Source organism: Telopea speciosissima, chromosome 7, assembly GCF_018873765.1.
Source record: "Telopea speciosissima isolate NSW1024214 ecotype Mountain lineage chromosome 7, Tspe_v1, whole genome shotgun sequence".
Lineage (NCBI taxonomy): Eukaryota > Viridiplantae > Streptophyta > Magnoliopsida > Proteales > Proteaceae > Telopea > Telopea speciosissima.
This window is the reverse complement of record NC_057922.1, coordinates 18,470,925-18,615,103: the sequence shown is the minus strand read 5'-3', so window position 1 is coordinate 18,615,103 and position 144,179 is coordinate 18,470,925. Positions and strand designations below refer to the sequence as shown.

Here is a 144,179-nt window from a genome sequence, read left to right as displayed (position 1 = left end):
CGCAGCCTCAAGCTGGGCTATACGGTTGAGGTCTTTCTTGAGAAGGAGTTGAGTCCTTCTGCGTGATTTCTGGACTTGGTGATCGAGCTGAAGCTTCAGCTCAGAGAAGCAACGTCTCATGTTGTGGAAATTATCAGAGCCTGGCTGAGGAAAAGGATTGTTGTTGACGTCGAATTGGAGGAAGACATCGTAAACCGAATCGCACTGAGGTTGGGAAAGTGAAGTATCAGAATCAAAATCGAGAGGGAGGATTACGAGGAGGTTATGGAGGGCTTCATAGAGAGAGCGAGCGTCGTCGATGGTATTTTGCAAGAGACGACAGATTCTAAAAGTATGTTCACTATTGTCGAAGTAAGCAGAGACTAAACGAGTAAGGTTGTTGGGTTTGGCTCTGCTTAGGGCTTCGTCGACTGAGGCTTTGTTTGGGCTGAGGAGCTGTGCGTAGTGAGCAGATGACACAACCTCTGTCTCCAACACCACCGATTCCGGCGGCGCCGCCTCTTGGAATCGATTAGATGCTTCAACTGAAGTGTGATTGTTGCGATGGATATGAATCTCAGTCCATTTGTCTTTGTAAGGATTGGTTTGGACAACATGTGTGTACTCTTGACTGAGATTAACGGCAGATTGGGATCGGAAAGGGGGCTTCGGCTTCCCAGTCACCGCAGAAGGATCTGACACAGTTGTTGATTTCTGTGTCAAGCATCGCATTAACATGGCGTTCTTTCGAGACCGATAGAGGAGACGAGGTAAGATTTAGTTTCATTAGTCTTCAAGTAAGAAGGAAAGTTCGTGTAAGAAAACCAAAATATCGATCGTTTCCTTTGTCATTTTTCCAGGTTGACCCCATTTTGATTCCATTAACCTTTCCTTTTCGTTTTCCACTCCTCTGGAATAAAATAGACATTTAAAAGGGAGAGAGAATCCTACCCCTAGACGAGTGCCGTGCGCTGCCCTTGCGCCTATAGACATAGGGACGAGTGAAATGACAGTCGCACCCTAATGAAAATGAGAAAATTTTCAAGTATGCAATTGTTATTTCGTCCGCCCCTCTCTTTCCCATATTTAAAATAAGGGGCGTTGATGCGTTGTTTTCTGGGTGGGATGCAGGGGGCTACGTTGCACGTGCCAGCCAATGAGAGCACACGCAGTGTCACAAAAGGGGGCGGTATTTTTGTCATACATGAGGGTCATGGCGGTCATTTTGGCCCCTATTGTGTGTGGATATGGCCCCTGCATCCCACCCAGAAAACATTCTCTCTTAAAATAATGGGGAAGGTAATTCATACAATGGTTTGAGGAATCGGTATTAGATCGGTCAATTTGTATCGGTATTGATGGAGACTGATACTGATTCATGTCGATCCCATATCATCGGATCGGAAGAGACAAAGATAAAAATGTAAAAAAATAATAATAATAATTTTTTGAAGGAAAAAAAACTGAAGTAAACCTGACATATATCAACAAAAATTGATACTAATGTTGATTACCAAAACCCTGATTCATACACCAGCGATTTTATTATCAACTCCATCTATTAACTAGGGAAGGAAGGAGTGTGTATGTCATTTCGATGAATATTTATGTTAATCTAACTATATTTATTGTTGATCATTTTTATATATCGTATATGAAAACTTTTGCTATCCTGATTTGTAAAAATGAAAGATATAATTTATGTGGTCTACCCAATAAATTAAACCGTAGGAAAAGATGTGTGTGACAATTTCTACAAAAAAAAAAAAGACAATTTCGACAATTGGATATCTAAGAAATGATCTAGATTGATCATACATCCATCTCAAATAAAATCAAATACTCTCATATATATGTCGAAGCATCCTTTTGGTGTTTAATACAACTTCTTGGTAGCCTTGAAACTTTGAATTACTTTACTCAATACATGAGTTAGTCCATGTGAGAGAGGCCTTCACATACATCTTCATTGGCAAATTTTAATCCAAAGTATAAGCAAGGAAAGTTGCACAAACTCTTTTCAAAATTTTAGTAAAATTGTCATAATACCATTAAATGAAGATGAATATAAAATACAAAATGACATATTTTATAATTTTAGTTACTTCGCCTAATCACCTGAAACTGAATTATATCAATGAGATGCTTGATAAATAGTGAAATGTTACACTTCACGAGGCATAGTGATGAGGAAGAAGAATACCTTTTTGTTTATAATTATTATTATTATTTTTTTTTCACTTTCATTTTGCTTTTAATTATTTACCAAACGAAAATATCTAACTCAACCCCAAGGGGTTAGCACAGCTGGCTTGGAGGGGACATGAGACTCCGCCTCAGGAAGCGAGGTCTCGTGATCAAACCTTCGCCGCTGCATAATTCTTGGGGCCACCCGCCTGAGGTTCACTAGGGCCCAGAAGCTCCCGATTTGTGCGTGGCGCAGGGGTCATGTACGAGCCCAGGGGGGATTTAGTCAGCCTAAAGTTGGATACCCCTCCCTCCTGTCTCCCAAAAAAAAAAAAATATCTAACTCTTTTGTGCTTTCCGGGAAGGACCATCTTCAAGTCGACATCAAACGAACCTGCTTAAGTTCTTCCTCCCATTCATGAAAACGCAGTCTCTTGTCTCCAATTCCATCTTCTTCTTCTTTATTTAAGATTTGATTCTTGATTCAAAATTGGAAAATCAACAGCGGAGATTTGAGACATCTAGCCCTTTGCAGTTTTATCTATTTGATGGCTCCAACCCATATTCATTGAATCAATTTGGATCAGCAATATGCAGAAAGGGTAACAATCAGTCAGTTTGAATCGGTTTCGGTTTGAGAATGGGTGAATCCGAAATCAAACTAAAAAAGTATGATTCAGTTTCGGTCGGTTTTGGTTTATTTTGGGTTTCTCTTATCAGTTTGAATTCGGTTCGCTTTCCATTTATATATATGCATGGTAAAAACCATGTTTTTAATGATTTTCCAATTGTTATCGGTTTGGATTGTATTTTGGTCCAGTTTTCCATGTTTGGTTCGGCTGTGGTAGGTTTTCGTAAGGTCTGGTTTTCAACCGGTTTCATAATACTTCAATCCAATAAGACTTGGTTCAATTCGGTTCTAACTAGTTTGGGTCAATTTGATCTGATTTCATCAGTTCAATTCAAAATTTGACTCCCCTAATTTTGTAGTCTCAATTTGACCTTGAGACTAATAGTTTAGGACTAAGTTTCCCTTCATTATTAGAGGATGGTTCACCCACCATCCTAAGGTTTTTTGTATATTCTAAAATACCCTCTCGATACCTATTCCCGTCCTTTTCCGCCCCACAGCGAATGGGATCCCATTCACCATGGGTGGAGGAAAACTTGGTCAAAAATTATTTATGTATTGCTTATCTTGGAAGTTGTAGAGAGGCCTGATTTGAGCCGTTTGGAGAGAGCTAAAGTGGTCAAATGGTCAAAGTGAATGGGATCCCACATGATGTTGAACGTTTCTTCGGTCCTTTTAGTCCAACTCGGAATTTTTCTAAGTATTGACTTTATTTATAGTTAGATGGAAAATATTATTCTATCATGTGAAAAGTCTAGGGTGTAGTGGCTATATACTGTGTTGCGCTCAATTTTCAGGTCGTCACAAAATTTTATATCAATTTAATGGTTGGTAGATGAGTTTCTCGATGATTTACTATTTTTAAATTTTAAACGGTAATTGTTGAATTTTGAATATAGCTCATCTACCAACCATTGGATTGATATGATATCCATGTGGTAGTTTTGGGAGTTGAACGCAACATAATGATCACTCAATCGTAAGCCGCAACGAGCTAAATCATGAAAAAATCTCTTTGGAGTTTGAATTATGCATGGTGTTGCTAAATTATTACATTATTTGGTAAAAAAAAATGGGACCAATGAATTGTTGTAAAAATATATAAAATGAAGTGGTAACTAGTAAGAGGTTTTCCATCTATGTTTTTCATTTTCTTTGTTCTATCAAATTTCCATATTATCTTTGTTTCTATAATACATAAAGGGAAAGTCTGGGAAAATCTTGTTGTCACCAAGGTTGGTTGGTGACAACAAGATTGTAAAATTTTAATTTTTTTTACTCTTTTAGTATAATATATATATTTTTTTTCCATGAGGGTAATCATGTCATTTTAAAGTAAAATATATCATATATCAATGGTGAAGAGCTTCTTAATTTGCATCGATATTAGCAATCTCATACTGACTTCCTACAAAAGCAATCTTCCTCACTTTGGCACTTGGCAGAGTCCAAAATAGAAGGAGTTTGAAATTTTCGAGCTATCAAAGAGTTCTTCATTGAGTTTCAATCCTTCAACGACATTAACCTACCTATAGAGCAAGTTTCAATTGCTTTTAAGGATATAATAATAGATTTAAAAAATAAACAAAACTAATTTGGAAGTAGATGTTAATAACGGGTGGAATTTCAAGATTTGAATTTTTGTCATGTACAAGATCCTACCGTACGTACGTCTTACCATCAAACATCTTCGAAAACCCCCCAAAAGTTTTCAGAATAGGAGTGAGTAGAATTCTGTTTCTCATCCTGGATTGGGGATTCTATCTGCATCACTCCTCTGAAGAATTCAGTTACCCACATAGAGCTAAGGTTTTGGCCTCTGATCGGCTCAAGAAAAGGAAGAATCTGGGTGCCAAGGCTTCCCAGAACATGAGTGTAACCATGAATATTCTTATTCTTTGTGTGGAGAGAGAGAGAGAGGGGGGTGGGGAAGAACGTGAGGGTGGAAGAGAAGAAAAGTAGAGAGAGAGAGAGAGAGAATATAGAAAGAAAATGTAATCAATAAATTGTAAAGCATAACCTGATACCGAGCCAGGCTAGGTTTAGCCGGAGGCCTTAAACCTGGCCCAACCCAACCTTGACCTTAGGCTTAAAAATTTCAACCCTGATCTGTTCTCATGTTGGAAAAATCCAGCTCATGTCCTATTAGGGCTCAAGGCAGGTTCGAACGACAAGGCCAAACTTACAACCCTAGTTGGAAGGACTACTAATTAAGTAATTAGGAAACGATAAAGTGGGAAACATTAGTAAACTGCTATGATTTTATATAGAGTTGAAAAGAAGGGGGGAACACCTGACCTGAAGCCAGTAGTAGCTGTCGCCCTTCTTGAATTGGAATTGCTTGCTCTGCGCGCTACTGTTCTAGGTAGAGAGGGTACCAATTAATTAATTATACATAATGCGAGGGTTCATAAATTACTTTTATTATCATGAACGTCGTCTCCTCCCCTTCTCAAGACTCCCAAAAATATTGAAGGCACATAGAAACCACGTGAGATTCGTTATATTGCAGAGGCAGTTAATGGATGCAGAGCGTAGAATCCTAAGACAGTTAAATAGAGCACAAACCGTTATACAAACTATATTGGCTTTAGAAGAAGAAGTCACCAGGTTAACGTTGTTGGGGGTTTAGTCGTCTTTTTTTTCTTCTTCTAATTCATCTGCTTCGCAATTGCTGCCTAACGTTGACAACAACAATATTATCGACGACGGCAATGACGAAGACGACGACGACGAAGAAGAAGATGTTGAAGACAACAACAGCAAAAACCACAAATGTGTGATATGTCTGAAAGTATTAAAGGATGAAGTCAAGATAAAGAAGCTTCCTTGTCATCATCGATTTCACATTCCTTGCATCACCCTTTGGCTGAAACGATGCTCGACTTGCCTTATTTGCCGCCGACCCATCATCATTCTGGGTTCTTCTTCTACACCCTGATTATATTCATACCTCACACCGGCCTCTTCCTCAACTCTTGTTTTGAGGACGAGAGAGATATACATATATATTCCAGTACTCCACACTTCCCTTTTTTTTTTTAATCTTTGTTTGGATTGTTCTAATTTTGGTATTAGAGCTTATTATTATTATTTTTTTATTAAACTATTAGAGCTTGATTTTTTTTTGTGAAGTGTTACATCTTGATTATATTCATAGTATAGAGTGGCTTATTATTATTTTGTTTATATTGTTTATATGATAGACAAGGATTTGATTAGCTTAGACTTAGGGAATCTTTTTCCCAATTACCATAGACAATGGAGAGTATAGAGATTGTCTCCTTTGTCTATGCTAATTGGGAATAAGATTCCCTTAGTCTAAGCTAATCAAATCCTTGCCTACCAAAATAAACTCTGGCCGCATCCGTCATATTTTGGATTCCTCAAGGAACAGGCATATTGTTGTCTCCTGGGATGTTTTTGGTTTTATACCTGTCCTGAAAATCAATAGAGCCTTCTTGGGTAAGTGGTTATGGAGGTGTTGCTTGGAATCCACTGCAAGTTATAGAGACGAAGTATGGAATGGGTGTGGTGTTTAGATGAATTTCATGAAAAATATGAAAATTTGTAACAGAAAACATCTAATCTTATAAGGTGGGGGAGAAGGGGGATCAAATGAAGCTTAATTTGGGTGGATAGCCAGTTGGTAGGTTTAAATTGAAAGACCGGTATCCTACACTACACTGATTTAGTAGCCAAGAAAGTGTTGGTGAAAAAGTTGTTTTGAGGTAAGAGATATGACTGTAATTCGGTGCCACAGTTGAGAAGAAACCTACTAAACAGAGAAAGAATGGATTTTTGGCCTGCTGGCTTGTTTATAGAGCTATTTTATTGATTGAGAAGAGGATAATAGAAGAGTTTGTGATCATAGTCATGGCGTCTAGGTGACCCAAAGTGTTGGAGGGGGCCTGGATTCAAGGCGACACCAATCAGGCGACCAAGGTGGCTGGACGCCTAGGCGTCACAACTATATATGTTTGTGATGGAGGATGTGGAATGTTTTCTAGTTTCTGTTTGCTTCAATTTTTTATCCAGAGATTAGGACAAATGAAGAAGAAAGAAGATTGGTGGAGATTAAAAAGGTGTGGAAAACTGATCAGGCTCCTCCAAGTATGGCTATTTTTGTGTGGGTTTTAGTTATACATAAAGTTGAGACTGGACAATTTGCAGCACAGGGGGTTTGTGTTTATGAAGTGAAGTTAGTTATGTTTTGGGAGGGGAGGAGTCTGCTGCACATATTTTCTTTGAAAACGCCATTAAAAAAAAAAAAAAAACCATTATTACATAGTAAACTATAGTGGCGCTCGTTAAAAAACGCCATGGAAACTGCTTTATTTAATGACGATTGTGATCAAACGCCGTTAGATATTTATATATGACGGCATTTAAACCCATGCGCCGTTATACCTTTATATATGACGGCATTTTTAATAAAATATCGGTATATCTTCACATATGACGACGTTTGTAAAATATACCGCAATAACTCAACCCAAAGTGCCGTCATTGCACCAATTTCTTGTAGTGTGTGGATATATCTAATTTGCTTTCTGAATACATCATGGTCAAGAGAAAATGAACAGTTTTTCTCTGTGTACGGTGGTGTGCCCATATGCTATTGATGCAGATAAATCACAAAAGTGGACTTAATATTTTAGTGGAAGTAAACCCCCTTGGGTTGGATTCTATATATGTTGGGCCTTTGGTCCAATGTGTTTTCATTGTATTAGATCACTTTAACGGGTTTAAAATAGGGGTAGAAGCTAGGAATACAAGATTAGTCAAGTAAGATTAATTTAGTCCAAATTTGTGGTAAGCTGAATCCAGTCTTAGAATCATTTGGAATTTGAGTCTAGATTTCATTCTATGTTCTATTTTTTACACTTCTAGCTAGTTTGAGTACAAGTGTCAATACCTATCTGATTTTACTATTCCAAGTAGTAGTTTGAATTTCAAAACAATTTAGGATTGTTAAGAGTTTATGATTTCTATATACAATTGTAATGGCCTATGGCTTAACCCCCAAATTTATGAATAATAACTTCAGTATCGTGCAAGTATTATGGATTCAGTTCTGTTTTTCTTTTTCTGAGTGGATTCTCAGGTTCAACTTGGGTGGATTCTTAAGAGGGTTTTGGTGGATTCCAAAACCAAAACCACAGCAGCTGGATTCCTACCTCGTTATTTCTTCTTCTTTCTATTTTAGTCTCTTACAAACCATCGGTCAGTTTATTCTATTCTTCTAGCACTTGCAATCCCTGTTTTTAGATGTTAAGGTGTTAGTCTCGGTTTATGTTGGTGTTAGTTTGTATGTTAAGTTAGTCTTAGTTGATGTGTTTAAGTGTAAGGGGTGTTTTGGATATTAGTGGTGTGCTTTAGTTAGTGTCGGTTGATTAGATTGTATTTAATATAAATATATATATATACATATATATCAAACCGTGTGCAGCATTCTTCTTTTTCTCTAGTACTGTTGGTTGATTAATGCCTTGATATTGTCACATGGTATCAGAGCATTAAGGTCCAGTAGTTCTATATACTTCCATCTTGAGAGTCCTCTTTGGGTTCTCCATTGTGGTCCTTAACAAACCCATGTTGTATTTTTTTTTCTAAAACCTCAGTTGATTTTTTTTTTTTTTTTTTGAGTGAATAAAATTTATTATCAAGAAAACCCCAAAAAGGAGAAAGAGAGAATATACAGGGGAAATAAACAAGGCAAGCTGAGCCCAACCTTCAAAAAGAGTGGGAGGAGGGTTGCAGCAGGGACAAGGGCAATCCCTAGGATACAACAATGAGCCTGTTCTTTGGGGTGTCTAAAATATTACGATGGGATAATAAATGAAGCTTGGAGCTAACATTAAAATAGATGATTTTTCAAATCTTGTGAAAAGAGCGAGAGTTGGAGGTCCATCTTCGAAGATTCCACTTCTTCCAAATGTGGTATATGGAGGCACCAAATTCTAGTTTCTTGGCAACATCACAGATGGAAGTTTCAAAAAAAGTCATATCCACCCACTGCCACTCCCTTGAGAAAGGGAAAACGCTAGTTGATTAGATCATGAGAACTAGGGTTTCCTACTATCATGAAGATCGCTTACTCCATCGACATTTGATGCTCTATTTCAACTAAAGCTGCAGTACCCTGTCATCTGACTAAGAATTTAAGACGTTGAAGGCCCCCCTACTTTGGTCCTTCGACCTAGTTTTTAGGCTGGTCTCAAACTCTAATATGCTGGAATTAAATTTCTCCCATGCACCCTGCAGTACTCCATTTCTGCACCTATTGGGCAGAATTGATTTCGGCATCTGGTCATCTACTTCAAGTGATATTTCAGGGCATTGTTGCCCCTTTTTGGAAGGTTCAGCATTGATATTTTTTGCTGATTGCTAGTCCTTCATCTGCTTTATTGCTTTTGACAGCATTTTGACAGCATCTGCCCCTTCTCTGTGGAATTTTGTTGCCCACAAGGTGCGATTGTGATTGCTGGTTATTTGTTTTAATCACTATGGCAGTATCCAAGCTTCCTATGGACAATATTAATGTCCGGATAACTTCTATCAAGTTTAAAGGTGCTTCCAGTTATCTCCTTTGGGCACACAGGCTGTGGGATGCTGCATTACTCTATTGGCTGTGGAATAGTATGGAGCCGTCCGTGGCTGCCAATGTCATGTTTCATAAAGCAGCCATGGGAGTCTGGGATGAACTTAAAGAAAGTTTTACTCTAGACAAAAATATGTCAAAAATATACGACTTGTATGAGAAATTCTTCTCCTTCATGCAGAATGTAAAGTTTGTTGGTGACTAATATAGTACACTTAAAGGCATGTGGAGGATCTCAATGTCTGTCAACCTCTCTCCACTGACATTAATGTCCTTAAACCTCAACGTTCTAAGTTTCTTGTCGCTAAGTTCCTTTCTCAATTGGACTCTGACCATCAGCCTGTCAAGAGTCAAATATTATATGGTGATAGGATTCCTTCCATGAATGAGACCTACTACAGGATTCAGCAGATGGTGTCCCCCTCACTATCCAGACCTGATTCTACCACTTCTCCTAAGGGATAATTCCACTTTTATTACTGTCGTGGTCGTGGCAATCAAAATTCTGATGAGGTTGTTTGATACTGTACTCATTGTGGTCACCTTAACTATACTGTTGACAAATGCTGGTTTAAGCATGGCAGGCCCCATTGGGCACCACCACAATTTGCTAATACTGTTGTACCTGATGGGAGTGCTGACATTGTGCCCTGTAATGACACCGATCAATCCTTCATCTGGGAGTGTTGTCTCCTCTCACACTCATATGATCAACCAACTCCTCAAACGGGTCTAGCAACTTGAGATATCTTCCACGTCTATTCCTACTTTTTCTCATTCATGTATACCTACTTATCTCATTTCCTCTTCCTCCACTCCGTGAGTCATTTACTTAGGCGTCTCCTCACACAGCACTGGTAAGTCCAATCTATTCTCTTCATTTCCGCAATCTAATTTTCCATCCCAAGTTACTCATGCTGATTGGATCCTTTACTGATATTACTGGTCATGGTGTTGTTCCTTTGGCTTCATCTCTTTCCTTATCTATGGACTTTATGTTCCTAAAGCCCCTCTTAACCTTTTTTTTGTTAGTCAATTGACAAAACTTCTTAACTACTCCATTACATTTTATCCTTCTCATCATGTTTTTCAGGATCTCAAGACAAAGATGTCGATTGGTGGAGGGAATGAGAGGGATGGTGTATAGTACTTTGATGTTGCTTTTTCATCCATGGCGGTGCCTGTTATCTCTACTAGGGTTTATCTTTACATTGGCACTACCGGCTGAGACACCTTTCTCTTTCCAAGCTTTAACATATGGTCCCTAGTTGCAAGTCTATTTCCCATCTTCAGTGTCGTGAAACTTTTGAGCTTGGCAAGCATCACCGTACTGTTTTTCCATCATGTAGTTAGTTAAGGAGTCATTATTTATTTTCCTTAGTTCATTTTGATATTTGGGGTCCATGTAGGGTCAAGAGTCGGTTTAGTTTTTCTTATTTCGTTACCTTTGTTGACGATCACAGTAACATGATATGGTGATTTCTTTTAAAAGATCGTTCTGAATTTGTGTCTTTCTTCAAACAATTTTATAATGAAATAAAGTTCACTTGAAAATTTTGCGCATTGATAATGCCCTTGGGCTTATCCAACATGCAATTTCACCCTTTTGTTCTAACAAAGGTATAATTCATCAAATTTGCTGTTCTTATACACCTCAACAAAATAGTGTGGTGGAAAGGAAAAAACCAACGTTTGTTAGACATTACAAGGTCCCTCATTTTCTATATGAATATTCCCAAGATTTATTGTGGAGCCGTTGTTTTGACCTCTTGTTATTAGATTAATTTGATGCTGTCCTCTGTTCATCATCAAACCCCATTTGCCGTCATTTTTCCTACTAGTCCCTTATTAAGTTTACTACCTCTCCTTTTTGCCTGCCAATGTTTTATTCATATTCTTCATCCTAGGCTCGATAAATTGCCTCCTCGTGTTATTGAGTGTCTTTCTTGGTTACTCTTGCACCCAAAAAGGCTAAAGGTGTTTTGATCATGTTACTCGTCAGCAGTTTGTTAGTGCAGATGTTACCTATTTTTTTTTAGAATACTCCCTATTTTGGTGTGCCTGTTTCTGATTTGGGTCCTCCGTCGTCCTTCCCCTAGTTCCCCACTTATTCTTTATATCATTCATCTTAAGGACTCTAACCCCAAACCCATAGGGGTGCCTTTATAGGTATACAAGCGCCGCCCTAAGCTGCCCCCACTGGGTCCTGCCATCCCTCGGTTACCCCAATCTGATTCTTTGCCTGGAGGTTCCTCTTCTACTGATGATTTCCCTATTGTCCTTTGAAAAGGCACTCGTTTTTGTATTCATAACTCATTGGTTGCCTATCCACTTCCTAATTATACCCCATGGTTTGAGTAGGTTGTTCACTATATATATTTATATTTATCTCTGCCCCCATGGTTTGAGTAGGTTGTTCACAACTCAAACTGTGGACAATATTCTTCTTAGTTCTTCTCTCTCTCTTCTCTAGTACTGCTGGTTGAATAATTCCTTGATATTGTCGCAGATATATTTAATAGATTACCGCTCAGTTTAATCAGCAACTTCATACCTGGTCATAATTTTAGTTGCTCTCTAGTAATTCAATAATATTCTCCGAGTTCTAGTTTTGAAACCTGAAGTTCCAGTGTGTTGGTTAAGAATCCTAATAACACTAGAACTCCTTGGTAGATCCCTAGCCTATTATCAGAATTTAATCAAACTTTGCAGGTCTGTTCTTCTATTAAAACAGACCACTCAATCAGGTTTCTACTCAACCAGGTTTCTAGACCATTCTGATTTTTCAGTCTTGAGATACAAATTTTCCATTTTCTGCTCTGTAATCTTGTCAATATTAGTCTCTTGCTGGATTTTCTGATTTGGGATAGTCTACATTATTGCTGTGGGGCCTGTGGATTGCAAGGATCGAGGATTCGATTTCAAGGCAGGTTTCTGCCCTGGCCGAAACCAAGATATCTCGGGTTTTGACCAAAACCTGGGATTTTTTGGGCCAATCGAAACCTAGGTTTCAAGGTCCAGAAAATTGTTTATTGACCCTTTTTTTGGGTGCTTTCTATTTTTTTCAGTTTACACCTATGGTACTTGTGTTTCACAAGGAACCGACCCAAAATGGTACTTGTGGTTTGGACCCAAGTTTCCTATTGTACATTGAATGCTGTTGTACACTAGCCCTATTATAAACACCGACTACATATAATTTAGCTACTACAAATGTAAATTTGTACTTAAAACAATCACAATAGGTTAGGGAAATATAAGACACTCACCACTCAATACATGGTGTGTCTTGGCAGGTCTAATTCACGAGTTGTGTACCATTGAAGGTATCGGTGATCTTCCTCCAAATGCAACACATATGTATCCCATGACATATTTTATGCCCAACACTCTGTCTATTTTCTAATTCTTCCGAAAATTAGATTTGGGGAGAAAAACCATTACCTTCAAGCTCCAAGCACGCAAGTCCAAGTGGTAGAAACTGTTGAATGAGTAGAAGAATGCCAAAAAGTAGGAAGAAATCAAGTGATTTGACAAAAAACTGCAAGTTCTTGAATAAATCCCCCCTAGCAGTGTCGAAACTTGTGAAATTCCCAGCTCTTGGTCCAAACGAAACCAAGTATCGAAACTTTTGAAACCTGTCGAAACAGGGTTGCAACCAGGTATAAACCAGTTTCGAGACCATTGGTTTCGTCTCGGACAAGGTCAAAACTGAGTTGTCTCGGTTGAAACTGCAAGTTTCGTCTGAAACTAAGAACCATGGTGGATTGAGAGGATATGAGGCTTCATTCCAGTTCTTATTCAAGGGTTGTGCAATACTATTGGGCTAGTGCTCAAAAGAGGTGTTGGGATAGATGGTAGTTTTGCCTCCCAATTGGTTTTTGTTGCTTTATAATCTAATGTGCTGTGTATATATTTTTGTGTTATATGTTGTGATTACATAGAATGTATTGGGTTTTGTTTTAGGATGAAATGTTATTATTCATTTGTAATTTCCTAATACAGTTGCTTGGAATCTCAAAATCTTGGTCTCATCGGAAAGGTAATTACAGAACTTAAAAAAGCACCAAAACTACACTGGACGAGCATGAATTTTGAAACTAGTGCCTAAACAGGGGAAGCATTGGTAATCTTAAGCAAATCTCACCCTTGTAGATAAACTGGCTTGTAATGTTGGAATCAATCAGTCTCCATAGATTCCACTGTTTTAATTGCTACAGTAGTTTACTTGCTACAATAAAATTCTTAACAGTATATTATTTTTGAGACTTTTCTTATTAATAGAATAATCAGTTTCCATATTTTCTTCAACCTATTCTTGTTGGGAGAACTCTTCAACCTTGCAATTAGAAATTTGTTTCCAGCATTCCTCTCCTTTGCTAGAATGGCACTGTTATGTTCTGCACTTCTATATACAGTGAGCAATTCCAATTCACCTTCAGGCATCTGCCAGAGAAATCTTTTCAAGAACTTAAGAGAAATAACTGAGTCACCTTTCTTGATCCAATGTACACTAGCACAGATAGAAACACTTGATTATCTTCGTCCGATTAATTATGCTTCCATCGGTTGTTTCGTCATGCAAGATGAATAGCAAAATCTTATTTGTAATAACATGTTGTGATCCACGACATCCTTCCTGTATGATACTAACCAAAGTTGGGGAAATTAGATTCTAGCTTCCCATGCATCTCACCAATAAGAACTTCTATATCCTTTCTGGAAGGTAAAAGAAACCTAGTTGTGTTGTGAGATATCACAAGTAGCAAGTCTGAACACTAAATTCCCGTTGATTTTTATCTTGAGACTAAAGAGAATTCTCAGTTTGCAAGAACACAAAGCAAATAGAGATCGAAGGAGAAGCAGAAGAGAGAGACAAGCACATAGCTAGGCTGCAACTCACATCGGGTTTGGAGCAAACAACTAGCACTGGAAGTCAAGAGCAACTACCTCAAGAGTAGTGGTGAGACAAAACAACTTCTTTTGAGTTCACTAAAAAAAGTGACTTCTACTTTCTAAGTCCATAATTACACTTTCTTTCTAAACTAGGAAACAAATTTACAAAGCCACTCTGTTCCAAGCAAGTAAAGAAATTTAATTAAAACTCTGCTAGAACACACCTAAACTAAATCTCTCTACTCACTCACACTTTGAAACATAAAAATCCTGCCATAGTAGTCAATAAACTGGCCATTACTTACCTAGAATAGCTTGGATTGACAAGATCTTGCTCTGGTACCTGTAGATTTAGTTGAATACGTTCTTTGAATACGTTCTTAAATGGAACCAAAATCACAAATGTTTTCTCTGGTCCTTGAAAAATTGAGCATAGTATATGAAGTCATTCATATAATGTCTTAAAAAAAAATTTTCATATCCAAATCCATGCAAACATGAACTGCCTTGAGTTGATGAATATGAATATTTTAAAGGAAGCTTAGGGGCTTTCTTGCATCACAGGGTGGAAAATTGGTGGTTTGATGTCAGAAGATCAAATTGACTCTTGTTGAATCAGTTTGGGCAATATTCTATTGTTTCACATGCTTGGTAAGTTGACAAATTAATGGTGAACATATTTCCCAACGGAGGAGGCTTTGCCTGGATGTTATGGCTTATTAGCTTGAAAGTTGCACTCTTGCTCAAATTTGTCATTTTTTTTGTTTTTTTTTTTTTTTGTTCTGCGGAATGTGCTCATGGTCAGTTCTTCCATTTGTTGATCAATTTCTTTCTTTGTAGTTTACATATGAATTAGGCCTTTACTGAAGTTGATCTTTCCCAAGAAATCAGAAAATATATGTAATGCTTGCTAACACTTCATTGATGTTTCGGCAGAAAGGGATGTAAAGATGGGAATTAATCTGAATTTGCTAACACTTCATTAATGTTTAGTGTTTTTGGTGTATCTAAATTTAGAAAGAACATTTAAAGCTTCGTGGTGGCCCCATTTAAAATTTTCATTTGCATCTCACCAGAACTTTGTGATGATGTCATGTCCCATTTATTTTCGTTTAGTTTTGTATGGTTGCTTGGCATGGCCGTATATGTGATGTAGATCAATGGGGACGTTACAGAGAAGAAAGAACCAGCAACAGCTAGTCCTGAAGCCCCATCGAGACAGCCCAGCCCATCTTTATTTGGGCCCCATATGGACCAGCAATGAAGTCCATCCAGCCAGTTTTAAATAAAAGCCCCTTCTTAGGCCCAACTAATGGGCCAGGTTTGGGCCCATTAAGGCGTCCCTCTTATATATGACTTGTGTGGGAGACTTTTAAATAGTTTCTATTTTAGTAGGTAGGTAGCTGCAAGATAGAATTTATTTTTGGGAAGCAGTTTTCTGTACGCCAGCATTCCCATGTGTCTATCTCTCTCCTCCTTAAAATAAGGGGGCATAGATGTCTTTTCACATGGGGAGGAGAGAGATAGACTCATGAGAGTGCTGGCATAGGCCACACTCCCGGACAGAGAACTTTTTCCCTTTATTTTTTATCCAGTTTCAATTTTGATATAACTAGAAGTAGGAACTATATTAGGTTAGTATCTATTTTATTGGGTTGCAATTTTGTAGTGGATTCCTTCTCCACGCAAGCGGGGGATTTTGAATTTATTAACAAGAAGAGCACAATTTTTGTTTGAAGAGAAAGCTTGGCTTTCCTCCTTGTTTTGAGAGACAATCATGGTGAGAGACCTCTATGGTTAGTGGTGCAATCTGCGGTTCCAAAAACCCGGTTCAGATCGCTTATGGGCCCACTAGTTTAGGGAAGATAAGAGATATTATATAACACAAACCCACAAGACAGAATCACAGTGAACCAAACAAACAGAACAAGTGGACAGAATATATAGAATGATTGATAAATCTAAATTAAACCGATAAGTTAAAACATGAAGAGATGCGACTATAATGGGCTTAAGTGATATAGCAAAACTTAACCCATATGGGCCCAAAACGGACTTAAGAAACTGTAACTTAAAGGCCCATTTGGGGGGGGCCTTATTTTAAATGCTCAATCATGGGCCTAATTAGGGGCTGGTCCGATGAACCCTTGTCCTTGTGCCTTCTTGAGTAAACCTTCAACCCTACATTACACTAAATATCTCAAATCAAGAATTGAGTGGCAGAACTGTAAATAAATTGGAGTTAAACAAAAGGAGAGTGGCAATCTGGTAAATAGCATGAACAGTAGTATAGGGTTCCTTGGGAAGAGACAAAAGGCCTTGGGGACAATTGGGATATAAGTTATTATGTAAGGGTAATTCTGGGAACTAATGAAAGAATGGACGGAATTAATATGGAAATTAAGATCTAGAGAGCTTAATCATAATAACAAGAAGGGAGGTCTTTAGAAAGCAAATTGAAGAAGACTTCTTGATGCAATCCTGGAGCTGGAAAAACTCTATTTGGGTTTTTGCTATGAGCCCACCCATACACAAGAAAATTCAAATGCAATAAATAATGGCAGTTTGTAAATATATCCAGTTTTCAAGGGGAAGTGGTAGGGGTGTAATTAAACAGAATCTTTATGGGCTCTTTAGATTGTAAAATAGGGAGGGACACATAAGAGGTTAAGAAATAAAGATACTGCAGCCCAATTCCATTTCCAAAAAGTTTGAGAGATGCACAAACACCACATCTTAAACAGCCCAACCAACCCCATGGATTTATTTCATCTTTGGTTCAACATATTTAACTTTAGACAACCCCCTTTACAGCAAGGTCACTGAATTGGTCCCAACTTTCCCAAATAAAATTTTTGCATTCCAACAAGCATGACACCAACTCATTCATAAGAACCGATAGTAAAAGAAGATGTAAGCTTCTCACCATTTTCTTTATTTACAATATATTTACATTTTTCGTATCATTTATGAACTCTGATGGATTTAAACCATCATACCCTGGATAATTCCCAGGTGCTCTACCATTATGATCTAAGGGATCACCTTCAAAATGATATTTGTTATCAACAGAACTATATTTGTTATGCTATCTCTACATATTAGCATGTTGATGGTAAACAAGGAATTCTAGATGAGTCATCAGTGATCATCCGGCCATAACTAGCCCTCTTTTCCCTTTTATTTTTTTTTTAATTGTTGAGATTGACCACCATTCATAGAGTAGGAAGATTCCCTTGCCATAGTAACCAAACAAGAGCAAGAAGAATCCCCACTTCATTCCTCAATCTGATAAAAAAAAACAAAAAAAAAACGTAGAGAGGGGATATCGAGTTAGAGTTCATATCGGCAAGAAGAACGAAGATCACAGGTTTTCCCTTCTAGCACGGTCGCAAATTACAACGAAAAGAGGAAGGCAAGCACCCAACGAACTACCTTCATATCGTCATTGTCCTGAAAATACAAAGATGAGAGTAAGCAACCAAAAAAATGCCATTGTTACAGATAAATAAGCAGACCTGGTTCCTGATAAAATACAGAGAGCGATTTGAAAGCCTCTCCGAGTACCTGTGTTTTTTTCTCTGATTTGGGTCTACTTGCAAAGGAAACTAGACCTGAAGCTCTCCAATGGTGGGAAGGAGGGAAGGAGATGAACTGAGAGGGAGGGAGAGGGAAAGTCGAGGTTTGAAAGCCTGCATTTTTTATTTTTTTTTCATTCCTACATTTTGGCATTGTGGGTTTAGAATCTCATCGGGTTGAGATTGATCTAGAAGCCAAATCGGGTTGGGCATCATGAAATGGAGCAATTCAATCTCCACTACAGGATCTTTTAACGCCATGTGTCGCACAGGGAAAGTGGTAATGCTAGGAATTGTCAGATTAAAGAATTGGAGAGGATCTTTATCCGCCTACGAGGCATCACTCACAGTCCAAATCAAAGACGGGAAGGAAGCGAGAAGGATAGAAACGAGTAGACCATTCACAAGGAACCCTATAACCTGACTATAGGAGAGAGAGAGAGCGAGAGAGAGCAAAAGAGGATATGAGAGAAGACAAGAAAAAGCAACAACCCTCATTACAAATAAGTCGATGTTAAATTGCATTGAAACAATTTTATACCATGATATTCCTTATTAGGGATGGACCTACAGATAGTCTAACGGTTCAACCTTTCCAACTTGTAAATCTTGTCTACAAGGATAGATGGCCAAGAAACCCTTTCCTAATAAGGGAGGTAGAGCTGATGGTACGTGACATGTATGGATGATATTGCACGTACTCTTGCCACATTCACTGACAGGAAACTCTTTCCTCAACTGTTTAATTAAGCTTAGTGATAGAAGTAGTAGTTATTAGGCTAAAAAAATGGGAGATGATATAAGTATCTTTGCTTTGGGAGGTTTACTGAAAATTGTACTTTAGAAGAGAAAGCTTAGAACTACAAATACAATTCTAAATTTTCTCCAACAAACAAGGAAATGTGGGTTAGTGATGGATTAGCTTAAGGGTGTCAATTTAAAATCATAAACGAAAACCAAAACTGAAGTCGATTGTTAAAAACCTTTTTAAATTCGGTTGAGTTTGTTTTTAAAAGTGAAATTCCTTTTAGTTTGGTTTCGATTTTAGATTAAAACCATTGCTTTGAACCAAATTGAACCATATAAAACCAAAATTAATTCTTAATAAACTCTACAATATACACTCACTATGGTTTCTTTGTTGAGTCGTGTAAAAATAAAATAAAAAGGAAAATTCCTGAGAAGCCTACCCTCACTGGGAAAGTAAGAATTAAGAAAAAAGTGCTAATAGGAAACCTACGCCAACTGCTAATTAGGAAACGATAGACTGGAAAAAATTAGGAAACTCCTCTGCTTTTAAAGAGTTGATAGATTTCCATAAGAAAATATATATGAATTAAAATCCACTGCAATACATGGCGGGGTGGCGGTGCACATCAAACGGTACAGCAGAGACCATGTGGGCCATGTGTGCCATGTGGCCTCTATTGTACCGCCAGATGTGCACTGCCACCCCGCCGATACTGCAGAGGATCCTGGTCCATATACCACCCAACCCCAACTCCAACTCCAACCTAGTAGTTGTCACTTGTCGCCCTTGTTGAATTTTTTTTGGGTAAACTCGCCATTCTTGAATTAATTGCTACTGCTGTTGTTGTTGTAGGGTACCCGGCCATACGTAATGCGAGGGTTCATGAAGTACTTTTATTGGCATGAAGGCCGTCTCCTCCCCTTCTCAAGACTGCCAATGGTATTGAAGGCAAAGAGCCACCTACTAAGAATCGTTATATTGCGCAGGGAGGTATATGCTTTAAGACGGAGATCCGATAGGATCCTTACCAGGTTTCAAGAGCGGCGGCGGATGAGGGAGATGAGGGAGCTGGCTGCTTCTTCTTCTTCTTTTTCTTTTGGTTCGCAATTGCAGCCTAGCGTTGACAACAATAATATTATTGACGGCAACGACGAAGACGAGGAAGAAGAAGATGATGTTGAAGACAACGAAGACGACGATAACAACGGCAAAAAGGAATGTGTGATATGTCTGAGAGTATTAAAAGATGAAGTAAAAATAAGGAAGCTTCTCTGTCATCATCGGTTTCACATTGCTTGCATCACCCAGTGGCTCAAACAACGCTCCACTTGCCCTATTTGCCGACGAAGCATCTTTCTGGGTATTTCTTTTTCTGCACCCTGATTATTATTATATGGGGAAAGGTTTCGTACACGGTTTACATTCCACCCACTTTTTTACTTTTTGCAAATTATTTTTCATTCATAATTTTTTCTCTCTCCTCTATTCATCTTTCTCGTACATGATTTACACGATCGTGTACGAAACCTTTCCCTTTATTATATTGATACTATTATATAAAGTCTTAATTACAAACAAAAATATTGGTTTAATTTTCGTTTTAATCTTTGTCTGGATTGTTCTACTTCTTTTATTTTTGTTCAACCTGGTCATGAGTTGTGGAGACTATGTCAAAGGAAAAAAAAATGATAAGACTGGATCACAAATATTTTTACGCAAGTCATGCAAACTCGATGAGTATAGTCGTTTGTTTTTTTAAACCATAACGTCGATTCACTTAGAAAATAATAAATCTATATTTTAAAACAATAAGAAGCCCCCAACTCCTCGATTCCCTTCTATTGTTCAATGGTATGAACTCAAAATGCAATGATCAATGATTCCTTTATTTTGTTTTTTCTTGGTTTTCTCATATTTTTTTTTATTTTTTATTAATTTATAAATATTTATTGCATTCAAAATATAAAAAACTTGACTCGATAAGACCGAGTCATCAGATTTTTTTGAAAGATGGGTCGAGTCAAAAAACCTGATTTTCCAACAAGTTTTTTAATTTTTAATGCAATAGATATCTATAAATTAGTAACAAAATAAAAAATATGTGGAAAAATTAGGAAAAATAATCAAGGAATCATAGATCATTGCATTTTGAGTTCATACAATTGAACAAGAGAAGGGAGTCGAGGAGTTGATGATTTCTTTTTATTTTATAATATAGATTTACTATTTTACTCAACTCAGTTTCTAAGTGAATTGTCTTTATGCCTAAGGAGATAGCTCTAAGCCTTAAAGATCTTGAAGAACAAGAACCTGCCTTCTGGAAGCCTGGAACGAAGGGAGGAATTAGAGATACTGAAAGACAACTTTCCGACAGTATGAAGGGATGGATTTGAGTTCTCTTTGATGGCTCTCAAGCTTCCTGTTCGCAAATGCAAGATGTTCATGCCAAAGAAGGCAGTGGTGGTGAGGCGCAGGAGGAGGTGCTGGTGATCGGTAAGTAGCAGGGTAGAGAGAAGGGGTAATAACATAAAAAAAAAAACGTATGTGGTTGAAGGAGAAGCACTATTTTGGTTAGTTTTGTAATATCAATCTTGATTTTGATTAATTTAATTAAATAAAAGATTGAGTGGATAGTTTCGTACATTGAAACCTCATGTTAGCTAATCTGTGTAATTTTCCCTCCTCTATTACATGTGTCATTAAAATTAACAAATCTTTAGAGAGAGAAAGAAAGAGGGGTACGTAAAAGAATACAAAAAAAACGATTCACCCACTGAATTTTCTTTTGCAGAAATTGAAATTGCTATTACTAAAACAGCATAATGTCGCCAAAGCAAGGTAAAGGAAGCAATCTATTTAATTTAGCAAAAGAAAAGGCTACTGACATTAAAATTGCTTGTAAAAAAATAGATTAGAGTTCAAAACCTCGATTTCTTTTCAACCCCCCCAAAAAAACTTGGATTTGTTGTTCAAAGTGCAAGAATAGATGTAACACAAAGAGAGAGATCTTATAATTGTAGACTAAGATTTATTATTATATTTAAAAGAAAGAGTTTTCTGTACTGCACGGTCCAGTTCCCCTATCCCACTAATAAGGGGGGTGGATCCCAACCAGGCATAGTGTTCGGGCAAAGGGTAGGGTGGTCATTGTGCCCCCCATGTTAGGGGGACTAGGGAACTGGGCCAGGCAGAGAAATAGAGGGGATAAACATCCATAAGGAAGCACCAACAAAGGTAGGATTACTGTCTTTCATGGGGGAGGGTGGTTATTTTATCCATAATTTAATTAAGAAACTATTAGAAAGGATTTCCAAAAACTCCTCTCTTCCCATGTCCCTCTCCTTTACGCTCCACGTTATTTGTTTCTATTTTGGGTAAATGGCACCCAAGGTACCTAAGGTTTTGATAAATTGTAGTTTAAGTATCCAATGTTTCACATATTACATTTGAGATACCTAAACTAGATTATAATTAATCGATTGAGTCATTTTTTTTTTCTATTTCCAATTTTACCCTTAAAAATAATTTTTTTTAATATAAAAACTTAGGGCTGATGTTCTTTGTGCCGCAATGCAGCCTGTGCCCAAAAGCATGGGTTGTCATTCAGGGGGGGCAAGGTGGTCATTTTGCCCACCCACATGTGTCTAAGCGCAGCCTGCACCTCGGCATAGAAAACATTTGGCCAAAAACTTAATAGGTCCGACATCACCGTCCCCATCTTCTTCTTGTTCCTCCTCCTGCAACTCCACCAGCCCCATGAGTCTTTGAGATGAGCAATACCTAATCCGATATCTTGCACTAAATCCATGATTGGGATTATGTGTGTTGTAGAATTCTCTTTGAAGGAGCATTTGACTAGCATCTCCCTTTTATCAAGAAAAGACGAGCATCTTTCTGAAAATGTTACCTTGATTTGAATGTAAGATGATGAAAAGGTGGTCCAAGAATGAAGGGCGGTCGTAGTATTGTTTTTGCAAAAACACTAAGATTCTTTTTTCTATTGAGCATCAGATTTCAGGTTTAAAGTCACCAATATACTTGGGTTGTGTTTATTTTTATCACTCAAGAATGCAAAATTGACCTGAAATGCATACCAAATGCAGCCTTAGTCATCCATATTCATTATTTATAAATGGCATACTTAGTGCACGAGGATCCAACACTGCGGGGTTTGGGGAGGGCCATAATGGCCGCAACTTTACCTTTACTTTCACAAAGAGGCAGTTTCTAAACTCGAACCACCACATGATCACAATGGAGCAACCTTTATCGTTGCACCAAGGCCCACCCTCTAAATAATGAGTATGGATGACTCATTATTTATATAAAGGGAAAAAGATCCTCACGACATCAGCATTTGAACTACTTTTGCTCATCCCCACCCATTTTTACTGAAGTACCCCTTTTGAAATTCCCATATATCCCTTGTTATTAGAGTTTCCCATAATACCCCTCCCTCCAATGCTCGAAACTACACACGAATGTTGAAGGGAACCCTATCCCTATCCCTTATATAAAATACTTGGAAAAAGTTTTCCTTCACCCAGGGTTAATGTTCACTCACCTTTGTGATCTCATAACCACTCCTTATCCTCTATTGACAAAGATCCAAAATTATGAGATACTAGTGAGGAGATTGTCTTCACCCTCGGTGGGTGAAGGAAAACTTTCTTCTTACCGTTCCCATTAGGGATCTTTGTTAGTGGGCTTTCTAAGCCCATGCATAATAAGCCCAACAGACCCACGAAATTCCATAAATCCTACTCCACCTTCAGCAGCGAATCTGTCTCCAAGCGTGTAGATTCAACAATCATGACCAAAGGGTCCGCACACGGTTTCGATAGAAAACCCAAAACCAACGCAAAATAAATGGCGACTGGTAAACAATACTAAGAACCGTCAGATTAGAATCCAACAAAACATCGAATTATCACATGAGTTTCAATCCAACGACCAAAAACACATCTGCATGTGAAAACGTTCTCTCTGAATCGCTTTCTATATACAGATTTTTTTTTTTAAGTTTTCATTTTTTAATTTTAATAAATATAAGTAAGTAAAATAGCCGGAAGAAACGGATTGGGGGCGTAGAACGCAGCGAGGGCGAAAGAAAAGGGGTAGAAATTAAAGAACAGCTGCTTCTGCTTCTTTTTCTTCTTCTGCTCTGCTCTCTCTCAGTTCCGCTGTCACAAAATCTCATCTTATTTATCCACTTTAGATTCCTTCTCTGTTCTTATCTCTCTATTTATGTATTCATTTATCACGGATGGATCTGTTTTTGTTACTCCCGATTTCCATCTCAATTGAATGTGAATCCGAATTCGGTTTCTAAATAATCTCTCAATTCCGATCGTTTCAATCGATCTGCTTTCTGAGGTGAAGAAGAAAAGATGAAGGTTCCGTGTTGTTCAGTTTGCCATATGAAATACGATGAGGAAGAGAGAGTGCCTCTCTTACTCCAATGCGGTCACGGTTTCTGCAAGGAGTGTCTATCGCGAATGTTTTCAGCATCGTCAGACACCACTCTCTCCTGCCCCCGATGTCGGCACCTGACCGTTGTAGGAAACGCTGTAAATGCTCTCCGCAAGAATTTTGCTGTTCTTGCTCTCATCCACTCCTCCTCCGCCGACTTCGACTGCGACTTCACGGATGATGAGAGCGAAGGCGATGGTGCTGCCGATATTGACGATGAAGAGGAAGAGTTTGGCCGTTGGAGAAGGCGGAGCAGTCAGTCTCATACTTCGAGCTCTGGTTGTGGCGGTGCTGGTGGCGGTTCGGTTATCGATCTTGCTTCGCACCAGGACTTGAGGCTGATTCGCAGGCTTGGGGAGGGGAGGAGGGCTGGGGTGGAGATGTGGTTTGCTATGCTTTATGGTGGCCCCTCTTTGTCTTCTTCTTCTTCTTCTGCCACCGGGAGGTGTCGACACAGGGTTGCGGTGAAGAGGGTAACAGTAGGGGATGACACGGATTTGGTGTGGGTGCAGAGTCAGCTTGAGAATCTGCGGCGTGCGTCGATGTGGTGTAGAAATGTTTGCACTTTCCATGGAGCTACAAGGTTGGATGGTCGGCTTTGCCTTGTTATGGATAAGTATAGTGGTTCCATACAGTCGGAGATGCAGCAGAACAAAGGGCGACTTACTCTTGAGCAAATCCTCAGGTTGTCCTTAACTTCCATTTGCATTTTCGATCTAATATTTTTTGAAATTGGCTCAACTTTGTTACACTTTTTGGTCATGTTCTGTGCTTAAAATATACTCTCTGATTGATACACAAAGTGTCTGTTTTTTTTTATGAGGAAAGTTAACTTTTTTAAGTCTTGTGGGGGTGCAGAAGTGGAATTAGACTATTAGAGAATGAATAATTTCCAAATGCAATACATTTTTTATCTATAGAACAATGTCTTAAAAAATTCTCTTCAACCTCGTTCTGCATAATTGGATAACTTTGAAAGCTGAACTTATCTACGAGGATAACATCTAGTGTGTACCGTTAAGTATCTCAAGAATTTTATTTAAAAAAAAAAAGGGGGTGGGGTGACACTTGGGCCTGCATTCTTTTACTTATTGTTTATTTCATTTTAAATAAGTGATTTATTAGTTTCTGTTTTCCCGTTAAAGTTGGTTACTTTCAGCAAATTGAGATTAGAGAGTGCCATATTTGGATTAAGTATGCAACTGTCTGGGCAGAGGCCAGTTAGGAGTACAGTTATTTATTAAGGATTTGTAATAATGATAACGAGTATGTCTGAGTTCAATCATGATTAGGGATTCCTTCCCACATGAACAGAGAGACTAAGACACTCTCTAAGAGAAGTAAAAGCCTGCTAGGGGGATCCTTGTAGAGTGTGAGATAGAAGAGGATGTTGCCCATAAAATTAGAACAGGGTGAGATAGATTAGAGTTGCTTTTTCTTTTTCTGTGATCGAGACATCCAAATGAGATTGAAGTGAGAATATGTAACAAATCTATTAGATATATAAGACGACTATTGTTTAAGGTAGTATACAGAAATGACAGGGTACTGTGCAAATAATCCTTCAGTTTCTTCTAACACTGGATATGAACATGCCTGAAAATTCTCTTCAGACAGAGGCCCCAAGGATAATCTTCTTGTTAGCCTTTGCAGCCACCCTATATGCTGGTTCAGTATGTTTTGGAATGATTGGTCATTCAAGCCACAAATTCCTAATCACCGCAAGCAGTTTTGAGAGACTGGATTGTCTTCTCCCTCCTAGACACTTTGATATCTCCAGTCCTAAAATAGCTCAGAAAAGGAGGAAGGCATAAACTAGTTCATCCCAATTTCCTCAAACAGAGCAATCTAAACTTCAAAGAAAAGCGACAGTGGATTAAAAGGTGTTAGACTGACTCGGTGGCAAATAGACAACATAACCAAATATTCGAGAGGGAAAAGCCTCTAGAAACCAGAATGTCAATGCAGAGCATCATCCTCGGCAGCCATCCGCGTTTATGAACTGGATTGGATCTCAGTGGGAGAATTTATGGGTGCTATACAGAAATTTTCTTCTCAGTTGAATGGCTTGTATTCTTGACGTGGGTTGATCTAGGCCAGCCTAGGATTTCAAATTTCTAGGGATAAACGGCAAGAAAGAGGTACTGGGAAAGGATTAGGGCTGATTAGAGTCTAAAGCAATAGAAGAAAAAAGAGGATATGCTGCTGCATACAGTAACTCTAAGGATGCAATTCAGATCTGAAACAAAAGAAACAAGAAGAGGACAGATGGAGAAATAATTTTGGAAGGGGAGAGAAGAATCCAGAATCATTAGAAAAGAAATAGCTCCTGAGCATTGGTCAGGTACCTAACTCTTAGAATCATTAAATAAAAAATTATGGAAAGAAGAAGAGAGAAGAGAAGAAATAGAAGCAAGGAAAGTGATAAAATAGGAGGAGGAAAGACCAAAAGAAGTTATAAAATATACAGGGAAGACATGAGGGTTCAGCTCCCTATATGTTTGTGTGTCACACAACCAAGATTTAAAGTTTGGTATCGGTATCAAATCAGAAGGGTGATTTAAAAAAAAGTATCATATTGTATCAGAGAAATGCAACTTGCAAGATTCGCTAAAAATATGCATGGAAATGGTGAAGAAGAGCATGAAATGCTTATGATACATGAAAAATACAAATTTAAAACATAAAACACTATAAGTAAGCAATATGCAAATATTTCATGATAAAAAGGAGAACAAAGCATGACAAGACAAATGCATTAAATTGATTGTATATAAAGAATGAGGTTTCTTACATGTATTAATACAAAAAAAGAGCATCATTTTCTGTTTTGGGGAAGATTTAGGGTTTAGGTGCACAAATCATTGCAAAAGAACCTAGTTTGACGCAATCATTCAGGTTGTTTTTCAGTAACCTAGTGATCAATTGCAAAAACGACACAGAAAATAAAGATTTGAGCAAAAACTAAGTTTTAAGAGATACATGTTCTTGCGCACTATATGGTTTTGATCCTTGATTGCAGGTTGTTTAAGTCCCAAATGAAAAGAGGTTAGAATGCTTACTCGAGCTGTCAATTTATAATAGACGTATTGAGTGTATCGATGTGTATCAACCGTATTGGGTCGCATATCGATGGGTATCGACCATGTATTGATGTCAACTTGATACAGTCGGTATGAGTTTTGTTTTCAGATTTTGTATCAGTACCGCATTGTATCAAGGCCTTCCAATACCGATACAGCCCAATACTGTTTGATACAATACAATACTTTAACCCTGCACACATCATAAAATTTCTTTATTCCATTCTATTCAAAGAAGAGTTTTTATGTGCTTATAAAATGAAGAAATTACTTGCTTAATAGTCTAAAAGGAAACTTGCTTAATAAGCTAATAATTAACTTCCGAAACTTAACTTTTTCGTGATCTCCAAGAAGACAAACTAAAATTATGATAATAACCCAAAAAATCTGGTTACCCCCCATTTTTCAAAGTGTAACAACTCAAAAGCAAGCACTCTTCTACCCAAAAAAACAAAAAAAAAAAAAAAAAAAAAAACAAAAACCCTCGAGTTTCAAATATTCTGTTGGTTTTATTTGACATTATTTGTATATGCAAAAATTTCTAAAATTGTTAATGGTATAGGCAGTAGAGACTTGCCAGTAACTATGTTTTTTTCAATTCATATGGTGAATTGCGAATGATTATCTTAATTTTTTTATGGCTGACTTTAATCTCTTCCAGTGACATGGGCTTTGAGCATGAAGCTGAGAAAGAAAATTTCTTTAGGGGTAAAAATATCCATGGGAAATTGTATTGTCTTACGGAGCAGCTGAAGGGAAAGAGAGGTGATCAAGACCCTCCCTAGGTTTCTTTCATAAAAATTACCATGGGTCTAAAGGGAGGATCTATACTCTTCTAAAACAAGTTAATATTCTATTTCATTTCTTAGAGTAACTAACCACATGTCAATAAACAAATATGTTATAGGGTATCCAAAGCAGTCGTTCATCTTGAGGCATATGTTGAGATCTTATGAAAATATCATTTTCTATATATGATTTGCCATTAGGTCTCTCAAAAAATTGTTCAGTACTATTGACTTATTTTGGCCTCAAGTAGTTCTGGTGTGAAAGGTTTCAGGAAGATAGTTCCAGCCATTCACCAATAAGATATGTGATATTGGACTTAATATCTGTTGTTCGATTGTCAATGGTGATTTTGCATCTTTCTTCTTCTCCTTGCCCATTTTATTGGCTTATTTGGTTCATACTATGCTTTCATTGTCTGGATAGTTATTAACTTCTGTTCCTTTCTTTCTTGACCCATTGAGCATTTCTTGATCGCAGATATGGGGCAGATATCGCACGTGGTGTAGCTGAATTGCATGCAGCAGGTATTGTTTGTATGAATCTGAAGCCATCGAATCTGCTTTTGGATGCCAGTGGTCGTGCAGTTGTTTCTGATTATGGTCTTCCGGCGATTCTAAAGAAGCCCTTTTGTCGAAAGGCTAAATCAGTTCCCGAGGATGATTCTTCGAGAATGCATTCATGCATGGATTGTACAATGCTAAGTCCACATTACACAGCTCCAGAGGCATGGGAGCCCTTAAAAAAATCATTAAACATATTCTGGGATGATGCACTTGGTATATCTACAGAGTCAGATGCCTGGAGTTTTGGCTGTACCCTGGTGGAAATGTGCACTGGTTCTGTCCCGTATGTGGTGTAACCTATTTCTTGTATGTTCTGGAAGTTTGCAATACATACTGCTGAATAAAATTTTAACTTTTGTGCAGGTGGGCTGGTTTAAGCTCAGAAGAAATTTATCGTGCAGTAGTTAAGGCTCGGAGACTGCCTCCACAGTATGCCAGTGTTGTAGGTGTTGGGATACCAAGGGAGTTGTGGAAGATGGTTGGTGAGTGCCTACAGTTTAAGGCATCGAGAAGACCCACTTTCCAAGCAATGCTTGCAATATTCCTTCGCCATTTGCAAGAGATACCTCGTAGCCCTCCTGCAAGCCCTGATAAGTAAGGAATTGCATCTCTTGAACCTTCAATTTTTTTCCTTTATTTTTGTTAGTCTTATGAGTTTATTCTGTTAATTCCATTGTGAAGTCTAAGATAATGAACATTATATAATAAAGTAATGTTTCGCACTTTAGCTAATACTTGTTGCTTGAACTGGAATACTTCTCCTGCAGGTTATTCCAATTCAAGATCCAAATAAACATCAAAATTATGTTGAACCATGGAACCCCATGTGTTGATCTGTTTCTCAGTCAGTTGAGTACTGCAGCTGACCCAAAGACCAAAGGTTCCCCCCCCCCCCCCCAAAACAAAACAAAAAAGAAAAAGAAAAAAAAAGGTTGGTTGTTCACTGGGTTGACTACTATCAGTCTGCCAGTCCAGTCTAGTTGGATATACCAGTGGCACCAATCGGTTTAAGGGTCGAATGGGCTTTATAAATTAAGGATTATTGCCGCAGCTACCAATTTTGTGGTGTTGTTTTTCTCCTCAACTAATGGAAAGTCGCACTTCCCGAACGCAAGTTAGGAATATAAGCTTTCATTTCATATGTTAAACCCTTCGTTGCCTTCAATGGTTACCTAAAGGATTATGGTTAAACAGAGTAATTCTATTAGCTTCTCCTGTATGCAGTTTCAGAACCAGACTTACTATCACCAATATTAGGAGGAACCTGTCCCTTCTTTCTGGGATGGTGTACTTGGGGGGGGGGGGGGGAGGGGTGTTCAACCGAATTGTTTCACATCTCTTTTTTTTTCTGGCCTTCTTCTGGACCTTGTTTATTCAGCCTTCTACTGATAAATTTGATGGCAGAATTTTTTCAATGAAATTGAGTGCTCTTCTGTAATTATGAAATGACTAATGGTTTTCCTTTTTTCCGTAATTGGTTACAAATTTATATTGTCTGAATCATGAAATATCATGTATTATTTTTGAAATTCAGTGAATTAGCCAAGTGTCCTGGTATGAATGCCATGGAACCATCCCCTACATCTGTTTTAGAGGTTTTTCAGGACAACCCCAACCATCTACATCAACTTGTATTTGAAGGGAATTTGGACGGTGTTAGGTGAGTCCAATATGGAAGATATCCTACTTGTTTTAGAGATCCATTATATGAATTATATCTTTTAACCTCTGTGTGTGTGTGCAGAGGTCTGCTTGCAAAGGCTGCAACAGGGAACAATGTTAGCTCCCTCTGTTCTTTATTAGAAGCCCAAAATGCAGATGGCCAAACTGCTCTGCATTTAGCTTGCAGAAGGGGCAGCGTCGAACTTGTAGAAGCTATTTTGAATTACAAAGAGGCAGATGTGGATGTCCTCGACAAAGATGGAGATCCTCCAATTGTGTTTGCCTTAGCAGCTGGTTCCCCAGAATGTGTTTGTGCTCTCATTAGAAGATCTGCTAATGTTAGATCCAGGATTAGGGAAGGTTTTGGTCCGTCCATTGCTCATGTTTGTGCGTACCATGGCCAACCAGATTGCATGCGTGTAAGCTTTAATTCAATGATATAACTTGATACTCATCCTTCTTTGGTTTTACATTTTTCTGATGTCTCTCAATCTGCTTTTAATTATCGCAGGAGTTACTGTTGGCGGGGGCTGATCCCAATGCAGTGGATGATGAAGGTGAATCTGTGCTGCACAGAGCCATTTCCAAGAACTACACAGAGTGTGCTATTGTCATATTGGAAAATGGGGGTTGCAGATCTATGGGTCTTCGCAACTCAAAAAATTTGACGTAAGACCTTATGCTTCTCTGATGATATGATCTTTATTTTGTGTGAAGTTGTAGTCTTGACATGGATATGGTTCATAAACTAGGTACTGGCTGCAGCTTGGTGAAGCCAGGCTTAGTTCAATGTCCATAGATATATCAAAAGGTTGAATCCTAAGATATGTTTGGATATGTGCAAACACATACAACTAGATGCTTACTGTGAGCTAGGTTCAAGATTTCAGTTTCGACTGGGATTTTGACCCTAGTTGAAACTGAAATATATCACTGAGATGGCCAAAATGGCACTGAAATATACCACAAAAATTGCCGAAATGGCGCTGAAATATGGTGCAAAAGCTGAAACGTTGAAGACCCTCAATTTGCATGCCATTTTGTTTCAACAAGTGTCGAAACCGAAATATGCTGTAGAAATTTTGACATTTCAAACTATGACCGTGAGCAGACATGGGAAAGAAATTTCCTTTTTCTTAATAGTCAGATATGATTTTTCATTATTAAGGAGTAAAAAAAGGAATTTTGGGGGGGGGGGTGTGTGTACAAAAATTGCCTTTTTCCATCTTGACGATATGTGCTTGCTTAAGAAGTTTGATTTAGGCATGGATAAGATTTCTGAAATGTAGATTAATTCTCTGTTGACTTAGGCGACAGATCTACAGTGGTGGAATCCTGTTTTTGAAGAGAATGGTAGAGAGGCTTTGGGTTTGAAGAGAATATTTTTATCAATTTGGTGAAGGCTGAAGGGCAACACTTGTACAAAATTATACGAGTGTACATGCTCCCGTTGATGCTATCTCTTATTTCAGTCTCTTGGAAGATGGAGAAAATGACGGGAATTTCTTATAGGAGGGAATTGATTCCAAAGAAAAGAGGAAGTGTAACTTGTAAGTGGTGTTGATGACCTAAAAGGGGTGTGTGTGTGTGTGTGTGGTGTTTTCGGTTTAATACCTGTCCTGAAAATCAATAGAGCCTTCTTGGGTAAGTGGTTATGGAAGTGTAGCTTGGAATCCACTGCAAGTTATAGCGACGAAGTATGAAATGGGTGTGGTGTTTAGATGAATATCATGAAAAATATGAAAATTTCTGACAGAAAACATATAATCTTATAAGGTGGGGAGAAGGGATAAAATGAAGCGTTGGGAGGATAGGTGGTTGGCGGGTTTAGATTGAAAGACTGGTGTCCTACACTAGACCGATTTAGTAGCCAAGGAAGTTTTGGTGGAAAAAGTTGTTTTGAGGTGAGAGATAAGACTGTCGTTTGGTGCCACAGTTCAGAAGAAACCTGCTAGAAAGAGAAATTGAATGGATTTTTGGCCTGCTGGCTTGTTTATAGAGCTATTTTATTGATTGAGAAGGGGACAATAGAAGAGTTTGTAATCATAGTCATGGTGTCTAGGCAACCCAAAGTGTTGGAGGGGCCTGGATTCAAGGCGACACCAACCAGGCGACCAAGGTGGCTGGACGCCTAGGCGTCACAACTATGTTTGTGATGGAGGATGTGGAATGTTTTCTAGTTTCTGTTTGCTTCAATTTTTTATCCAGAGATTAGGACAATGAAGAAGAAAGAAGATTGGTGGAGATTAAAAAGGTGTGGAAGACTCAGGCTCCTCCAAGTATGGCTAGTTTGTGTGGGTTTTAGCTATAAATAAAGTTGACGCTGGGCAATTTGCAGCACAGGGATTTGTGTTTATGAAGTGATGTTAGTTATGTTTTTGGAGGAGTCTGCTGCACATATATTCTTGACTTCTCCCATGACTAATGGGTGTGGATATAACTTTGGGTTTATTTGCTTTCTGAATACATGGTCAAGAGAAAATGAACAGCTGTTCTCTGTGTACCCATATGCTATTGATGCAGATAGACACAAAAGTGGGCTTATTTTAGTAGAAGTAAACCTTGGGTTGGGTTCTATATATGTTGGGCCTTTGGTCCAATGTGTTTTCTTTGTATTAGGTCACTTTAACGGGTTTAAAATAGGGGTAGAAGCTAGGAATACGAGATTAATCAAGTAAGATTAATTGAGTCCAAATTTGTGGCTTTATTTGAGTCCTTTTACAGTATAAGCTGAGTCCAGTCCTACTAGAATCATAGGAATTTGAGTCCAGATTTTATTCTATGTTTTGTTTTTAGATTTCTAGTTTGAGTAGAAGTGTCAATACCTGTCTTATTTTACTATTCCAAGTAGTAGTTTGAATTTCAAAACAATTTAGGGTTGTTAAGAGTTTATGAATTCTATATATAGTCGTAATGGCCTATGGCTTAACCCACAAATTTATGAATAATTACTTTAGTATTCTGCAAGTACTATGGATTCAGTTCTGTTTTTCTTTTTCTGAGTGGATTCTCAGGTTCAACTTGGGTGGATTCTTAAGAGGATTTTTGTAGATTCCAAAACCAAAACCACAGCAGGTGGATTCCTGCCCTGTTATTTCTTCTTCTTTCTATTTTAGTCTCTTACAAACTACCGGTCAGTTTATTCTATTCTTCTAGCACTTGCAATCCCTGTTTTCTATCTCATTCCAGCGAGAACATCTAATTGATTTTAAGATGTTAAGGTGTTAGTCTTGGTTTATATTGGTGTTAGTTTGTATGTTAAGTTAGTCTTAGTTGATGTGTTTAAGTGTGAGGGGTGTTTTGGATATTAGTGGTGTGCTTTAGTTAGTGTCGGTTGATTAGATTGTATTAAGTTGAATTCTTCATATATTATTGTTTCTGGAAATGACATGTCTGGAATTGCATAGGTCAAGACATGCTTACAACAACATTTTCTGATGATAGATTTTGCCACCCTCAGATATTTTCTTGGCCATTCGAAGTATGGAAGGGCTTAGCTTGTCTCAGCAGAAGTATGTTCTTGATCTTTTGAGTGTGATTGGAATGTTAGGCTATAAGTCTATAAATATTCCTATGGATCCGCATATTAAGCTTGGAAACGTCAGATGACGAGTAATTCGTAGATAAGCAAACATCTTAGTCGGGAAACTATCTATCTTACTGTTACTCAATCTGATATATCTTATGCTGTTGGTGTGATTAATCTGTTCATGGAGATACCTAAGCAGGTCCATTGGGATTTGGGAGGCAGCTTGCCGCATATTGAGGTACCTTAAGGATGCTCTAGGGAAAGGCCTTATATATCTCTGGCATGGTCACACTAGTATTGTTGGTTACTCTGATGCTGATTGGGCTGGTGCTAATGGTGATCGGAGGTCTAGTACAGCTATTTTATTTTTTTGGTGGTAATCTTGTTATGTGGAGGAGTAAGAAGCAAACCACAGTGGTCCGTTCAAGTGCTGAAGCTGAGTATAGAACTACAGCTCACACTGCAGCTGAGTTGATGTGGCTTCGGTATTTTGTTCAAGAGCTTGGTTATTTAGTCAGCAAACTGGTGGAGAAGTTTGCCGGAGATATTCTGTGATAACCAGACAACTATTTACATTGCTAACAATCCGGTTTTCCACGAGAGGACGAAGCATATTGAAGTGGATTGTAATTTTGTGCGGGCTGCAGTGTTGAAGAAATTGATCTTCTCTCCATTTGTCAGTTTTCATAGTCAACTTGCAGATTATTTACCAAGGCTTTGTTTCGGAATGTTTTTCAATTAGGGTGTTCCAAGCTGGTCATGGGTGATGTCTATGCTCCAGCTTGAGAGGGAGTGTTAAGATGTTAAAGTGTTAGTCTCAGTTTATGTTGGTGTTAGTTTGTATGTTAAGTTAGTCTTAGTTCATGTGTTTAATGAGGTGTGTTTTGGGTATTAGTGGTGTGCTTTAGTTAGAGTCGGTGGATTAGATTGTTTTAAGTTGAATTCTTATATATGTATCTCTGTCCCCATGGATTGAGTAGGTTGTTCACAACTCAAACTGTGGACAGTATTCTTCTCAGTTCTTCTCTCCTTCAACTTCACTTACTTCTCTCTCTCTTCTTCTTCTTCTCTTGTACTGCTGGTGACCTTGATATTGTCACAGATATATCTAATAGATTACTGCTCAGTTTAATCTGCAACTTCATAACTGGTCATAATTTTAGTTGCTCTCTAGTAATTCAAAAATGTTCTCCGAATTCTAGTTTTGAAACCTGCAGTTCCAGTGTGTTGGTAACACTAGAACTCCTTGGTAGATCCCTAGTCTATTATCAGAATTCAATCTGCAGTTCTGCTCTTCTATTAAAACAGACCACTCATCCAGGTTTCTAGACCATTCTGATTTCTCAGTCATGAAATACAAATTTTCCATTTTCTGCTCTGTAATCTTGTCAATATTAGTCTCTTGCTGGATTTTCTGGTTTGGGATAGTCTACATTATTGCTGTGGGGCCTGTGGATTGCAAGGATCGAGGTTTCGATTTCAAGGCTGGTATCTGCCCTGGCAGAAACCGAGATATCTTGGGTTTTGACCAAAACCTGGGATTTTTTTTGGCCAATCGAAACCTAGGTTTCGAGGCCCAGAAATGGTTTATTGACCATTTGTTTTGGATGTTTTCTATTTTTATCATATTACACCTATTCCATGAATTAGTTTCGCAAAGAACCCACCCAAAATGGTACTTGTGGTTTGGACCCAAGTTTGCTATTAAACGTTGAATGCTGTTGTACACTAGCCCTATTATAAACACCGACTACATATAATTTTGCTACTAGAAATGTAAATATGCACTTAAAACAATCATATTAAGTTAGGCAAATACAAGACACTCACCACTCAATACATGGTGTGTCTTGGCAGGTCTAATCCACGAGCTGTGTACCACTGAATGTGTCGGTGATGCTCATCCAAATGCAGCACATATGTATCCCATGACATATTTGTGCCCAACACTCTGTCTATGTACTAATTCTTCCGAAAATTAGATTTGGGGAGAAAACCATTACCTTCAAGCTCCAATCACGCAAGTGCAAGATGTAGAAACGGTTGAATGAGTAGAAGAATGCCAAAAAGTAGGAATAAATCAAGTGATTTGGCAAAAAAGTGCAAGTTATTGGCAAAATGCCCCTGGCAGTGTTGAAACTTGCAAAACTCCCATCTGTTGGTTGAAACGAAACCAAGTGTCGAAACTTGTGAAACCCGTCGAAACAGGGTCAAAACCTGGTACAAACCAGTTTCGACCATTGGTTTCGTCTCCGACAGGGTCAAAACCGAGTTGTCTCGGTCGATACTGCAAGTTTTGTCCGAAACTAAGAACCATTTTGGATTGAGAGGATATGAGGCTTCATTCCAGTTCATATTCAAGGGTTGTGCAATAAATCAGTTTTTAATGGATTGGGCTAGTGCTCAAAAGAGTTGTTGGGATAGATAGTAGTTTTGCCTCCCATCTGGTTTTTGTTGCTTTATGATTTAATGTGCTGTGTATTTTTGTGTTATATGTTGCGATTATATACAATGTATATCGTTGGGTTTTGTTTTAGGATGAATTGTTATTATTCATTTGTAATTTCCTAATAAGAAATGGCATATTTATTTTTGTTGCTGAAGGGGGGTGGGGAATCTCGTCAAACCTGATGCCTTGTTTGTAAGTTTGCCATAATTTTCCCACAGTTGCTTGGAATCACAAAATCTTGGTCTCATTAGAAAGGTAGTTACAGAACTTATTTGCACCAAAACTACACTGGATGGACAGGTTTTGCTTCTCAAAAGTTAGCCTGAACAAAAGCGATTGAAATATCCTGATAGTGACTTACAACCCAAAAGGAAAATTCTACATCCAAACACTTGTACAACCTTCCTTGAGGCAAAATACTGTACAAGAATTTCATAAAAAAAAAAAAACTGCAGAAGAAACACCATTTATTTGAAGATTGAGATGCCCTACATCAACACCCGTTGGTTAGAAGGTCAACCATGAATTTCGAAGATTCCCAGCACAATATAATCATGACTGAGTTTCTGTTATGATTAAATAAAAAGAACTTTTGAAACTAGTGCCTAAACAGGGGAAGCATTGATAATCTTAAGCAGATCGCCCTTGTTGATAAACTGGCTTGTAATGTTGAAATCAAAGAGTCTCCATAGAATCCACTGTTTTAATTGCTACAGATTGTATGATAAAATTCTTAACAGTAGATTATTTTTGAGACTTTTCTTATTAATAGAAAAATCAGTTTCCATATTTTCTTCAACCTATTCTTGTTGGGAGAACTCTTCAACCTTTGCAATTAGAAATTTGTTTACAGCATTCCTCCTTTGCTAGAATGGCATTGTTATATGCACTTCTATATACGGTGAGCAATTCCAATTCACCATCAGGCATCTGCAGGATAAATCTTTTCAAGAACTTAGAGTAATAACTGAGTCACCTTTCTTGATCCAATGCATTAGCACAGATGGACCACTTGATAATCCTCGTCCGAGTAATTATGCTTCCATCTGTTGTTTCCTCATGCAAGCTGAATAACAAAATCTTATTTGTAAAACATGTGATCCTGTATGATACTAACCAAAGTTGGGGAAATTAGATTCTTCCCATGCATGTCACCAATAAGAACTTCAATAACTAAGGTAAAAGAAACCTAGTTGTGAGATATCACAAGTAGCAAGTCCAAAACTAAATTCCCATTGATTTTTATCTTGAGACTAAAGAGAATTCACTTTGCAAGAACAAAAAGCAAATAGAGAAGGAGAAGCAGAAGAGAGAGACAACCAGATAGGCTGCAACGCACATCGGCTTTGGTGCAAACAACTAGCACTAGAAGTCAAGAGCAACTACCTCAAGAGTAGTGAGACTAAGTAACTTCATTTGAGTTCACTAAAGCAATCTCAATACGCTATTACCCCCTAGGCTATATCCCATGTTTTGGAAGAGGCTTAGAATGCTTTGGAATTTTGTAATTTTTACTTTCTAATTCCTTGGTTTCATTATTTATAAAAAAAGTCCATAATTACACTTTTTATACTAGGAAACAAATTTACAAAGCAACTGTTCCATAGTAAGTTACTAAAAACCAATTTGTAATTGCTTTTGAGTTTTGACACTGACAGACTTGCTAAGCCTCGACTCCAATGACAATTCTAGGCTTGTAGCAACTTCAGTGAGTACTTTCCAAGCAAAGAAATTAAAAACTCTAGAACACCTAAAATAAATCTCTTTACTCAGACTTTGAAACATAAAAATCCTGTCATACCCAAGACCCTGTTAGTTGTCAATCAACTGGCCGTTACTTTCCTAGAATAGCTTGGATTGACGAGATCTTGCTCTCGTGTAGATTTAGTTGAATGCGTTCTTAAATGGAACCAAAATCACAAAGTTTTGGCCCTTGAAAAATTGAGCCGTAGTATATGAAGTCACCCATATAATGTCTTAAAAAAAAAATTTCATATCCAAATCCATGCAAACATGAACTGCCTTGAGTTGAATATGAATATTTTAAAGGAACACCATGGATGGAAGCTTAGGGGCTCTCTTACATCACAGGATGGATAATTGGGGGTTTGATGTCAGAAGATCAAATTGACTCTTGTTGAATCAGTTTGGGCAATATTCTATTGTTTCACGTGCTTGGTAAGTTGACAAATGGTGAATATATTTCCCAACTGAGGCTTCGCCTGGATGTTATGGCTTGGCTTGAAAGTTGCACTCTTTGCTCAAGTGTAAATTTTTTTGGTTTACTTTTTTTTTTTTTTTTCTGCGGAATGTGCTTATGGTCAGGTCTTCCATTTGTTGATCAATAAAAGTATAAAACCATCCAGTTATTAGTTAAAATTATTTGGCAAGTATGATTGAGGAAGTTCTCATACAAAGGTTTTTAGCTTCATTATGAGGAAATTTTGCTCCCTTGGATGATAGTAAATTTCATAGGAAATTTTGATTCTTCATAATATTTCATACGGTGGAGACGGAAAAATGTTGAAGCCGAAAAAGAAATATATATTTCTTTGTAGTTTACATATTAATTAGGCCTTTCTGAAGTTGATCTTTCCCAAGAAATCAGAAAATATGTAATGCTTGCTAACACTTCATTGATGTTACGGCAGAAAGGGATGTAAAGCTAGGAATAAATCTGAGTTTGTTTAGTGTTTTTAGTGTTTGTCTTTCTCTAAATGTTACAAGCTTACTAACCCTTTTGATTTTCCAGACCTTTGCAGATGTGCATACAAGCATGGAATGTGGCTGTGGTAAAAAGATGGGCGGAAGTTGCGTCCAAAGAGGAGATTGCTGATGCAATTGATGTACCGAGTCCATCTGGAACAGCACTCTGTATGGCGGCTACTCTAAAGAAGGATCATGAAACAGGTAAAACTTGATTATAAGAATCTGGGTTTAGCTAAATATTGTTGGGTTCATGGATATCTTTGTTACTATTCTATCAGCAACAGAAGCTATAACCTCAGCTAATGATGATTATTTATGGCCATTCTAAAATTTCTTGAGACGAACAATAGTCTGTCTTCATTCTTGTCAAGTTAGTACTACTTGCTTTGACCGAGAACTAATAACTCCCCTGTACATTCTTTTGGCTGACCAGAAGACAGTCTTATGTGGAATCTGGATGACTATCTTGATCAATCAGTATATAATGGACATGGATTAGATTTAGTAGTAATGAAAGAAACTTTATAGAGGGTCTCTATAGATAGTGTGGATGCTTGTCTTTACCATTATCAACAGTAATTTATACAGTGGTATTTACAATGGATGGATGGCTGTAGTAATCTCCAATATTGTGGATGCTTGTCTTTACCATTATCAACAGCAATTTATAGGCAGTGGTATATGCAATGGATGTATGGCTGTTGTAATTTATATGCTTGTCTTCTTAGTTCTTTCACAACCAGAAGGAAGTTACAATTGTTAGTGATATCCTGTTTCTTGAGTCTGTTTTGGCAGCATATAAGTGACTGAGCAGTGCTTGAAGTGGTAATCTAGGCTTGTGTTCCCCCTAATGGAATAATTGAAATTTTGATTTTTCAAACCATATGAACTTGAATTTTATATCCTATATAGTGGTTGATCGAGAAAGTATAAACTGAGCACAACATCAGTTGAGGGTGATTATTTTCTACCAACTTCTTAGGATAATCTTTTGAAGGTGAATTCATGTTGATTTGCAATTTATGAATACTTTTTTTAAAATCCAGAAAGCATCATCAGTATCTAAATTTAGAAAGAACATGTAAAGCTTTGTGGCCCCATTTAAAATTTTCATTTGCATCTCACCAGAACTTTGTGATGATGTCCTTTTTATTTTTGTTTAGTTTTGTATGGTTGCTTGGCATGGCCGTATGTGTGATGTAGATCAATGGACGTTAAAGAGAAGAAAGAACCAGCAACAGCCAGTCCTGAAGCCCCATCGAGACAGCGCATCTTCGGGCTCCATATGGACCAGCAATGAAGTCCATCAAGCCAGTTTTAAAAGCCCCTTGTAGCTTATGTCTTAGGCCCAACTAGTGGCCAGGTATGGGCCCATTAAGGGTCCCCCTTATATGACTTGTGTGAGAGACTTTTAAGTAGTTTCTATTTTCTATTTTTATTTCTATTTTAGTAGGTAGCTACAAGGTAGGTTTTATTTTGTATCCAGTTTCTATTTTGATACAACTTGACGTAGGAACTATATTAGGTTAGTATCTATATTATTGGGTTGCAATTTTGTAGTGGATTCCCTCTCCATGCAAGGGGGATTTTGGATTTATTAATAAGAAGAGGGGCTGTACTACAGCCCCCCCCACAATTTTTGTTTGAAGAGAAAGCTTGGCTTTCCTTGTTGCTTTGAGAGACAATCATGGTGAGAGACCTATGGTTAGTGGTGCAATCTGCGGTTCCATAAACCTGGTTCAGATCGCTTATGGGCCCACTAGTGTGGGGAAGATAGTGATATTAGAACTCAACCCCACAAGACAGAATCACAGTGAACCAAACAAACAGAATAAGTGGACGGAATATAGAATGATTGATTAATCTAAATTAAACCAATGGATGGGACTGAAATCCCAATCGAATGAAGGTCCTGTTATGCTGATTGCTGATTGAATGCTCAAAATTACAAGTTAATCCTGTGGCGGGGGGGTGGGGACTAGGGATTAACAATCAGAAACTGAATAGAAAGTATAGGAAAACAGAATTAGCAACTAAGTAGATTTTGTAACAACTATCAATCCAGCAATCTGATGGGTTCCAGACTGGGATCAAAGGCAATAACATGGGGAAGGAATAACTACAAAACACCTATCGCAGACACTTAGGTGGGCTGGAATACTTCAGAACAGGTTAGGATATTAAAGCACAATAAGAATCAGTTAATCAAGCATCAAACAAGGACTAATTTACCTGTTAAAGACCTGCGACAATGATGGATGATTTGCCGAACCGTCGCTGGACAGAGATGAGGAAAGATAGAGAAGAGAATAGAAGATAGGAAGAGGAAAGTGTTGACCTGGTTTCACCACCGAAGGTCGAGGTAAGCTTCACCACCTTTGGCTGCAATGAATTCGCTATAGGAGAAAGAGCTTCATTGAGAAGACAGTTTCTTTTCTTTGTAGGAGCAAGAGCTTCATCTCCTTTATTAAGAGCTTCCAAAAACCTGTACAAGAAATTATAAAGTACTTAGAAGGAAAGACTAAATGAAATCACTGTTACTTGGCTATTAAGCCACTAACAAAAGTCCTTATGGGCTTAAGTTAGAACATAAAGAGATTCTCCTATAATGGGCTTAAGTGATATAACATAAGTTAATCCATATGGGCCCAAAATGGGCTTAAGAAACTGTTACTTAAAGGCCAATTGGGGGCTTTTTTAAATGTTCAATCATGGGCCTAATTAGGGGCTGTCCGATGACCCTTGTCCAGTTGTCCTTGTGCCTTCTTGAGTAAACCTTCAGCCCTACATTACACTAAATATCTCAAATCAAGAATTGAGTGGCAGAACTGTAAATATATTGGAGTTTACAAAAGGGAGTGGCAATCTGGTAAATAGCGTGAACAGTATAGGGACAAAAGGCCTTGGGGACAATTGGGATATAAGTTATTATGTAAGGGTAATTCTGGGAACTAATGAAAGAATGGGGGAATAAAGGAATTAATATAGAAATTAAGATCTAGAGAGCTTAATCATAATAACAAGAAGGGAGGTCTTTAGAAAGCAAATTGAAGAAGACTTCTTGATGCGATCCTGGAGTTGGAAAACTCTATTTGGGTTTGCTATGAGCCCATCATGCACTAGAAAATTCAAATGCAAGAAATAATGGCAGTTTGTAAATATATCAAGTTTTCAAGGGGAAGTGGCAGGGGTGTGATTAAACAGAATCTTTATGGGCTCTTTAGATAGTAGAATTGGGAGGGACAAATAAGGGGTTAAGAAATAATGAATCAGGGCAAACTTTTTAACAAAATGGAACTAGAGGACAAAATAGATTCAACTAAAAAGGGAGGGGCAAAAGGGGGGGGAATGCATTCCTTAAAAGAGAATAACATGGGGAAAGGGGGGGGGGGGAAGTCATCTTCTACCTCTAGACTTTGTGCCAGGGCTTAAGAAACCAGAATCCTTCAAGGAGATCGAACTCTCTATCCAGCCCTCAAACTCCACGTAACTTTAGAGGGGAGTATGTAATCCCTAACCCTCTTGATTTCAGTTAACAACCAGTCCCAAGAGAAGGAGAATAAGATGGGTTAAATTCTTCAGCCAGATCTGGCGATAAGTAAAGGGCCAGATCTGAGTTTCAATTGGAAACTTGCTGTTTATGAAGTCTGAAACTTTCAAACTGGTCACCTCAAGGTGAGGAAACAAGCCCTCAAGTATCACTCCAAGTAGATGAGGGCTCAAAGAGTTCAAGCCAAAGTATATGGGCCCTCAAGCAGAGGAAGAGAATCATGGAAGAGGCAGGGTTGTAATTAAACAGAGTCTTTATGGGCTGTAGAATTGGGAGGGACAAATAAAGAAACCTATTTTTGTTTGGAAACTCAAAACAATTAGGAAACTAATTCCTGTGTAGCTAAATAAAACTAAAAGATTACATGTTAGTCCCAAAATAGAAATAAAAAAAATCCTAAAATATCCTACTAGGCCAAAGACCCAAATTGGACCCGGTTCAATCACTCTGGCCACGCAAGCACTCAATGAAACCCAACTTCATTCCATTATCAAATCTAAATTCCAATAGGAGGGTACATGCATATAAATAAAAGAAGAAACCTATTATTGTTTGGAAACTCAAAACAATTAGGAAACTAATTCCTGTGTGGCTTAATAAAAATAAAAGATGACATGTTAATCCCAAAATAGAAATAAATAAAAATCCTAAAATATCCTACTAGGCCAAACACCCAAATTGGACCCTGTTCATCTCCGTCTAGATTCGCAAACGGGCTAATCCATGGAAGTGCTACTGCATTACTTCACCATCAATCCTCTGCTGTTTCTGCTGTTTGTTAATTGAATGGTACTCCATTGATCCATCCACAGCAGCTGAAGATTGAAGACTTCTCCAACCCTGTGGCACAGCTGGCTTGGTCTCCTACTGCAGTTAACTTCAAGTCCATACAACTCCAGTTCTGGCTGGCAGTTTCGTCTCAAACTTTTAGGATGCAATACCTTCATTGATCTGCTCCTTTGGTAGTACTTTCAGCCCATCTAATGGCTGGTTTGTGCTGTGGGCTTTAAGTTACTATTTTACACCCTAGTTTCTATTTTCTACCTTGGGCTGCTGTATCTCATCCGGCCATCAACCCTAGCTGATTTTCTGAAGTCATATTGAGCATGCCAGCCCCTCCCTTTGATATGAACTATGGCTCCAACTGAGGCTTCCATAGGGTGGTACTACTGGTTTATTGTTTAGCAACTAGTTTCTATTTTGGAGCTTGAACTTGTAACCTATGTTCTGATCAGTAGTTGGTTGAGATGACTTAAGGGTGTCATATTGTAACTGAGACCTGCTATTGTGATGTAGATGCACTACCTTGGACCGACCCAAACCCATTTGGGCAGCCAGACGAAGATGAACCAGGTCCAGTTTGAGTTTTTTGAATTTTGTAGGATTTTAGGAATTTATGCTATTTGGGGAAATAATGTCTTCTAATTTATTTTAGAAGTTAGCTATGTAGGATATTTGGTTTCCCAATTGTTCTTAGTTTCCTTATTTGAATTAGTTTCCTAGTTAGAGAGTTAGTCTTTTATTTCTCTTTATATATGGTTTAATTTCCCATCATTGGAGATAGATTGAATAGAATGGAATGGTTGAGTTATGGTTTGAGTAGCCTGTGTGGCTGTGCTTGTGCACTCTTCTCCCCCCACCCCCCTTCTTATTCGATTTCCTTCTTGCCCCTGCAACTCTGAAATCCTATCTCAGGATTCTCCCTTCTCCTAACGGCCCTCCACCAATTAGATGCACTACCTTGGACCGACCCAAACTCATTTGGGTATCCAGATGAAGATGAACGAGGTCCAGTATGAGTTTTTGGAATTTAGTAGGATTTTAGGAATTTATGTTATTTGGGGAAATAATGTTTTTTAGTTTATTTTAGAAGTTAGCTACATAGGATATTTGGTTTCCCAATTGTTATTGGTTTCCTAGTTAGAGAGTTAGTCTTATTTTTAGGAGTCTTTTATTTCTCTTTATATAGGATGTAATTCCTCATTGTTGGAGATAGACTGAATAGTATGGAATAGTTGAATTATGGTTTGAGTAGACTGTGTGGCTGTGCGTGTGCGCTCTTCTCCCCCCCTCTTCGTATGCGATTTCCTTCTTGCCCCTGCAACTCTGAAATCCTGTCTCAGGGTTCTCCCTTCTCCTAACGGCCCCCCACCAATTTGGTATCAGAGCTGAAAGATCCATCTCCTTTCCCATCAACCTCTCTCATTCCCTTCCCATTAACCCCATCTCTGTTTCCTCTACCAAAAGCTGTTAAAAAAAAATATATACTCAGTAAAGCGTTACCACAACTCCCTGCCCCCTCACTGCCATCTCCCCCCCCCCCCCCCCCACACCTCTTTGCTTCTCCTAGTAACCCACCCATCTGATCTCCATAGGAAAAACCCCGCTGCTTGAAAACTCGACCAAACTCCTTTAGTGTTCAGCCAGCAACAACCCAACAAAATGAAAAAGAGAGAGAGAGAGAGGCGAGAAGAGAAGAGAGAGCGAGAGCCTTGCGAAAAAAAAACATACCTTGTTTTCACTGTCGCCATCAAATCCCTGCAACTCCGGTGTCCATGATTTCTGGGGTTGAAGTCTGGTTCGAAGTTTGAACTCGAACTCCATTTCTAGCGTCAACCTCACTTGCCAGAGGTCAACTCCAATACATCTTCTTTGCAGCGGTTTCCTCGCCGGCTTCTCCTTTCAATTAGGGAGACCTAAATAGGACTCTACCTATTGTTGGTAACGTGTACAGCTCCCCTTCCCCCTTTCTTTTATTTATCTTCCACTTCTATCCCCACTCCCACTTTTTAAGACGTGTCTATTTTTAGGTTGTTTATTTTATTTTCTCCTCAGAGTACCCTGCCCCTCCTTTATAATTCTGTTTTGTTCTTTTGTTTCTTGTTTCTTCTTTTTAAATTCCTTTTTATCTTCCCATTATATCCTTCTATTTCCTTTTTATTCCACCTTGTTCTTATTTTAGCCTCAATTCGTAGTTTGCCCTCCATCTTTAATTCTTAACCTTATTTTATCCTTCCTTATTCTGATCAAGGAACTAAAACTAAGAACTCGACCAAGTTTCGGCCTTGGGAAAAACCGAGTTGACTCCGAGCTGGTGTATTTTTTTTTTTTCAACTCGAAGGCTGGGTTCAGTGGGTTTTAGACCTAGTTTGGGTCTGAAACTTTGTACTCAGCCTATTGTAGGCCATTTAAACACAATGGCACTATCAGATTTTGTAAAAACAAAGTCCAAATAGGAGTTTCACTTAGTGGGAAACCAGGACAGACACTTATTTATGCCTAATATCATTTAAGTAACTGAAATACAAATACAAAAACATTTACTTAAATGTTATTAGGCATAAATAAGTGTCTGTCCTGTGTCTGTATACCAAGTTTTGCATAGATAGGTGTCTGTATACCAAAATGACAGTCTCTATAGAACTCAACTGAGAACTCGCGAGATCTATAGAGTCCAGAAGTCTTTAAAGGAAAAAAGGGTCGAAATCTGGGTCGGGTCGACTCGACCGAGATTTCGACCAAGATATTGCACATTTTTAACTCGGCTGCCATCTCATCTCGACCTTTGAAAAAACCGAGATCTCGCAAGTTTTAGTTCCATGATTCTGATGTCCCAATAGCCCTTAGAGATTCTATTTATTTACAGCAAAGCTGAACCTGGGGTTATATCATGGAGGTTGATCGATATGATTTGCTCATTTCAATTAGTGATGGGTTCCGTAAATTGCAAACAAAACTTATTAATTTAAAGACAGGTTTTCGGGAGCTTGCCAATATTAACAATAACTTGAAGAATTGATCGACGGTCCAATTTCAGTTGTGAAACCCCACGATCAGATTCCCATTAAAGAGACATTGTTTGTTAACGACCATCAAAAGATTGTGACGGTTGATCATGAGATGCGTTGGATCATCGCCCCATCAAAGTTGATATTTTTGGATGCCGATCGAATGGTGTTGATTCTCTAATCTTACGCTCATGGGTGAGTTTTTCTCAACAACGAGGGAAATAATGTAGAACTGTAGAAGCACTACCTTGGACCAACCCAAACCCATTTAGGTATCAAAACGAAGATGAACCAGGTCCAGTTTGAGTTTTTGGAATTTAGTAAGATTTCAGGAATTTATGTTATTTGGGGAAATAATGTCTTTTAGTTTATTTTATTCTGTTTATTTAGAAGTTAGCTACGTAGGATATTTGGTTTCCCAATTGTTCTTAGTTTCCTGTCTTATTTTTAGGATTCTCTTATTTCTCTTTATATATGATGTAATTCCCCATCGTTGGACATAGATTGAATAGAATGGAATAGTTGAGTTATGGTTTGAGTGGCCTGTGTGGCCATGCATGTGCACTCTTCTCCCCCCTCTCTTCCTATGCGATTTCCTTCCTGCCCTGCAATTTTGAAATTCTATCTCAGGATTCTCCCTTCTCCTAACGTCCCTCCACCATATTGCTATCAACTTGGGGATATTCTACCCTAGTGTTTGAGAGTCTAGTTACTAAATTTTACAGCAAGCTGCCATTTCTTTTCGACCTGCTGTAACTGTCAATCCAACCCTTGGATCTTGGTCATCTTTGGCGGAGTTAACTGTTGCTATGTCCATATTATTGACCTTGGATCGTGGTCATCTTTGGTGGAGTTAACTGTTGCTATGTCCATATTATTGACCCAATTTTAGGTCTTAACTTAGCACTGTTTCTGTGAATTACGGCATAAATGTGCTGTGTAGCAGTATTTGACAGTCCTACCTGTGGGTTGGAATAAAAAACCGATGCAGAAAAATCAGCAAAAATGGGCTCATTTTAGTGGAAATAAACCTTGGGTTGGGTTTTCAGTGTAATGGGCCAGTTTAATGGGCCGATAATATGGGTAGAGGCTAGGCATATGGGATTAGTTAAGTATGTATCTTTTTTTTTTTGGTTGAATGGAAAATATATATTAAAAAAAGGAGCAAGATACAACACGCAAGCAGGCTAACCAAGGGGCAGACCCCAAACAAAAGAAACAAAACAACCGTCAGAAGTATGATACATCAAAAGACGGGGAGAAGCAATTAACAAAAAGGAGGATACAACAAAAACCGGGGGACTTGAGATTGAACATTTGGACTGACATGCTATATACTCAAGATCCTTAAAAGTAGACTCCATTTGGACTGTTATTTGCCCTAGTGATGCATCTTGGGCTTGGAGAAAATTCTGAAGTATAGACATCTTGTCAGCGATGCCATTCGTTCCAGCATTGATGATGGATTGACACATATCTTTGGCTTGATAACTGGCATCCTAATGGTGTTCTCATTTCCAGATATGGTGATTGTATTCGATATGATGCAGGTTCCGATAGGATGGCCAAGGTCTCCATTAGTTGGGAATTGGGATGGTATTTGGTGTCCAAGTCCTAGTATTTCCAGTAATCTGATTGAGGTTTGGTTTAGTCTCTCTTTTTTTTTTTTTAAAAGACTTAGAGGCAGTGGTGATTTAGTTCTTTGGGTTCCAAATTCTTTTAAGAAGTTTACGTCCGCCTCTACCTGGAATTTGATTAGATCAAAATCTCAAAAAGTTCCTGGGCATAAGATTGTATGGTACAGTTCCGATGTTCCTAGACATAGTTTTACTACTTGGCGTGCTTTGACTCTTTATCTTTCTCTACCCAGGAGTTCCTCCTCAAGAAACTTGTCTATCACTAATTGTTGTCTTTGTTGGGACTCTCAGGAAAATGTGGACTACCTTTTCTTTTTTTGCCCTTTCTCTAGATCTGTTTGGAAAGTGGTTCTTGGTAAGTGTTGGCCTCATCAAAGAAAAATCCTTTCCTTTCAGAGAGAGTGGAGGTGGATATTGAAAATTTTAGTGGTAAGTCAATTTGTGACTATATTAGTAAGCTGGCCTTTAGCATTATGATTCATCATTTTTGGTGGGAAAGAAATAAAAGAAGATGGACCTCCTCGTTGCGTACTATAGAACAAATATGGGAAGCCATTACTTTTGAGATCAGAAATAGGCTTCTTCCCGATTGTGTTGTGAGCCCAGACACTGTATCCTCTTATTGCTTCCTCCACCCCGTTTCTTGATGTAGCATCCTTTTCTTGTTGTTTCTTCCCTCCTGTTTTTAACGTATCATCTTTTTTTTGCCCCCCCCCCATCTTTTGATGTATCATCCTTTTGATAGTTGTTTTGATCTTTGGTTTGGGGTCGTCTCCTAGGCGTGCCATTTTAACTTCTGTGTTGTTCTTTGTTTTTTTTCCCTTAATATAATTTTCCATTCACCCAAAAATCAAATTTTGGGGGGGTGGTGGTGGTGGAGAGAAAACCAGGGTGAGAAAGAAGAGGAAGATCCCAAGAAGAGGCAAGATGCCTGTATCTTATAGTGTTTGGGTTCACAGAATGAATGTGATGAAGTCTGTTTTTTATCTCAAATGTGATGGCTTCCCAGATCTGCTCAATAGAATGCGTCAGTGGGGACTGTCTTTTATTTTTTTTCCACCAAACATAATGAATCACAACACTAAAAACCAACGTGCCAAGGGTGTCACAAGGTGTTTTGCCACTGAAGTTTTTCAAGATCCACCTCCATTCTCCATAAAAAAGAAGGATCTCAAATGTGATGGCTTCCTAGATCTTTTCAATAGAACCCACCAAGGAGGACTGTCTTTTATTTCTTTCCCACCAAACATAATGAATCTCAATTCACAACACTAAAAGCCAACTTGCCAAGGGTGTCACAAGATGTTTTGCCACTTAAGTTTTTCAAGATCCATCTCCATTCTGCATAAAAAAGAAGGATAACTCTAGGATTGGATCAACACTTTCTAAGAATACCTTTCCGTATAGAATTGGAGAAAGGACAAGAGAAGAATAGGTGATCCACACTTTCCAAAGGGTTCCAACAAAAACAACAGTTAGGGATTGACAAATTTCTCTGAAGAAGAAACTCCTGAGTAGGAAGCAAATTGGTCATAGCTCTCCAAACAATAAAACAATGTCTAGGGATATTGAAGCTAAACCAAGCCATCTTACACCAAGGAACTCTATGGGCTTTAGTTCTCACCAAATCCCAAGCAAAAGAAGAGAGTTTCTTGGAAGAATTACCAAGCCAATGGGCTAAGTCCTCACTACCTCTAGATCTCAATCTAATGCTGGGAAGTTTACTCCAAATGTCAATGAGCTTATTAGAATTACTAGGGCCTGGAAGCCAAGTACCATCACAGATACTGGAAGAATACCTTGGCCATTCTATCAGAGCTAACATCATACCTAATTCTGTCACAAATGAGCACACCATCAGGATGCCAATTATCAAGCCAAAGGAAAGTGTCAAAACATCATCAATACTTGTTTGGATGAAATCACGGACAAGATGGCTATGGCCTGATTTGGTACGATTCCTATTTCAATTTCAGGGGTGATTTCTATTTCAGAAATTGTTTAGTTTGATTTTTACACCTTATTTCAGTGAAATCAAGTGGAATAGAAATTCTGAAATAGCTGAGGAGTTGTTTCAGAATTTCTATTTCATTTGATTTCACTCTTGCTCTTTAATGAGCACATGGTTAATTTGATGGGCAAGGTAGTAATTTCATGTTAAAATTAAAACACCATCCTTCTTCTTCTCCTTTTAATGGTCTCACTGCTACCACTACCCTGCCACCACCACCCATAGTACAAAAACTCGTTATATCTCAGTCGAGATCTCGAGAATTTCGAGTATCTCGACATGGTCAAAACGAAATGCATGCTCGAATTGAAAAAATGCAAAATTTCGATCGATATTTCAATCATTTCACGAGATTTCGAGACTTTGTAACATCTCGCTGAATTATCGGCAAGATGTTACAAAGCCACCTTATAAAAAGACCAAATTTTGTGACTCTCAGTCAAAATTTCGACCGAGAGCTCACAAGGGACCTGTGTTTCGTTTTTTGGTCCTGTTTCTTCATCCTTCACTCATTTTCGGCAATTTTTGATTTGTTCTTCGCATCTTTGCCACATTTACACCGGAAGCACTTGGGGGGAGTCAGTATTGGACCTTCTTAGCACATCAGTGAAGCCTTTCCACTATTTCAGGTAAAACCATTTTCTCCAAAAATGTTGTTTTGAAAAAAACATGATCAATACATGTTTGTTTGTGATGAAATTAATATATGTCAAACACCAGAGGCCGATCTACAACCTCACGTGTCGATTTTTTTTTTTTTTACTTTTCTGCTTCAAGATTTTGATTGTCCTACAACAAAAATCTAAAAAAATAGGGGTTATGTACATTGTATGGTGATCAATACATTTGGATTCAACTGTATATTGCCAATCAATGGTGCAAATCCAAAGCACCATTTTGGGTGAATATCTTTGCAATTTGAACATTTAGATGTGTTTATATAGCCTAAAACCCACCGAAATTACCTACTGAAACCTTGCAGAAAAATACAATATTTCGACCGAAATAACGAAATGAAATGCGATTTTAAACATTGCCATCGCCACCACTTCAACGCCATTACCATTGCCACCATCACCACCACCACCACCACCCCACTGGCACGGCCAACACTTCCACGCCACCACCACTACCAAAACAATTTTAAATTGTTGACTATTTCATGAAATCAATCCGAAATTGAAATAGAAATCATACCAAATCTGGCCTACATTTAAGAATCTTTCTCCAGGTCCAGGAAGCATTCATAGGACACAAGGCAGTCCAGATGGAGCCAGACTTGAGGTATCTAGAATAAACCCAATCAACACAAATGCTCTTCTTTTTAGATGTAATATTCCAAATAAGGTTAATTATGCCAGCAATATTAGATTCCTTGACACTACGAAGCTCAAGCCCACCCTCATCTTTTGGGAGACAAGCCCTAACCCAACTCATGGGATGAAGAAAATTCGAGCTCTCCTGCCCTTTCCAAAGAAAAGAAGACATAATCTCAATCTTAGAACTTGGAAGAAATAGAAGCTAGAAGACCAAAAACTCCAGACCAATAAATATAAGAATTCTGATAACTGATCTAATAGACTCAAGACGACCAACAAACGAGATGATCTTTCTCTTCCATAAGTGAAGTCTCTTCCAAAGCCTATCAAGAACAAGAGAACAGTGATGGGCAAAAAGCTTGGAACAAATCAACAGGAGACCCAAATAGGTAACATGAAGATGACCTTCATGGAAACCCAAAATATCTCTAAGCTGAGCTTCGGATCGCCAGAAACACCCTCAAAGAAAGGAAGAGATTTTTGGACTTTAATGGAGAGGCCAGACGTCACAGAAAATATTTAATGCCTCAGAAATTGCTGACAGAAAAGAGAGGCTTTGGCAAAAATCATATGGTCATCAGCAAACGATAAATGAGTCATCTTCAAAGCCTTGCATTTAGGGCTTGGCTGGATGGAATTTCCCTCAGTTTTAACTTCTAATCATTAGGATTTTGGAATGGCCCTCCATTGCAATAGAGAAAAGTAGCGGAGAGATAGGGCAACCCTGACGAATTCCTAACTTAGATTAAAAAAACCCTGAGGGGATCTGTTGACCAAAATAGAAAAATGAGCTGATGATATGCAACACTGGATGACTGGATCCAAGAGATGAAATTCGGTGGGAAGTCCATCCCAGATAGAAGATAATCAATATATTCCCATCTGATTGAATCAAAAGCTTTATGAATGTCAAGCTTAAGGAGAACAACAACACGATGGTTTTTCCTATCAAAATCCCTAACAATTCATGATATAAAAGAATATTATCTCCAATGTTCCTACCAGGGATAAAAGCTGCTTGATTATGACTCACTAAAAACATCAATTACCAACTTAAGTCTATTGGCAATGATTTTTGCAATAAATCTATAAGAAGATTCGCAAGAGAAATGGGGTGAAAAGAAGAAACAGAGTCGGCCCCCTCATGCTTAGGAACAAGGCAGATGATTGATGCTTCTAATCTTAGATGGCTGATAAAAGAAACTACGAACTGCGTTAACAAGATCTTCTTCAAGAACGTTGTTAAGTGTTTTAGTTAGGCTGGATTAAGATTCTATGAGTCCAGTCTTGTTTTGAGTCAGTTTCCTAGTCAGTGTATGTTTCCTTGTCAGTTTAGGATTGCTTTAGGTTTTTCCTTTTGAGTATTTGAGCTTTTTTTTTTTTTCAAGTCTTCTATATAAGTTTGTTAGAGGCTACAGCCTTGTGCACGAATTTGAGTAATGATTTGGCTTGTTTGCCTTTGGTTCTGTGATGATTTAGAATGCTCTCTACTGTGGTGATTCAGTAGGCTCCCTGGGGGTGATTCCAGGAACACTTAGTGGTGATTCCAATCAATACCTTGTGGTGGCAAGCCCAGGTACTGTTCTCCTATTCTTTTGTTCTATTCTTGAAGTTTGTTGATTCAGTTTTCTGGTCTTCAATTTCCTGCAATTGATTTCAAGTCTGTTCCTATGACAAAGGCTTTCCTATTCTCTCTAGGATTGCTGGAATTCGTACTTTACAGTTTTGATTTCGATTCTGGTTTCAGAAAACCTGTGTGGACATTATTCTAATCACTAATCTGATATTAGTTTCTGAATCTATTGCATAAACACCATAGTCCCTACGCCAAGTGGGATTTGGTTCTTGCTAGTTTGAACTTCTAAGGCCATTCTAACAATGATGTTTAATGTTTTGTTTCATCTGAAATCATTATCATAGAGTGTACTTCTATTGGGAAAATGAAATCTGTTTTCTGATCAGTCATTCGACTCCTAGTTTGACTGGTTTTGACCTATCCTAGTTTCAGTAGGCTTGTCTACATGCAGATCTGGCCATTGGATCTTGCTGGAATTTTCGGCAAAGTTTATACCCTCTAAAAGGAGAACTTGACCAGATTTCCAGCCTGATCTGGTTTGCTGATTTTGTTGTATGTGTTTTTCTCCTAATTCTAGAATTTTGTCTCTCTTATCTCTATCTTGTAGTGATACTGGTTTTTACAATCTAAATTAGAACCACCTCAGAACCCTCTTTGAGGGATGCATTGATTCCATCAATGGGTATGTGCGTTTCTGCTGGCCTTGTATAGGGAGGATGCTTTTCAGGGTTTCTCTTTCTGTTTTTAAATCTTACACTTAAGGGGATAGATTGTCAGTTTCAAATTTAGTGTTGAAATGGAGAATATTTGACCTCTGATTTTATGGAGGATATTTTTACTTGGCTTCAAATAGAATTTTGTGGGGAGGATATTTGTTACTTCTTTTTTTTTTTAATATTCACCAAATTGTAGGAACTTTGAGGAACAGCAATATGGAGTTTCTGGTCAAATGACCGGCTACTGTGAGAACGTAGGAGTGATGGAACATCAAATTCAAATTAGTATTATCTGAATGCAGGATAGTTAATTCTGAGCATGAAACTTATTTTGTGGTAATTCTATCTTCTTTTTATTCATTGACATAAGATGTCATTATGGATGCTCCTGACACAAATTCCTTGAACATGTGAGGTAAAAGAAGATCTTTACTGTCCATTGCACATCCTAGGGACAGCTATCTTTCTATGATGTTCACTTTTTCACTTTGTTAAAAGTTAAATCCTTTGTGACATATAGTAACTAGAGCTCAATGGTTGAGCGTGCTTGGGCAAGAATAGTACTAGGATGATGATATCCTGGGGAGTACCCATGTTGCACCCCTTTTAAGTTTTATTTATAAGAAAGGATACAATGCTATTGATTTTTACTTGTATTCATTAAAGTGAATTATGGCTTCCCATTTCCTGAGAAGGAGACAGCTCCCTCTATTTATCAGAAATAGGGGGAATCAATGTCACTGTCCATCTCTTGTTATAAAACGTTGGCAGATTTGTGAAAAGGATTGGTTAACAACTGGTAGTTTGATGCTCCTTTTGAATTGAAAATATGAACTTTGATGTCTCTGTTATTTATTTTATCTTTAGGAAGTATCAGAGCACTTCCAGCACAGTATGCATCTGCTATATTTGTCTGGGTTACTTGAGTGCAAATATCTTGCTTGATTTGAGGGCCAATAAATATAAAGAAGATGTTATAGTTAGAATTGCATTTCCTAGTTTTATACTGCAATAGTAACTGTATCATATAATCATGACCTGATGACTACTTTACTGGTGGATGCCTGAAGGGCACTAAAGTTTTAGGTCTCGGTTTCGCCAGCCTACGAAACCGAGTTCTGCCAAAATCCGGGCAGGATGGTGTATTTTTTCCCATTTTAACTTGGTGGTGGGGTTTGGTGGCCATATGGCCAAGATAGGTCCTGAAACTTGGCATCCACCTTATTTTAGGCCTTCTAAACACAATGGAAACATTAGGTTTTACAAATTCAAACCCAATATGGTACTTTGACTTCGGACCCTAGGTAGTCTACAACGTACGCGAGGTTTACCCTAGGCTATTCCACACAATATTTAGAACACATAATTAAGGAAGAGGTGTAAAACAACTTAAATAGGCATTAAGAATTAATAAACATCATACCATAAGCCATTTAAGCATTAGGCATCATATTCATAATCATACATGGTGATGGTTCGACAGTTTGTTGATAATTGTTAGAAACATTGAAAGAGACATAGTAATGTAGTCCTAGAATAGGAGATAATCCTACTAGGAGCCAGGTAAAATCAGATTCTGATCAAGTCTATTGTTTGGGGAAGATTTGGGGCTATTTAAGGCTAATCTAGGGTTTAGGCTAGGGTTATGGATGAAAGTAATATAGGGTAATGATCAGCAGGTCTAGGGGACTATTATGATATAAAAAAATAGGATTTGGATCAATTTAAAATTCCTGCAGAATTAGGGTTAGGGTTTCGGGTTTTAGAAATTAGGGAAATCACTAAAGCTAGGGTTTAGATGGATGGATAGGGCTGGGCTTGGGATTGAGTTTAGGGGATTGTGAGAGGGAGGTTCGATCCAAATATGGGAGGGTGTTGATGGTTAGAAGTGTGGAATCTGTAATTTTCAGGGTTTAATGGTTAATGGAGTTTTTACAGAAATTAGGGTTTTAACTAGGGATGGGGCAGCAGTCAGGATCGAGTATAGACAATGGTGAGAGAAGGCTGTGGTCAAAGTTTGGATGATTTCTGATGGCTAAACAGATCTGGGCAGAACTGAGATCCTCCTAGGGTCTATGAAAATAAAACAGAAAAAGAAAAGGGGGTCGAATGGGGAAGGGAAGCAAAGATAAAAACCGAAAATTAAAATTCAAACTCACACTAGAATCCACCGGCAGTAGCTTGAATGTTTGAAGGATGAAACCACCTTCGAAGAGAGATCCTCCCAGCCGTCACGGCGTAAGGAGTCGCAGGAATCCACCCACCCTTCCACCTTGAAATCCACAAGGATGCATACACTCACAAGGGAGCAAGGAACAGCAGCAAGCAGCCACGATATCTGTCTTTTTTTAAATTCAAAATTCTGTGTGGGAGCCTCCCACGATTTCTCCTTTTATAAATAAAGGCCAAAGGCCAAGTCCTAATACAATCTAACTTCCTCTTCACTTAAAATCGGGGAAGGGATCTAATTGCAATCAAACTACTAATTTAAAACAGTAAACTGTCCTAACTACCCCTACTAACTTAAAATAAAAGAATCTGACTTAAAACAATTAATTTAAAAGAAGATTCCATGCTAGCCAATAGGATATAAGGACCTATTGACCAATAGGAACACTTCACTTAAATTAGACCAATTGAACCAATTGGATGCAACCAATTTTAAACCGGTTCAATCTAAAAACATAAAAATAACTAAGTATTGGGCTAATCCCGTATGCAACCTATGTACCCCTAGTTTAGGCTCATTAAAGTGGCCTATTACATAAAAAACCCTTGGGAACAAAGGCCCAACATGTATATAACCCAGCCCTAGGCCTATTTCTGAAGAAATAAACCCTATTTGGTGATGATTCTGCATCACATAGATTAAACAAATACAAGTTCACTTCAAATGCAATACAGCTCCCTCTCCTGATGTTGAAGCTTCAATCTTGAATCTCCAAGCTTAATCTTTAGTTGAGGTGAGATTTGCCAAAAAAAAGCACCAAAACCCTCACCTCCAAGTGTTTTTCCTTCATAGCAAAGCGAGAGAGGCGAGATTTCAAGTTGAGGTTGAAATCCCGCCGAGAGGGTGTCTTTTTATAGCTTGGTTTGGTCCCGAGTCAAATTGAGACCGAGATAAGTGTCGAGATCTCGATCGAGATATTGTAATTTTTCTGTATCGCCACTGGTCTCTTCTCGAGACCTGGCGAAACCAAGATAATTTCAAGATCTCGGCGAGATCTTGTACCATGAAGGGAAGGATATCCTTGGTAGTCCCTTCTCCTCTATTACTTTACACCCTGAGGTTGAAAAATGGAAGGATTATATGAAACTATATCTGCTCCCTCCATGTAAATCCAAAATCTCTTTATACAGATATTCCAATAAACAACATCTTTCCATCCAGTCACTTTTTTCTCCATCACGAATTGGATCCATACCATCCATTTCTGTTTGGTTACCTAGCTAAAGGAAATAGAGAAAGCAAAGAAGACTTAAAAGAAATTTAAGGACTCGAATAGAACTCTGTGATTATTCTGATATGGAGCACTAAAGTTTTGGTATATTGTTTAATTCACAAGCAACAGCTGTTGTTTAAAAACGTGAACCTTTTTAAGTCAATAATCACTGGAAAGCTGGTACTCAGCTTTCTGTTGCAGCTCTTGTTCGGATTGTTCTTTTAATCATCTTCTGCTTGTTGTTCACATCCCCTTTGATTATCTTAGGATTTTTACAAAGTGCAACTTGGTCAATCACTTCTAATGGAAGTTATTGCTAACAGCAATCAGGAAACATGGTAATGGTTATGATAAATTTTTAGAGCTTAAGATACAACAGTCTATACATGGTCTGCTATGCATTTGAGATGCCCTGGAATTTGACTTGTGCCCTATCTCTCAATAGCTGGAATGGCTGCATGAGGCTTCCACGTGGCAATAATAATCAAATTTCTCTGCCAAGGAAAATATTCTTTTGCTATTGATGTAGGAGATAGTTTGCATAATTGTACGTATTAATAATTACACGACAAGGAAGCAAGGCTATGCTTGTTAGGCAAGAAATAGAGAGAAAAGAAAAGAAAAGAAAATGACATTTTGTTTCTTTTTCTTGTCTTATTTTTTGCTTTTCTCTACTTTTCTTGCCAAACAAACATAGCCTAAGAATTTTCTTTTTCTTTCCTTGGCTCGCTTGCTTTGCTTCCATTCTTTGTGTTTCGTCTATTTTCCTAACTAAGCTTCCTGTTTGACATTTATTGAATTTGTGTTCCTTTTAGAGGGTAGAGAATTGGTAAGAATATTGCTTGCTGCTGGGGCTGACCCAACTACCCAAGTTGCCCAGGAACCACATCATGGGCGAACAGCTTTGCATGTAGCAGCTATTGCTAATGATGTTGAGTTAGTCAAGGTAAGATAAATGACTTCCTGGTCGGAATATGCTTTTATTTAACTTGAGAACAAAAGAACTTTCTTGTGAACTTCTCTCTAATTTTAGGCTGACAAAGTGTCTTTTATTTATTTATTTTTGGTTGAGTAGATTATTCTTGATGCTGGAGTTGATGTGAACGTAAGGAATGAGCATAATACTACACCTCTTCATGTTGCTCTGTTCAGAGGTGCTAAATTATGTGTTGGGTTGCTTTTGTCTTTTGGAGCAGATTGTAATTTACAGGTATATTAGTTTTTGGATTATGATTACCACATTTTTTCTTCTAGTTTTATTTTTTTTATTCATTATTTATTATTATTATTATTCCTCACTTTTGTCTCTTGCATCCATACTGTTATAAGTTGATGGGGAAGCTTAAGTGGTTGTATGGTACGGTTGGTACCTTCTATCACGTCCTGCTAGGCTACTAGTCCATGTTGTCTTTTTAATTAAATAAGTTCACTGTTGCTCAATGGGACTATGTTAGAGCATCCTGTTAGTTGTATGTAGTTTTATTTCTAAACATCAGTCCGCTGCTGGTCATCAAGGGTTTTCCTAAATTTTTTGTTGTTAGAGCTCCTTCACTTCTTGTCATAGTTGTCAAAGCGTCGCCTAGGCACCTTGATTTCCCTACCTCCAATGCCTAGGGTCATCTAGACGCCGTGACAATGCCTAAGTGTCCAAAGGGTGCCTTGATTTCCCCCCTCCAAGGCATAGGGTCGCCTAGACACTGTGACAACTATGCTTCTAGTAGTCATTAGGAACTATTATCTTGAAATTTATGACTGCCTTCTCCCAGTTACTTCGGTGGTGGGACTCTATAACATTGTATGAAGAAGAACAAGAATTTGAAGTAGGCATGGGATATAATAGTGGGTGTTTCACTTCAATTCATGTTGGCATGATATAGCTCTCATAGAGATCATAAAATCTCTACATCTGAAATGGGTGAGTTGCCCTTGAGAAGGAGTTATATACACCTGTCCTTACGTGCCACCTGCAAATTGAGAAAGTAGTAGGCCCTGAAGATTAATGTAGGGTTTGAATTGCCTCAATTGATTAAAGTGAATTTTCAGGATATCTGAACTAATGTCGCAGCTGCAATAGCTTTGATTTTTTTTGGTGGTTTTAGGTTCATCTAAGCATTCTCTGATTGAGTGGCAACTTAAGGGTAAAAATAGTTCCATAGCTGAAGGTGAGTTTAGGTTGCTGTATTAGGGTTTGCAGTATAGGAGAAAGACAGGCGCAAAGTTGATGCTTTTGATAGAGTTTAATCTATGTTACCTGAACACTTCAAATTGAGCCATACCCATGCTCGATACTTGTCTAAGCAAGTGAAAGAAATGGAATCTTTGCTGCACCTTGTATCCTTTTCCATGCCAGGGTAACATAAAGTTTAATCTAGAACAGCTGTGATTAGTGCATACTGTGAAATTAGAAGAGCAGAAAAAAAAAATGGATAGAATGAGTTCCAGTTACTAGATTGGACTACAACTAGTTGGACTCATAGTTCAAAATCTCGTCTCATCTCGCCATTTCGGGCTGGTCGAGATTTCCGAAATATACCGAAATTTTGCCGAAATATGGTATTTTTTCTGCCATATTTCGGCACTCCATCTCAGTGGGTTTTTGCCCATATTAAGGCCTGATACTTCATTTGCATCCTTATTTAAGCTAAATAAACACATTTAAACGTTCATATTGCAAAAAAAATGAACTCAAAGTGGTGTTTTGGGTTTGCACCCTTAATTGACAGTATACGGTCAGACCCTGATTTATAAATAGTTAAATACACATTGTTTAAGTACTAAAAGACATAATAAGAAATTTAAACAAAGTAATGAAACAAAAATAAAGTCAAATGTAGCCTTTAGTTTAAACCTTAAAGTTTAAACTCATAAAGTCACAAGTGCATAAGTTCATAAGTCATAACTCATAAATTCCACAATAGTCAATAGTTCAATACTCAATACACAGTATTTCTACGAAATTTACCGAAATATACCGAAATTTCTACGAAACTTGAACTTTTTTCATTTCGGAAGCCCATTTCGTCTTGGTAGTGTCAAAATTACCAAAATTTCGGCGATATATCGCAAAATTTTGAACCATGGTTGGACTAGACTTGAGTCGTATTAGTTTGCAGGTTTGCATGGAAACTCCTTAAAGAACCAATGAGGCATATAGATAATACTTCCTTGCATGGAATAGAGAAAAACCTCACAGTGAAATCCTTTACATTAGAAACATCCACTAGAGAATACGTTTTGAGATGCATCGATATTTACAGATGGTTTCCTTTCATCTAGAAGTTTATGGGGAAGGAGGTTAGTTTCTGTTCTAGACTTTGTATTTTCTTATTGCCTTCAACTTTGTGCTTTTGGTGTTGATAAAGAAAGGGGCAAAATTTCCTTTATACCGTGCATCATGAATCATGATAAGCTTCTCTGGACCATCCACCATTTGGAGCCACATGAACAGTTGGTTTTGGCCAACAGACATTGGATTAGTTGTATGCTTTATGGATTATCCATGTGTCAAATTTTTTATTTAAATTCAATCAAGTTCCCACCCATTTATGTCCATGCATCCTTATCTTTTGAGCTGTCCGTGTATGTCCATGCAACCCTATAGTTATGTAAATTGCAGCTTGAAGAAGAAATTGACAAAAAAACAATTCAGAAGAAGTTACTGTTCATGCAAACAGTACCACGAGTTACTGTTCACGTGAACAATGCTGTGGCCCCAGCATGGATATTTTGGCTGTAATACTTCCTTGCGGTAGAAGGCTTCTAGAAGAACAGTGTTGTGGGGCCAATATTGACAGCTGGCTGAAGATTTAGTTTGATTTTACTTTCTAATTTTATTTCAGCCTTTGTTTGCTTAGTTAAGACTTAGTTTGATTTTAGTTTTCTTAGGGAACTAGCCTCAAGTTTCCTTATAAAAGGCTTCTAGGACTTTCCTTTTTTACTTGCTTTCTATTTCCGTGTTTTGTAAGTTTGCACTATATGTAATAGAGGCCTTTGAGTCTCTTCCAATGAATTGAAAGAATTTAAGCTTTATGCTTGGCTGTGAGTTTCAGTTTGCTGAGAGAGCCAGGTGCTCTGAGAGAGCTATGGTGAAAGGCCATGGGTGAGAGACCCTTCTATGTTCTTTCCTCCATTCTTCTTCTTCCTATTGACACCCTATTCTGAATTACTTTCCCTGCAAGTCTGAGGTTAATCGAGACTATAATAAGCTACTGCTGGAGTTCAATATGTCAACTGATTATATTCCATTAAGTTGCTGCCGACAACTCTTGCTGATCAAGGTGGAATTCCAGACCCTTCGGTACTGATTTGGTGGTGATCCAATGGTTTTTTTTTTTGGATGAATAAAAATTTAGTTACGAAGAAAAGGGGAGGAGAAATATACAAGCCCGAGGGCCAACAAAACCGAAGCTAGCCAGAGACTAGGTAGGGCTCAAAATGGTGGAGGGGAGGCCCCAGGAGACAACAATAAGCCTGTTCCTTGGGGGGGTATCCCTAACATTACTTAGGGGAAGGGAGTTAGCTTTAGATGAAACATCAAAGAAGATGGCCTTCCAAATCTTGTCGAAAGAGCGGGAGTTGGACGTCCATCTTCTAATGTTACGCTCCATCCAAATGTGAGATATGGTGGAGCAAAAGGCAAGCTTGCCAACTGTGTCACAGATCGAGTTGCCACCAAAAGTCATGTGTTTCCAAACTCATTCACGAGAAAGGGGAAGAGGCCTTCTACGAGCAGGCCAACAATGGCGGAGAACCTGGTTTCAAATGGAGGCAGCAAAGGGGCAAGTGAAGAAAAGATGGTCTATGTCTTCGTGCCCATTCCAACAGAGGCAGCATCTAGGAGAGACTTGAATGTGTCGGTGGGTGAGGAAGGCTTGTGTTGGGAGGCAATTTGGCACGCCAAGTAGTGAAGCTCTGCCTAGGGATGTGACCTTTGAACCAGACCAGTTTTTGTCAAGGACAATGGGTCCCTCTATGTCTACCTATGTCCCAAGCGGAGTGGGAGCTGAATGTGCTTGTGGTGGAGGGGAGCCATAAGATGGTGTCTCCTCTGCCTCTGTGTCCAGGTGGAATAGAGGGGATGGAGCTAGAGAGATCTGCAAGGGGGGGGGGGAGAGAGGTGGGGGGGACCATGAGCCATTGCTGATGATGGAAGCCACTGGGGTAAATCTGTCCAAGCCGGACTCATAAATGGTACGGGGGCTGACTATGGAGGCAATGACACCTGAAGGATGCCAGTTATCGAGCCAAAGATAGGTCTGCGACCCATCGTCAATCCTGCAAGAGATAGCACCCTTGGCTATGTGCCTCACTTGAAGAATTCTGCGCCAAATCCAGGAAGAGTCCGGACTAGCCCTGACAGTCCAAATAGAGTCTCTACGAAGAGGCCCTGCGTACACCTAAGAAGTCCAAATACTAGATTTGTTGGTGAGGAGCTTCTATAGCAGCTTGATAGAACCAGCTATGTTGATATCTTTGATCCTTCTGAGACCTAGACCTCCTTCAAATTAGGGAGTCAAATGGAGGACCAGCTCTTGGGATGGAGGAACCTGGCAGAGTCCACACCTTTCTAGAGGAAAGCACACATAATGGACTCGACAACCTTGATAGTAGCCTTGGGAAGGCCAAAAACACCGCTCCAATAGATATAGCAAGACTGGAGAACCGATCTGATAAGCTCGAGGCGACCTGCGTAGGATAGAAGTTTGGTTTTCCAAAGCTGAAGTCTCTTGCGAAGAAGGTCAAGGATGGGGTTACAGTGATGGGCCGAGAGTCTAGCTGGTATGAGGGGCAGGCCATGGTAGCAGACAGGTAAGGAGGCAATGGGAAAGCCGGTAATGGTGGAAAGGTCTGCTTTGGTTGAGTTAGGAACCCCAACAATGAATAATTGGGATTTAAGGAGGTTGATGCGCAAACCAAAAAGCCCCTGAAAAAGGTGGAGGGAGGACATAATGTGTTCAATGGAGGAGGGGTCGGCCTTGGAGAAGATCATGAGGTCATCGGCAAAAGCAAAATGGGTTAGGTTGGTGGGTTTGCACTTAGGGATGGGGGAGATGAGGTGGAGGTCAGTTTTGGATTGGAGACTGCGAGAGAGGACCTCAAGGGAGAGGCAGAAGAGGAAGGGGGAGAGGGGGCATCCCTGGCGGATGCTAGCAGAGGAGGGGAAGTAACCCGCAGGGCTGCCGTTGAGGAGAACGGAGAACCGAGGGGAAGAAATACAAAAGTGGATCCAGTTGACAAAGGTGGGGGGGGGGGGGGAAGGACATCTTAAGAAGAACTTTGGGGATGAAGTCCCAACGAATGGAGTTGGAAGGCTTTGTGAATGTCAATCTTCAAGAGGGCTGAAGGGGAAATGGATTTCCGGTGAAAACCTTGAACAATTTCCTGACAGAGGATGATGATCCAATGGTTGAGTTGACCTATCTCAGTTAAGTTAATAATTCTGGAGAATACTTTCTATTTTTGTGACTGATTGATATCTTGTAATCCAGCCAGTAACTTTGGCTGAAACTTGGAGGAAATAACCAATCCTTTGAGACCCCTAATCGATGGGAACTTAAAGCCCATCCAAGTTTGTATACTGCTGTATCTGAAGTTCTTGATTTCTGAGGTTTTAAACCTAGTTTCCTGTACCTGCGGTAGACCAGTTCTGATCTGTCTTTGACCCCTAGTGTTTGCCTATTACCTTGGGCTTTGTCAAGGGTTAATAGGTCACATACTTGATACCCATTGCAGATAAATTGAGTAATCAATTTCAGTGTCTGTGCTTGCTGTATTCTGTTTCTGTTAACAGTGTTAAAAGTTGATCATGTTTGGAGCCAAGTCACTTGTGACTTAGCTTTACATTATATTGTCCCTAGATTTCAAAGCTTTATTTTTCCACTTGGCAAACTTCATTTGAGCTGAAACTTGACATGTGGATGGGAGACCATGAGGTCTTCCTGTCCATTGGGCTTGATCCAATCTTCCACAGTTCCACGTGGCAGATATTTTGGCTGTCATGGGAAGCTTATCAGGATGGGCTGCCCTGGATAACTTTGCCCGACATAAAATAACCAAATAAAATAGGATCTATCCAACACGAATGAACCTGACTAAATGAGAGAATTACCAAATTACCCCTAGACACTTAACACTCAGGGAAATCAAATATACCAAAACGAAAAGCCAATGACCCACTTTACCTTTCTACCACATCTGCACATGCTCCTCAGCATGATACAATAAGCTAGATACACACATGGCTGCCAGGACATGTCACAATAACCTTGATGAAGTACCAGTGATGGTCCAAACTGGGTACTGCAAGACCCCTTGCTTTTCATGTTCTTATTTCTTCAGTTTCTAACAGCTATTACATTGTTCTTTCAGATCATAGATTTTAGCTAGCAGCCTTAGCAGCTTGATTTTTTTTGAACATCCTCTCCTCCCACCCCCTCTGCATTTAGTTGGAGTAGACACATCTTGACATGTGCTTATGTAAAGGCCTTTGTTTATTATGGCAGGATGATGAAGGTGACAATGCTTTTCATATAGCAGCTGAATCGGCAAAAATGATACGTGAAAATCTTGAATGGATTGTTGTCATGTTGGATTATCCAGATGCTGCTGTTGAAGCAAGAAACCACAGGCAAGTACCAGCTACTTGAAATGCTGACCTCATTTAATTTCTTGGTGTTTTTCATTAGGTTTCATTATTTCTTAATTTTCTCAATTTAGATTCTGTATCCATTTTGAACACTCAAAATAGGATTAGTGATGGCTAGTATTATATTGTGAGTAATTTAATGGTTCTATGGGAGTAGTGGTCGGACATTACGCGACTTCTTAGAAGCCCTGCCTCGAGAATGGATTTCAGAAGATCTGATAGAAGCACTTGCAAATAAGGGAATTCATCTGTCTCCTACAATGTGAGTAAAAATGGTTGTTTTCTTGCATTTCTATTGGTGAATGATTCTTTTGACGTTTTTCTTTATTAATGATATTGTCATATGCACTTTATAAAGTGTTTCACTTTTCTAATCATGTAAACATGCCGGTTTTTTTTTTAATTTTTGTTTTTGGTGGTGGGTAGATATGAGGTGGGCGATTGGGTGAAATTCAAAAGAAGCGTGAACACTCCTACATATGGGTGGCAAGGTGCAAGACATAAGAGTGTTGGTTTTGTGCAGAGTGTTGAGGACAGGGACAATCTAATTGTATCATTTTGCTCTGGGGAAGCTCGTGTCTTGGCAAATGAGGTCATAAAAGTGATACCCTTGGACAGAGGACAACACGTGAAACTTAAAGCTGATGTTATAGAACCAAGGTCTGATGCTCTATAGTTGCTATTGAAGCTTTAAGCTGAATCTTTCTGGCTTTGATTTATTTCTTTGCATTATTTCTGTTGGTTGCCTAGCATTTGTTTGTTTTCAATCGGTGTTGTTGTATACATGTTAACTCTTGGAGTCTTCTTGGGAACAGTGCCAAGATAGCAAGTTTGTTCCCCCACCCTTCCCACTATAGTTGTCAAGGCGTTGCTTAGGTGTCTAGGCACCTTGGACGCCTTGTTGGTGTTGCCTTGATTTTGGATCCTCTCCAATGCCTTGGGTCACCTAGACGTCGTGACGACTATTCCCACCTTTTGGTTGTTGATGTTGACCTGATATTAGATACATGGTTAAGATAAATACTTATGTCAGCTTTCCTATGTAATTCTTAAAAGTCAGAGTCGTTCAAAATCAATGTCCAGTTGCCGTGGCACATAGACAACCTGACAGTATAGCATGACATTTTCGCATGATTGGTCATATTTTCTCCCTAGTACAGTTAGCCCTGTTCTTTTGAATGAATGGTGAGAATTATAATATTATATTATACAGAAAGGAGAAAGAGAATATAATACCAGGGCAAGAATCAAGAAAGGGAATCGAAGGTTATCAAAACAACTGTCACCTTGCTACAAGATGTCATCCTATGGGGTTTACCCACACATGGATGTCCTCATTGGCACCTGACTTTGGCCAGTTAGGTTGCTATGAAGTTCACTGTCATAGGCATCTAATTTAACAAGATATGTATGAAACATTGGAAATAGAAGTATACAAAACACCCACTCACGATTAGAGAAGCAACCAAAAAGTATCGGTATTGGGTGTCATATTGGAAGGGTGATTTTAAGAGACGTGTCGTGTCGGAGAGCCATAAGATACAGTAAAGATACACATGGAAATGTTTAGGATACATGCGAATACAGTTTTGAATTATAAAACACTAAAATAAGTAACATGTAAAATATATCATGTATAAAGAGAACAAAGTACGACGAGACTAGTGCATTCAATTGATTATGCATAAAGAATGAAATTTCTTACTTATACTAATACCCAAAAAAATGTCATTTTCAGTTTGGGGAAGATTGATACACACCTCATTGAAAAAAACCAAACGTGTGAATACAGTTTTGAATTATAAAACACTAAAATAAGTAACATGTAAAATATATCATGTATAAAGAGAACAAAGTCGCGAGACTAGTGCATTCAATTGATTATGCATAAAGAATGAAATTTCTTACTTATTCTAATACCCAAAAATGTCATTTTCAGTTGGGAAGATTGATACACACCTCATTGAAAAAAACCAAAACGTGTGAATACAGTTTTGAATTATAAAACACTAAAATAAGTAACATGTAAAATATATCATGTATAAAGAGAACAAAGTACGACGAGACTAGTGCATTCAATTGATTATGCATAAAGAATGAAATTTCTTACTTATACTAATACCCAAAAAAATGTCATTTTCAGTTTGGGGAAGATTGATACACACCTCATTGAAAAAAAACCAAAACGTGTGAATACAGTTTTGAATTATAAAACACTAAAATAAGTAACATGTAAAATATATCATGTATAAAGAGAACAAAGTACGACGAGACTAGTGCATTCAATTGATTATGCATAAACCATGAAATTTCTTACTTGTACTAGTACCAAGAAAATGTCATTTTCAGTTTGAGGGAAATTGATACACACCTCATTGCCAAAAAAAAAAAACCCTAGTTTGATGCAATCATTCAGGTTGTTTTTCACTAATCTAGTGACCCATTGCAAAAATGACACTAAAAATCAATATTTGAGCAAAACATTCAAAGTTTTGATAGAAAACTGTTCTTGCACAAATCTGGTTTCAATCCTTGATTGCAGGCTGTTTAATTACCAAATGATGATGAAATCAACACTACTAGAGTCGTTTTTGCCAGTAGAAACAAGGAATCAAGTTGAAAATGCCAAAATAAAATTGATTACAATGCCTTACAGGAGCTCTTGTTTAGTGTTTTGAGTCATTGATCGAGTTGAGTTTATAAGAGATGTGTCAAGAGTATCGATAAGTAGCAACAATATCTGATCACATATCGACCCTATACAATTGATAATTTTTTAGGTATTGTATCGGTACCCTAAAAATAAGATATGTATCGATTAGTATCGGCGGATATGTTAAGATACTTAAAACCTTGGGAACAACAATGGGACTGTGGTGTTAATTCTAATGTTGATTTCTCAATCTGGTATTTTTAAGATGGTGGAGCTCGCTTGGGAGCTTGTCTAGAAGAGGAGACTAAACTTTTACAAATACATCTCCCTCGGTTTTATCTAATAGATGTCAAGGGTTTTGGAGTTACCATCCTGAATTTAGTGGTTCTTTTTCCCCCTTTAAACTTTGACTACTTGTTGAAAAAAAAAGCTTTGTGATTTTTCACCATAGAGGTAAATCTTCAGTGAGCTTTCCCACCCCTCCCTCTAATTTGGATTTACTAATTTTTTTTGGTCAACCTTTGATTTTGTTTTCTTCCCCCTACCTGTGTTTTCTTAAAATGTCCAAAAAGAAGAGTGCATCTTTTCCTAAATCTGCAAATCTCATGCATGTAGAACTCCTTATGTGTCTACCTTCTAAGGGATTGCAATTTATCTAACAAATATTTTTGCTACTCCGAAATATGTAACTTCTTGTGTTAGTTTCCTCGAATAAGTTTGGGTTCATTTCTAGCTTTTTCCCAGCTGGCTGGGAGTTATGTCACCCTCTTGGGCTGCTAATTTCCTAATAATACTTATTAACAAAACTAAAGAGGAGAAAGGATCTTAACATGTCTTTAATTTGTCTGAGGCATTTATAGAAAGTCGAAGAAAAATGATGTGCTTTCCAGGTTTTGGTATCATCTCATGTCCATTATATCTTGTACCCTGAAGTGCTTTTGAGACCATGACTTGCTCTTTTCATGCCTTTACCAGGGATTATGCATGAATTAATTGGTGTCTTGTGAAGCCAGCTGCATTATTTCTTCCTTGAGACAAATATTTCTTGGTTCCTGTAAACAATTTCTACGATAATTTATCCAGGTTTTCCTGTATTCTAGAAACTGCATCGCTTCGATTTTCAAATTATCTTCAGGGGAAACTGCTATTGTTATGGATAGACATCCTAAAAACCTCACATGGGCAAAACATCATTTAGCAATTCAGTAGTTTCCCTTGGTGTAGGGGTGAAGAGCTTCTATGTTCTTTAAAGATTAGAAATCCTGGAACTTTAAAGATCAGAAATACAATATAATAAAATACAAAGAATTGATATTTATAGGCTATTCATATTTATATGTATAGATTATTCCTATTTAATAATCTTATTTGTTTGTCTGCCTTGTGGTATGAGTGCATCCATGCCCACTGCCAATGACTTTTCAATAAATTTTTGAAGCTTTTTTTCCTGCCACTCGGAAAATTTTGTTTGCCTGGAACTAATTCTGTCGGACCTACCAATGCACTGAATTTGGGTGCCATTTGGCAATTCATATCTGCTTATTTGCTAGGCCGTGCAATAACCACTGTGCTACTAAACATTGTGCTTCATTCAAAGTTTTCAACATTAAAATTTTTCTTACAAATGATCACGGATTAAGTACCTATACTGTCTTGTTTAAATGACTTTAACTATGGTTCTCCTGTCTTTAAGAACATGGACGAGAAAATCCACATTCTTCTGTAAATCTCAACAGTAGATATATTGCAGCCTTCATTAATACATCACACGGAGGCTTGCGTAATTGAGTCAACACGTTGTAGCCCTAAGTTATTTCATTGAGAATTGGAAATCAGGCCTATTATGAGTAGGAACCTTGAAGATAAAATTTTTATCTTCTCTAGTGTAATGCCCATAAGACACGGGTGAGGAAAAACTAATTAAAAGATGATCCTGTTCTCAGGTATGGGTTGCGTGGTCAATCTCGTGACAGCATTGGAACAGTTCTTTGTGTTGATGATGATGGGATTCTACGTGTTGGTTTTCCCGGAGCATCTAGGGGATGGAAAGCTGATCCTGCAGAAATGGAAAGAGTTGAAGAATTCAAGGTTGGCGATTGGGTGCGTATTCGCCCATCTCTGACATCTGCAAAGCATGGATTGGGAGCTGTAACTCCGGGGAGCATTGGTATAGTTTATTGTATTAGACCAGATAATAGTTTGTTGTTGGAACTTAGTTATCTTCCGAGTCCATGGCATTGTGAACCAGAGGAGGTTGAACCCGTGGAACCATTCAGGGTAAGGGAATGTTCAATTTATTTTTAATTAGAGAGGAGTTGGTTTCACCCTCTCTCTCTCTTTTCCTTTTTTTTTTTTTTATTTATTTTTCTTTTTTCTCAATTTATACAGATTGGTGATCGAATATGCGTGAAGCGATCTGTTGCAGAGCCTAGATATGCTTGGGGTGGTGAGACACATCATAGTGTAGGAAGAATAACTGAGATTGAGAGCGACGGTCTACTGATCATTGAAATACCAAATCGGCCCATACCATGGCAAGCTGATCCTGCTGACATGGAAAAGGTGGAGGACTTCAAGGTAGCATCCATTTTCGCTACTTCTATAAAAGAATTACTTATGATGTAATAAAATTTTCTTTTTCTTATAATATATTCTGTTTCACTATGAGCAGGTTGGGGACTGGGTGCGAGTGAAGGCTTCAGTATCCTCCCCCAAATATGGATGGGAGGATGTTACAAGGAACAGTATGGGAATAATCCATAGCTTGGAGGAGGATGGTGATATGGGTGTGGCCTTCTGCTTCCGAAGCAAGCCTTTCTCCTGTTCTGTGACTGACGTGGAGAAGGTGGAGCCTTTTCAAGTGGGGGAAGAGATTCATGTGATGCCATCTATTACTCAGCCACGGCTTGGATGGTCAAATGAAAATCCAGCTACCATTGGAAAGATTGCGAGGATTGACATGGATGGGACTCTGAATGTAAGATGCTGCCTTCTCTTCATTTCTTCTATTGTGTCTGTACGTTGCTTCTAAATCGGTGGTGTTTCTGGTTAATCTATGCAGGTGAGAGTAGCTGGGAGAGAGAGCTTATGGAGAGTTGCTCCTGGAGATGCAGAAAGGCTTCCAAGTTTTGAAGTTGGTGACTGGGTTCGTTCAAAGCAAAGTCTTGGTACTAGACCCAGTTATGATTGGAACAGTATTGGTAAAGATAGCTTAGCTGTAGTGCATAGCATACAGGATAGTGGCTATTTAGAGCTGGCATGTTGTTTCCGGAAAGGAAGGTGGCATACCCACTACACAGATATTGAGAAGGTTCCAGGCTTTAGAATTGGTCAGCATGTCCAGTTCCGTGCTGGACTTGTTGAACCAAGATGGGGATGGAGAGGTGCTTCTCCTGATTCAAGAGGGGTTATAACAGGAGTGCATGCTGATGGAGAAGTGAGGGTTGCATTCTTTGGTTTATCGGGGTTGTGGAGAGGAGATCCTGCAGATCTTGAGGTAGAGGAAATATTTGAGGTTGGAGAGTGGGTTAAACTAAAAGATGATGCAAGTGGGTGGAAATCCCTTAGACCTGGGAGCATTGGCATTGTACAAGGCTTAGGGTACGAAGGAGATGCATGGGATGGAAGTGTTATTGTTGGTTTTTGTGGGGAGCAGGAAAGGTGGGTGGGGCCAGTGTCTGACCTCAACAGAGTGGATAGGCTTTTGGTGGGTCAACGTGTGAAGGTTAAGCTATCTGTGAAGCAGCCAAGATTCGGGTGGTCAGGTCACGGTCATGCTAGCGTGGGGACCATATCAGCTATAGATGCGGACGGAAAGCTGAGAATATATACACCTGTTGGCTCGAAGGCTTGGATGCTGGATCCGACAGAGGTAGAGAAGGTGGAGGAAGAGGAATTATGCATAGGAGACTGGGTAAGAGTGAGGTCTTCTGTATCGACGCCAACATACCAGTGGGGAGAGGTGAGCTCTGCGAGTATTGGAGTAGTGCACAGGATGGAGGCTGGGGAGCTTTGGGTAGCATTCTGTTTTATGGAGAGGCTTTGGGTATGCAAGGCATGTGAGATGGAGAGGGTGAGATCTTTCAAAGTTGGAGACACAGTTAGAATCAGAGCAGGTTTGGTGACCCCCAGATGGGGATGGGGTATGGAGACACATGCAAGCAAGGGTGAAGTGGTTGGTGTTGATGCAAATGGGAAGCTGAGGATCAAATTCCAATGGAGAGAAGGGAGGCTCTGGATTGGAGATCCTGCTGATATTGCCCTTGATGAGGGCTTTACTGGCACCAGTAGCATGCCATAGCATCTGTGATTCTTGTGTTCCTAATGGTGTTTGTAAACTATTAGTTCCTGAGCTGTGTTTTTTGGTGTCTCAGCTCGTGGCAGGTGACTGGATTTATTCGATCAATTTGCTCGAGACTTCACTTCTCGGGGGGCGATAGGGGGACTTGAGGATAAAATTCATTATTATTGCCAGATAAAAAGGAACAGCAGTTGGTTAGTCTTCTTGTTCTCCATTCAAATTTACATAAGAGCAGCAGCCAAGAGAAAGAAGCAGCAGGGGGTGGGGGGCATTTGTATTTATTTCATAGTCAGTAGCGTCTAGGTGAGCTTTTAAATATCTATGGTCATGTAATATTCTTATAGCCTGTACAAATTAACCTACATCCTTTGAGTAGGCCACTTTTTGAGGCTTTCAAAATCGCTCTCCCTCAGTACTTTTTTTTTTTTTTTGGGGTCACACAACGAAACAGATGTTTATATGGACTTGTTAAAATGGTTAGGGTTAAGACATTAATATAATCGAAGTACCACAGAGAACTTTAGGATTGCAGTTTCTGATTAAGGGTTGCCAAGCTCTCTCTAGGGAACACTTCCAAAGAACACTTGGAAGTCCCTGCCTGTCTGCAATCAACAAGTACGCTATGGATTTCTACCAATCCAACCAAAAATTAACCTTCACTAAGGAAGCTAATTAGTCAGGGCAAAAGAGTAGGCCTCTGTGAGCCAGAGGAGTTTCGTAGTTAAACCGGTATATACTCGAGCCATGAAAATCTAAACCATTGGGTCAATTGGCTTCAGGTTGATCTCGCTCATATTGCTTCCTATAAATATACAAGAGATATTCTATGGACAATATGCTCTGCTACCATAAGATGGATATGGGTCTTCACGTATTCAATTTTCCAGGTGATTACATTCATATTTAAAGATGAAAATAAAATGGAAAAGGTTCTTTAGGCTGAGGGTATGCGTCGAGCTCTCTCTCCCCGGGAGGGTACACTAGCACTATCTCTCTCTTCCTCATATGAAATAACCTTGTTGCCTTCTATGTATGTAATTGTTTTATCATGCATCATAGTCTTCATAAATGCACTATTCTATGTTGCTTGCTCAGAGAACCATCTCCTATATAAAATAAAGAAAGAGAATGCTACCTGGTCGCATGCAGTGTGCGGCTTCTACGTTTAGACACATGGTCATATAAAATGACCATCATGCCCTCGGGGATATCCACCTTGCCATGGGGGCTTGGAGCTCATTTTGCTTGGCTCTATGTCTAGGCGCAGGAGCTGCACGCTACACACAACCAGTCAGGAATCTTCTCTCCTAGTTACAACACCTCTGACAAACTTTTCTTTGGAGGCTCCAAAAGGATATCATACCTATTACAAATAGATTTGGGTTTAAATCCACTGGTGGTGTTTAGAAACGAGACTCCTACATTTTTTTCTCCAATATATATTTGTTGATCATATTTGGCTTACATAATTTTTGCATGTTTATTCTTCTCTGTCAAGTAGAAGTAGTTTAAGCTTTACCTGAAAAAAAATAATAATAATAATAATTAAAGATTATTTTTTTAAGAAAAAAATTTTCCTCCACCCGTAGAGGATGGTTCATTACCGATCCTAGGGTTCACAAACCCATCTTAGGGTTTTAACTCAATCCTTTTTTATATATTTTCATCCTTAGTAGCAATGAGAGAACCTAGGGGTGTCAAAATGGAATCCAAACCAAAAAGTCGATTAGATTGAATAAAAACCCGAATTATACTGGACAAAATGCCTAATTGTCACCTTTAGTTTGGGTTTTTAGAAACCAACCGGATCAAGTGTTGAGACCGACCGAATGCAAACAAAATAAAAAAACCCAATAAAACCAGAAAAACTCAATAAAATGAGATAAAAAGCTGATGTTTTTACATTGGGGGAGTTACTATTTTCACATAAGTCTCACTTTTTTTTGCTTTCAAATATCACAAAACATAGACTGTGAGATTGCAGCGCCATTATCTCTAGACACATGACTCGATTCTATCCTCATTAAAGATGTAAACGGATATTGAAAATTCATATTCGATTCATATTCTTATCCGTTTAAAGGAATCCATATTCAGAAAACCAGTTTTTGAAAACCATCAAATGTATTTGAAAGTTTCTCGAATGCAAATATGAATATCAAGGGTGTCGATTGGACACAAGAACTAGAATTGGATTGGGATCGGTTCACAAAAATCGGGAACCATTCCACTCAATGCCTTATTGGTCCAATTCTAGATCCAATTAAATTATTGGCCTCCCATCGGTTCTAGAACCGATAGACCAACTAGAAACCATTGGAACCAAAATCGGTGGAACTGGTACAAATCCACTTCCTAACCCTATATATTATATAATTTTTAAGATTTAAATTCATGAGAGCTAAGGTCAAGCACTTTATTTTTTAAGTTTTTCAATTTTGAGAGGTACCTTTTGTCTCATATACTATTTAAACAAAAATTTTGCAATTTAAAGGTCCATTTGAAAATTCTGACTTTAGAACATGCTTTAAAATAATCCTAATTTGTGAGGGGGGTGATGTTCGGAAAGAGATCTATACAAGCGCAAAGTTCGATACCTGGTAGATGTTAAATCCAACGGTATCGAGCTCAAGAAGAAAGAAATAAATGGATCTGCTTATTAATTGAATATAAAACAATTGAACTCGAAACCGTCGGATGTAGCATTTGCCAGATGTCGAGCTCCAGTGCCCGCATTGCACCACACTGGCAGATGTAGGCATCGGAGAGGATTTTAATCCGTGATGCTCTTGCATATTATTGAAATTAATGATGGTATGTTGCATATTTCATGTGATTGAAATTGGTGTTTATTGTTTATCAAAAAAAAATAAAAATAAAAATAAAAAATTGGTATTTATTATAATATGGGTTTTCTTTCGTATCATTATCCCAAGTGAAACAATTCACTTCACTATTACTTTCTTACATGTGTTAGGGAATTTTTTATAAAAAATTTGGAACTGCTTGGAACCGATTAAGAATCGAAACTAGCCCACGCATTAGTTAATGATACTGGCTCCTAGATTTGGAATTGATTTGCTTGTTAGTCCGATTCTGGTCTGATCATTTAGGATCGAACCGTTAAAAAGTCAGATCATAGAACCGGACCAATTGACACCCTTAAATTAAATAGTGATATACTGGATTTTTATCCGTTTTGAAACCGACCCATCTATATCATCTTCTCCGCCCGTCTTGTTCTCTAACTGATGCTATTAATATTATGTTGGCAACTTGGCATCATCTGTTCTTCCTATGGATTGAACCTGAACCTGAACCTGAACCAAATTCTCTTCTTCGCTACACTTCTTTTTCGCCCCTCGTCGCCTCTTCTCTTCTTCCTGTAAATTGTAAACCTTCTACTTACTCCAAACCCTTTTCTAGGTCTGCCTTGAAACTTCCTCCAACTGACTCTGAACATATCATCTCCTCTTGTGGCCTTTCCAAATCTGCTACAAACATTCTTCCTTATTTCTCAGATTTGATTGGCATCATGAGAGCATCTTCTTCTCCTTTCCATTCCCGGATGATTTGGTTAGGGTTTTGCTACCGTAGTACTAATTTTTAGGCAAATGGGGCTTAAAGGTTCTATCTAAAAACCCCACTTGGCATGGAAAATTCGTAAATTTTTTAAGGGGTGAGAAGAAAGAAAGTAAATATTTTCTTAACAGGTGGTCCAGAAAGTTTGAATTTATTATTCTCTGATACTACGATCTCCTCAAAGCTCAAATTGGTAGGTAAAAGTGTCAAAAAAGTCATAATTAAATGCATCTGATTAGTATAATTATAATTTTATAATGCATCTGATTAGTATTTTTATATAAACATTCTTTTTGCTGAAAGATAAGATTAATAAACTAGTAAACAATCTTGAATCTTCCCTCAAGCCATTAAACTAAACTTATTACCTCATGAAGACTATGAATATGAATGATCCAGATCAAAACTCACATGAAGCCATCGACACCATAACTCCATAAGTGTGTGTTCTAGAGAAAGAGAGAGAGAGAGTAAGATATCTGAGACTAAGGAGCGATCCTCAGACCTCAGTGGTTCACAGGTCAACACCGTTGGATCAGTATCCAACGGTGTAGACCTGAGGATCACCACTTTGTCTCGGAGAACCTCGGAGCTCCCAGAAGCAAAACCGCCATTAAGGGCTGGCGAAGATTACGAGAGAGAGAGAGAGAGAGAGAAAAATAACGTAAAGCAAAGGTGAAAGCTTGACTGGTTCCACGAGTGGGCGCTGCCCTTCACTCCTCAAACCCAATTCAGAACAATACGCCACGTGACATATTGGATCCGGTACTTGCGCTCCCTTCAGCTTAGGCATTAGGGTTCTCTCTTTCTTTCACACATGACTTGTCTTCCGGTCTACTCTCTCCTTCCGTTTCTTGTTCAGACGCAGAAGACGAAAACGACAGCACGAACAAACAGAAGCTAACTTTGGAAACCCAGATAGTGAAATTTAGAAGTGGTGGTGGGTCCTCCACTCCTCCCTGTGTCTCTCTCTGTGTTGATAATTGTCGGCGGTCGCCGGTTGGTTGGCCGTAGATGGGGTGGTGGGTACCGACATTGACAGATGAAGTGGAGAATTCAAGTTCAAGATCAGCAACAATGACGGATGAAGAATCCATTTAACGGCAGATTCTCATTCTTGTTGTAGAAGACTTGTTGAGTTGAATTCTTGGAACCTGTTACTGTGTACGAATGCTTTGTTGGTTATTTTAATGGTGGCGAGAAGGGCTCGATGATCACCGGTTTCTTCCTCCACCACTGCAATCCCATTGTTATTACCCAATTAAAAAGGAGGATTCTTTAGAGCATGTCTGATTTGGTTGCCCGAACTGGTCGACTTCAGCAGCGGTATGAGGCCGGTTGTCGCCTCGTCGCGGGGTATGTAAATGCAAACGCAGTGACCATGTGACTCTATGTGTCAGTGTGTGTGTGTGTGTGAGCTTGCTCCCAAATTCCTGCATTTCCGCTTTAATTTGATAAGATATATGTGGGTTTGTCTTTGCATGATTTATTTACCTTTCACATTTGCTGAATCTACTATCTGTTGTCGCTGTCATTGCATTGTCTTTTATTATCATAGCTGTAGCTGTTGTTATTGTTCTTAGTCTTTTTGGGAGGAATCAATGTCCTTGAATTCAGCTGGGAATCTTGGAATATTCTGTCTATATCTAGATTTGATTAATGGATTTTATTTCAAAAATTTCTTACCAAGCATTGTATTGGTTGATTAGGCCTTTATTTTCATCTTTTCTGTCCCTCCCAAAGAAGAATTATAGGCCCGGAGCTTCTGATCCTGTATTCAACTGGTCTCGAGTCTTGACATCAGTCACTTAGTTTAGTTTGTATATTCATCTGGGTTGAATATATAAAATTTTTACTGGAAAACAGTGCGTTGAATGGCGTCATAGTCCTGCACTTAGTGATCTTCGGTTGGAATGGGAAAATGTTGCAACTTCTACGAAAGGTTCATGTCCTGAATCTTAGTTGGATTTCATGCAATGCAATGGAGTTATATTAGTGAAAACCAGAAACCAGATTGACAATTTAAAAGTTTTGTAAAAAATAAATTGATCCATCTTCTGGAGAACAGGAAATATTTCTCAATGATGTGAGGGGAGAGAAACAAAATAGAAGGACAAAGGCTTCGGGAGGTGCTATAAAAATGGATCTGAGGTTGCAATTTCTCCATTCACTATTCTATCCTTATTAATGGAGTCCATGAGGTTTTTCTGTGTGTGAAATTGCCTCAGGCAGGAGGATCCTCTCTTCATTTTTTTTCTCCTGGCAGGGGGGTGGGGGTTGAATAACTAATGGCTTAGTAGTAGTGAGGCAGATAGAAATGTTGAGTATCAATCTCCAAGAGGGGAATCAGATCAATGAGATATACCTATACTGAAAAAATTACAAAAACAATCCTTGAATCTGAATAAATATTGCTCACGATGAATAGCATTCCCATAACATAGCCTAGGGCGAACCACCACCAACTGTTTTATCAAGTCAACAACCATCTTATTAACAGTTCTTGGCTTCCTTTGGAATAAATAGCTCATCTGCGATTGATTTTGCAGATCTCATCCAGAAAAAGGAAAGCCTCCTTGGTCATGAAATGCTTTTGCTTTCGTAATGAGGAAAAGATATCACCAAGGATCCAATGTGCTCATGAAGCCACTTGATCACCAACCCGGAGTTCCCTTCCACTAGAACATCCTCCAACCATTGGAAAGAAAAATTCGATGTCCAGGAATAATAGCCTTCAACTCCTCACACAGCCCATCCGCTATACCAATAGGGCTGACAATGCCAATAGTATCCCCTTCATGGTTTCTAAATACACCACCATTACCAGCTGGCAATGGGAAATAAAGTGTAATGTTTCAGAATTCTGATGGAGATGGTATCTAGTAAGATTTTTTTGTCAGAAAATATTTACTAAGATTTAATAGCCTCTTAATAACTGATAGTGGTTCAAAACCAAACCAAGTTATGAACAAAGACATTATTTGGAAAAAAATGTTTGCAATGTACTTGCGGTAAGAGGGATTATGTGAGAAATGAAAGAAATCTTTATCTGATATTATGGGGTGACCATTTTCCTTTGTAGTACCTAAGTTAAGTAACCAATCAGCCTCTTAAGGGAATAAAAGCCCTCAAGTTATTTGTTTTGACCTGTGCTAGTTACTGCACTCTGTGGATAACTTGAAAGATGCCATATCCTATTCTATTGAGAAATTAGGATGGATGATCGATCTTTGCTGTAAGGATGCTTGTGATGTTTAATTGGTCGTCATCCTTCCAATGAAAAAAATTATCATCCATGATGCATTAACTCTTGCATATCATTTTCTTATATACTTTTCTTTGTTTTTAGTCCAATCAATCTTTTCTTTATGATACTTTACAACGTCACATTTTTGTCATGGTAAACCTCCTCATTGTACAAGCTCAAAAGTTGTTGAATGGGCATATAGTTTACTCAAATTTTGGGGTGCAGCAGTTTTTTATGAACACTTCATCGTTTGGGTTTTCTTAAAGATGGTTTCATACTGTTAGAGTGAATGTGCCACTGTTGGGATGATTGCCAGAAGCATATTAAATATAATTCTTGTCCAATATATTTCCATTACTACAAGGCTATGAACTTTTGGTTTCACCTTGTTGAATTGAGCTAACTTTTGCATTAAAACCTTTCTAATATTTAAGGTTTTCTACAGGTGTATCCCATTTAGGTGGAGAGATTCCGAGGATAACTCTAAGAAGATTGTTGAGGTGCTTATGATCAACTCGACTAGTGGACCAGGTCTTTTGTTTCCAAAGGTGTAATAATGTAACATTTTCATTTATATTGTTATAGCTTTTAGATATCTCCTTCTACTCGAATTTGTTCTTGGTGTCTTAATTTTTTTCCTGCCCTTTCCTCAAATCAAGTGACCTAATGCTGAGTCACCAAGGTTATTTTGGTTGTGGCACTGCAAAAAATAATTTGAATTGTTGAATTTTATTTTCATGGAAGTTATTTAATTCTTTTTCTATGCTCATATTTTGCTCATGAATGCTATATTGTGTTCTTATTGGGCCATCATAGCATTTGTTTCTTTCATGTGTTGGAGTTGTAAACCGAGAGGTATGCAATGACTCTGGCAAATCGTGATATTTTTAAAACTTCTCATGCTCTGTTTTGCTTGGTGTTGCTTGATGAGTTTTGCAGATCAACAGTAAGTAGTTTTTGGAAAACAGAGCTCAGCTTGTAGTAGGTTTACAAATATTTTACTCCTTGATATGGTGAGATATTGCTGTAAAAAGTATTTCTACATGTCAAGGTTAACAGTAAACCCTGTAAGAGGCTTCGCTCTGTTGAACCTTGACCTTATTCAACAATTTAATTCTATAGTTTCTGCTAGTCTTTCTATCAGAGTTTGTTTTATTTATTTCCTCCTTAATGACTAAGATCCAATGGGTGGTCTGTTTACCTTTTGGTATCTTTGCCTTTTTGTATTTAGCCAGATTATAAATATGTTTTCCTCGCTGGTTTAAACACCATACATCCTCCCAAAAAGTTTATATTTATGGCCCGCTGCTAATGGATTCCTTAATGAATCTCCAATGATCACAGTTCCTCTTCATAAACCAATCCCATAACTGGAAATCTCTTGAACGGTCTGTATAGGGGTCATATTGTATCCTTCCTCTCAGTATTTTTTTTCTTCTGCTGGATTCCTCTTCCACCACCTTTTTCCTTTAATTAATCTTTCTTTGAACTTCCATCTAAAGAAAGAAATTTTTTTTTGGGCTTCCAATGGACTGAGATTCAGCAAAACCATAAGATCTCTCAACCTGATATATGTTGATTACTTCCTCAACCCAAGTGGGGCTCCCAATGGATGAGATGTTCATTGAAGCCACGAGATCTTTGACCATTCTAATGATATGAGCTAACCTCTGAGGTCCTCTATCATGGGATGAAAACTGAGAACCACTGAATCTTCTCTGATCATCAATTTGTGGATATATAAGTAGGGGATGGCTTTTGCAGCTAATGTAAAAGAACCCTGATTTCAGTGACACTGTAGCTTTCTACTTACATAATACCGGAATAAGCCTGGTCACCATGACCCAGATCATTAGATTACACAGTGCTGGTTTGGAGGGAAATTAGTCAATGGCAGGACTGCCTCAACGAGGCATGCCAGCATTTCTGGCTTAGGTTTGAAAAAGTAAAATCACTAAGAAGTCATCACCCTTGTTTATGTTCCCTTAAGTTTCATTCCCAGATAGCTATTGTGTTCTTTACTTGCACCACTCAAAGTTGAGCTATAAAAAAAATAATGCATCTATTAATAGGGAGGTTGTGTAGTTCTAACTTCTAAGACCCCAAATGAGCAAGGTTAGCCTCTCTAGGGCTGTGTGACAATTCTCAATGATAACAAACCCAAAAGGGCCATGCAGAAGCAAGTTAAATTGAGGTTTTAATAATAAGAGGTAAACAATTTTCGCAAACAGGCTCTCTGCGAAAGCAGGGTTAAGGCTGCATTCATTATGATCCTCCCCAGACCCCACAGTGGTGGGAGCCTCGTGCACTGGGTACGTCCTTAGGTAAACAATTTCTGCCACTGGTTCAGAGACTTTTTATAAAGCTGGAAAGAAAATCAGTAAAATAGCAAGAAAGAATCTCAGTTCTTGGATTGAGTTCGACCTGAACTGGAATAGAGTTAATGCATGCCATACTGAGAAGGTACGTTTATAGTTCCAGCACACAATCTCAGGTTCAGAATTGTAGTATTTTTCAGCAACTCAAGCGGGATCTAGATTCAAGAAACAACATTGATAACATGTGCGGGATTTTTTTTTTTTTGATAGTTCCTACTTTATCCTATTCTATAATGGGGGAGGGAAGGTGTGAACCAGAAGACTTGAAGCCAAGACCTCCTGGTAGGATGGGCTTTAACGTTCCACACTCTACCAAGTGCACTAGGCACTTGTTCACGATGTGAGGGATTCTGTTAGTCTCTGAGATTGAAAACTGTTCTACAGTTTAATCATAAACTATGAATTTGTTTGGTGATTTACAGCAGAAACCTGGTCAGGATACCAAAGCTGATCTCTGTAGCGAACATGACATTGGTTACTTAGGAAGGGAATGATCTCAATCCAAATTAAAGAATCATTGAAAAAAGTAGGTGCAGATTACTCAAAATCCTGATCAATTAGCAATGAGACAGCAGATGTTCTGGGGGCAATTGGATTAGTTAGGTCCATTGCTCAGCGTAGGCACCTCCTAGAATAGAACTGGTTTGCTGGTCCTGGTGGACCTGGCATGCTGGGTTTCACTTCAATTAGGGCATATCCAGTGCATGAGACTCCCTCCACTATGGGGTCTGGGGAGGGGCAGATATGTATACAGCCTTATCCCCACTTGCGGAGAGGCTGTTTCAGTGTTTCCTGATTTGAACCTGTGACCTCCAGGTAGCAATGAGGCAACCTTACTATGTGCGGACGTCCGCCCTGATGTTGGGTTTCACTTCAATAATGCTATATATACAAAGAAATGAGTAAACCAACAAAATTTATCGTAATTTCATTGCAAAATCAAAATAAATAAGATTTTACCCAATCACATGCTGGGTAAAATCTTTTTTATTTTTTATATTCTCCCTATTTTACAGGGTTTCCGATGTCCAATACCCATGTGACATGTCCCATAGGTTCATCAGGTGGCCTCACAGTTGTTTCTGTGAGGTTAGTGAACCCCTTTTTGGTGAAATATAGCCTATCTGTATAATCACTTACGAATAGATCCTGCCATCCTGGAGTATCAGAGGGAATTAAAAAAAATAGATGCTTCATGATCTAATGGACTCAATATTTTGCATTAATTTTCTTTTTTACATTTACTTTATTTATTTTCCCCATTTACCACTATCACAATTCTGAGACACCCAGAGATGGGTATAACTGTTCGTGTGTGATGGACCTTAAATGCTTTTTAGAACTGCATATTACACTATCTTTTTCTTAAAAGCATGCATGAGCCCTTAAATGAACACAAAAAAAACGAATCTTATTCTTGTCCATTTTGTCTTATCATACCCTTTCCCTGTGGCATTCATTTTTTAATGAGCTACATAACAGACTGTAATATATGATCTCTCTCTCACACCGCCTCTGTATGTGTGTGTGTGTGTGGATGAAAAGACCATGTGCACGTGTGTGTCTCTCCAGACAATTGGAGATAAGACCTTATTTCAGTTCATTCAATATTCTCTCTTTGCAGGGAGGATGGGAGGATGATGAGACTGTTGAGGAGGCAGCAGAACGGGAAGCTTTAGAAGAAGCTGGTGTGCGAGGGGAGCTAATGGTGAAATTCATTACTTTTGTTTCGTACTCAGTTTTTGAATTTCGGATGTTGAATAAATTTTCCTCTAGTAGAGAAGCATTAATTTATAGGGTCTGTTCTTAGTCCTAACTAGAATGTGATTTAAGCAATTTATTTCTGAGCCTTCTTTATGTATAGCTGTATAGCACCATATGGTGATATCGAAATAATTATGTTGTGTTTAAAGTAGAATTCCATTGGAAGTATCTTATGCAACATTTTTGGTGTTTTTTTTTTGGTAACTTTCTATTTTGATGTATTCTTTTTGTTTCTCTGAACATCATTTATCTAGTTTCTTATTGATAAATTACGAACTCTATTTTTGTATAATCTCCCTTAGGTTTCTTACTTGTCAATATCTGTACTTTTCTATTAAGAGAAGCTGGGTTTCTACATTTACACGTGGTACCCTCTAATTCCCTTATACAGGGTAGGTATGTAAAAAGTAAGTATTACCTATAAGAGTCCATATTGACTTGAAACTTTTACAAAGCAACCAACAACTTCACCTTCTTATGTGCTTTCCTATTTTCTTGGTTGGTAGTCCAGCTTCACAATGTCTCTCTCTCTCTCTCTCTCTCCCATATGCATTGGCCTTTTTACAGCACACTTTGAATAGATTTTTTTATGTTGATATACCAAGCAAGTTAAATAAGTACTCTCTCCACTAGAAGGGAGAGTCAAACATTGGACGGATAGAGTTGGTGGGATGTGGAGAAAAGGAGGTGCTTAGGAAACCAAGATGGGTTATTATAGGTACTGTTCTAAGTGTATTTTGTGGCTTAATGGTTTGTTTTGCTTTTCACTTAGCTCACAAGGTTTGAGAGCCTATAAAGAGATTACAACACATTCTCCAGAAGTGACTAATTTCAGATCAGGAATATAAGAGTAACTTCCTGCTCCTAAAGGAATCTCTAAACTTGTGGTATCCTCGATCACCAATCTTAGTTATCTAAGTGGGAATCTTATCTGATCAGCAATGTATGGATTAAACCCACTACAAGCAACATCCAGCTCTTTATTCCTCAATAGAAATGGTCACTCCAACAGAAGTGACCACACATGCCTGAACCAATGTGGCTCATTGTGAAATTTGTTGAAGATTTTCTGTTAAAGTGTATCGAGTGGTTAGGGTTTATGATATCTTGATTAGGATATTAGAGTATCCTAATCGAGATTTGTCCCTTACTACTCCTAGTTCTATTATGATTTCTTTCTAATTAGTCCAAGTTCTGTTAGGAGTTGTTTCTAATTAGTTCTAGTTCTGTTAGGAGTTGTTTTATTTTATTTTCTGTGGATCCTATTATAATTAGGAATCCTACTTGTAATCTGAATATTTTGATTGATATAAATAAGATAGTATAGAGAGGGACTGTGTACTCAATTCAGACAATTTCAATCTCTTTTCCTTCTCTCCATCTCTTCTTCCTCTTCTCTTCTCTTCTCACTCTTGGTTCTGCTGTTTTTAGCTTTATATTCTGTTACATTTTCCAATACATTCTACCCCAGTTTTCCACAATGGATCCTCTTCATACATTATCTCATTCATGTATTTATTGGATGGTTGTTTCAAAATGCCATTACTGGAAGTTAAATTTCATTTTATTTGCTACAGCTATACTAGCATATTTTATCTGCCCAGGGTTCAAAATTTCGGTTCTGACCAAAACCTGATTGAAACCTTGTGCATTTCAGTTGCTGGATTCGTTTTACCATTTTGGTAGTCAAATGGATATATTTTGGCCCAATCCATTAAACACCAGAAACAAAAGAAACGAAAGAGAAGGGAAGAACAGCCACCGTCTGTTATTTTTCTCTGAGATTTGAAAATATAAGCTTTGATTTTTGGTTTATCTTTCCATGCTTGAAGTACACAAAACAAATCTTCAAGGTATAGTATAGGCTGAGGTTAGTGATACTCCTTTAGTTTTCTTTCTTTCGCAGGAGGAAAAATTAAATAGGCTTTTCAGATACTGCAGCACTCCTGGAGAAAGCTTTTGGTTTTTCTTTTCTGTTTTGAGTTGGGCTGGTTGGGGTTTTTTAGGCTTTTTTAGCTGAGAGATGGTGGGGCGGAGAAAAAAAGGAAGAAGGAGAAGTTCAGCAAGCAGAAGCAATTTTGTTTGTTAATGGCTCACAAAGATGAGAGCCACCCCATGGTGGCAATCAAGTTGAACGAGCAGAAGCCAAAGGACTGGATTCAGGCTCACAGAACGTGGCACCCGAAGCTCCTCTTTTTATGGGTGTGTTTGCTAGGTATTATCCGCTATAATATTGTCTACAACTATTTGGACCTTAATGCTTTGGCGAGAAGGGAGGAGGTTCTGGTAACAATGTGTGATCGGCGGGCCAGGATGCTTCAGGATCAATTCAATGTTAGTGTCAACGGCACCGATTGATGTTGTATTTCAGGAGATTTTTGGTTTAGAGTTGATTTGGGAAAGAAGATGTGATGGGAGAATTTCTTCGCCTACGACTAAAATATATATGGGCTTTGGGCCAATTATTCTAAAAAAAGTCTGATTTGGGCCCATTTGTTCAAAAGTGTTATAAAAATTATTTACACATAGGTAGTTACCAAACTTTTTTTCATTCTACAATCTATTATGTTATGTAGTTACCAAACAGTTTTTCATTTTTGATCAAAACGGATTTTAGTAATGATTTTTTTTTTTTTAAATAGGCCAAAATGAAAATGAAAAGTGATACCAAAGAGGCCCATAGTCATATACTGCACACCTAGGCAAAGCCTAGGCAGGCACGATTGTGGGCGCCTTGTCGCTTAAGAGCCCCTCCAACGCCTTGGGTTGCCTAGTCTCCTTGACAACTATGAGTCCAAACAGATTACAAATTTAAAAACCGACGAATTTTTGGAGATTCTGACCATGAGGTTGAAATCAGTCCATTCCAATTTCTAGCTATGCAGTTTTGATGATTTTGTATTGACTGTTAGAAGAAAGTTGCATTTAGTATTGATTTGAGACTTCTCTCTCGTCTCTGGCTAGTGGTATTATATTTGGCATTTTCTGTCACATTTTGTGGTTTTAGAAATACATCTTCATCTTTTTAATGTCTCCAGAACCTTGTTTATTGGATAACAAATTAAATGAAATTGAGTGACCTTTTATGGACCTATGATGACTAATTTGTAAACTGGACAACCCTATTTCACCAACAAAACTTGACTTGCCTAGGGAAGTGGACAAAAGCCTCATGTGCCTGAATGATTACTAAATGACCCATTTGTACACCTAATGCCCCAAATGTCTCTAGGGATGTTTGACAGTGTTATCACTGAAGGCCATTATTTATACATGAAGAAAAGATTTAGAACTGATGGAGTCTGAAGGACAACTCTCTGTATACGCATGCAGAAAACTGTTGGGTTTGAATCTTTTATCCTGGTCCATGGGGGCTAGAATCATTGTTCTTGAGCCTCAGTTTACCCTTTGTTTATATTAGACCTTGAGACAAGGGTGGTTCTATTGTTTTGGCTTAGCGCAACCACAGCAATACTCAGGATTCCATCAGTATTGTCTATGCATGTTTTTGGTTTATACCTTAATTGACGTATGCTAACTTCTCCAGGTTTTATTTATTTTTTGAGTTGAGTGGCAAAGTAAAATTATCTTTTTGGCTCTATATTTCCTCGCTTATTTAGATCATACCAAACCAATCTTTGTTTCCTTCCCTTTGTATTTCAGGATTTGCTAGGGCATTACCATTTCAAAAGCAAGTTCAGCCATGAGGGTGTGTGTAAAGCTGCAATGTTTGCTCTACTTGTCAAGGAGGAACTGGAATCATGGCCAGAACAGAGTATCCGGCAGAGGAAATGGCTGGCCGTTCCAGAAGCAGTTGAACATTGCAGGCATGCATGGATGCGAGAGGCCCTTGAAGAAGGCTTCTCCAAGTGGTATGCTGATAAGATGGTAAACATAGAGGAGGACCACCCAATTTCTTTGCCTTCCTCCCCCAATCAGCATTGATTTTGTGTTGTGTGCACATGCTATTGAAATGCTCACAAACATGCACCTAACTGAAGAAGCTGTTTTTTTTGGGGCGGTCATTTTTCTCTTTTTCATTATTTTTTTTTTAAATATGGTTGCTTCAGGAAGTAACAAACCAATACCTATGACGATGCTGGTCCGGTCTGGTTATTCATCTGGAATTTTATCTTGTTTCTCCCCATGTTCTGGGCTGTTGCTACCTCATGTTATAGACACCTTTAAGATATTTATATTCAACAGGAAAGAAGTTTTAGGATATCATCTTTAATATTCTCTCTCTCTCTCTCTCTCTCTCTCTCTTTCTCTCTGTGTATATTCATCTGGAGTTTCAGGTCCTTGTGATGGATGATGACACGGGCATCCTACTCACTGGTTATTTTCAGGTCCCCAAATGAGTAAAGCAAGTGGTTCAGAAGAATTACAAAATGCCACAGGACACAAATGAATATAATAGAATACAAAAAATGACAAAATTCTTTGTAATTTTTGTAAACTTTATTTTAACCAAATCAAATAGGTGCAGGTTGCGAATGATTAATGCTCATTATGTAAGATTAACCCAAAATCTACATGAATAATAAACACATTAGCAATATACCATAATAAATGCTGTTGCTGTTGCTGAACCTACATTTTACCACTTTTAACCTCACCTGCAGGCAGAATCAGCCATGTGAGCTGCAACCAATCTCCATGCTGCAGACTGCACCAAAACAGATTGAATCAACTATTCTTGTTACCCTCTTCAGGGTCAGATCTATGAAGTCCTCAATGACTGGAGACCACCCATGATCAAACTCTTCCTTATTACTTTTCATTGGTTTTCTGTAACTTTTCCTAATCTTTCATGGATAACAGTTAAAAAGTCATGATTCCATGAATCTAGTCTTTAAGTTAGATCACCTATAAGGAAGATCAGTGGAATGGAATAAGTGGTAAAACCCACAACACACTTTATTCCAATGCAAAATTATTTGCCAAGGGACAGCTCAATAGCAGGGGAGGGGTCACAGCCTTATTCTTCCAGTATGCTTACTGTCAAAGAACTGCAATATACTCTTCACCTCCAAGGCAAGCTATGTTAGCTACATGAAACAAACAGACCAAATAGTAAATTAAGAGATCCATATATACTAAATCACTCCTTTCTCTACCCTAATTTGGTTTCATTGCCACTTCCTCACACCAAAGGATGGGACAAGCCATAATGAAATTATTAACTGGTACGAATATCTCTCTCTCCTTGTCGAACTATTTGCTTGATCACAATTTTCTGATAGCAATGGTCATTGATGTTCTTCTGTGTTGGTTATATTCCTATAGAAAGAAGAGAAGAGGAAAATAAGGCAAAGGAAATCGGTTACATAATAGATGAATGGTATGATACCTTGTTTGGAGACACTACTAAGATTCATAACTTGGCTGATTTCTTCCATGCAATTTGTCAAACTATTGAGTAATCTCTCTCTCTCCTGGAGTGAAAACACAGGCTTTAACACACACACACACATGTAGCGAACCCTATCGATCAACTCTTCATATACAGATGCCACTGCATGAAACAATTGACTACTCTGTCTTGGCAGAGAAATCAACATAAAGCTTGGCAACATACAATTACGCGTACCAAGCACTGAGACTCTTGAGAAAGTATTCAAGGTGAGAATCAAATTCCTTTCAATATTGAAAGAATTGATGGTAGCTAGAGACTAAATTCTCTCTCTCTCTCTCTCTCTCTCTCTCTCTCTCTCTCTCAATAGGGTCAAGTTTTAGGATGAAACAAGCATGGAAAGTGATTAAATTGAAGTGAGTCTATTGCTTCATAAAATTTACCCATAAAAGGGCCATTACCCAGAGCTAGTCCCGGCTATATGAGGTTTTCGGAGTAGTGAGTTTGGAGTCAATCCTAACCTAATTTTTGCTCAAAATGACTGCCCTCCCTCAAGACCATTGTCTTGAGAGCCCAAAACCTATCAATGTTCCCTAAAATTTACAAGAAAACTATTTTACTCTTAACAAAATATTGTGACATATGAAGACATTCCTATAGTTCTTTGAAGCAAAATTGATTCACTTATTGTACTAACTTTGGGGACGCTTTCACCTGCTTGTTTGGGATTAAAATTTGAACACAGATATGATGAAGCCATTTTTTGTTGCAGGAGCAGGAGCCAACTCCATGCAAAGACAGCGGCAGAAGATTGTTTTTTTGGTCAAACAACAAAAATTTAATTGAGGAACAGTTCCGAACCTTACTCACCCACTCTCTCTCTCTCACACACCATGTGTTCTACAAATACAGATTCTTTCCGAAATAAAAGAAATTGTTTTTTTTTTTTTTTCAAAACAGGAAGAACAGAAAGGCAAAGAGAGCAGTGAATACTTGACTAAAGAAGAGTTCAGAAAGATCATCGAGGAGGCAAACTTTGATACAGGATCTGCAGGTGGAGCTATGGATATGCTTTTCTTCATTTTTGTTGTTCCAATAGCAACATTATTTGTCAAGCAACGACTGATCCCAATAGGAATCCCTAATGAAATGTTCATACCTAGTCTAACTTCTGCCACTGTCTTGTTTCTTGGAAATTGTGCTATAGCCAAGAGTGAATAATACAAAATTTGGTCTGTGAGATGATTTAAAGCCCTTGTATGATATATACGCTTGAGAAGATTGATCACTTAATGATAGTTCGGTAGTCAAACGGTCAGTTTGGTCTAGTTTCGATCTAAAATGAGTGAGATCAAAATCAAATTGTTAAGGAACTTCTGTTTTTGATTGTTTCTGTTTTGGTCAGGTACGGTTTTGATTTATTTTGATTTTTAAAGATCAGATTAATACCGGTTTAAATCAGTTTGTTTTTCGATTTGAATCAAAAATAAGATCTTACATTCATAACAAATAGTGAGGAAAAATTGGACAAAAACACTTTAAATCATCTTCCCCTAATCAAACAAGCAAACGGAGAAATTGATTTGATGTGTTCATATTGTAATCGGAACAAAAAGGAATAAATTATAAGAAAAATATAATTAATATTAAAATGGACAAAGTTTTCTTCCACCCATAGATGACGGGTTCACCCACCATCCTAAGGTTCACAAACCCTTCCTAGGGTTGTAATTAGTATGTTCCAAAAACCCTCTCCATACCGATTTTCACCCTCTCCACCCCTCATTGAATAAAAATGGAATCCCATTCACCGTGAGTGGAGGGAAACTCGATCCATAATAAAATCACTAACTTTAATCTTGAACATTGATCAAATGGAAGAGAATAAATAAATAACATAATTATAAGCAGACAGGGTTCCAAAGATCATGTCAAATAGAAATATCATTATCATTTCCAACTCTCCAACATACTATTTTTCTTTAAGCAAAGGAAGGATTAATTTTAATTAGACCATCCCATATCAGAGATTCTCTCTTATTGAATGTTGAAGAATCTAATAAACCAAAGTTGAGTGAGGATAATATCTTGCCTTCCCCTTCAAGAATTGAGTTTCCTTGAGATTATCTTTATTCTTTCCTTATTCTAGAAAAAATTGGGAATCCTTTTCCCTAAACCTACAGAACTCTTGAATACCGGACCCACAAAAGGAGGAAAAGCAATATCAGGCGTACTTGGACTAGAACCCATGTATTTAGTCAAATATTATATTTGATTATTTTCACTTGGTCAAACAATTTATTTCTCATCTACATCATAGTTTAGTAGGAAAAAAAAACCAGATTTTCTAACTCGACTCGTAATTAAGAAAAATCTAGTGGTTCGGTCTTGTCTAGCCTGATCAAAGTGAGTCATATATATATTTTTAAAATTTTTTTAATATGATAAATATGTATAAATTAATAAAAATATATGGGAGAGCTAGAAAAAAAAATTCAAGGAATTACATATCAATGAATTTTGAAGAAAGGAGTCGAAGAGTTGAGGGTTTCTTATTGTTTTAGAATATAGATTTACTATTTTTTACTCAGCTCAGTTTCTAAGTGAACTGATTTTATAATTTAAAAAAAAAAGCGATTAAACTCACCGAGTTTATCATGACTCCAGTAAAAATATTTAGTCTTATTTGACTCGAACAATTTATGATCCAATTATTGGTCCAATTCATAACAGATTAGTAAGCTAATCGGTTTTTAAAATCAAAACCGAAACCGATTAGCTACCAATCTGGTTGATTTCGTTTTATTATCGGCTTCGGTTATCAATCACTTATGGGTTATCAATATGTACCTTGATTTCTAGTTGTTATAATCAAGTCTAACTTAATGATGAAAGTATATACATAAATAAATCACAGATTATTAGGTTAATTTTATTGGTTTTTATCTGGTTCTTTTGGTTTCGGTTTATTCGGTTGGTTTCAGCCAATCTTATTGGTCCAATCGGGTCAGATCAAAACGTTCGATATTTAAGAAGTTTTCTAAAACTAAAACCAAAATTGGACCCCCCAAAAAAAACTGGCCGGTCTGGTTTGGTTTTCTTATCGGGTTCGGGTCCAGTCATATAGTTAGTACTACTTGGAACATTTTGCTTATTATCTTCATGACAAGGAAATCAATAAAAAGGTGATCAACTGATCAAGGAATCGCCATCGGAATCGCCATGAGCTACAAACAAAAGTACCAAATCTGAGTGGTTAGTAGTAGCAGATGATCTCATGATCCTGGGCATGACTGGTTGCCTCCTCCACCGTCGTCGAGCCCTTTCTACTTTGGCTCTTCAGATGTGTCAGAGACCAGAAAACGACTTGTACCTATGCAACTCAAGGATTCAAGAGCTCTCCAAGCTCGGACGAGTAGATGAAGCCCGTCAATTGTTCGAGAATATAGTTCAAAGAAATGCCATCACCTGGAACAACATGATAAGCGGTTACTTCCAGAATGGACGGATCAATGAGGCACAGGAACTCTTTGACAGGTTTGCTGGTAAAAACATCAAGACCTGGACTACTGTTGTCACTGGTTATTCTAAGAATGGGAAGATTGAACAAGCTCGGAAGGTATTTGAAATGATGCCAGATCGCAATATCATATCTTGGAACGCCATGATTAGTGGGTATGCACAGAATGGTGATGTAGAGTCTGCTCGATACTTGTTCAACGAAATGCCTAAGAGGGATGTTGTGTCCTGGAACACGATGATCACTGGGTACTGCCATGTTGGTCTGATGACTGAAGCTCAGAAACTTTTTGACATGATCCCAGAGAGGAATTCAGTGTCATGGATGGTTATGATATCAGGTTATGTCCACATTGACGATTATCAAAAAGCATGGGATGTATTCTTGAAGATGCACCGTAGCGGGGTTAGACCAGATAAACTAATCTTTCTCTCTGCACTCTCAGCAATCACTGGCCTGAACAATTTGAAATTGATTAAGAACCTGCAGGCATTGGCAATCAAGTTGAATTTTGAGGGAGATGTGGTTGTGGGCACTGCAATTTTGAGTGCTTGTACCCGGATTGGGAGATTGGATTATGCAGAGCAATTCTTTGAGAGGATGCCAGAATGGAATGAATTTTCTTGGACAACCATGATAGCAGCTTTTTCACAGTGTGGGAGATTGGATGACGCAGTTGCCTTGTATAGAAGAATTCCTGAACAAAGTGTTGCTTCCCGAACAGCAATGATGACTGCATATGCTCAGAGTGGGAGAATCCATGAGGCAAGGTTTTTGTTTGACGAGATCCCAAATCCAAATGTGATTACATGGAATTCTATGGTTGCTGGGTATGCTCAGAATGGAATGGTTGATGAAGCAAATGAAATTTTTAGGAGAATTCCCATGCGGAACTCTGCTTCATGGGCAGCCATGATCTCAGGGTTTGCACAGAATGGACAAAGTGAAGAAGCATTGAAGCTTTTATCTGAGTATCATAGATCAGGGGCGTTGCCAAATGAGTCCAGTTTTACCAGTGCTCTTTTTTCCTGTGCCAACATAGGAGCTATTGAGATCGGTAGACAGGTACATTCTCTCTCCATTAAAGCAGGCTGCCAGTTTAATTCATATGTAGGAAATGGGTTGATTTCCATGTATGCAAAGTGCAGGAAAATGGAGGAAGTTTCTCATGCCTTTAGTAAAATGAGAGTGAGAGATACTGTTTCTTGGAACTCTCTCATTACAAGTTTCTCTCAAAATGACATGTTAGATGCTGCTCGTAGCACTTTTGACAAGATGCCTAAACGGGATGTTGTTTCTTGGACTGCCATTATATCAGCATATGTACAAGCTGGGCATGGGGATTTGGCTTTTGAATTTTTTATTGACATGTTGGCTGGAGGTACTAAACCAAATGCATCATCATTGAGTACCCTTCTCAGTACATGCGCAAGTCTTTCTGCAACCAGGCTTGGCAAACAGATTCATGCGTTGATCTTCAAACTTGGATTAGATTCAGATAACTTTGTAGCCAATGCTTTGATAACAATGTACTTCAAATGTGGTTGTCTTGATGGATTTTGGGTGTTTGAAGAGATGCCTGAACGTGACTTAGTTACATGGAATGCAGTTCTTGGAGGTTGTGCGAAAAATGGATTTGGAAGGGAAGCCATCAAGATCTTTGAACAAATGAAGACGAAAGGTGTCTTTCCAGACTTGTCCAGCTTTCTAGGTGTCTTATGTGCTTGTAGCCATGCGGGTTTGATTAATGAAGGGTGGCACTACTTCAATTCCATGAGTCGAGATTATGGGATTATGCCCATGGAGTATCATTATGCTTGTATGGTTGACCTTCTTGGCCGGGCCGGGCTCCTTTATGAAGCTGAAGCCTTCATTGAAAACATGCCCATAGAACCAGATTCTGTGGTTTGGGCAGCTCTTCTTGGTGCCTGTAGGATCCACAAAAATGTTGATCTTGGCCAGAAAGTTGCAGAAAGGCTCTTTCAAATGGATCCACAAAACTCCGGCAACTACATATTGTTATCAAACATATATGCATCTCTAGGCATGTGGGGTGAAGTGGGGGAAATTCGTAAATTGATGAAAGATCGGGGCGTGACCAAGGAACCAGGTATCAGCTGGATTCAGATCAAGAATAAGCTGCACTCTTTCCGTACAGAGGATAAGACAAATTATCAGACTGAAGATATTTACTCAATGCTGAAAGAGTTCTATGGGCGTCTCAGGGAAACAGGTTACACGCCTGATACGAACTTAGTTCTTCATGACATTGAGGAGGAACAAAAGGAGAATGCACTCCTCTACCATAGTGAGAAACTTGCTATTGTTTATGGTCTCTTGAACACCCCAAATGGGATCCCCATTCAGATAATGAAAAACCTTCGTACGTGTGGTGACTGTCATACATTTACAAAATACTTGTCCAAGGTCACTCGGAGAGAGATCGTCATGAGAGATGGGAGTAGATTCCACCATTTTAGAGATGGATCATGCTCTTGCGGGGATTACTGGTGAGTTTTGCGTTGAAGGGTCCCAGCAGTAGTAGGAAATATTTACTGCTAACAAACTGGAGATAGTGGCTAATGGAGCAGCCCACAAATTGGCCGAAGTGGGACAGGGTCTAGAGATATATGAAAGATCAGAAAGTTTACCAGACCCAGGAATCAATTGGATCCATTGCAATAACTGGCTACGGTCTTTCCTATCAGGAGATGAAGCAGAGTCGTGATGAAACTTGAGGGTGACGAGTTATTCTTACCTGCCTGAACTCCATTCTTCTTGTGGAGGGAGCAGAAGGAGAATGTGGACCCCGTTCAAACTAGTGACTCTCCATTGTTTGCGTTTCTTTGTGCACCAAATGGTGTTCTATAAAGATGACAACATAAGTTCTTGTTGTCAGTGACCATACATCTATGAGCATATGTTTCATGTCCAATGGTTACCAAGGAGTTTGTCATCAGGGATTAAGAGCTAATTTCTACTATTTCTGAAATATGGAATATAGGTTTGACACTAGAGGAACTCTTGATACTTGTACTGGAAGGATTTGAGTTGGTTGTGATGTTACAGAAACTGTGTTCTGCAAGTTTTGAAGCCTCTTACAACCACAGGAGGGGGAGGGGGAGGGGGAGGGAGGGATTCTGTTTCTCCTAGCTTTATCTTGCATGAATAATTTGTTGGGGGCCAGCCAAAGGTACAAGCTTCTTGATCCCTTTTGTTCCTCTTTTCATCTTCCTTTTAAGTGAGAATGGATTTCTACCATCCTGGAAATTATATGTTCCACCATATTTTTCTTTTCCTGGCTGCCGCCCTGGGAAAGAGCCTTTCTTAGCTTTCGCCCTCCCACGACTCTAAGTTAGTGAATGTGTCCTGCACATATTATTCTTTTTATTCCTGAATAGGATATTTATTTGTTGTTGTGAAGTTAGTTGCATCTTCAAGTTGAACTAAAATCCTATGTAACTCTTTTATGAGCATATGTGGAACAATCCACAATGCAGTTATAGAGTATATTGGATTCTCTAAAAAACCCAAGGCTAATTCTTGATCAGAAAAAATAATTGACCAAAAGATGAATGCAATATAGCTCCTTAATAATCAGTTCCAAGAATCTAAATGTGGAACTTTCAGAATAAAGTGGTGACAACAGTGAATCATTAATCAAAACCTTAGATTTTTGAACAATAGAGCAGGTCTTAACAGCCATTGCCTGCATATAAAGTAGATATGGAAATTAATATGAAAATGTTGAGAATAAACTAAATATCTAGAAAACACCTCAAACTCGCCCAAATTAAAATGGGAAAGTATAAATAAAACAATGTTTTACAAGTTTAACTACATAAAACTTAGATGCAACTTGAAGCTTGGATATGTATATGCTAAGGAAGTATGTTCGGTCACCCAACTTTAGGATCCCGTACCATGACCGGCCCATTTAAGTAATCAGTCCTCATAAGCTAGGCATGGTCTCATTTATAAATGGTCTTTCGGGTACTAGTTCTATAATCGGGCTTGTATTGAATGGGCTATAAGCGAGTTAAGTGTGCCTATAAATGAGCTCATGTTAAATGGGATACAATCGGGTTATGCAAGTTTGGTCCATATAACTCCTAATGAGATTCAATTCTTTGTGATGAAACAAAAACTTATTTGAGAGAATGTTTTTCATTAGGCTAATGGACATCCATAAGTACATCTCAAATTTATTTGAAGCTCTATGACCCTCAATCTTAATGGATACACATATGATAGCATTTTGAACAACATAAATAACCTTGATTATGTGTCCCGTTTATTTTTGGCCCATCAACTTCATAGTGCAAGAATATACAATTATTAATTCTATGTTTTACTCGGCCTATAGTTCTTTATTTATAGCTTACATAATGCAAGATAAATAAATTAATCAATGAGATTAAGAAATGGTCTATTTGGAATAAAACAGGAAATTTATAGGGTAATTGTGGTAAAACAAATGGTCCATAAACAGGCTTAAATGTGTCGAGCTCGGTCGAGCGCCTGTTAGTCCATCCCCTTGCACCGTGAGCGACATATTTAGCTAACGTGCCGGGCCTTAACCTGACACATTTAACTAACATGTAGGACCAATTTTGGGCTTTAACCGGTTGGGACTGGTCGGTCATACCGGTGCAGGATTAGAATTGGCACCCCTAATTTTTATCACATGAGATATTCATTAATTGTTGTTCATGAGATGAATAAGGGGTTTGTTAGTTTCGGTTGGGCCTAATCGGCCGAGGACAATCCCAATCTGATAATAGAAATTATTTTGCTCAAATTTCCTTTTTCTTGCTGTTTTTTTTTAGGTGAGGGGGGGGGGGGATCGTTATCGTCTACGGTTCCTTAGTGCCTCTCACAAGGGGGGGGGGGGGGGGTGGGACCCACCCGAGGCACCTGACTGAACACTTTGCCTGGGTGGGCCCACCCTTCTCCTGTGAGAGGCATTAGGGAACCGCACAAGTCAGGAACCGCATACAATAAATATTTTTGGGGGGGGGGGGGGGGGTGTGTGTTATGCATCACTAGATTAAATAAAACGACTAAAACCCATATTTCAAACGGAGTTAAACCCTTGTATCAAATGTTTCCTCATGAGTTTTCACACTGTGTTTCTTCACCGAGGTTTGATGGAAATCCTCATCCTTTGTCATTTCACACAACAAGGCCCTCATATTGGAATTTGGAAGAGAGATTAGATGGGAATTTCGATCTGGAAAGCAAATCGATGGAAAATTTCCGAAAATAAAATCTCAAGCTCAGCAACTTGAGTAGGTGTAGTAGGATCAGCAGAACAACACTGAATTCTCTTATGCTTTTGATCTTTGCATTCATATCCATGTTTTAGCAGAAGGATGACCAAGTTTATTACTCTCCCATGTTATACAAAGGTCCAAAATGCCCTTGGATGACCAGGACGCTCTATTGCATTAATAACATGTCAATCCAAGTCAGCCACATAGTAAAAAAAAAAATTTAACTTTCTAACAAAATGGAGCATTGTTAACAAATCTTCACATTTATATATGGACAAAGTTTTCCTCCACCTATAGAGGACGGTTCACAAACCTCTTCTAGGGTTTTTGTATGTTCCAAAATACCCTCTTGGTACCCATACCCACCCTCTCCCATCCCTCGGTGAATGAGATCCCAATCACCGTAGGTGGAGGGAAACTCGGTCCCTTTTTATTTATATAATAAAAATTATTGTAAAAATTACAAGGGAAAAAGAACTTTGTCTGGGAGTGTGGCCTATGCCGATGAGTCTATCTCTCTCTCTTGTACCCATATGAAAAGGCATTTTTACCCCCCATCGTTTTGAGGAGGAGAGAGGGAGAGACACATGAGAGTGCTGACGTAGACTCACATAGCTAATGTACTGAGCAATTTGTCAATGGTTTTTTTTTTTTTTTTTAATTATTATGAGGGAGAGAATTTTTAAGGACACAATATAAATAAACACACCAATGACATGTGAAAGAATGATTTCATACATAAGAGACTAAGAGCGAGATCATTTCATGAGAAACAGAGAGAGAGAGAGAGAGAGAGGGCGACAGCGTACCCTGTCTTGACAACTCAGAAAACCATTTCACATTTTCTGACCAAATGAGCCTCATACCATTGACGTGTCCCATACGTGGAGGATTCCCCATCACTAAATTAAATTAGGGAAAGAAAGAAAGAAACTTTCTCTCCTTCACCACAAATTCATCATAGGAATTAACAGGTAGAAAAGGAAAGGAGGTGCGACGGCGAGGTAGGAAAAGCTTCTTCCCCCTTCCAAGAATGAATCATATCTCTTCTTCTTAAGTGTTGTGATGGAGCAAAGAATTGAATGAATGATGAGAGAATTCAATTTCAATAAAGAGCTGATGACGGTGGAAGATCGATGATGGTGACGATCGATGGAAAATGTTTTTGTAGTCGAAGATGACGACCAACTATGACATTATTATTAATTAAAAGTAGCTTTTTCTTTTAGTACGTTTGAAAATTTCTGAATTCCTCCCCTAAGTAGTACAATGTATTTGAACTTAATCTATCAATCTATCCCATAAACGTCTACGTCGATCTCTTTCTTTCTTTCTTTCTTTCTTTTTTCTTTTTTCTTTCACTCAAAAACAAAGAAAGTTGGTGAGAGCTGCGGCTGAGTCAGATCGATCGAGAAGAAAATAATGGTGGTGATTGGTGAGATCGATCGAGAGACTTTTTTTAAATAAAGAAACGATAGAGAGAGAGAGGAGAGGAGTCTCTCCTTCCCATTTCCTGTCTTTTTTATTTGACCGATCGAAGATGGTTTGCCTGCTGTTGCAGCACCGTCTCCGTCTCCGTCTCCCTCTCACGTCTGATCGAATTGACTTTATTACTTTCACTTTCATCATTCTCATTTTTCTTTTTCAGATAATGGTAACCACGCCACGCGCTGCTGTATCATGGGTTAGCTAGCTATTGGGCTCTTAATTAATTAATTTCATACACACACACACATTCTCGCTGCTGGCACATGCATGGATTCCATACGCCGTACGCACCCTTTCTTCTTTAACATAGCCACACTGCCGTCTTTGCTTGCTTTCATTGGTTTGATGATCTGAGCGAATCTATTCCACGCGGCCAGCATGCTTACAGGGATTTAGTTCATTTAGTATCGGATTTGATATCGATTATGATTGATACCAATACTTCCAATATATGATACATATCGATCTGTTGGTCGTATTAATCAGAATCAGTACGTAGAATAATTGGATACAAAAAAAAAATAAATAAATAAAAATTGGATATTGATAGATAATATGTATTGGTATCGAGCATGGCTGATACCGATGCGGATCGACAAATATGATGGATATGATATTGATACCAAAAACCTTACTCATTTTCTTTGTCAAGAAATGGAATCAAAAAGGATATTTTGAAAAATATAATAACTTAGAAAGGTTTTTGTAAAACCTTAGGGAAAGTGACTTATTTCATTTCTTTGGCTTCAAGCCTAGGTAGAAGGAGAACATTCCTGCAACTTGGGTAGGAGCACAATTTTTTTTGCTACAGTTAGAGCAATCACGAAATAGTGGAAAGGTCAAAAACAAGAATAGACCTTGGTGATTAAGGATTTCAAATTGGAACCAGATCTAAAGCCAAAACTAGGACTGGACAACCAAATAAGTAGAATCGCACCGAATAAAATTTGATTACAATCTAGATCTGAAATATAGAAACCAAATTTGATTTGGTTCTGGTTTCAATTCAAGCATAAGAATCGTTTCTTCGAATCAAAACTAAAACCGAACCTATTTTGGATACTACCTAATATGATATAATATATTAATACATTATAATACTAATATATTATCGTATATATTACAAATATTAATATTAGATTTATAATATAATATATTAATCTATATATATGTAGTACACTAATATATTAATATTTATAATACTACTAGACTATTTCATGTTTACATTCTAATTAATTAATTATTAAGATTCATGTTTTATCAGTTATGAATTCTTTTGCCGGCAGTTGTCAGTATTCTTTATCATATTATTTTCCTGTCCCAAACCTACCATGGACCAAGGGGCATTTAAAAGTTTCTTGGATCAGGTAGTTTCTGCCTAGGCAGGAAGTCTCTTAGATTTGGAGCTAGGCATGCCTTCATTATTCCATGATTTCTCTCATGGAGAACAAAAATGGGTGAGTGGTTGGTTAGACTTGCACCTTTAAAAGAGATTGTTTCTTCTGCAACTTTAGGTTGTGAAGATAGAGAAACAATAAAAGATTTCCAGATTCTAATTAATGAAATACTATAGAATTCTGATCAATGAATCGAATCCCTCCATTTATTCCCACTCAAATCTGCTTATATAACTGTCTTATTAGCTTTGATATATTCATAAAGTTCATTAAAAAGAAAAGTTTTAGGTTCAAAGTTTTGCAATTTCTTTGTTGATAGTATTCAATGGATTATAGTCAGGGCTGCAACAGGATCGGGCTGGGCCAGGCTATTTAAAACCCAGCCCAACCCTGAGTCCCCTTAGCTGAGTCCAGACCCAACCCGGTCCTGACTCAGGGCCTAGAAAATCCAACCCTGACCTGCCCTCAGGGTCAGCTCGGGCTGACTCTGATTAGCCCTAATCAAGGAGTGGGGGAAAGGAAAGATGCATGGACTAGATTGAGTTGGGTTGGGTCAAGAAGAAGATTATTAATTTTTACATAAAATAATACTTATAATAAAATATTTATCACTTATATCTTCATATATAATATATTATATAACAAAATATGTGTGACATTTAAAGTTTATAATATAGATTTTATAGTATAACTTAAAACAGGGTCGGGTTGGGTTGGGCCAGGCTCAGCCAGTGGCCTCAACTCTAGCCCGGCCTGACCCTGACTCAAGGTCAAAAATTTTCAGCCCTGACCCGCCCTCAAGGCCAGTATCTCTGCCCAGGCCCTATTTAGGCTCAGGGCGCATTCAGGTCGATAGGGCCAAACTTGCACCCCTAATTATAGTTGTCCTTATGTAACATGGGAAGAGATATAAAACCTTAGAATAATATAATTTTATTAAATTCCAATGAAGTCCTATTTAATTTTCATTCATTTTATAGGGTAAAAGATTTGTACAATGCCAGCTTAATTTCAAAATTGTATGTAGGCACCCCTCATAAGACTCAGATTACTATAGCACCACCCCTTGTAAAATGTCTTATATGCCCTCCCCCCTCTCCCCTCCCTCCTCCCTCCTCCCTCCTCCCTCCCTTTATTTTTAATGTTTTTTCATAATGCCCCTCATCCAAGGCATGAAACTGCACACTGTCTGTGTAGCAAACCCTCTCTCATTTTTTTAAAACAAACATTTTCACTTTATTTTAAAAGGAATGTTTGAATGACACGTCTACAAGTATATTTAGAACTCGACACCTTCTTTTAACTGCCCCTTGTTTTATTTTTAAAAATTCTTTAAGTTGGGGGTATAAAAAGGTTTTCAAAAATAATTTGAAAGTGACATTTCATTATGTCATGATTAAAAGGTGACATTCTCATGCACATATTTTGAGTACACATATGAAATGACCTTATATACCTTCATTGGAAGAAATTGTGTATTAGTGAATGGAGAAAAAAGTAAAAGGGCAATGTTCTCAACCTGAGAGGAGCGCACGGGGCGTAGCCGTAGGCTGCACCCAGACACATGGGGTGAGACAAGGTAGCCATTTCAGTCATTCAAAGGGGTGGGCCGATTTTTTGCCCACCCCCTTGTGTCTGGGCACATCTTACGCCCAAATATTTTACCTAAATAAAATTATAAATTATTTAAAATCTTGAGGGATGTCAATAAGAAAACCCTACCTTAAATGCCCAAACCAGCCAAATCATTCGAAAATCTTCCATAAAATATTTTGTCCCAAGCGCTTATCTTAAATGCCCAAACCAGCCAAATCATAGTCAAAAACCTTCCATACCATATTTTGTCCCATATCATACTCTCTCTCTCTCTCTCTCTCTCTCTCTCTCTCTCTCTCTATGCATGAACCTCTATAATTAATAGGGAACAAATTAAAGAAGTGAGTGGGTTAGTTAAAGTAGTACCAAAACTTCATTGCATGATTGGGTTGTTTCATCTTTCTGTTTGTTCCCATCCCCTCCCACCACTCTTTGTACTCAAAGGTACGTAGGTGTAAATAATACCAGAGATGGAATTAGAACGTTTTCTTTCTGGCGGGCGCAGCCACACCATGGATCACCAACTACTTTCAATGATATATATATATCTTAGGCTGGCAAGATACGGAAGTAGTAGTAGTAGTAGTTCAAAATTATATGATTCCAATGAGAAAATCTTATCAAATCCTAATTCTTCATGAATGAATGAATGAAATCAATCATCCCTACTTTATCCTCACAAATAGAATGTGAGATTTGCCTAGAGAAAATTTTTTTAAAAAAAAAATTCTTTATTGTAGTATTCAATTGGTTACTATCGTCTCATATGTGACATGCACAAAGCTAGAGAAATAATCATAGAAATAAAAGTTTAGGGAATGTGTTCTCCATCTGTCTAGGAGCGCAGCACCCTGAGCTCAGACATAGGGACATGTTAAATGATCCCCATGCCCCTCCTGATCGATGCTCATGTGTGCACTTTTATTGGTCAAGGTACTAGCATAGAAGCCATGCTTCCAAACATAGTTCTTCCCAAAAAATAAAAATAAAAATTCAACATGTGTATTTTGTGTAATCTTGCATTTTCATTTTTTTTTAATTTAAATTATTGTCCAAACCAAACTACAATAGAATTTTGAAAGTACTAATTCCTTATCATATATATCCCAAAAATGTATTAGAGATTTACACCAAGATCTGCTTTTAATCGTGTAATGGATGATCAAGATGGGCACGGACCTTTATCTGCTCTATTTCCTAAGCAGGTTCATTTTCCCAAGTTTCTTTAATAGAGGGGAGCGGAAATGATCATCCTGCCTCTGCCCGAGCACTACTGCCCGATAATTAATTTGAGAGTTTAAAACTTCTCCTATGAGAGAAAGAGTATAGGCCAACAACATTGTAATCTCTCTCTCTCTCTCTCTCTCTCTCTCTCTCTCTCTCTCTCTCTCTCTCTGTTTTTTATGGAGTTGGGTGGAGGGGGCAGCTGGTGTAACCTTTTAGCCTATCTTTGGTTTGGTAGAGATTGGGAGGAAGTAAAAGAAAGTAAATCAAGAAGGGAAAAAAGTAAGACGAAAGAAAATAAACTATTTTATAAATATACACGCAAATTCACTATTTCAAGCCTCTGCAGGAAATCCAAGTTAATTTGGACTATAGAATGTACTATGTGCTAGATATATATGTCCATCAAACCCTATTTAATCACATTAAATAAAATTTATTTGTACTAACAATTTCAAAATAAAGTTTATTTGTATTATCATTTTATGTGCAATGTGTTGTCTTAAGGTTAACCTTAAAGTGTCGACAGTATTCCGTATACTGTTCATTGGGTTGTCACATTGTATTTTTCTTGAAAAGTGATTCAAGAATCCAAATGGGAGCATTCATATTGTATTTATGTACATGATCTAAGTGAGTCTTGTATGGATCACCGTCAGTTGTTTATGCAACAAAACTCTGTAATAGTTATTTTTGTCTTCGTACTTGAAAAATCTCTACCGTTATATTTATACTTGTGCCAGTGATTGATGTTTACATTAACTATATATCGATAAGTCATATATTCACGATATGTATGGGTGAGTAGAGGAAACTACATATTGTAGATGAGTGAGACTCACCTTGTGCAACCTCAGTAAGTGATCTTCCCCAGACCCCACAATGGTGAGAGACTTGTGCACTAGGTATGTTCTTTTTTATAGTTAAGGAGGAGAAAATGGTACAACACAATTCTTACCCACACTTTTAGGGTTTTCTGAAGCTCCCAAAATCGTGGTTGCATCTCTCTCTCTCTCTCTCTCTCTCTCTCTCTCTCTCTCTCTCTCTCATGTTTTGAGAACTAGAATTTGTGAAACCCTAATTCAAGAACGTCTATTGCATTGTCTTTGTTCCTCATGCAGAATAACAAATTCAAGTTTTGTAGTTTTTTTTTTTTTTTTTTGGTAGAATAGTTTTTTGGGTAATTTACACATACCACCCTTGAGGTTTGACGAAAGGATAGTTTTAACCCCCAATTTTGGAAAATTCTACGTACCCCCTTGAGGTTTGCAAACAGTAACAAATAAGCCCATTCCGTCAGTTCATGACTAACAACGTTAGAAATTTAAAATGAACTGACAAAATTGCTTTTGTAAGAAAACAAAAAAAACAAAAAAACCTGCGACTCATCTTCCTCAAATCATTTGGGGGAAGATGAGTTGTAGGTATGGAGAACACCATGGAAACCAAGACAGTGGCACGGCAAGCGAAGAATCCAGGATCAAATTGAGGAGCTGGATTGAAGAATGTATGGTTTCCTTTATGGATGTCTCCCAGCTGTTTCTAGAAGTTCCAAAGGCCTTTCTCAAAGCATCCCTATTTCACCCTTTGTCTTTACACTTTTGAAATGGAGCGATGATTTAAGGTCAAATCCTGGTCAAAGGATCCAATCTTAGGGAAGATTAATCCTATAAAGCTTGGTCTGATTTTGATTGACATATCCACAGATATTGAGTAATCCTACTAGGAGTAGGATAGTTCAATTTCTGCAGAATCGCAAGACTGATTAGGGTTCTAATCAGAGGTATGAACTTGAAAAGTTGAACAAACCAATAACAGATAGCAGGAACAAAATAGTAATTCAGATTCCAGAATCAAATACTTAAGTTTTTAGAAATCAGACTTGAAATAGGATTGCTGAAATCGATGGCGGAAATTTAATGATTCAGAACAGGATTAACAAACTATTCATTGATGAAACCAGAACAGTATTATGAACTCAGATTTAAGAAATCATAATGAAAGACATGATTTAAAGAGAGGAATCTAATTTGGGTAGACTCTGCTCCAAATTGCTCTGTGCCACTGTCTCGGTTTCCATGGTGTTCCCATACCTGCAACTCATCTTCCCCAATCGATTTTGGGGAAGATGAGTTTCAGGTGTTTTTTTATTTTTTTTCTTTTTATAAGGGCAATTCTGTCAATTCATAGTATATTTTTAACGGTGTTAATCATGAACTGATGGAATGGACTTATTTATTACTATTTGCAAACCTCATAAAATACGTAAAATTTTCCAAAATTAAAGGATAAAATTATCCTTCCGTCAAACCTGAGGAGTGATATATGTAAATTACCCTAATTTTTTAGTCCTTTGGATAACTTATACTAATGGGTTTTAAGGTAACCATAGACTCTTGCACACTTCATGACGTGGGAATGCAAAAATTTTATGGAGAACCACCGCCAACACTTTCAAATGAGTAGGTGACATGTCAGATTTCGCATCAGAATGTCCTTTTCAAATGGCTAAGTCAGAAGTCAAGCACAAGGCAAGAACGTTTACCAAGAAAGCAATTTGAGAATAACTGTTGAAAAGAAAACACGATTAGCAAAATACCCTAAACTTATCCCCTCGTAGCAACTATTATTTTCAGAGACATGTAATTTTATCAGTTATAGGGCACTAGTTTCCATTATTAAGAAAACGGAAAAAGATCACTATTTGGTGGTGCTTTCTATGCCCTCGGCTCATAGGGCATCATTAGATGATGCCGATGCCTCTTGGGTATATACCTCAACGTGCTCACTCATTGACCCAAACACTTGTATAGAGACTATTGCGACTCAAGAAAAAGACAAATAATTTTTCTCACATATTAACACTAATATATAGCTTAACATTATCAACAAAAATATATTCTCAATTCTATTTACTAATATTTTTTTTAAAATATCCTCAATTTTTATTGATCGAAGGTAATAGCAGTTACGTACTGAACACTACAGAACCTAGTAACTTCAAAAGTACTTTGTTATTTGACACTATCAACTAGGGTTGCAACAGGTTGGATTGAGCCGAGCTTTTTAGAATTCCAATCCAACCTTGAGTCCTCATAGCTAGGCTCAGGCTCAACCCAACCCTAACTCAAGGCTTAAAAAATCTAATTTTGACCCGCCTTCAAGGTCGGGCCTGGCTTAGCCCGAGGCCTTAACCCTAATCCGACTCCACCCTAATTCAGGGTTAAAAATTTTCAGTCCTTACCCACCCTCAGGGCCAAGGTATCTCAGACCTTAACCCAGGCCTTGTTCGGACTCAGGGTGGACCAACAGAACCAAACTTGCACCCCTACTATCAACATTTTTTTCCACATATTTTAACGAAGTTGGAAAGAAAATATGATCTAAAAGATAAAGATGGCATCAAAAACCTATGAGGATGAGTACAAGACTATTAGAATAATATTTCCTGAGGAGTTTGGTTCCACAAGTTTGCTTTAGCTGACCAGATCTCTGCCTTGCAACAACTTTTTTGGTATTCAAATTTTGTGGTTTGTAGTTGATATCATCACCAACCAGTTTGGTAGCAGATTTTGAGGTTAATAATTTCCCACATAGAGATATAAATCTTTAAAATTAGTTGAAATCTTAACTTTGATAAATTTAGAACAACTTTTGTGCAACCATTGAGAATATAAAATTAACATGGAAGGTTATACAATGGAGATGTGAGTTGAATGGTTTGTTTAACCAAAGCAGTCCTCTACATGACAAATATTAAGGGAGACCGTTCAGGAAAACTTGCTTAAATGGATCGTGAATAGTTTATTTTTCATATTTTAAGTTGTGTTTGGTATGCATTATTGGAATGTATTTTGGGTCATTTTCGCATTTTTGGACAATAAAAACAATTGATTAGAGCGACATCATCGTTACTTAAGATTGATAAAAAAAAATTAAAAATTAATAGCTTCAAGCCTTCAACTACTTGAAAGGATTAATGATGTGATGGAGTCAGTTATATTTATCAAGAATCCTTTCCCAAATCAAGATTCTCCACGTAATAACATGCATCCCCCCTTACTCAATATAACTCCCTATGGGATCTGCTTTTGTAAGATGAGACAAATTAATCTTTATCTAAGGTCTACTTTTTGAATAATGGTATCTTATAGAACTATAAGCACAAAATTAAAAGTAAATGAAAGTAATTATTAACATTAAGGAAAAAAGTTGACCACAAGAAGGAATTTCTACAATCCCCAATTGTTCAATGCATCAAATCTTTGTCCAAACTTTGATGCAAGTCTATAGCTTTAATTTGTTATTAAGCAGTGCATTGGTAATTCTCTCTCTCTCAAAATTGAAATGGAGGAGGGAGAGTGGGAAAAAAAAGATCTTATTATTACATAGTCAACTTCCACCATTCATGGGGTGGAACATTAAAGCTACATTAACCAATTGGATTAGCTAATTTTCTATCTTGATTATGAGCCATTGGTCTTAAAGCAGCAAGAATTATAGCTATGGATGTAACGTGTATACCTTTCATTTTGATTTTTTTGTTCTTTTGGTATTCACGTATCATGCATCTTGATGTTAATAGATTCACTATATATATATATATATATATATATATCAGTTCACATCAATCGAAATTGAAACTTCAGAAACAAAAAAGGGAGAAGGGATTCATGCATGGTCGCATAATCTCATTGAAGTTTCGTCAAATAGGGGGTTTTAGGGATTTCGGTAGAACTTATCTTCAAAAGTTAATCATTAAGGAGAGGGTGCCCAGTACCTATAACTTCCCTCTCCCATATTCGCATTTATATCCGATGTGAGATTATTTTTTTTTGCTTTCCATGTGAAATCCTAACAATCTTCCCCTCCACACGGGAGCTATCGAGATCTTTCCCATCTCCCCCTCCACATAAGAGTATTTTGAGATCATACTAGGTTCCCACGCCTTGGTTTTTGCCCAAAGTTTGGCCCTACCATAACTCTGACCCTGATACCACTTGTTAAGGACTTAGATAGAACTCATCTTCAAAATCTAACTGTTTCGAGAAAGGGTTTTTGGATATTTTGATTGTCGTATATATGTTTTCTTCCAATGGGTTTGTGCGTGACCGTGCACGAAACCTCTGGTCAAAAGAAAGTTATAGATATTGATATTTTATTCTAATAATATGCAAAAACATAAAGTTTCCAAGTTGATCCTACCAAATTGTAATATATTGAGCAGTAAATGGAATTATAAACCAAAAAGAATATAAATAGTAAATGATTAAAATAATAGAACGATCACGCTAATTTTATGTATCTGCAGTCTTTAGGTCTTGATTAAGCACATAAGACATAGCAAGTAATTGGCTCAAACAACTAAACCCTAGATCTTCAAACCCAAAACATTCCATGTGATAGCTAGATAAAAACAAAGAAACACTGCCCTACTCTTCCTAATTAAAATTTTTGACCAAAATATTATACTTTGAAGATTATTGTGTACTACTCTCGGTTAAAAGAAGCATGATATTTTATTTTATTTTTTTGGTAAACAAAAAGCGTGACAAACCAATGATCACTTAAAGCAATCCTTACTGATAGTTTTCTTAATTGGAATTAGAAATTTCTCATTTTTTCCATCTTTTTCTCACTGCAATGAAAACTTAGCAATCACTTAAGGAATCATTCCTCAGGAAGCAGAGGTTCTGATTCTGAATTTGATTCTTCTACAACCCTATGGAGAAAACCGATGAATGTTCGGAAACAAGATCGATTCTTCCATTGGACTTAACACTGGTTTATTAAATAATTCGATTAAAAAAAAAAACAATAACTGTCCTAGTTTTACCGTATCTTTTGTTTCATTTCTTCTAGAACAATCATGTGGCGTTCTAACGGAAATCATTTCTAGAGGGTTATAGCGCGATTAATATTTCTTTAGAATGATTTTAGGACAAGAAATTTGCTAATTAGTCGAAGTAACAAAAGAGAGAATAAAGTTCAATTCAACCTTAGACCTTTCATATGGTTTTCTGTTCTTCATACAATGCACCAGTGAACCACTTGCTTCAAGAACAGAAAGCTAACCATGAGAGCATAAGAACATAATGTAGTTTCACCTACTTATTTCCTATAATAAGTTTACTTCATAATTATTGTCTTCATTCAAAACGTTGCTTTTATATATAGATAAGCGTTACTCAAACTCAATACCCTTGACATTTGCCTTTTTCACTCCTTTTGACAAAGTTTCCAACGACAAACAGACCATTTTATATAAAGCATTTCTTGATACAAAAGGGATTGAAAGATTAAGTAAGGTACAGTTTTTGGGACGAAATTTCGCTGCTACACTAGTAGCAGGAATATTCGTACTACAAGGCTGACAGCCAAGGAAATGAAATCTGAAGGGGTATTTTAAAAAATACTAAAACCTAGGAGGATATTTATAAACCCAAAGGGGAGGACAAATCGTTCTTTCGGTTTGAAAACCTTAGTAGAGAGGTGGTGGTTTTGATCCAACCCTATCAAGACCTGGTTTACACTTATTGATCCGGAATTAGCTAGACCCTTTAAATCAATTTAAGTTCCCTCTTCTTTCTTCCTTACAAAATGGACTTTTAGGTATGATGGTTGGTTCATTGCACTTGGGTATCTTGCTTGGTTTGATCGTTTTTAATTTGGCAACAATCTCTTAGGAGTTAGGACCAGCAATTTGGAGTCAAACGAATCTTTCCATGAATACTAAACATAATTGAGATCCTACCCGTATAACATAGGTCAGTTGCAATATGTGGAATGGAACCAAAGGTCTGAAAACACTCCAGATCGGATACTAAATTTGATTAATTCCTATTTAAATCGCTTCAGAATTAATCAGAATCTATTGGACTCAGTCAAATTTGAGATAGACTCTGCTTAACTCGGTTAGACTCAGTCAGTACACAGAGAATTAGGGGAATTGGAATCAAAGAAGACAAATGCTTAGCTTAGTTGATGTTATCCCTGCTCTCGTTCCCTCTAGTTTCCAATTTCCCACATCAAATATCAAAATTCACAACCCCAGCCTAAATCTGCAACTGGGTCGGCCAAGTCTCTGACTCGGTCAAGTTGATGGCATTATGGCTCTATAAACTCACTAAATGTGGGTCGGGTTAAGTTGGGACCCAATACATTTAGGCTGAATTTGTTATGCATTCTAGGTTGATTTTGTATTCTTGAACAATAAAAACAACTATTTTTATTTCTATAATCTCTTTCTATTTTCCATTTCCCACATCAAAGATCAAAGGTCTTACCGATAGATTCAATTTGGTACAGCTTCAGCCACGTCTCTGACCCAGACCCAGATCCAGACCAGAGTCACCCGACCAACAATTGTCCTAAATCCAACCCAATTTCCCTGGTTTTCCTTTGTTTTCTTTGAAAAAGAGAGAGAGAGAGAGAGAGGGAGGGGGGGAAAAGTCGTTTTCCATTCGATTCTTAACTATATAATAATGTATGTAGAGATGTCAATTATATATATAAACAAGGGAAATCCTCCAAACCTCGGTTGTTTTGTTGGCTCTTTCCTTCAAATACCAGCAAACGACACATACGAAGAAGAGAGAGTCGCGCACAGAGGCAGCAACAAGAGAAAATAACCATTTAGGAATCCTTGGCTATAAACTTAAAAGAATCTGTCAAGGAGAGAAGAGCCTGACGGCCAAACTGGGCATCTCTCTCTGCATCCAACGAGGCCCTGGATGAGCGAGGTAGTGGAAGATGTTAATTAATAGGGGAATGTAGCGTCTCTAATGTCATTACAATTACTACTACTACTACTACAACAACAGAAGATAAACAGAGAAAGAGAGAGAGAGAGAGCGCATCCTCATCATCAGCTGCTGCGAATTGAGGAGGGTTGATGAACGGGTACTTCAGTACAAGCTCTGTTCTCATCTTACTCGCACTCACGGTGTCGCTCTTGCTGTTACCACTGATGCTGCCGCCACTGCCTCCACCGCCGTTACTGCTGCTTCTAATCCCGGTCATCATCTTGGTCGTCCTCATGTTACTCGCCTTCTTGCTTTCCGATGTCTCCAATGTCATCGTCTCCTCTGTCTAATCTCTCTCTTCTCCTCCTCATGGAAGAAAGATAAAATATTCAAGGGTTTCTACAATAGAGATTCCCTCTGCCTCTGATCTTCCATTTCATGTAAATAATCCAATATTCAAAAAAGGGAGGGAGCTAACTTGCAGATAAATCTCCAATTTTGCATTCCCCTTATTCTTTCTTTCATTATTTTTTGGTTGGATTAAACTAATAGTACATTTTCTTCGGTCTTCAGCCGCCTCTACTGTTCATCTTTTTTTTTATATCTTCTTCTTGAGTACATACAGAGAAAAAGAAAAGAACGGGGGGCTGTGATCGTTAGAGACTAGGCATGATGAGGACGGTCAAGGGAGGTGGACATGGTGGTGGTGGTGGCGGCGGCGGTGGTGGTGGTTGTGGAGGAGGGAGACCAACAGTAGAAGAGGAGGCCGGAGACAAGAACGGCTACACCAGTGACGAAGCCAGCGGGGAGAGAAGAGGCAACACCGATGTAGGGGAGAGGGAGTGTGAAGGCGTAGACGGAGAGAGGAACTGCACCAACAAACAAACAACAGGCAGCAAATGAGCAAATCCAAAACCAAAACAAATCAAAAGTCACAACAACACAGAGAGAGAGAGAGAGAAGTCAATATCAGGGATCTAATGCACCCACATCGTAACATTAACATATCTCGGGTTACAGTAAAGAAGGTGAATGAATCAAATAAGACAAGAAACCCAACCATCCTGTCTCTCTTCTTCCTTTCGTCTCATTCTCTTCCACTTGCCCACAGGTTTGGGATCATTGTTTCCATTTGTTTTTTTACATTCGGAGAAGAATCGAATATCCGTACCTACTGCAACTGGTGTAAGTCGCTGCTGCATGGATTTCATCCAATTATCCAAAGATTACTATTAAGGTTGCCTAATTTTTTATTATTTTGTCCAGAACTGAAGTCTATAGATAGATTTTGGGTGTACTGTTCCAAACTTGGAAATTGGAGTAAGAATTTTCGGTAGGTTTTCTAATTTCCTTCTTCTTATTAATTTAATTATTTTTTAAAGTGTTACCAAAAAAATTTTCTTTTTCCAAATTTGCGATCAATACCAATAAATTGTTTTTTTTCCTTGAGAAATTAAAAAGGTCATCTGAAAAAGAAAAAAAAAAAAAAAAACTTCTGGCAAAGAACATGGTTCTAAGAATCGGTGTCTGGTCGGCTGTATGTATCAATATCAGCCTCTATTGATTCCTAATCGATCCCATATCGATCCACACATAAGGACCAAGTGTAAAAAATAAATAAAAAACCATCCAATTTACACGTGATCTGGATCAGTATCATATCAATATTAGCCGAGATCGATAAGGATGCTAAACCGGATACCAATTACTAAATCCTTAGTGATTAGAAAATGAGTTTGAACACATACTCCATAGGATCTTTATCCCCTGCAATTCCCTGTCCAGTCCCTAGTGGCCCTAACAAGGGGAGGCGCAATGGCCATTCCACCCTGCCCGAACACACTACCCGGGTGGGGTTCACCCTCCTCTTAATACAGGCACTAGGGAATTGGACCGACCAGGGAATTGCAGGAGATAATTTTCCAACAAAATGTGAGACAAAGAATTATATCCTTAGAATACTTGTTAAAGATGATCCAATCTCTATTTGGATATCAAATCAACTTCGATTCACAACTCTATTCAAAGCTATTAAGCTTCGCCTCCATCAAATATGGTAGGTATATCCAAAGTCATATTCTGTAATTAGTTTCTCGATAAAAAGTATAACTACGTCTTCCTTCATCCACAGAACCTCTTAATCCATAGGATCTGACCTTCAGATTGGACTAGAAATGGTATGTAAAATAAGAAAATTATTTTTAAGTAATCCAATTATACAAAGAGATTTTCTATTCACTTTTCATCTTTTTAGAGAAGGGGGTTCTTCTCTGAGCAAGCGGCATGAGGAGTACACCAATGAAGAACGGTGAAACGGTTTCTTAAATAGGGTGTAGGACGATCATTTATTAGCTCATAGAACCTTTTCCCATTTTGTTTTTTGTAATCTCTCACTCATTTATAATTTATTTTGTCTGTAATTCTCAAGAGTCAACAGGGTACGGATGGCCAATGAAATTGCCGTGTGCTTCATTACATGAGAGATGAGACCTTCCCTCCACTCCATGTGGAGTTGTTTCTTTATTGGGATATTCTAAGACCAGACCAGGTTAATTGCATTGACCCAAGTATCTGACGTTATCATTCCCCACTCAACAGCTCTTTAAAATCCTTACATCGCACATGAATGCAACGGTGGGCATTTTTTTAATGATCGGTCCTAACGCCCACCCCTGCCCTTTTCTTGCCTCATGCTTTATGAAGACACAACAACACAGATCTTCCATGGCGCGTCCTGCGCAGACACAAGACGATGCACACTGACCGCCTTACCCCTACCTGAACAAGACACTGGGGTTAGTTTAAGCCCTGTGCGGGCGTTGGACCTACCAGCCCACTCACCATAAACTATTAGCCCATCAAGTCCTAAGTACGAACCGGGCCTCCTAGGTGAGGCTGATCCAATTTGAGAGAGAGAGAGAGAGGCACTCTGATGATCAGCAGTGTGACCATGGACCCAACACTATATAACTTATGGGCATAATTTTCCACGCTGCCTGCATTAGGGGAATCTCCCACACAATGTGGGAAACAGTTTCATTCAGTAGAAGCCCACATGGCGTCTCAGGATAGTGTCAATACGGTCTTACAGCTTATTATGTGAGAGAGAGAGATCAAGGGAAGGAATTCCCACATCGCCTGCGTGGGGATTTTTTTCTTTCAAAGATGTGTATTGATTTCTATCTACTTTTTTAAAACACTGTAAATAAAAAGCTATTAAAACAATGAATCCACCAAGATAAACTTCTTCCCACTTGGTACATTTTAATCTTTGAAATTGAAATAAGCAGGTATGACTATGAATAAAATCAATAAATAATTGTGGACATAGACACACTTTATAGATTTTTCAAATGATAGAAAGTGAACGATCTAAAGGATTAAATATCTATTTGAGGGGGAAAAAAAAGTATATTACCTGATCCACTTGCATAATAATAGGGAACACATTCAAAGAGATCAGCTTTTAAGCAAAAAGGTCCAAGTTGAAGTTGGATTGGAATGAGTATATATGTCAAACAGAGTCATATAGGACTAGTTTCATTGAACCAGACTGCTACAAATAAAACAAAATAGAGGGGGCCCATGAAAGGGTGGCTTTCACCATTTTTTTTTAATTTTTTTTTTGGTAATTGGCTTGGCATGAGATATTTCTTCTATTTCTAGTTACAGTAAGATGCATTGTCTCATTGTTTTTAAGGGTATTATTGACTTAACATCTGGGAATTTTAAAAAATAAATAAATTTTCATTCATTGAGTATGAATTATATGGGCATACTTAGGGGAATAGCATGGACATGTTCAACGGAAGCCTTTAATTGCTCAATTACAGAGGAGTGATTTTATTCAGATTAAAGGAGCTAAAAGAGCCTAGGCATAAATGGACTCTTGAGAAGTGGTGAGGAAAGACATCCATTGATTAGGACTTGTAACAAGTATGGCTTGGAATAGAGCTGATTGGAGAAAAAGGATCCATGCAGCCGACCCCATTTAGTTGGGATATAAGGCTGAGTTGAGTTGGGCAGACTTAAGGGAATATTGTATATACAACCATAGTATTTATAGAAAAATTAGATTTGTGCTGTCAGAACACTCACTAACAATCTCTGTGGACATATAAAACCTTTGGATGAATAGCCTACTTAAATAGGAGCAGAATTTACTACTTTGTATGAAGACTGACACATGCTAGCTCTCTGTCATGGAACTCAGCCCATTGTTGGCTATGTTTCAGCAAGCCAAGCCTAAGATTTGTTTTGCAGCCAATTAGGCCTTATATTAAGCTCGTCAGCTAAAAGAACCTGAGTGAAGCCTGTCGGGCTTGGCTAGTTTAAAAGTTCATCTCATTTAATCAACTGTATGTATTACATGCTATTCTGATATATTATGTTTATGTATAAATAACATATATATTCTAACAAATTATGTTATCTAGAGTAATGGTAAGTATCAATACTTGTCGACGTCCTACGAGTTTTGGAGTGCAGCAGTTATTTCATGGGTTTTCAGCTTTGGGCTTTGAATCAACCTAGCTTTTGATGGGCCCTTATGTGAACCGAGCCAAGCTGCGCCTAGCCCGCGAACCTAAACCCATCGAACCTAAACCATCAAAATCTTAATTGGAGCCAGAGCCTTGCAAATCAGGATTTTCTCAAGTTTAAACCGCCCAGTCCCAGAGTGATTAACACAAGCCAAGCTGGGCAAAACTCGGGTGAAATAGGCTCATTTACAGCCCTTCCTGATTTGCTTGACCACAATGTCATCCGGATATCCATATTTTCTTATGTTTATTTCATATTAGCATTCATGAATGTTCATTCAGATGGTGGATAGGAGTAAAAACCTGAAAAAGTGGATGCAAGGCAAGAAACCACAGCAGAAGAGATCTTCAGAAGGTGTAGCAGTGATATGTTGAAGCCCATATTAACAATTACAAACAGCAATGGCAGCAACGGTGCCCCTTCGCATCCTGCAGCCAAGGAGAGCCCATGTAACCAAACGATTTCTTTCCACATGGAAGTGCTAGATGAAAGTGATCACAACTTACCAAGAAAGTGGTCAAAACTGTAAAATTGAACAGCATAATCAGGATATAAGGGAGAGGGTTGGGCACGCCACCCACTCCAGGTAAGCTAGCAGGCGGCAGACACAGGGGAGGGGGGACAGCCATGGGCAGGGGGTCTTTTCACTGGGAGGGGGGAGAGAGGCAGACACATGGCTGGGCAGCTCGGCGGCGCACCCATCCTTTTCCCTTGATATAATTATGTTGGACTTCAGACACCTATCCACAAACAAAAAATCTACACTTGGGACCATGAGAGGGTTCAGACCAACCAGTTCATGTTTCCCTTGATTGTACTTAAATCAGCCATTTTCCTTAGCGGTTAGTCGTATTTCCTTTACATCAGAGAGGATCATCTACAACAGCTGCAAGTTATTTTTGACATTGACAATTTGCTAGTGGCCGCCATCGGATGTGCGGTCATAATAAACAGTATAAGCACCACATGTTTTTGTGGTAGTTACCATGTAAGAAAATCAAGGTACTTTTTTATCACCCTTTCAGAAGTATTCTGCTACTTTCCAATGGACCACTTGTAATTTGCAGTCAGAAAACAGTTTCAGAAGTCATCATTTTCTGATTCAGAGCCAGTGGCAATGGCCAAAACCTCATTTTCTCCAACAGAATTGAAATGACATTCTCTGAAAAGTGCTAAAAAATTGTAATCCCAGTTAAATCCTCTTCAAATTTGAGGATCTAAACAATGAAAACACATTTGCACCAACAGTTACGTATGTTAACTTGCCGGTGAAGCCAACGTATTAGTAAAATTTACCTCCACATGTAACAGTTCTATATCTAGCAAAATGAACTTTCAAGTTTACGCAAAAATCACATTTTGATACTTCATGAAGGAACATCTAGTATTTGATTTCGACAAAGCACCAGGGGGATTGAAGGGTGTTCTGAGACCAGCATTCCCACAGATGAGAAGGTAAAAATTTCAGTCCAGCTAAGAAGAGGCCTCATGGATGGGTTCCATTTCCTTATTGGCTGTCCCCTAATGTGATTAGTAGAATAGAGAACAATGTGATAATTTGATCTTTGGGGAAAGTTTGATACTGGCTTCAGAAGGTGATTTGATGTTCACAGCATCCATTTGTCAGCACAAGCTGATTGCGAAAGCAAAATAATGTCTTCTGTATCATGTAGACAAATAGTTTCATTTGAAGAGTCATTTTCTCTCGTTTTAATGCTTTAGTAACCCTTTCACCGAAAAAAAGCTCATTAGTGACCCCGACAGGGCACAAAACAATGAATTATTAACTCACCAATAAAGACATAAGTCATGTAACTATCCTTTATGAACAATTTGGAAAAAGTTCCCCACTTCTTATAGTTCCATGAAAGAAATAAACAAGGAATAAATAAACTAAGATTGGCAGAAGTGTCATGTCAGGCTTGTTGGAAGTCCCAAGTGTCTTTTACTAACATTTCTCTAGGTTAATTAGACATTTGAACGGACATGTTTTGAGAAGCATTAATTTTACCTGAAGCAACATGATGATTTTTTGGAGAAGACACCAGGATTCCTATGGATAGCAACCTAGCAAGTTCTCTAACTACAGTTTTGATAACTTCAATTGCTCTCTACGGAGCCATCAAAAATATTTAAAATATTTTTTATACTCATGACTTAGCCATATTTGTATTGACCATTCTCATTGTGCTTGTTGACACTGTAAATTGTCAGGCAAGACTGTTAGTCAATTCATTTAACCCTAGATACTTGTTCTTTGTCAACCCCTTCTGCAGACCGTTCTTTAGCCTTAGAAAAGGGAAACTTCCTTGTGCCTCTAGTCTGAATTGTTGATATTCTACGATTTCCTCACCTCCATTTCCCTGACAGAATTTTGGAGAGGTGTAGTACCCTATAGTTCAAATTCCCGGTCACCCCACAAAAAATATTTAAGCTCAAATTCTTTAATTCTTTATGATCTAGTGCCTTTCACCAAAAAAAGAAAAACTAAAATTCTCATCTTATACATGGACCCTTTCAGGGACTTGCCTTCCCCATGGACCTTACAGACCATGAGCTTCCTTGGAACATAGAATTTTTATATAACATCTTAATGCGTCCAATGCTTTTGACGAGGTTTTATAATCTGGACCCTAGTAATTATATGTTCTTTTCTCGTGCACTGGGTACGTCCTTTATATATATATATATATATATATTCTTCACCAAGTCTCTTTTATCCTTAAATCACTTAACTCTTACGTTTGGCCTTCGCTTTTAGGATTCAGTGTCACATCATTGGAGCTTTGCTATGAGCTACGGTAAGATTTTTTGCACAACTCACAGCTCACAGCTCATATCACCCCACTGGACTTTCTAGTAGAGCAGCCACGCTATGGTTATCACGGGAAGACTGGTGATGTTTAATCTGTTTTCTCATGATTTCCCCTTCAAACTCAAAAATGCTCCCATTGAGACACAAGCCTTCACATTGATAAGATGGTTTAACAATCTCTCCTCCATAAGAGATTGGTTTATGTGAGACTATTTTCACCCTAATTTTTCCTAATATGGCATTTTATTTTATTTCTTTCCTATATAGATGTAAATGTAATTGTTGAAACACGTGTCAGTTTTCTTTGAAAAATAAATCCTATTGTGAAAATTATGTATTGGATATTTCTTCCCTTCAAGCTTTTTGGTTGTTTGTTAGTCTCTTGACTGAACACACATACCAAAGCAGCTAGGAACCAAATTATTTGAATGTGGATTTACTGAGCCCCAAGAATTTCATTGCAGCCATTGGGTTCCATTCTTAGGGAAATAATGATTGGATTAAATTTATAAAGATTTATTAGTCTGTCCATATTACACATTTATAGCTTAGATGAGAAAAGAAATAAACTTCGATCTCTAAGCACAAAGAAATTGAAGAGAAGATTAGAAACGGTTAATATGGCATACCATTTGATAAAGTACCGATGTTTAGGAAACATGCTGCCCCATCTTTAAGATAGCTTGGCAGTTGATGGAAAGGAACACCCCATAACTTCGATAGAAAAGGTAGCAAAAGGCATATAAACAGTGCCTGATTGATAAAAACAAACACAACAAGCTTTCTCTCAGATTTCATTTTGAAACTACATAAGAATGTCAGCTAAGAATCTTAGAAAAGAATAGATACTGAAAAGTCACTAAAGTTGCTTACTTGGAAAGCAGATCCATAAGAATTCACAACAAAAAGATCTACAGAACCTCCCTACAATGAATATATGACCACTTGTGATTCCAAGACGCAGGTAGATAAAGATCAATGAATATATATAACAAGCAAAAAAACAATATAGTTGGCACGAGATTGGGAAACTATAACTTCATTGGTGATAAAGTGTCAGTATACATACCTTTAATTGTTTACGAGCATCCAAGAAAATAATTTCCTACAAGTGATAAAATGTAGAAGTCATTACAAGAAACTTAACTCTTGAAAGCCTGAAGTATGAGAAAATTTTCAAATCCTTTCAGAATGTTAGCAACCTTCAACACCGTGTCACCAGCTTGAAACAAAAAGGATGTAATCATCAGAAGCGTCCAAAAGATCCCAGCATCTTTCAGTGAAAGACCACCACCAGATCCACTGCATATCAACAGAGATAAATACTCCAGACACATATCATGACTTGTAATTTAAATGTTTCAGCTAAAGGCAATTTCAGAACTGTCAAACCACATGAAAATTATGATTGATCACCCTATTTCTTGAATGGGAAAGAGTCAGGGCTTGTTTCCATTTCAAAGCCATCAACATGCAATAGTGGAAAAATCCAGTGAAATCCACATACCAATCCCTTTGCAAAACAATTGTTAGCATCAGAGGCTTGTTCACTAATAAATGACTTGGGAACTTTACCTACTACACTTGAGAAGTCCTAGATAGGTAGGAGACCTACTAGGAGCCAAACAACAGGATCAAATAACAAAAGGGGCTGCTGGTTTGAATGGACAGCACTAGGATTTAGGTCAATTCCTAGGGTTTGGGTTGGATATTGGGAAAGGGGTTTATAGGGTATTAATGGGCAGGTCTAGGGGGTCAATATGGTAGAAGGGGTTAGAGTGGGAGTTTGGGGCTGAAACTTGGATCGAGTGTCAACAATGATGTAAGGGATGTATTCTGAAAGTTTGGTTTGAAACTGGATGGGGCTGAAATTTGAATCGAGTCTCTCATAGGGTTTGAGGAAGACTCGATCAAATTTTTAGCAGGTTCTAATGGTTAGATTTGGCTGGGCAGAGTTCTCACGAAAATCACCTTGTATGTGACCTTCTAGAAGGAAGAAGAATAGTTGCAGAATTTCTTACTTGTTGCGAAAACCCTTGGGAACAAAGGCCCAACATATATGTAACCCAACCCTAGACTTATTCCTAATAAAAGAAGCCCAGTTTGGTGATAAATCTGCATCACTAGATAGAAAAATAACTTCTTGATTTGAATCATTACTTAAAGGTTCCAGTTTAATATTTATAAGATGAGTTTCTCAGAAAAAGGTTGTATTGTAGGCGTTTGATTGATTCTCTTTTCTTTTCATTTTTGTTGCTTTTTTCTTCTTTCTCCCCCCACCCCTGCTTGTGGAGTGTCTCTAACCCCAGCTGTGTATAGTTTTGTATGTTTTTTGTGTTCTGTGATAAATTGTTGCTTATAAGAGAAAAAGTATTAGATTCTTTTTTAGTGCATAACATTGGTTCCGAACTTTCATAGTCCTATTTATAAGTAGCACAAAGTGGGCATAGAAATCAGTAAATGAGAAAATAAAAACTCTTAACAAAAAAAATCAACAAAAGATTAGATCTATAGAAGAGAAATTGAAAGCATTATTTAAGACAAAGTTTATTAACTTTATTTCCAAATGTATTCAGAGACTACCATTGTACATCTTACAATACCACCTCTTCATGTAGCTCTGCTAATGCCATAATAACATCCTAGGAGAAACAGCAATTAGGAATGAATGCACTAAAGCCACTTGGCCAGTTATGAGTTTTGATGATGACCCTATGGTTTCAGGCTTTCTCAATTCCATGATCTTTGAAAAAGCCGACAATATACAGGATTCTATAGCTACAAGCTCCAACTATTTCATTTTCCAGATGAAATACCTTTTCCTCTGACATGCTATAAAACTATACCAAACATAAAACATCTATTTCTGTTCCTTGTAAATTTTTTTTGGGTGAATAAATAATTCATTACCAAAGACCCTGAAAAGGGGAGAAAAAGGATACACAAGAGGAATTACAAGAGAACCAAAGCAATACAAAGCCGCACCCAACCATCAAGATAGGGGGGACAGAGGGCTGCAGCAAGGACAAGGACAAACCCCAGGAGACAACCATCAGACTGTTCCTTGGGGAGTCAGAAACATTAAGACGGGGTAACATAAGGAGCTTAGAGCTAACATCAAAGTAGATAGCTTTCCAAATGGAATCTCTTCTCAAGAAACTGAACTCTACAGTCTAGAAAATATTTAGAGTGAAATTTCAAAATAATAAATCTGAAACTCCAAACAGCATGCACATTGAAGCTACAACAATAGTTATTACAAGTACCCATTTTAGGCTCCTGACATATGAAAATGTAAAAATATACTCAAGAACATAATAGATCATTGAAAATATAGTTTAGTAGGGGCAAAGCCCAGAATTGAAGTGAACTTCAAGAGATGATATTACAAGGAAAGTAGTTACCTTGCAACAGTTATTATAACACCAACAGAGACAAGAAAGCATCCAAGAATTTGATTGAACCTATATCTTCTCCCAAGGAAAATAGCTGACAAGAGAAGCTGCCACACAAGAAAGGTCTGCAGAGAAAAGTAAAGAACCATAATAATTCAACTATTCCAATATTACAATTTAAACATAGTGAAGATGATGAAAAGAAAACTAAAGCGATCAAAGACCAAGAGTTTGCCATGGGAGAAAATACAAAACTATACCATTTCATCCTCCCATGGGTCATACTAGAACAACTTGGGAAGATAACATTTGGCAAGCCACAGGATCTTCACTTGTACAAAAATCCATTTCGGGAGGGGAAAGAAAAATCTCAAAAAGACCAAAAATAATACCTGAGACAATATTGGAATGGATGCCCCAGAAAGCATGGCTGTTCAAGAAAGGGAAAATGAAAAGATCAGCTAAAAAAGACCCAAACATACAAAGAATAGGAGGATACCATTTGAAAATGTGTGAAATTTTAAGTTTGGTTGTCATTCTAGACAATATAACAGAAAGGAAATGTTGGTACTGAACAAAGGGAAAATGCATTTCTAACTCATCTGATAGATGTTATTGAGTCAGACACATCAAAGCCAAAACTTACATCGCAAATCATTGCTTAAAAATTTTTACACAACATATCAAACAAAAATATAGATGAAACGTAAACCTACAGCATTTGAAAATAATTAAAAAATATCCTAAGCCATGAATATAATAACTTCAATCTCACAAGGAACAAAACTCTGATATGAGGGCCAATGTGACGATATGACAGAAATACTAATGAAATGCAACCACAATAACATCACTCAAAAAAGACAATACTATATCTTTGGAAATGAATAAAACAAGAAGCTACAATTCTCAGATTCAATTGGTCTACAGTACGACTAGAAACACGGCCATATAATAAAGGCAATTGAACAAGATTAGTGAAGAATATATTTTACCTCCAGCTGCCATTCCACAAGCCGCAGCAAGAGCCTCCAACAGACCAACAAGTAGAAATGGAGTTTTTGGCAAGGAAAGCATCTCATCAGTTACAATGCCAGCATGATAGCGGGCATACAATATAGAAAAGTAGACCAGCACATATCTGAAAAGAAGATAAACATTATGACCTTTGACTTTGAGGAAGAACTCAAATAGTTCATCCAATAATAAATTTTGGCACATGATTCAGAGATCACCAAAATGGTTTATATGTGGCATGAAAGTAAAATAAATAGTCGATGGATTAGACAAGATATTGTGATCCTTCCGCCATATGTCTTTTTATTATTTTGTTATTCCACTAATACTAATATATTGTGCTAGTTCTAAATTTAGTGGTTTCTGTAGCTGAGGTAAAATAATGTCTGTGTTTCATGTCATTTAAAACTGTAAACCAGTTAAGGTAAAGCATCATTCTTAGTAACTGGAAAGTAGTTTAGGTGGAGTTTAATAATAGAAAGAGAAAAGGTGGGAATAATTCCCCAACTCTACCTCCTCACTACTCTTCAAACCCCCACCACCAAAAAAGAAAGGGGGGAGGGAATCCAAGTTCTGTTCTTTCTCACTTGTCTTAGTTCTCCCTTTCATCCCCATCTCTTCTTTTTCCTAAGCATCAAACTTTTCTTGCATAATGAGTGAGGGTGGGGGAGGAAAACCAGCTTGATTTGAATCCAATAGAGTTTTTCACATCTTTTTGGATCATTTTCTTCCCTAATTTGCATCCCCCTGATAAACTATACCTTCCTCCTCCCTGTCTGAATTGGTCTTGCCTCAACATAGGAACCTCCTTCCTTTTATACTTTTTTTTAAATAATGCAGCTGTCATAAGAAATCATATTAAACAAGGTCGCTTATTCCCTGTTCCAAAGCGAGAAAGATCTAATTCTTTCATCTCATTTGAAATGAAAGAGTTCACTAGGAAACTTTGAACAAATTGTGCATTTCAAATAAGGATATGAGCATGGGAGTTTACAACACAAACATACAACCAGGCATTTTAGGATTTACAAGAAATGAAATAATGCTACACTTGTCATCATTTGACGGAGACGTGCCTCCATTTAATTAGTATATCCTTGACTTCAAATGCCAAATAATAAGGGTTTTAAAGAACATTACTTTGGTAGATTCATTTGTGCATTCAAACATGCCTCTTATATTACTTAATTATGCATACTTCTTAGTTATAGTAACTGATAATTGATCATATTCTGCAATCAAACTCAACTCACTGAGTTACATATCAACTACTTGGAGTCGTTCATTTCACTCTGTTTTCAACCATAATTGCCATTGCCACATTAGCACTCAGAGGCACTAATTTAAAAATCAGAACTGGATCAGTCGAATCAGCGGTGACCTTTTCTCACCGGGTTGCTGAGTTTCAAGATCTGAGGGGCTGATTCTAAGGTTTCTGAGTCTGATCCCAGCCAATTCCAATCCGATTTGTATTGAAAATCGGCACTAACCTCCAAATTTGAAACATATGAACTCCCTGATATTTACTGATATTTTCGAACCAGCTGGTTTTCATTCATTCATGTGGGGACTGGGGAACCAAACAAAATCACGTATAACATGAGTGAGTAATCTTTCTCGGTCAGTTTTGGGATTTTTGTTTGTTTGTTTTTTTTTTTTTTTAAAGTAATACGAAATAATGAAAATGCCCCTCAACACTTGAATATGACAGCAGAAACAAAAATGCAAGTGTCCCTTTACGAAGGAAATAAACGTGTTTGCGGGTCATATAATTCAAGTGGTCCCACGCATGACACGTTATATAATGGCTATAAAGTAGAAATTGGGGGCCCCACTAACTAATTTGTACGTTATCTCTAAACCGTTCTACAGATGGCACTTCACATGTATCCACGTAAGCTATAATAAAATAAATGTCGGATCAGAATCCCCAGACTGACAGTCAAATCTGACGGCTATAAAAATAGCACCTCACATGAGGTAATCAAAAGGAGACGAATGGAAATTGGAATAGTTCTCCACTATGAAACGTTGGATTAGAATCTATAGTGCCATCTCCGGTTCCAAAGACAGGGTATCTCTTACAAAAGATTCCAATCCAACGGCTATAACAGGTCTGAAGTTCTGAAAATAAAATCGACCATGGACAAAACGGAGAATAGTGAAAAGTTACCCGAAAGTGGCGAACTGAGCGAGGAAGAAAGGGTAGTGCTTGAGAGGGACGAGAGCAAGCTTGTATAGAACCCTATTTCCTACTCCCATAACCACCGTCGCCGTCGCTGCCACCACCACCTCCACCGTCCGATCACGATCTGCTTGCCGCCGACCATCCACCTCCTTCTTTTCGACGATGCTGCTATGCTTCACCGACTCGTTGTTCTCAGCCACGCCATTCAAGCACGGACTGCAATTCCCCTCGCTCAAGCTTTCTGATCCGATCGATTTCACAATCCATAATCTCTGCCTATTCCATCTTTCCGATCTCAGATCGATCCCTTGTCGTTGCTTAATCAGAGGCGGTGAAATAGCGATTCCACGAAACGGTTTCCGAACCGCAGATGGAACGAGACGCTCGGCACCGCCGGGAGTGACTCGGTGACACCAGCATGCAGTCATTATGTAATATTTTGCAGCAAGTAACTGTAAAATGAATTCCGAGATGAAGAGGAATTCCTTGAATTTAAAGGTTTTAAGCTAAAAAATATTGAGGATCGAAAGAAGGAAAATATTGGTGGGCGGATGAAACAGAACAAAGTTTTTAAAAGGCAGAGAAGAGTGATCGGTCCAGGAACTTATCCTTGTCTTTCATCAACAGTGTAAAGCGTTGAAGTAGAATGCATTTTTGTTCCTCTTCGTGTCCGCTACTTTGGTTTCTGCTTTTTTGGGGAAAGTGATTTTTAGAGAATGAGAGAATCCAGAGGGATCACAAGGGATCTAAATAGAAAAGTGAAAAGGTATTTGAGGTCATGGACAGACTTTAGTAAAAGAGGAACATTCATTTTCTCAGCCACTGCTCTTCCAAGTGTATTTTTTTCTTTAATGGAGAATCCTCTTATTAATCATGTCTCAATTTTAATTTTATTATTCGAAGAATAATATTTACTGAAAGACCCAGGGACCAGGGGGGTCATACTTGGGTCCAAATTTGCATTTATTTGCTGATCTAGATCTGACTGGGTCCAATTTGCAACCCCCTTTCCCAAAAAAATAAATCTGACTTGAGTTTCCAAATATAGGTCCAGGGTTTGCACAAGCATGACTCATAATAGGATGAAAATCTTATATTTCCTATGTGTGTCTTGCAAAGGTAGGGTTATTAGACCATTTACCCTTACCCTCAAACCATGCCAGGGAATTCTTATGTATGTCCATGCAGATGTACCAAATTCTCTAATTAGTACTTGGTATTTTTTGTTTTTCGCTTCTTAAGATTTTTTGAAATCCATTTTTACCATTTGGTAAACTCTGTTGGATCGAAACTTTACATATGGGTAGAGGTACTCCCGTTTATAAAATTTAAGCCTCATCTAATCATGCCACATGGTAGAAACAAATGATCACAAAGAGAAAGCTATCTCCATGTCAGTAGAGAAATCTTGTCTATAAAATTACTGAATGACCCTACTTAGATGGGTAAATGGGGAGCAGAGGGGTGTGCCACCAATTCCTTACCCGTTTAGTTATACTCTCCCCACAAGGAGCGGGCAAGGCGAGTAAGAGGGCAAAATTACCAAAACTAATAGCAAACAACACTCCACCTAAGTTTAAACTTTTGAGGGTTTCCCAAGTTGCGAAGAGTAGGAGGAATCTCCCGTGCCAAACCAATGGTAGCACATAGAATGGTATCGTAAGTAAAGGGCCCATAATTAATAGGAGGAGAAAGAAAAACGAATAAAATTATCTGTGAGAGAACTGTTGGGGTTGGGAAACAACAATCTCTTTCCAATGTAAGCAACGCCTAAAAATAGTATGTGCAAGATCAATAAGAACAAACAAACAAACAAAAAAGAAACAATCACACAAGAGACAAGATATTTACGTGGTTTGGCAATGCCGCTTATATTTACGGAATGATTTGATCTTCCACTAAAAACAATAAAAGAACAAAAAAAGTACAATATGCGATTTCATACCCAAACCCAAGTCCTTTGTACACCCTTTCTTTCTTTCCTTTGTTCACTTGATCACTCACTCACTTCCTGTTTCTCTCTTTCAGCCTTTCTCCCTTTTTCCCTTGGTGTCTCTACACCCCTTTCTTCTTATTTTTTTTTTCTTCTCCAGTCTCCTCTTTTGGCACTTTCTCTCTCCTTAGAGAAAATCCACTAATTCTCTCTCCCCTATCTTGTTAGACAAGATTTGACTTTTTCTCTATTTTAAAGAAAACTCGCTCTCATTTCTTCCAAAAAGTCTCTTGAAAGACTCCACTTTGTTTAATATTTTCAACCACTTCCATTTACTTGGAAGATCCAACATTGTTAAAGACTCAACTCCTCCACTTAAAGAGTTTCACATTCCATTCAAATGGACAATCCAAACTAGACCATTAAACCAACCCACTAACCTATCTAAATAAAAGCTTCCAAACCCAACACCAACGTACATTGATCAAAACTAGCTTTTGCAATACACTTCGTCATTTATTCATTTCATGAAAGAGAACATGAAAGTTATAATTTTTTTTTTTTATTTTTATTTTTTTTGGGTTGAAGAAGAAAAAGGCATTAAACTAAGAAAACAACAAATCTACAATATTGTACTTAATATATTGCATATATGCCTACTTCTAGCCTTATCTGCTAGGCTATGAGCTACACAAATAAACTGGTTGTCCATCTTTTTAATACAAATTGCACGAAACGAAAAGATTGTTAGGGTTTAGGGTTTAAGCACAAAGTTGCTTAAAGCATTACACCCTGAGTATCTAGTTTGGAATACCTGCATCCGCCTCCACTAGTATATATAGGAAAACTAGGGTTTAGGTCGATGGGCTAATTACTAGATTGCCCCTCACGGGGCATTAACACAAGTAGGATTATATGAGAACATATAAAGGGATATTACATAAATACCCTTACAATCTCCTCATATGTTCTACATATATCCATTACACATGTATAGGAACCATTGTTCAATCAAGTAATTGAATCAATATAAATTGAATATCAATAATCCAATAAATCAAATAAGAAATAAGTAGACTTCAAGAAATAAAACTAGGGTTTTAGATCAAAACTAAACCCAACAATAAATCCGAAGTTCCACATGCAAGTGGCTAAACCAAAAGAAATAATCAAAAGAAAAGTCATTGCAATCCATGTGACTTTACTCATCAAGTAAGTCATCCTCATCGAGATCCGATTCAACCGTTCTCCTCCATCTTCGCCATTCTCTGTAATTTGTCAAATATGAATTTCATAAGATATTATGAATTCAATCATTTGCACAATAGTATCTAGTTCAACAATAAGAACTTAGTACATTTCATATATGGTGAAGGTAAATCAAAAAACAATAAGCATCATCATCAAGTTTCTTTACAAGAACTCGATCCTATATAGTCTCTATCATAAGGACCATACCATGTTTCCATTTGGAATATCGTATCCGTCATATCGTCATAGATTTATGTTGTATCATCAAATTTGGAATGGTACACCATACTATGAAAGACATGTCATCAAATTTGGAATGACATAAAGACTAGCACAATATCATTGAAACATATCGGACATTTTCCATATTCCTTTATGGAATAACAAAGTAAGGAGACTTCACATGAAAATTTGCTACCCCATCAAGTTTGGAATGGTTTCACAAACCCCCATACTTAGTAACCTAACTAAGTTATCTCGAAACATGTAAACCGTCCCGAATGCTTACCAAGGCTAGATGAGATTCGAATAATTCAAAATAATTTCGGGTTAGGTTAAGACCGACTAAATGGTCTTTAACCCCATCTCCCGTAGTTTTGAATGTTCGATCTTTGTTCAATCCCTTTGTAAGGGCATCCGCCGTATTATCCTTCGATCTCACATCAATCAAAGTGATAATCCCTTGTTCTTCTATAATTCAGCATGGCCTTTGTTTCACCGATGTGTCTCCTCTTACCATTAAAGAGTGAGTTATTCACAATCGTCTTTGTTGCTTGATTATCACGTAAATATAGATATAGAGTTTAACTTAAAACTCCTCAATGGAATATCCATAATCGGATCCTTTATCCACTCTGCTTCATCTCCGCGAAGCTAGAGCATAAAGTTCGATTCCATAGATGACAGAGCAATACTAGTCTGTCTTTTGGATTTCCATGCTACACTGCTCCTCCTAGTGTAAATACATAACCACCGGTGGATCTGTTGTCTCCCAAATCGAGCACCAAGATGCATCGAATATCCTTCCAAAGTTGGAGGATGTCCATTATAACATAAAACATAACCTTGAGTACCCTTAAGGTATCTCATCAACCTCGATAGGGCATCCCAATGCTCTTTTCCAGGATTACTAGTGAAACGACTCGCATGCCTACCGTAAAGGCTATGTCGGCCTAGTGCAACTCATTGCATACGGGAGACTACCAATCGTTTAGAATAATCTAACTGATTCACGTGTCACCGTGTTAGGTTTCAACCGTTTGTTGTAGTCATAGGGTGTCTCAATCGGTTTACAATCACTGTATCTCCAACTAGAAAGTAGCTTCTCAATGTAATGAGTCGATTAAGGGTGATCCCTTGCTCACTGAAGCTTACTCTCATTCCAAGAATGGTGTCTACCACACCAAGATCTTTCATGTTGAATTCTTTGGACAAGGTTTCTTTAATGTCACTCACTACAGAGAGATCGAACCTAGAATCAACATGCCGTCTACATACAAGCAAATAATCGCGACCTTGTTTGACTCGGACAAAAATAAAGGCACTTATCCGAGGTTCGGTTTGAAAACCAAAGCTCTTTCTTGTCTTGTCAAACTTCTCATGCCACAATTTAGGTGCTTGTTTAAGACCATAGAGAGATTTGTTTAATTTACAAACTCTTTTTTGTAACCTTCCATGACAAACCCTTCAGTTGGTTCATGTAGATTTCTTCTGTTAGGTCTCCATTAAGGAAAGCCGTTTTTACATCCATTTGATGCACAACATAGTGCTCAATAGATGCTATGGCAAGAAGAATCCTTATTGTTGCCAAATGGCGAACCGGAGAGTAGATGTCAAAATAATCTATCCCTCTCACTGTTTATAGCCCTTAGCTACTAATCGTGCTTTATACCTGGCTATAGACCCATCCGGATTAAGTTTCTTCTTCAGACCCACTTACACCCTATTGTCTTGGCCCCTCTAGGCAGATCAACAAGGTGCCGAGGTCTCATTCTCGCATTAAAGAACTCATTTCCTCATCAATGGCTTCTTTCCATAACAGGGAGTCCCTAGATCTCATCGCTTCCTTATAGGTGGATGGATCAGCCTCTAAATGGTAGGTCACAAAATCCTCACCAAAATTCTTGGGTACTCGATCTCTAGTAGATACTCTTCTAGATTCGATTCAAGGAGCATTGTGGGAGTAGTGTCGAAACAATTGGTTCGATTCCAAAGGTGATTCAGTAACCACTTGACCAAACCAGGCAAGGTCGGGCCTTTATCTCTAAGAAATTTATCCTCAAAGAATATAGCATCCCTAGATTCTATCACCACATTGGTTGATAGATCCAAAAAACCGATGCTGCAAAGATGTCTTACGCACAACCAAGATATACACAAGTGTTTGTTCTAGTTCCCACCTTAGGTCTCCTAGGGTCTTGTATCCTAACATAAGCTACACGCCCCAAACCTTAAGAGTGTCATATCTACGGGGATGATTATGCCATAGTTCATAAGGTGTAGAAGTCGGTTTTGAATGTGGTAGTCTATTTAGAATGTGATTTGCGAAAACATCGCTTCTCCCGAATAGCAAGAGGGCATACCAGTGTCAATAACATGGAGTTTAACATCTCTCGTTAACGTCCTGTTCTTTCTTTCACTATGCCATTTGATTGAGGTGAGTAAGGAGCGATAGTTTCAAGGATTATGCTGCAGAGGCACGTAATTCCTTGAACTCCAATTTGTATTCTCCTCCCCTATCACTTCTAAATCTTTTAATTTTCAAGTTCAACGATTTTCTACCCTATTCTTGAAAATTTTAAATTTTTCAAAAGCTTCATCTTTAGATTTTAACGGGTATAAATGACAATATCTAGAAAAATCGTCTATAAATGTTATCAAATACTTCCGACCTCCTCTAGTTGTATAGCTTTTAAAGTCACAAATGTCGAATGTATAAGTTCAAGAAGTTGAGTGCTCCTAGAAACCGGTCGAACGGTTTTCTAGTTATTTTAGTTTGAGCACACACTTCACATCTGTTAAATCTAATTGAAGTGTCTAATGGTAAATTATGAGTTTTAGCTAGTTTGAGCATTTTCCTATAGTTCGCATGTCCTAACCTACAATGTAGTATTTTGGGATCAAGTAAATTATGGTTAACCTGGTTTATTGGGTTAGGGTTTTAAGCACAAGGTTGCTTAAAGCATTACACCCTGAGTATCTAGTTTGGAATACCCGCATCCGCCTCCACTAGTATATATAGGAAAACTAGGGTTTAGGTCGGATGGGCTAATTACTAGATTGCCCCTCACGACTGGGCATTAATACAAGTAGGATTATATTAGAACATATAAAGGATATTACATAAATACCCTTACAATCTCCTCCTATGTTCTACATATATCCATTACACATGTATAGGAACCATTGTTCAATCAGTAATTGAATCAATATAAATTGAATATCAATAATCCAATAAATCAAATAAGAAATAAATAAACTTCAAGAAATAAAACAAAGGTTTTAGATCAAAACTAAACCCAACAATAAATCCAAGTTCCACATGCAAGTGGGTAAACCAAAAGAAATAATCAAAAGGAAAAGTCCTTGCAATCCATGTGACTTTACTCATCAAGTAAGTCATCCTCATCGAGATCCGTTCAACCGTTCTCCTCCATCTTCGCAATTCTCTGTAATTTGTCAAATATGAATTTCATAAGATATTATGAATTCAATCATTTGCACAATAGTATCTAGTTCAACAATAAGAACTTAGTACATTTCATATATGGTGAAGGTAAATCAAAAAACAATAAGCATCATCATCAAGTTTCTTTACAAGAACTCGATCCTATATAGTCTCTATCATAAGGACCATACCATGTTTCCATTTGGAATACTTATTCGTCATATCGATCATAGATTTATGTTGTATCATCAAATTTGGAATGGTACACCGTACTATGAAAGACATGTCATCAAATTTGGAATGACATAAAGACTAGCACAATATCATTGAAACATATCGGACATTTTTCATATTCCTTTGTGGAATAACAAAGTAAGGAGACTTCACATGAAAATTTGCTACACCATCAAGTTTGGAATGGTTTCACAAACCCCATACTTAGTAACCTAACTAAGTTATAAAACATGTAAACTCGTCCCGAATGCTTACCAAGGCTAGATGAGATTCGAATAATTCAAAATAATATTGGGTTAGGTTAAGACTGACTAAATGGTCTTTAACCCCATCTCCCTGTAGTTTTGAATGTTCGATCTTGATCGCAGAGAAACAAAAATTTTAATGCTTTAAGATTGTTAGGGTTTAGGGTTTAAGCACAAAGTTGCTTAAAGCATTACACCCGAGTATCTAGTTTGGAATACCCAGTCTTGCCTCCGGCTATTATATATAGGAAAACTAGGGTTTAGGTCGATGGGCTAATTACTAGATTGCCCCTCACAGCCTGGGCATTAACACAAGTAGGATTATATGAGAACATATAAAGGGATATTACATAAATACCCTTACAAAGATCTCCCAACATCAAGGATGTACTTTCGATTGTATTAGCCAATTAACCATCTTTGTTAAGTCCATTCATATCTCTATGCTTTTGCATCCCATTGATAATGCTCCATTGATTCTCTGTCGGATCCCTCTTGCCTCAGTTTCTTGAGCTGTCCCTGCAAATCGAAAGTTTATATATTTTAAATCAATTTTCATAAAGGACTTCAGTTTTGACAATGTGGGGATCCCTCCCTCCCTCAAGATTTTTCATAAGAAGATTTTGAATTTGAAGTATCTTGAGACTCATGCATGTATGAGAGTGCTAATTTAATCACAAGATTTAACCTAATATTACTAAAATTGGAGCACCGTACGTTTGACCTACCTACCCACCCAAGTGACAAATAAGACAAATATAAAACTGCAATAAAGTGCAATTCCAGGCCTTTTTGACTACCATATTCAGTAATTAGACATATCTTCGTGCATCTCTTCTTTGATGAGATCATAGTGTGTGGCGGCTTCAATTAGATGAATCCATCAGGTCAGCCTCCAGGGCCCACGCCAGTCAGTCTCTTTTATTTATATTTCACAACTCATAGATGAATCAATGGGAAATTAAAGAAAGGATGTGATATCTTGAAAGAAGTTGTTTTTCTTGATCAAGAAAATGAAGAAGTTGTTTTTAGCTGGTGAAAGTTAAAGCCAGCCATTCTAGTAGTGACGAGCTGTGCCTAGACACATGATGGGGCGAAATGATCGATCCATCTCCTATAAAATATAGGAGTTCCATCTCTATTGATGCTTCAATGTATACTTTTATTGGTCCTCACGTTGATATAAAGGCCATGCTGTCGGGCAGAAAACTCTTCCCCTATCTTGAATGTATCTGAATCAAAAAAGTCAATTTTATTAAAAAAATATAATGAACAAATCGTCGAGTTCGAGACTTTGCAGAGAATGAGCTTGAGGAAAACTTTCTTCTGGCAATTTTAGAAGAGTTATTGGAGATCATAATTTTGTCGAGAGAAAATTTATTAATAGGATAAACTCACATGCATGCATGCATTAATTATGTCAATTAATTTTGATTATATTTAACATGAAAGATCCGTTATATATAATTAGCAAACAAAATATAATTAGGATGTTGATGTCTCTAGGGGGACCATCTCACCCTTTTGGATGGATGTGCATATATAGACTAAATTGGAAAACCAAACCATCCTCAGTCATTCATTAATATCTTTTTTTTTAAAGTAGGGCTCACTTCACCAACCATATATATATATAAATTTATAAGTTAAGGCATAATAATCATAGCATAAACTACTCAACACAAACAAGACATGTGGAGCTTTGTAATTTGCGGAGTGTGGAGTGTTAGAGGTACGACGTCGTAGCTTACGCCTACCGATTCATTAGCCTATCAGTACATAGGATCTCATGCAAATTGAAACCATTTATCGAAATCAATTCGAACCATTTAAACTAGAACGGGAAAACTATTTATTGAATGCGATTCAATTTTGGTTTAAAAAATCAAACTATTAATAAACGGTTCGGTAATGATTTCTACCAATTAAATCAATGATAAATCGATTATATAAGTGAATTTATGTAATAAAAAATTAATAAATGGGAGATTGTGTAATACTATAATGTATATAATATGAAAAGCATGTAGGTGAAAAAGAGTATAGATAATATATATATTATATTATTATATTTGTTAGTGAGAGAGATTTTATATAATATAAATTACATAATTTATCGTATACACATTTATAGTATACACCTTCTTTCTAAGCGTTTAATACTATTACCTCCAAAAATTTTGTATCCATCCACTACCATTTTCTGTTGGAGAAACCTTTCCTCCATCGATTCCGCTGAATATTAAGATTTTCAGAAACCCTAGGTGAGAAAGTGTCTTTGTATTCCCGACAAACGCAAAGAGTTGCATCAACATGTTCTTTAGATTGCTCAAGTAAGGAAGAGCAAGATCACATGAAGGAGCTACATTTGCGGTTCAAAGGTAACATGTTTTCCTTGACATGAATTTTTGTGCAATATATTTCACATGCAAAAGGGGAATGATTCAATCCTCCGTTACGTCGGATGTTGCCCACACAACTACAGCTGGTATGTCTAAAGGTCAAAAAGGTTTTCTATGGTGACAATAGACAGGTAGAGTGTATGTTTTTGGTAGAATTGTTGATCTACAAGTAGGTGAAGCAATGCACTTGGTCTACATATAGTTGACAAGACCCAAGATCCCTTCTTCACATGTAAAGTTTCAAGCTCAATGGAGTAAGTCACATGATAAAACAAACCATTGAAAATCTAAGAAAGGTATTTAATTGAATTGGAATCCAAAATTTGACCCATGACCTATTCAGATCATTTTTTATATAACGAATGATAGTATTTGCCACCATCACTCTGTTACCTGACAAAACTAGGAGTGCCCATTAAGAAGATTGCATCCTAAAGGGCTGAATAGGAAACTTTTTGCCTTCTAAGTCGTTTCAGTTCATGGGAAAAAAAATTTGGTGCTACCCCTGCTGACAGTCAAGGAAATGGAATAATTCACTTCCCCTTTAGGTTCATAAATACCCTCCTAAATTTTGATAATTTCAAAAATACCCTTTAAAATTCCATTTCCTTGGCTACGGTAGTAGAAACATTCCTTCTACCCTGTTAGCAGCAAAATTTCGTTCGTGTAAGTGGGCTTTACTTTTGTGATTACAAATCTCATGGTCAACCTTGTGGACCACTATACCCAATTGCTTTGTTCTGTAGCACTCCACCAAAATTACCTCCCATTCCATGCCATGGACCCCACACTCTCTCCACATTAAATGACCCCATGTACACAAACTGTTTCCATGCAATGCTTACTGGTGGGAAACTGCACACTGGCGTCGTGGGAAACCTCTACTCTCATTTAAATTTCACTTGGGCCTCTATTTTCAGAGCATGAACAGATCAGAATAATCTGATCACTTAAAACTGTAATAAGGTTAATTGCTACATGTTACGGTTAATAAGAATCTAAATTCGAACAAAGCCCAACCTCATTTAGAGCTTGATACATCCATTATCTTTTAAAAGTCACTCTCCAAAATCAGCAAGGGACCTTCAGAGGTCACAAAGGCTTTTCCACCCACCTGTTAGTGTTGATCCCTGCCTGTGAACTGCACCAAGATTGATCCTTTGAACAGAAGGTCAATAAGCCACTTCACCAACTCAAGATCATATTTTGAAACTGGTTTTCGATCTTTTGAGTTGCTTACCTTTCCCCTCTCACATTTCATTGTCAATGATATCCCTTATCATCTGAGGTGGAATCAGCCCTTCAGTCCGGATTGCATCCTTATTTGGGTCCGGACTGATGAAATATAGAGTCGGTAAACCTCGGACCTGCACCAGAAATTTTTAAGGATTTATCTACAAATCCAACACAATATAATTTCTACGAACAAGAAAGCACCAGGGAAGGGCTGGGAAGGGGAAGAAATAAGTGAAAATAACCTGCATATCATGAGCAAAGTCATACTCATCATCAGTGTCAACCTTAACAAATAATGCACTGCTCTCATACTCCACCGCAAGCTGCATCATGCAATTAATGTTAGAAAACAGGTCCATGGAACATTTTTAAAACCAAACCAACTTAGGTATATGATGTCTTGATAGAACTATATTAGGAGTTGTCAAGGCAATGCCTAGGTGACAAGGCAAACCTTCATACGCAAGGCGACTGGTCACCTCGACTGTCAAGCTACAAGAGAAAGAGATATTTGAAGTAGACTAAGAAGATAACAAATTAATTTTTCCCAATTATGTTAAGTGTCCTGCAGTATCTGTCATCTGAACTTCCAACAACCTACAAACTGGAAATATCGCCAATATTTTAGACTGCCTAACTTCAAAGTTTTAGAAATCTTCATGCATTGTAGAGGAGCTAAACTCTTCAGCCTTGTTGTAGCAATAAGACTACTAGACATAATAAAGATATTGAACATGAAGAAAAATTGAGGAAATTGATTTAACCAGTCTGCTGGTGTTGTAACTCTGATACCAAGATTCACTACATGGAAAACAAGATTGTTGAGAAAGAGGGGTAGTGGGGTACTGTGAAACCCCAGAATGGTTTACCATAAGTATATGTCAACCATGTATACACATGGAAATTTTCAAAGGAGAACAAAAATAAAGAACGAAAAGAATATAAGATCCCTGGCACCCTTCTAATCTTCGATCTCTCTGGTAAGACATAATTATCGCTATTCCCGAACAAATTCCAACCTCTGAAGGGCCCAGGCTGCCCACTGAGCACTCACTGAAACTTACTCTATTTACATCTTCCAACGAGAAGCCTGATGCTGTCCCCTGAGAAGTGCGAAAAAAAAAGTCCTCAATCTCACCATCAGAACAAAACCTATACTTCAATACTTTAACGTCAAGGGTAGTAGACTATTTGTAACCAGAATCCGCTTCTTCCCCTCCCATACGCCCCACAAAGTGGCTAGCAAAAATAGAAGAACTTCATTACCATAGAGGAATGAACCCAAAAGGTACATCAGTGCAACCTGAAAGGTTCAAGGAGTAATTCCATGTATTCTGTCATACACAAGGATGAAAACATAAATCGCCAACTCCATCTTAATCATTCATGCAAACGTGTCAAGAAACCGCCAGGTTCTTCATTTGTGGAGGATAGTCATGTTTTTCTCTTATGAAAACTGACCACGCAAATCCTTTTTCCATGGGAAGAACAGTTGGAACTAAAATATTCTTGCACACGAAACACAAGGCATTGTTTAATATGTTTAGCTCATCAAAGTCACACTGCCAAACAGACTTTGCCTGTCATCATCTAAACACTGCTTACCTTTGAGGCTTCACTTTTACATTTAATCACTGTCTAATCAAGACTAGAAATGCATTGTTTCCCCCCTGTCATTTACAGAGTAACCGCTACACTAGTACACTATAAGACAAATACAGCACCCGTGCATCACAAACCTTCCCAGTTATCTGGTATTTTGTGGACAGATGCACCATCCTTTGTCTGAGGCCTTACTCACCCAACTTATAATCATCAATAAAGAGCTGTTTATGGATGCAGGCTGTATTCTTCTATTGGAAAAGGGAACTTTTATCAATACATGTGTGAAGTACGGAGGAAAAATGCACAAGATCACGAACAGTACCCAAAGAGGAAAGCATACACAAAAGGATACCCAAAAATATGCCAAAAAAAAAACCCTCTCTCCCACAGAAGATTATAGTCATGAGGAAGACTGAAACTCGTAGTCTTCAGAATGGTCATATACATCCGGATCTGATCTCATAGTGTAATTGTATGGTGGTATCAGCATAATTTTATGCTAGAGTAGGCTAGTTCCATGTTAGTCACATCCATAAGAGTATCTAAAGCTATACAAAGCATTGAAACAAGGACCCTGATCTTCTACGGCACCACGGGCAGAGCGGCCTGAGCGGCGCATATACAGGTCGCCCTGCAATGACCGCCTTGCCCCTGCCCGAGCACCTTGCCCAAGTGGGGGTAAGGCGGTCATTGCAGGGTGCACTGTTTGTGCGCCGCTCAGGCCGCTCTGGGCAGGGCGCCGTAGACGATCTGAATTGTTGAAACAATACAGTAATTACAAGCAGTTGGTAGTTAAAGAATAAATCATTACCTTTCCTTGCTTCCAAAGCTGTATGCTATTAAACATCACAAGGGAATGATGCAGAGCATCCATCTGACCCAGCAGCCGGCCCCTCAAAAAGGCCTGATCAGTATTTCTCCAAATAGTACTATAAAGGGAGGCCAGCCCCCATCCAAGACCAGACCCACGGTCTAGCCTGGCCTGGTTCAGATCCAGCCCTTCCCAGCCAAATCGTGGACTCCTGGAGCAGTCAAAATTCTGGCCAGCAGATTCTTTTTGTCTTTTCATATTCCAAGGAAGCATTAAGTACCTTCCCATTATCAATTTTCAATATCTTGATTGTAGTTTTCAATGTCTTGGGGACAGATTTCTATGTCTACGAATTGTTATCTATGTTTGGGGAATTCCAAAGGGGTTTTGGAATTCTAAGAGTTTCTTTAATGTTATTTTGTTGTACTCAAAACTTCCACCTCTACATAATGCAAATCTTGGCTGCTCTCAAAAGCACCCATCGAATTTTACAGCATCCAGAACTTTGTGAAAATCCTCCCTTTGAGAACTTACTTGTGAGAATCAAGTGTGCCTACGCAACTAGTGGGACTCTTGGCTGCCTCCTATCTATCTTCATCTTCAAGTATCATCATCACCATCATCCATTTTCATCACCAACGCAGGTATTTTATTTTAGATCCAGATAATATTCTCTACCAGAATCGGTCCTGGCGTGATAGCCTTTTAGGCTACACCAGGGAAGTTCACAACTCTTTGACTATTTTGATTGGTGTGCACAAAAGATGGAGTATTATGATGAGAAAATGTAAGATTTACAGGATACTAGTTGTCAATTCTCACCCAACCCAGAAAGAAAGGAGACTCCAAGGACTAAGAAGATGTCAAAGTAAAAAAATTCAATGTATTAACATTTACAAGCAAAAGCCACCTTTCTTAGATATGTCTCAATTCAAAAATGTAAATGTTCCTTTGGCGTGTGCTAGTAAAAGGTGCACGAACGACATGATCCACATATAGGTGTACTGCTTGAAGCAATCCAATGACAGGCTTGGTCTATGAGATCGCTGTCCACCTTTAAAGAAGAAATAAAAGGTTATTATTGAAGTTAGAGAGTTTTCTGACAAAAAGCTCCTTCTTGTAAAATGGTAGTACTTAAGGTAGTTCCAGTCCTATTGACTAGGTTCATGTTGCCTGTCAACATTTGACAATTGACATGCTTACAGGACAACAGGAGGAGGGGAGCTTGAGAAAGAAATAGGCTCAAATTGTAAATTCTATCAATTTCTCGCATATGGAGCTCCACAGACTGCAGAAAATAAGCATTGGAACATCATCATGCCTTCCTTAATCATAAACCTAAAATTAACAAATCCAGATACTAAATTCGACTGATTCTAACACCAGAGCTGACATCAATAGCTGCGGTGCCAAGTCCACCTTTCTTTAGGTAACCTATTCAAGAATTAAACTTTATTGGGAATTTTTGTTCAAAATTATTTTTTAATTCAAGACCAGCCTTCTTCACAAGTTCTTTATCCATTTTTCTTTCAAAGCACAAGGACATAAAGGTGAACTGAAGCCAAACTGAACTTCTAAGCTTTCAGGTAATAAGAATATACAAGTCCACTATTTTGACTAACACAGAGTATTATTACAGATCAACTCCTCCTTAACACTGGTGCTTCACATTATTCGTTTATAGCTCTATATAGCAATAAGCAAGCAAAAACAAACTACTACATCTAAAATGGGTTCCAAATGAGAGTTAAATAAGAGAGAGAACGCACCATTTCCAGCTCCTGAGCCATCAAAATGCAGGGGCCGCACCATGTCGCATAGAAATCAACAATAAGAGGTACAGTCCTTTCCCCCTTAACCAGCTCCTCAACCTCCTTGGCCGACACCTTCTTCTGCAAAAACCCAAAACCCCAAAACCATTATAACGAAGAAATAAAGCAAGGCAGTAAGAAAAGAACCAAAGCTCTTGTAATCAAATTACCACTAGATAGTCTTCTCTGACGTACTTGCCGGACTGGGGTGTGCAGAGTAGCTTACTTCTTCGTTTTAGGGAAAGGGGTCTGTCAATAGTAGTTGAAGACGGGAAATTGAGTTGGTGGGTCTTCGAGAAGGAAGGAAAACGAGGAAGGGATCGTGGTGCCGTGAATGTAGTAAACAATGATGCGTTGCTCTGTATGACTGCCATTCCTGATGTGAGAGAGAGAGCGGGGGAGAAGAGCTCTACCAGCGAATATTTAACCGTCAATGGTCTGGAATTTGGTTTGTGAGAAAAATTTGTTTGCTTTGAAGATAAACCCAAAACCCACCACCGAAGAAGAAACCGGAATTAGCATCTTGGGGTCACCATTGATGGCACAGGAAGATGAGATGATGTCATGGGCGGATTTATTTCATTGAATTTTAGTGGGCATTTTGAGCCAACTGGCACAGTATTGCCCAAGCCCATTCTTCAGATATGGGCCGAATATTGCCCAGATGAAGCCCAATGCATTGATATCATATGCTGATTTTTGAGCTCTAGCCCTGGTGTAAGGGGATCAAAACCCAAAAAATATTGCAGAGAAGGAACCCATTTCCTCAAGTTCTTCAATAGAGAGTACGCAACCACATTTCAGCCCACCCAATTTTGTTCCTGAGGCCTATTTTCAGACCTAGAAAGCATCATGGTTGGCCGCCAGTTATATAAAGTATCGACATTCCATAGACTCGGCACAACTGATGTGGGACTAAATTCCACTTTGAGCGTCCCACCACGGCCACGAAGCAAGATTTTGCAGTGGCTGACTCCGATCGATAACGTTTCTTAATGCACTCAAATCGTGTTCTTGCATCGCTTTTGTGTCTCAGGAGTCTTATTAGAATTAGCTCGTGCCGAGACATGACGAGCTACATCTTCCCAATCATGGCCCTTGAGCTTTGCTCGATTTCGAAGCACCCATTTTAATTCATAGGCATCAAGAAGGCTTGCAAGTTGCAACTGCACCTTCGCTCCATCGAGATGGTTTTCTGAAGGGCTCTTCCTTGATGTTATTGTTGGTGGGGAGAAATGGTGTGACTTGGTTCTTAGGTTGTTTCTCCATCACTACCAATTCTATAAAATCCAGCTACCTGTGATATTGTTCAAATATTCAAATGGAAAGAAAGCTTAATCAAGGTGATGAAGAGGTGGTAATTGAAAAAGTCTTAAAAAAGGAGAAAATTATCCTCTCCAATTCTTTAAAGTGTGGCAGTGCGCCAGTACTAGGTGGAGATGTCAACACCTGGTAGCTGTCGCATCCAACCATCCATATCAATGAGTTTGGACCATTGGATGCGACAGCTGCTAAATGTCAACATCTCCGTCTAGCACTGTCACACTGCCATACTTTAAGAATTAAAGAGGATAATAATCCCTACCGAATGGGGAACAAAAGAGAGAAAAGGTAACTACTAGCATATTAACTAGCATTAAAGGGAAGAGAAAGAGAGGTCGCACAGAGAAACACCAGTGATGGTGGCCAACCAAGCTGGACACTTTGTCAAATTTGTTAATGATATTAATCTCTCTCTCTCCATAAAACTTTTGCTTTTGTAAAGTGATGTTTCTAATATTAGGGTTTGGGTTTGGTTTCTTGTGGTTAGGTTTTTGGTTGTTAGCGTTGATATGAAGCCAATTCATGATGTCCACCCCGGTGGTTGCGCACGTGGTGCTGCAACCTACTCTCAACCCAAAACACCCCACCACCACCAACCAATTCGTTGGAAAAATTATCTCCTGCAATTCGTTGCCGTCTCTCTCTCTCTCCTTCACCTTTTGGTTCCCTTCCTTGTTTTCCTTTTTCTGTTGGGATTCGTGACCTCTTAACGGTGAAAACAAAAAAGGCCAAAAAAACTTTTTCAATTGTATCTTTAGTGGCAAACGCGTTCTTAAATTTATTCTTCACATAGATGGAACATGCCCTCTATGGTTCATGCATTGTAAAGAAAAGGGTTTTCTCCTGGTCTTTGATGGAAAATAAATTTTTACACCAGCATTTACTTTTATCATTTGGAGACTTGGAGGAGTTGATTTGTAATTTTGTATAGAAACAAAAACCTATAAGAAGACGAATGGAAATTACAAACAAACAATGCCAGTAGTTCCTCTCTACCACATGACTGGCCACCATTAATTGGATTCTTTCCTTTTGGATGTCTTTTCATGAAGGTTCCTTCTTACCCACCCAGAGAATATTATTACTTCAACTGGTTAAAGCCAGAAGGGGTGTAAAATTCTGGCTTTAATTTTTGGTTTGACGAGTCAGTCAGCCACTTTTGACACCCTCTTTGAGGGTCCAACCCAACTGCATGACTCACGACTGTTAAATAGAAGAAGTCAAATATTGCTTAGATGCAAACAACCACTTGGTCTTTGTGGCTTTCCAGAATAGAGTTAGTTTTCGATAAAATAAATCAAACTCCTTTTGAAGTCATCAAGACAGCCGAGGCCTTTTTTAATGAATTCTGTACAACCCAAAAGAAGCCCTCTGCTAGAATATCACATTCCACTCCATCCTCTGCTAATCAGCTTCACCAAGCTTGGTCTCCCTCTCCTCAGGGATGGTTCATAATTAATTATGATGCAGCAAGGTGCTCTGGGATTTATAGTTAGAGATCATCTTGGTCATCTTAACTTGGCTTGCTCTGAGAAAGTGGTCATTGGTTCAGCAATTATCGGTGAAATTAAGGCTATCAGAGCTGGAATACTGCAAGCTATCTCAATAGGTTGTTTTCGTCTGATTGTGGAATCTGATAACTTAGAAGTCATCAATATCCTCTCTAATCCATCAGCATCGGTGCCTTTGGAAATCCTCCCTATTGTAGAGGATATTCGTCTCAATAGTGCCTTACCTATTAAGTGCTCATTCACTCACAGTCCAAGGACGGTTAATGTTATTGCCGATTCCCATGTTCCATAGGACATTTTGGCCTCAATCCACTCCTTGGTTAATCCAACTCTGTGAAGCGGATACCTTGGCTTGTACCCGGTCTTTTGTTGAATAAACTCTCATTTTACCCACAAATAAAAAAACAACCACTTGATCGGTTGGTTGGTGGCTTGCCAAGTGGGGCGCATTCAAATATTTGGGTTATGGAGTTTTTAATTCTAATAAGGAAAAAAGGGAAAAATATTTGTGTACATGGGTGGGGGAACTGAATACTACTGGTCATCTAAAGTGGTTGAAACTGATGCCATGGGGGTTGAAAGTTGAACCAAGTAGCTGATAGGGAAACCTCTCTTTTAAGGTGGTGCAAGAGTGCAGGATGGAACCATTGAAATGTTTGCCAAAAGCGCACCAATGAACCACAATTCCACATATGACCAATATGGGTGGGTCCATGTGATGGGGAACCACCCATGTTATTGGTCGAATTTCGGCACCAAAGGAACATTATAATTGGCTAAAAAATGAGTTCAAATAATAAAAGTACAAAAAAAATATCTTGTTGTAACTTCACTTTTTTACCTTTCAGTATAACACATTTGTTAGTAAGTTGGAGGAGGCTCCATTTATCCACCAAGGAGGACTGGTATTGGAGGGTTAATATTTTCCTGTGGCACTTTCTATTCTGGTTTTCTGGACGGCAATCTTCCATGGTGATTTTCATTACATCCAACCAGTAGATTGAGTCCAACTTTTGGTATATTATTCAGCTAGTGTCCTAAGCTACCTTCGACTATAATTTCTTGGCCATCCTGAGGTATTAAGTTTATATTTCTGAATTCCTACTTTCTAATTTTGAACTACTTTCATATCTCACGATTGCTAAGAATTGGCTGAAACTTTGAAGAGGTAACACTTCTAGCTTTGACTAGAAGGGTTCCCCCCCCCCCCCCCCCCCAAATCAGAATTGGTTAGTTGCTATTTTGGTGCCATCTTATTTTCTGAGTTTATGAGCCTATTCTGTTCTGCCGATAGTAGAGATTATCCTGCTGTTTTGCTTTCTGTGGCTCTGTGTTAATTCCAGTACTTTGTACCAGACTTGTGGGTAATTTATGTGTCAACAGACTTTGTTCCTAGCTTGCTGCTAGGACTGTTACATAATTTTCTGTTGCTGGGGGTCAGTGTTTAATCTACTGTTTGCCAGTATCACTGATCTTATTGTGTGTTAGGTTGTTAGTTGGTAGTGACCTTGTCCCACATTAGGGCAGGGGAAGCCAGTGACACAGAGGCAGAAGGAGAGGGGGAGGGAGGGAGAGAGCAAGAGAGTTTCAGACTTGCCTGTGGGAGAGCCAGTGAGGGGCTGCGGGGCTGTGGGAGAGCAGAAGGCGGAGGGTGGGGCGGGGCAGAAGGTGGGGGTGGGGTGGGGAGTCGGGGAGGCCAGAGGGGAGAGGGAAGCCAGAATAAAGGGGCGAGATCAGAGAGAGGGGAGGGGGGGAGAGAGAGAGAGAGAGATCAATACCATTGGCAAGGCCTTCTTCAGCTCTTCTCTGCAATTCTATGGCAGGCTCCGAGTGTAGGAATGGTCATACAAATACATAGGCTCCTTCCCTTCTGCCGAGTGGTTTAGAAGTTGCTTTCCGATCTATGGTCCCTCGGAGTAAAGGGGTAGGCAGATAGTACAGGCCACAGTCGCCGCCAGTTCACTAGGAGAGGGGGGAAGATTCTGGAAGGCGAGAAGAGTGAGGTTGCAGACTTGCCGTTGTTGGCTCCGCGTCGAAGGTCAGAGACTCGTAGCCGACAGTGCCTCTCCCTCAAGGCGGCCAAATCTGATCTCCTTGCTG

At 38.2% G+C, this 144,179-nt stretch overlaps 7 protein-coding genes across 10 annotated transcripts in view; 4 read left to right on the top strand and 3 right to left on the bottom strand.

The window, feature by feature from the left end:
• The window catches only part of LOC122666640 (UPF0496 protein At3g19330-like), a 3,217-nt gene extending 2,490 nt beyond the window's left edge, over positions 1-727 (bottom strand). Inside the window, exon 1 of the mRNA XM_043862677.1 lies at positions 1-727. This exon is cut by the window's left edge and continues 380 nt beyond it. Coding sequence (XP_043718612.1) covers positions 1-717 — 717 coding nt within the window. The 5' untranslated portion in view covers positions 718-727.
• Positions 728-19,496: 18,769 nt separating this feature from the next.
• On the top strand, positions 19,497-20,009 carry LOC122668316 (RING-H2 finger protein ATL16-like). Its single transcript, XM_043864902.1, has one exon. It carries the CDS (start codon positions 19,497-19,499, stop codon positions 20,007-20,009), a length of 513 nt encoding a protein of 170 aa, XP_043720837.1.
• A 3,694-nt stretch (positions 20,010-23,703) lies between these two features.
• LOC122669879 (E3 ubiquitin-protein ligase KEG) lies at positions 23,704-71,919 on the top strand. 2 transcript variants are annotated; one of them, XM_043866759.1, is made up of 16 exons: positions 23,704-24,783; positions 28,448-28,816; positions 28,897-29,127; positions 30,080-30,193; positions 30,278-30,614; positions 30,707-30,864; positions 38,926-39,083; positions 57,738-57,868; positions 57,998-58,132; positions 64,425-64,549; positions 64,725-64,829; positions 64,994-65,227; positions 69,164-69,497; positions 69,609-69,797; positions 69,892-70,197; positions 70,282-71,919. In XM_043866759.1, exons 1-16 carry the CDS (start codon positions 24,017-24,019, stop codon positions 71,518-71,520), a joined length of 4,932 nt encoding a protein of 1,643 aa, XP_043722694.1. In that variant the 5' UTR covers positions 23,704-24,016; the 3' UTR covers positions 71,521-71,919. The 2 variants fall into 2 exon arrangements, with proteins under 2 accessions (XP_043722694.1, XP_043722693.1); XM_043866758.1 differs by having other exon boundaries at positions 30,068-30,193.
• Positions 71,920-75,801: 3,882 nt separating this feature from the next.
• Positions 75,802-86,718, top strand: LOC122666782 (nudix hydrolase 16, mitochondrial-like). 2 transcript variants are annotated; one of them, XM_043862853.1, is made up of 5 exons: positions 75,802-76,458; positions 78,795-78,897; positions 82,352-82,435; positions 86,155-86,379; positions 86,562-86,718. In XM_043862853.1, the coding sequence occupies exons 1-5, from the start codon at positions 76,388-76,390 to the stop codon at positions 86,583-86,585; spliced, it is 507 nt and encodes a 168-aa protein (XP_043718788.1). In that variant the 5' UTR covers positions 75,802-76,387; the 3' UTR covers positions 86,586-86,718. The 2 variants fall into 2 exon arrangements, with proteins under 2 accessions (XP_043718788.1, XP_043718787.1); XM_043862852.1 differs by lacking the exon at positions 86,562-86,718 and having other exon boundaries at positions 75,805-76,458; positions 86,155-86,534.
• Positions 86,719-91,141: 4,423 nt separating this feature from the next.
• Positions 91,142-94,648, top strand: LOC122666780 (pentatricopeptide repeat-containing protein At4g02750-like). Its single transcript, XM_043862849.1, has one exon. It carries the CDS (start codon positions 91,191-91,193, stop codon positions 93,879-93,881), a length of 2,691 nt encoding a protein of 896 aa, XP_043718784.1. The 5' UTR covers positions 91,142-91,190; the 3' UTR covers positions 93,882-94,648.
• A 16,087-nt stretch (positions 94,649-110,735) lies between these two features.
• Positions 110,736-124,490, bottom strand: LOC122666781 (protein CLT1, chloroplastic-like). Of its 2 annotated transcripts, none has more exons than XM_043862850.1 (10): positions 124,036-124,490; positions 121,841-121,986; positions 121,238-121,275; positions 120,855-120,970; positions 118,653-118,752; positions 118,520-118,555; positions 118,324-118,374; positions 118,080-118,203; positions 114,938-115,063; positions 110,736-110,962 (listed from the first exon to the last, which is right to left on the bottom strand). In XM_043862850.1, exons 1-10 carry the CDS (start codon positions 124,476-124,478, stop codon positions 110,757-110,759), a joined length of 1,386 nt encoding a protein of 461 aa, XP_043718785.1. In that variant the 5' UTR covers positions 124,479-124,490; the 3' UTR covers positions 110,736-110,756. The 2 variants fall into 2 exon arrangements, with proteins under 2 accessions (XP_043718785.1, XP_043718786.1); XM_043862851.1 differs by lacking the exon at positions 110,736-110,962 and adding an exon at positions 114,097-114,317.
• A 10,224-nt stretch (positions 124,491-134,714) lies between these two features.
• LOC122666784 (thioredoxin-like protein CITRX, chloroplastic) lies at positions 134,715-139,656 on the bottom strand. Its single transcript, XM_043862854.1, has 4 exons — positions 139,416-139,656; positions 139,204-139,326; positions 135,261-135,341; positions 134,715-135,149 (listed from the first exon to the last, which is right to left on the bottom strand). The coding sequence occupies exons 1-4, from the start codon at positions 139,617-139,619 to the stop codon at positions 135,033-135,035; spliced, it is 525 nt and encodes a 174-aa protein (XP_043718789.1). The 5' UTR covers positions 139,620-139,656; the 3' UTR covers positions 134,715-135,032.
• Between the last annotated feature and the right edge of the window lie 4,523 nt (positions 139,657-144,179).

What these genes read in the sequence shown, in the direction of transcription:
- LOC122666784 (XM_043862854.1), bottom strand. Translation starts at nt 139,619, where the DNA reads ATGGCAGTCATACAGAGCAACGCATCATTGTTTACTACATTCACGGCA. An exon ending in TCAGAGAAGACTATCTAGTG is followed by an intron (nt 139,327 to 139,415) that starts GTAATTTGATTA and finishes GGGTTTTTGCAG; the next exon opens with AAGAAGGTGTCGGCCAAGGA. An exon ending in TGGCTCAGGAGCTGGAAATG is followed by an intron (nt 135,342 to 139,203) that starts GTGCGTTCTCTC and finishes TGCATGATGCAG; the next exon opens with CTTGCGGTGGAGTATGAGAG.
- LOC122669879 (XM_043866758.1), top strand. Translation starts at nt 24,017, where the DNA reads ATGAAGGTTCCGTGTTGTTCAGTTTGCCATATGAAATACGATGAGGAA. An exon ending in GAGCAGATTGTAATTTACAG is followed by an intron (nt 58,133 to 64,424) that starts GTATATTAGTTT and finishes TTATTATGGCAG; the next exon opens with GATGATGAAGGTGACAATGC. An exon ending in ATTCATCTGTCTCCTACAAT is followed by an intron (nt 64,830 to 64,993) that starts GTGAGTAAAAAT and finishes GGTGGTGGGTAG; the next exon opens with ATATGAGGTGGGCGATTGGG.
- LOC122666781 (XM_043862850.1), bottom strand. Translation starts at nt 124,478, where the DNA reads ATGACTGCATGCTGGTGTCACCGAGTCACTCCCGGCGGTGCCGAGCGT. An exon ending in CTGGTGACACGGTGTTGAAG is followed by an intron (nt 118,556 to 118,652) that starts GTTGCTAACATT and finishes TATCACTTGTAG; the next exon opens with GAAATTATTTTCTTGGATGC. An exon ending in CCTTGCATCCACTTTTTCAG is followed by an intron (nt 110,963 to 114,937) that starts GTTTTTACTCCT and finishes TTGTTGGTGCAG; the next exon opens with TTCCTCTCTCCGTCTACGCC.
- LOC122666782 (XM_043862852.1), top strand. Translation starts at nt 76,388, where the DNA reads ATGTCTGATTTGGTTGCCCGAACTGGTCGACTTCAGCAGCGGTATGAG. An exon ending in CAGGTCTTTTGTTTCCAAAG is followed by an intron (nt 78,898 to 82,351) that starts GTGTAATAATGT and finishes CTCTCTTTGCAG; the next exon opens with GGAGGATGGGAGGATGATGA. An exon ending in GTGTGCGAGGGGAGCTAATG is followed by an intron (nt 82,436 to 86,154) that starts GTGAAATTCATT and finishes TTTGTATTTCAG; the next exon opens with GATTTGCTAGGGCATTACCA.
- LOC122666780 (XM_043862849.1), top strand. Translation starts at nt 91,191, where the DNA reads ATGTGTCAGAGACCAGAAAACGACTTGTACCTATGCAACTCAAGGATT.
- LOC122668316 (XM_043864902.1), top strand. Translation starts at nt 19,497, where the DNA reads ATGCGAGGGTTCATGAAGTACTTTTATTGGCATGAAGGCCGTCTCCTC.